Raw genomic sequence first — 140,600 nt, 5'->3', positions numbered from 1 at the left:
GTTTCACCACTCCTCTTGCCCCATCTTCTTGCTCCAGCCATACTACCCTCACCCACCAATGGGCCTTTGTATCTGTTGCTCCTTCTGTCTGGAAAACCTTTTCCACTGTCTTTTCAACAGTCTGATTCCTACTCATCGCTCCAGATCCAGCATAACTGTTGCTTCCTGCAGGAAACCTTCCCTGGGCTGAATCAGGTGGGCTCCTCTAGGGTCCCCCAAGCCCTCTTCTTCATTCATCCCACCTCTGATCACTCTGGCCTCTGCTGTCCCTATCTCAGCCCCGAAAATTTGAGACTGTGCTTCCCTGTGACAGCTCTGACCCTTCTGCGGGTGCTGAAGGGTTGTGGCTCTGAATAATCTGGGAGGTCACCATCTAGCGATGGGTCTGTCACCACCACCACTCCCCAGCCCCTCACTGGACGGTGAGCCCCAGGGGGAGCAGGGCCTGAGGCTGTCTTGGTCACTGCTGTGTCCCCAGTATTACATAAGTACAGGATGTAGTTGAACCAGCTATTGTAGTCACCACAGCAGAGTAAAATGGCGTGAGCAATGGGCCTGACATAGGTTTACCAGTTATTAAGTTACTGAATTGGCAGCTGCTGCCCTAAGATCCCTGGTGTAGACCCTTGACCATGTCCAACTCTTTAGAATCCCCCTGTCCTCAAGATCTGTCAGCTAGAGGCAGAATACCAGGCCCAGCAAGGGGCCTCCAGGCGTCTGCTCTGATGAGTCAATGCCTTTTTCTCTGACCGATACTGTTAAATATTTTGAATATGATCTCTGATGAGAAGTATTACTTAATCATTAGTGCTTCCCTTAAGCACATCTAACAGAGAGGAAGCAATGCCCTCTCTCTTGTCACTTCCTTGAAAATAAACATCTGATTCAGTCCCTGCCACAGATGAAAGTCTGAGGTCAGGATGGATGACGATCAAACAGCATCAGGATGGATGAAGAAGAAAAAAACACAAAAACCAAACACAGATGCTCTGCTTGCTGACATCATTATGACTTGGCTAGCCTTAGCCACTTTCCTTCCCCACCGGGGCCAGAAAGAGGAACCTCTGCCTGATCATGCAGTGTGGACCCACTTCTCCCCTCCTTTCCCCTCCCGTGGAAACTGGGGGGATTTGAGCCTTTCCAAGGACCCTAAAAAGCCTTTCTAAGTCTTTTTCTTAAAACTGACTAGCGCCTAAAGCCATGAGGCTCAACAAAAGGGCTTATGGAAGTTTCTTCACATTCTTTTTCACTGGCCAAGTCAAGGACCATCTGTTCAGGGAACTTTCTAAGCTCACTGCAGTCGATATGATCCCCTCCTCTTTTGACTTCCCTTAAGAACTTTGAGTCTCTGTCTCTCTGGGCTTTGTATCTTGGTCCCTTAGCATCTATTGCCTGAAGCATCTCCTGTCCCATGGAAAAAATTAGATGGCAAAACATCAGTGAGATCCCTCTCCTACCCCTCGAGTGGGTGTATGGGCATGTAACTTCTTAAGGGCAGGTGTGGCATCTTATATAGAACCACCATAAAACAAACATACGTATGGAGGGGGATGAGTTTGCAGCTGAGGGTGGGATTGTGGACAGCTTGAGAAGAGATGGGGTTGATTTGGGGATGGGGTTAGACGGGTGTTTGGAAGAAGAAGAGGTCTGAGTTGGAGAGTGCTGGGGGTAAAATGACTTTGGAGATGGAGTTGGAGGTGAGGTTGAGTTGGGAATGGGGGTGGGGAGGAGGCTGGGCTGGAGATGTGTTTGCTATCAGGAAGGAATTGAGCTGGGGTTGGCACTGGGGTAAGGCATGGAGTTGGGGCTGGTGTGCCATAGGACTGGGGAGAAGCAGGATGATGATGAGGCTGAGCTGGGATGGTTTGGGGCTGGGGTTGGGGATGTTTCACTCACCAGGTCTGGGCTGGTTGCACATGTTTGACTCACACACGGTCTCTGTTAGGCTGATGATCTGCATGCCTATCCGATAGCTCATGGTCCTGTTGGTCTTCTCCGGGTGAGCACAGCCCCTCTCCACCACCTCCAGCTCTTCACCTCCTTGTGAGGAATGTATGTTTGTCACCCCAGAAGCTCCCCTGGGCCCAACCTGCCTCTGAGACCTCTAGTCAGAAGGTCCTCCACTCCCAGGGCTGATTCCTGCCAGGACTTTCCTCTTGTTTGGGTCCAACAGTCTTTTCTAAAGTTATCCCCTCCCCCTCCTCCCCCTCGGGGAGCTTACTCCCTCCCTTCTGGATCCATCCACCCCTCCTTCCCATCCCAGCCTGGGGATTTTAGCAGGGAGATGCCTCTAATAGGAATTTATAAAGGCATATGCTTCAAGCTTACCAAAAAGCACAAGAGTGATGTAATAAATGCTGTGTATTCATCACCCCACTTTATAAGATATTAGCATTTTGCTATTAGATTTGTTTCAGATGTTTTTAAAAAGAAACCAAATTTTAAAACATATAGTTAAAGCCTCCTGCTGACACCCCCAAACCCATTCCCCTTATGCCCTGTCCAGAAGCAAACACTGGTATAGGTAATTCTCACACTACATAGGCATGCATAACGATATATACTACTGGTTTATTTGTATATTTGGGTATTGTTTATTTGCTTATGGCATATTGTTTTATACTCTTTATGTTAAAAGGTATCATATGCTGCAACATGCTTTTTTTCCTCTCAACCTGACATGTATCCTTGTTAACATCTACAACTCTAATTTCTTCGTTCAAACTGCTGAGGAGGCCTGGGTCGTGTGGTTATACCGTAATGTTCTCCTCTGCTGACGACCGATTTAGGTTGTTTCCAATTTTCCATATGAACATGACTGCTAAAAACATTCTCATCATGTGTCCCTGGGTGCATGTGGCCAGGGTTCTTTGGGGTTTCTATTTAGGGGCTTAACTGCTGGCTGCAGGGTGTGCTAATCCTCATCTGTACTGGTTATTGCCACATTGCTGTGCAGCAGAAGCACCAATTCACACCCCTACCAGCAGGGTGCGCAGCTCCACATCCTCATCCACCCTGGTATTGTCAGATTCTTGAATGTTTGTCATCTAGTGAGTGTGAAATGCGGTCTCCCTGTCTTTTTCGTTTGCATTCCCCTGATTACTGGTAAGATATGTTTCTGGTCACTGTATGCCCTGTCGCGCTAGAGTGGAGCTCACCTTCCCATATGCGCATGACCGTGGTCCTGCAGAGGTCCTGGCCTTGGGCACACTCTTGCACGTGGCATTTCCCAGTACTCCCACAGAGCATGCACTGCAGGCCCCAGGAGGCTGGGGGGAGAGGAGAGGTTGTTACAGCTCCACGCCGGGATCCCGCTCTCGGCATCTCATGCCCCAATACCAGGACCAAGTCTTCAGGCCCTGCGCTCTCCCCAGTCCGGCTCGTGCTCCCAGCTAGGCCCGCCCTTCGGCTTCCACTCTGGGTTCCGGCCCGCGGTACTTCCAGGATCTCTCTAGCCCACCGTTCTATCTCCGCCCCCTACTCAATGTTCCATCCCCGCCCACAAGTCCTTCCCTAAAGTCCTGCCCTCTCTCGTTTCCCACGGTGCTGAGAAAGTCCAATCCCCACCTTCTCTGTGCATCTGGGCGTTTAGCCTTGCACCCATTTAGGTCCTTCTCCCCACCGCTCCGGCCCTCGGTCTACTCCGCCTCGCCAGCTCTCCTAAGGACGTTCCGTCCCCACCGACTGCAGCTGATTTACGTCCTACTCGGGTTCCCCGCGCCCCCCATAACACCCCCACCGACGCCTCCACGTTCTGCTCCCCTCCACCGCCTCTCCATCCCCGCGCAGTTCAGGCCTAAGTTCTAACTCCGCCCACTAGCTCTCCGGAGGCCGCCTCCCCTGGAGTTCTCTCCCGCCCACTAGCTCCTCCCCTAGTCTCTCTCCCCGCCCACCTGCTCCACCTCTGAGGTCCGGTCTCCATCCACTAGCTCCGCCCCCGAAGTCTTCCCCCCCGCCCGCTGTCCCCGCCCTCGAAGGCCTCTCCCTTGAAATCCTTCCCTGAGTCCCGCCCCTGAAGTGCTCTCCCTCCTGCCGGCTCCGCCCCTGAAATCTATCCCCGCCCCAGCCCCGCCCCAGAAGGGCTCTCATCCCCCACTAGCCCCGCCCTTAATCCATGTCCCCGCCCACCGGTTCCTCTTAGGCTCTAGCCCCGCCGTTAGCTCCGCCCCAAAGCTTGTCCCTGCCCAGTAGACCTCCCAGATCTCCCTGTTCCCACCCCAAATTCGGAAGCCTTGGGAGCCGCTACTCATTCTCGGCGTCAAACGGTCCGGAGAGCTTTCCGGGTTATTCACTGCCGAGCCACCCCGCAAACCCTCCCCTGTGACCCCCTCCCTGACTCAATTCCTTCCCAACTTCCTCTCCTTTCCAACCCTTTCCCGTACATTTTCAGGAAAGTGAGGCGAGAGTGCCGCGTCGGCGAGTAGTAGTGAAAGGGGAAGGCTCCTCGAGGGCCAGGCCTGGATCCCCAGCCCCCGGCTCTGCGGCGCTCGGCCTCTCTTTAGACCTTTCGTAAAATGAGGCGCTGTCCTGTTTCCCGTGGGACAGCGAGCAACCAACAGGGACACCCCTGCGCGATCGGAAGCCCACTGATTCCATACCTGGCTGTATGACCTGGACCAGTTACTTAACCTCTCTGTGCCTCAGTTCCTTCTCTGTGCAAGGAGAGTAAAATAGTTCTACGCTCCCAGTTTGAAATCGCAAGGAAGGTGCTTAGAAGAGCGCCAGGGGTAAAGGGTGCACCACTGAAACGTAGCTGCTGTTAAATGCCTTCGCTCAACTATTTCCTGAGCACCTACTGTGTACTAGGTGCTGTGCAGCATCGGGCTGCAGATAGCAAGACAATTGTTTGAGTGGCGGGACTGGGGGCTGAGCCCTCCCCCTCCAACTCATCACACCCTGAATCCGCTCTCTCCACCCTCCTACCCGCGATCAGACCCGGCTGCCAGCGCAGGTGGTCGGGCGCCAGCCCCTACCTGGAACGCACGCGTGAGCCAGAAGCAGCACGGACAGCAGTGGCAGGCGACCCATATCGCGCAGCGGCTCCTGTTCGGGACCTCCCTGCACCTTTCAGGCTGGCCGGGGAAAGAAGACAATTTTGTGGCCCCGTGGGCTCCTCCCAGAAGTTTTGCAAAGAGCGAGTCAGCCCCAGATGCGTGTGTGCCTCACCCTCCTCCCCCACGTCATCTTCCCTCCTCAAAAACTTCCCTTTCCAGGGCGCGGCCGAGAGTAGGGGGGCTGGCTGTGCTCTGACTCATGTGGCCGTGGTCACAGCTGTCTCCAGGCTGCCGGGTGCAGATTTCAATTCTCCTTCTTCCTGCTACGGTCCGGCGCCTTGGGCGAGGGACCTCACTTCTGAGATTAAATTTGTCCCCATGGGAAATCTGTGGCTTTTATTTATTATTAAATAATAGGATTTGTGTTCCTTTTGTCAGGTGGAATAACGGTATTGTGGTTATCTGGAAAAAATGTTCTATCACTTAGAGATGCACGCTGAAACATTTGGGGGTGAAATACTATTAATGTCTCTAATTTACCTTAAAACACTTCAGCCAAGAGGTAGATTCTGCTGGTATGAAATGGTTTTGTGGTTATGCGGGAAAAATTATTCTTACTTTTTACAAATGCTCAATGAAATATTTAGAGGTGAATGTCACTAATGTCTGTATTTAAAGTACTTTAGGAAAAAGGCCAATTAGCAAAATATTTGTCTCACTTACATCAGGGTAACTTATATGCCGTTCTGTTTCTTCTGTGTGTTTGTAAAGGTTCAGAATGAGCTCTCTTTTTAAAAATAAAATAAAATACAAAAAAATAAAAAAGTCTTTCCCTTTCAGGAGGCTTCTGATCAATCAGAGCAGTCAAACCAGGTGAAATGCCTGAAAAAGCCACTGGCCCACAAGGAGGGTTCAACAAATTCCTTCAACTTTGTGCTGGGCACAGGTCCAGGAGCTGGGGCCATGGCAGAAAACAAAGGGAAGTCTCTGCCCTGTGACAGCAGGGAGTAAATAAGTGTTATTTAATCTGTGGCTGTCGTGCAATGATAAGTAAAATGGAGAGTAACAAACCAGGTTGGAGGAGGTGCCAGGTTACAAGTGTAGTGTGGTTAGTCTTAGGTGGGGTGATCTAGGAGGGCTTCCCTGAGCAGGTGGCATTTGAGCCCAGGGGGAATGTAATCAGGGAAAAAGTAGGGCACATGATCTGGGAAGAGTCCGAGGGAGAGGAAACAGCCAGTGCAAAGGCCTTGAGTCAGTGCCAGGCTCCTGAAATCTCTCTCCGTCTCTCCCCCGAGGTACCTGCTGAGATCTAGGAACAGCGGAGAGGCCAGTGTGGCTGGAACAGAACAGGGGAGGGAGAGAGTAGCAGGCAATAAGCAGCAGCCACCTCTATCACGCCAATCATGATATACCATTGTTCTTACTCATTCACTGAAGCCTTGACCTCTGTATTTACTTTAAAATACCTTAGGAAAACAGAAAGGCCAAACAGCAAAGTATTTCTACCAATTATATCAGGGTAACTCACATGCCATTCTGTCTCCTTTTCTGTGTGTTTGCAAAGGTGCATAATGTTTGTTTTTTTTTAAACAAAATAAAATAGTCTCTCCCTTTCAGGAGGCTTCTGATCAATCAGAGCAGTTTAATGCAGGTGAAATGCCTGAAACAGCCACTGGCCCACAGGAGGGCTTAGGAGGGGTTGGCCAAAACAGGGAATTTTAAGATAAGGTTAAGAAAAATCCCTCTAAATCCTCTCTTCAAAGAGGCAGTAGAGCCTGGGGGTAAGAGTGTGGGGCTAGCAGACTGCAAGGGCTCAAATTCCAGCTACTTGTTAGCTATGTGGCTTTGGGCAGGTTACTTAACCTCCCTGTGCCTCAAGCTCCTTATCTGGAAGTAGAGGGAAAAAGTGCCTGCCTCCCAGGACTGGCATTCAAGAGACAAAAAGAAACACAGGCAAAGTGCTTGCCATAGTGCCTGGTACATAGCAAGTGCTCAATAAAGAGCAATCTGCTGTGATTGTTGTGCTGAACCCTAGGCGCTGGCCCTGTGTTTCCTCTCCATGGGGTGGGAAGGGAGGTGGAGACGTGTCATGGCTTGAGGTCAGCAGTTGAGATCATAAGATGATGACTGTGGGACTGGACCACTCCTTCCCTGGCTGGGTCATCCTGGGCCGGCAGATATCCGCCTTTCCGAGCCTCGGTTTCCCCGTGTGGAAAATACAGTCCCTCTTGGGGTTGGCATGAAGACTGAACAAGATGTTAATGCACATGAGCTGGGAAAATAGAAAGATGGGGTGTTGGTCCAGGCAGCTGCTTGCTCCTGGGTGCCCCTGGCAGGTGGCTTCACTCCACTGATCCTTGCTTTTCGCAGCTGTGAAATGGGCCGGGGCATCAGGGGAGACATCTCTCAGTGAAAGGAAAGCCCAGGTTTGGGGGTCACCTGGAGCTGTGTTGTCTGATGCTACCACTTCCTAGCAGGACGACCACATTGTCATAAACCACAGGGCCATAGTTTCAATTTTCTCTTTTATTTACAGAATGGAGGAATTATCTTGGAGCTCACCCATTCTCACCTTAGAGGTCTCCCGAAATCTCCGCCTGTCTCTCCCCTTCCGTGTTTCTCTGTCTCTGTCCTTTTCTAGTTCTCTGTTTTATTATCTTGTCTCATTGTCTCTGTCTCTCGCTGACTCTGTCTCTCTGTGTCTTCTCTCTTTTCCTGTGTCTCTGTCTCTGTATCTTTTTTCTGTCTCTATCTCTGCTTCTCTCTTTCCTGACCCTCTCCCTCTACACCCATCTTCCTAGCTCTCTCTTTTGGTTTCTGTGCCTCTGCTTCTCTGTGACTTGTCCTCTCTGTCTCTCCCCCAAGTGACACGCTCCTGCGAAGCCCAGTGACGTGTTTCAGGAGGGGACAGGCAGGGGGCTGGGCCCGATCACCAGAAAAACGGCAGGAATGTCAGCTCCTTCCTCCTTGTGACTCACCTGGGCCTGGCCCGGCTCCTGCCTGCATGTCGGGTCCTGGGTGAGGCCCACGGGTTTCGGGGGCTTCCCAGGGCTGAGGAGGGGAGAGCTTCATGCAGAGACAGAGATGGAGAGAGATGGAGAGAGACAGAGAGCAGAGAGGGAGAAACAGATGAGGGAAAAGAGAGTGAGCTGAAGCTAGAGATGGGAGGAGGGAAGGGGAGACCCGCTCAGGGACAGCCAGAGAGGGAGAGAGGTGGGGGCTGAGAATACAGCAACTGAGAGTCCAGGACAGAGACAGGGAAACAGAGGGACAAGGATGGAGAGGGAGGTACAGAGGGAGTCAGACTGACACCCAACTGCCTTCAAAGTGAGAAAGTAGAGACCCAGAGAGGCAGAGCTTCAGACACGTGGGGGGCGCGCCTGGCTGGGACCCCCTCTGTCAGTGCCACCCGCCTGCGGGAGGGATCAGCTCCCCAGGCCAGGGGGCCTCACTGCCGACACTGAGGTGGCTTTCCCACCCTGGCCCAGCCACCTCCTGGGTGTGGCACAGAGCCTGCCAGGGCCTCTGCTTTCCCTCTGCAGAAACAGGGGACAGAAGAGGAATAGCCCTGGAGTGGAAGAGCTGGGGAACCCCTGAAATCCACACCACCACCCCCATTTCCCAGGCAGAGAAACTAAGGCCCAAAGGGGAGACTTTAAAAATGAGGCTGTCCCTCTCAACTTCACTGGGTGCTGTGCCCGGCTGGCACTGCTCTGAGGCTTTAGCGATGTAACCAGGGAAGTCCTCACAGCAGCCTGCTGGCTGGTTGAGGAAACAGGCTTCAAGAGGTGTGGCCAGCTGAATAATGGCCCCCAAAGACATCCAGGTCCTAAGCCCTGCAACCTGGGGATGTTATTCTGTGTGAAAAGGGGGTCTCTGTAGATGCGATTAAGCCAAGGATCTTAAGGTGGGAGCATGATCCTGATGGTCTGGGTGGGCCCCGTGTGGTCACAAGTATCCTTGCAGAGGGAGGCAAGTGGGCACGTGAGTGTAGACAGGGGCAGAGAGTGCAGGCTCCGAGCGAGGGGAAGCATTGCTGCTGGCTTTGAGAATGGAGGCAGGGGCCGAGAACAAAGAAAGATGCTCGGCTCTCGCTACTGGAAAAGGCCTCTACAGGTAGAGGTCCTGGGCTTCTACTGTCTCCCGCAGGAGCACGGCCCTGCCAGCACCTCATTTTAGGTTTCTGATCTCCGGTGCCGTTAAGAGAATGAATTTCTGCGTTAAGCCACTACATTGGTGGTAATTTGTTAACAGCAACAAAAGCAAACTAATGCACGAGGTTAAGGCACTTGTGTGTGGTGACCTGTACGCCCAGAGCTGGGACTCGGACCCGACACGCACTGGCTCTATGGCCCAGGCTCATAACCGCCACCCTGAGTGTTGCTGCCCTGGCGGACAAGAACCAGGAGCTCGAAGCCCCAGCCTCTGTCCATCCCTCCCTCCACCAATCCGCTTTGCCACAGCTCTCTCTCCGGCTTCATGGGCTTAGGGGGTGACCTGGGGGAAGAGGGGATCCACAGAAGCAAAAACTGTGCTGGCTTTATGCAAAGAGGAAAGGCAACCCTGCCTCTAGCATTTTGTAGCTCAAGTGCCACCACTCATCTGCAATGGCAGAAATAACCATTGCAACTCAAGGGCTGATATTGCAAATATAAAGAGCTCCTGTTGGGGCTGAATTGTGTCCCCTCCCCACCCTCAACCCCATCCAAAAAAAAAAAAAGAGATGTTGTAGGGTTCACTCCCAGAACTCAGAATTTGACCTGATTTCAAAATAGGGTTATTGCTGACGTAATTAGATGAGGTCATAGTGTGAGCAGGTAGTTCCCAATCTAATGTGTCAGGTGCCTTTATAAGAAGAGGACCACGTGAAGAGAGACACAGGGAGGGTGCCAGGTGATGAGGAAAGCAGAGCGTGGAGTGACGCGAGAGGGCCAAAGATTGCCAGCAAATCTCTAGACGCCGGCAAGAGGCAGGAGAGGATTCCCCTCCTGGCTTCAGAGAGAGCACAGTCCTCCCAAGACCTTGATTTGGGTCGTCTGGCCTCCAGATTGTGAAACAATACATTTCTGTTGTTTTAAACCACTTGCTTTGTGGTGGTAGTTGGTTGTGGCAGCCACCAGGACGTAATAGAGCTCCCATGAGTCAACAGAGAAATTAGCAAAGGACAAAAGGGAAAGCGCAGATGGTTCTTATAAAAATGACACTCACTTTCCACGGGCATCACTTAGCTTTTGCTGTGTCGCCACCCCCAAATGTAGCCACTTAAAACCACAAACACACGCTTCAAGAGGCTGTGTTGGCTGGGCCCCTCTGGCCTGGGCTGGCTGGCTTGGCCAGGCCAGGGCGGTCTTGCCTGGCCTCACTCTAGGCCCTCAGCTGGGATGGCTGGGCTGCCTCTCTGAGTGGCTGCCCATCCTGCAGGAGGCAAGCTCGCCCCCACAGTGGCAAAGGGTTTCCAGCAGAGAGAAAGAAACAACGGAAGCTGCAAGGACCCTGGAGGCCGAGGTTCAGAACAGCCAGGACAGTACTAGTGCCATATTCTACTGGTCAGAGCCAGTGCCCAGATCGGCTGAGAGGGAGGGAGGGGGAACATCAGACTCCATGTCTTGAAGGAAGGAGCAGCAGAGAATTCATCACCATTCGCATCCCACTCACACCCCTGTCACCTTTCACCAGGCTGACAATAGAACAGTCTGGTGATACGTTTGGTGAGACTGAACGGAACTGGGGAGCCTGTAGGCGAGCAGACACTCCCCTACCCTGTTGGTGTGAGTGTAAACTGGCACAGCCCCATGGTAGGTCATTTTGCAATTGCTCTGAAAATTACAGACGTAGGAAAACCTTTTGACATAGCAAAACCGCTTACCACTTCGGGGAACTAGGTGACTGTATGAAATGATAGAGGCGCTGAGTTCTCCATTGGAACCTGGGACTTGATACCCAGTGACGGGAAGATAACCTAACTGTAAAAAAGGCAACTTCACCGGAAAAAAGAAAGCAGAAACGATTTATTGTTTTATTGTTACTTTATTGATGAGTGGACAAAACAAGGGGCACAATCTTTAATTGGTGCAATAAAGGTGGATGTGTGCCCCCATTTGCTTGTACAAGCGTAAAAACGTCTCCTCTGATGACCCTTTGCCTCCTGGTTTCAAATTAAGGCAGGACACGTCCTTCCCCTGCCTCCCTGCCCTTCCCACTCTTACCCTGCTAGCCTCATGTTTGTGCAGCTCCTGGCCTGTTTACCCAGCCCAAGTTATCAACTCACCTGTGAGGAGACAGGCTTCTAGTTCCGTAGCACCAGGGGCCTCTCCCTGCTCCAGACTCCAAGCTAGGGGACCCACTCTCCCTTCTTCCCATGCGTCCAAGACCAAGGGGTTCTGGGTCGCCCTGGGAAGGAAGCGGGCTCTCTCCCCAAACTTCTCCCTGCCACAGCAACCATCAGGAAAAGCCACCCCCTGGCTCCTGTCTTTCCCCCTTGGGAACAAGCTCCTTGATTGTATGTGCTGATTAAGGGCCTCGCCTCGGAGTCCGGCAGGCCTGGAAGCCTGGCAGGCCTGCAGACTGACCTTGGATCAGTCCTTTCCCTTGCCTGGGATCTCCTCTGAGCCGAGGCCAACCCCAGACTTGCCGGGCACGCTGCTTAAGGACGGTGACGATCTACAGCACCTACTCCTCTCGGTGCTCTGCATACATCAACTCATTTAATCCTCATGGCAGCCTTTTGACGTATGCCTTCCTCCCTCATTTCCCTGTTTGACAAATGAGGAAACTGAGGCCCAGGCAGGTGGAATGTCTTGCCCAAGGCCACCCAGCTTAAAGTGGCAGAACTGGAACTTGAACCTAGGCTGTCTGGCTCCGAGGTGCTCATTGCCTTCTGGATGGGTGTGTGGTTTCCTTGAACCCTGAGCATCACCAGCCTGAATCCCCCCAACACTAACGTAACCACCATTTATCAAGCACACTCCGTACACCCTGGGATGTGCCAATTTAGTGGGTGAACACACTGAGGCCCAAAATAGGGGAAGGGACATCCTGAGTTATACTTTAAAGGAAAGGAAAGCGGGGAGTCCAAGCTTGCGAAGAGGTCTAAGGCTTTGGGGCTGGAAGGCTGCTTGTTGAGTGATTGACATCCATCTTATTCCCACCAAACAGACGTGTAAATCGAGGCTGCCCAGTCAGAGGCAGACCTCGCCCGGCTGGGGCAGGCCAGTTTCCAGGTGATGGTGGGAGACTGCCTTCCCTCTCCCCTGTTGGGGGAGCCCGGATGTCAGGTCAGAGAGGCCCGGGTTCACATCCTGGTTGTGTACAGGTCCTCATTTTGTGGCTTTGGACAAGGGCCTCGACAGCTCTGAGCCTTAGTTTCCTTCTCTTAAAACAGAGAAGCTCGGCTGATGTCAACGGTACCAGTTGTTACAATATTGAGAGACCTCCAGATTTGGTTGGCAAAAGGCCACTACCCTGAGATCCTGTGTGCCCCCCAGGACATGTCTGCGTCCTCCCAGACACCCAATGTCCCAGCAACTAAAAGGGAAACCCCAGGTCCGTGGAGGCCACCAGATCATTGCTCTAGCAATTGGGCAGAGCTGTCACTGTTGCGTAGCCTGGCTTATATGGACTGATGGGCAGATATTTTGAACAACCCTCCTGGGACTAATGATAAGGGGCTGTAAGACTGTTGTAACGATCTGATGAGTTGACATGTCTATGGAGCGACAATAATAATAATAATAACGTGGCCATATGTCCTTCTTGGCTTCGCTGTGTAGCCTCAGGCTTTCGCACGTGCCTCCTGGGACTCAGTTACCCCATCTCCGTGCCCCCTCAGCCCCCTTCCCCACCTTGGTGTCCCAGTGGCCGGGATGGCAGGAGGGGCCGCTATCTCCCCAGCCTATTTGCTCTCCATCTTCCGGGACTGCCACCCTAGCCAAGGCCCTTGAATAAAAGGCCAGGGCTCCTGTGCTCCACTTCCTCCTGTCTGGCCTGGATCATGCTCTGGCTCCTCCCTGCTCTGGCGCTCCTGGGAGCGCTGGCTGCCCCAGTGGGTAGGTACCCGTGTGTGGTCGCTAGGAGAGTGGGAGGGTGGGCCTGTGGCCACACAGGTGGTGGGGACCAGGCTGCAGCATCTGAGTCCCAGCCCTTCCTGCCTCAGCTTTTTTCCTAGCAGAGGCAGCTGCAGCGAGTGTTTGAGAGCATAGTTCTTGGGCCAGGCTGCCTGGCCTCAGATCCCAGCTCTGCTACTTCTTAGCTGTGTGATATTCGGCAAGCCACTTAACCTCTCTGTGCCATTTGCCATCTATGAAATGAGGGTGCTAATGACCCTGCGTCAGAGGCTGTTGGGGGCATTCATTGAATTAATATGTTTGAGAGGCTTTCTAAGAGCTTATAGAACAGTCTCAGGCCACAGACAGCCCCGTCTGAAGGGAGCTCTTACCGATAGCCAGGAAGAGTTGTTATGATTCCCTTCCCTGGCCTGCCTATCTCCCCTTTGGCTCCAATTCTGCCACTGTTGGCCCGGGTTGGGAATTAAGTGGCCTAGAGCCCCGCCAGGATCTCTCTGCTCGATCTGGGGGCGGCTCTAAGCCCATCTGCCTCCCGCTTCCTCATCTATAAGAGGAAGGTACAAGGCAAGATTAGCAGTTTTCAGACTGCTTCTTGAGAGCCTTGCGATTTCCTGGAGGAGCCCCAGGGGCCTCTTTTATAAAGAGGACAAGAGGAAGACTGGCTGGACAGACGTGCTTCTCCTCAGCTCAGCCTAAAAAGAGAAATTCCGCTTTTATCTGTTACATTCTGGGCAATGTTGCTCCGAGAAGGGGTTCCGTGCTGAGAACGGGTAGATGAGATGCAGCCTGCCAGCAGCGCCGGTTGGGAGGCGCTGGGTCCCACCTCCAAGCCCCGGCCCACACTGTGTCAGCCCCGAGAATGCCGGTCGCACACCTCCAGGGAAGCGTTCCTTGGGCTTCTCCCGGCAGCCCTCCCACCCCGGCCCTCAGTGCTCTTGCATCCTGTGTGTGAGTGTGTGTGCAGTCTGTGTCCTCTTCCTCCTTCTCAGATTGCAAGGTCTGATGGCCTGATTGCTCCTCTCTCCCCACAGGGACCTCCAGGACATGTCCAGCCTGCTCTTTGCGGGGAAACTGCACAGAGATAACTTGTCCTTCGGTCCAGGACTCCTGCCTGATCAGCCAGACGCAGCTGGATGGGCGTCCGGGCGGGGACTGGGCACAGGGATGAACTAAGTGGGTGGGCAGGGGTGGAGGGGAGACGTGCAGATGAGCCATCCTGGGACTGGAGGTTCCAGGCTTTGCCTCATAGCTCAGCTTGGTGCTGTTGGGGTGGGGGTTAGGGTGGTGTCAACCCCAAGGACATTGACCTCTGGGGATTGCTGCAGAGGGGGCAGCGGTCCAAGAGGGCTTGGGGATCTGTCATCGCCCCTCTTCAACCTCTATCCCCAGAAAATGGGACTCTCATTAAGAACGGGTCGTGTGTGGCCCCTCTGGAATGCCGGGAACGCGTCTACACCTTGACCTACAGCCCCTACAAATGCCTCTGAGGTCAGCACAGGCTGTTGTGAAAGCAATTGCAGCAGGGCTACCCAACAAGGTTTGTTGGCAGGATTTGGGGATCACACACCCAGGTGGGGTGTCACGGGATCTCGGCCTCAATTTCCAGCTCTGCCTGGCTACCTTGGCAAGTAGCAGAACCTCCGTTTTCTCATCTGGAAAATGAGTGTGAAGTAAGCGTTGCAGGGGTGTGTCCAGCTGGCATATAGTAGGCTCTCCGGAACTTATAGCCATGTTATTGGGGGACTAGAGAGAAGCTGCAACCTCTCATTTCTCCTTAGGAGAGGAGCTCTCCTGAAGGCCAGGCAGGCAGAACAAGAGATGTTATGGGTAGCAACAGGCCCAGGTCTAGGGTGAGGCCGGCTAGGCGCCAGGGAGCAAAATTCAAGGAGGCATTCACTTCCAGGGCTGACTCTGCACAGGCATGACCTTGAGAGTGAGTGACTCTTCGCTGGCCTCGCTCTAGACTTGGCACTGCACAGTGATCTTTAAAGATCACCTTTTCTGGCTTGGTTATTTTTCCAGAGAAGGAATTTGCATTGGCAGGTGTAGCAATGGGGAAGACCTGGGACAGCTCCACATGTGGGGCTATTAACCATCATTTCCAACAACCGGGTTTTCCTTGCTGCCAGATTGTGCACATCAGCCACACAAAACAGCCAGGTCCAAGCTGAGAGATGGACATGCCATCCAGTACATAATACTCCAGTTATGATTACAACGGCATCAAACAAAACCCCTCTGTGTAAAGAAAGATTGAAGGGACTTTCGGACTACTTCCAGGAATTGTCTTTTGATGGACAGTCTGTTGCAGCGCCGTCCAATAGAAATATAATGTGAGCTATGTATGTAATGAAAGCTTCTCTAGTAGCCACATTAAAAAGTACAAAGAAACAGGTGAAATTCACTTTAATAATATTTTTGATTTAAGGTAACATATCTACGATATTATTTCAACATGCATATAATTGATATACAATTATTAATTAGATCTTTTGCTTTCTTTCTCTGAAACGAAACCTCTGAAATCTGGGGCGTTTTTTTACACTCACAGCACATCTCAGAAGGAACCAGCCACTTGGTGGGCTCGGTAGCCCCCTGTAGACTGCAGTCACGTGTTAACCAACACAGTTCCATAGCCAGGTTTTTTTTAGTCTACTTTTCTGTATATGCCCATGTCTCAATATAAATCCACATTAAAACAATTCATGATTTAGTTCTGACTCAGGGAAAAAATATACTTAAACAACTTCCTCTTAAATGTTTCAGATTTCTAAGACAGCTCTGAAACTTAATCAGATGGTGGAGAACCCAGAAGCCTCGGACCTCCTTTTTTGCAGAACACCACAATATCTTAAAGCCTAAAGTAACAGGATCACCTTTTAATCACTTGGAATTCGAGGTTTTTCAGGGAGGGCTTTTGTCTGCATTCAGTGCTGTGTCTCCAGAACAGGGCTTGGCACACAGCAGTATTACTGCGTCCAAGCTCGTGCCGCTGGCTGCGTGACATGCCAATAAGTCAAGAGACAAGGTATTGGGACAAGGAAAGTGACTTTGTAAGGAAGCCAGCAGACAGAGGTGGCGGTCTTTTGTCCTAAACACTGACTTACCTTAAGAACTTGATTTTAAGCTTCTGTGACTTGAGGGAAGGGGGAACAGGACGGGGTTAAGGTCAGGAGGTGGAGATGGACCTCACACATCTGGACGTCAGCAAAGGTCTGAGAGGTTGTGAAATTTGTCCTTTCCTTTCTTGGTTGGATCCCTTTGATATGAGTCTAGTTACAGTGTTCCTGTAAGTCCTTGACAATCGAGTCATCGTTTCTGTACATACTTCTTTATCTCCTCCGGGGAGATAAGTTTCGGGTGAGGGGCTGGTTGCATCAGTCTTAAGTCATGAGCAAAATTCCTTTTGATGATTAACAAGCCTACCTGCAGGGCTCCAGGGCTGGGCAGAAGCCTTTGACCCCGAGAGTAAGGCAGCAGGGATGCAGGTATAATAAGAAGGCAGAGATGCCAGCTTTTTGACCCTGTTACAGTAGGTGTTCAAGAACTGTTCGTGGAATGAATAAAAGAACACTTAGGATCCAGCCTGAAGGTTCATTTAGAATAAATGAAGAGTGTGGGGCCAGAATGAGCCTACAGGGGCCATAAGGAGGTGGCTGAGATCAGGCTGGTCCCACTTTGGAGGAAAGTGCTCTGGGTTGTGGCGTTTGGTGGGGGTAAGGGAGCAAGAACAGAGGGCGGGTTGGGGGAGGAGGTGGGGGGTGTTCCTCAGCCTCCATCCTGCCTTGACTACACCTCGTCCGCCTAGAGGCAGAGCCTGAAGCCCAGTTCAGTGGAGTGAAGTGTCACTATTGCTCCGGGAACATGTCAGTCCCGTGTGACTCCCTTTTGGTCATGAACTGCACTGGGAAGCAGACGGTGTGTCTCACCCTCCACGGGACATGGCGTGGAGGTAAGGGTTCCCTTCAGGAGGCCACTTGCATGGCGGGCCTCCCGCCCACCTGCACAGGTAAGTGTTGCGGTTCCTCCTCATGGGTGTTCTGGTTGCTACTTAACAAGTCACTCCCTCTTGTAGGGGCAGCTCCACATGTGGGGCTATTAACCATCATTTCCAACAACCGGGTTTTCCTTGCTGCCAGATTGTGCACATCAGCCACACAAAACAGCCAGGTCCAAGCTGAGAGATGGACGTGCCATCCAGTACATAATACTCCAGTTATGATTACAACAGCATCAAACAAAACCCCTCTGTGTAAAGAAAGATTGAAGGGACTTTCGGACTACTTCCAGGAATTGTCTTTTGATAGACAGTCTTGTAGGGGCTTAAAACTACAACAACCATTTCATTAAGTCTCCCGGTTTCTGTGGGTTGGGAATTCAGGAGGAGCTCAGCCTACAGTTCTGGGTGTTTTACCTGGTTGCCATCAGCAGGAGGCTGGAGCTGGATCTGCAGGGCTGAGAGAAACCAGGAGCTTGCGGACCAGCTCATACACGGAGATTCCAGGCTTGTCCTGTGCCTCTCCACCCTGGTTACACTGGGCTTCCTCACAACATGGCTGCCACCATCTTTACATGGCGGCTAAAGACTTCCAGAGCGAGTGTCCCAGCAAACAAGGTGACAGCTGCATGCATGGTCTTTTCTGATCTAGCCCTGGACGTCATATAATATCACTGTATCATGCTGTATTGGTTGAAACGGTCACAGAAGTCCATCTGGTTTCAAGCGAAAGAGGCAAAGCCCTTTACCTCTTGATGTATCAGAGAATGTGCAGACATATTTAACAATCACCACTATTTGTTTGAAAATGGTTCAAGCAGAGATTTGGGGAAAAAGGTTTAGAATAGAAACACACTGACCAGAGGACAGACTAACTATGAAGTCAACAAAGTGACAGAGAGAAATTTGGGCTTCTGCGCTAGGCAGTCTGGTGGACTAGATCCTCTGAAGTATCTTCTTGCTTCAAACAGTGGATACTGGAGAGCTGGGGAGGGGTGCAGGAGTGGTGGGAGAGGTGCACCCTGGCAGGGGACAGTATTTTATCACTGCCATTGTTTCGAAGTGCTGGAATGTGGTGGTAAATAACAGTGATAAATATGGTGATAAACTGACTTTCAGTTGGTGTTATTATTGTGTTAAATGCTCTACACCCCTTATAGCCTGACCCAGGATGGATTTCTGCCACTAACCCCCCCCCACGCCCCTTGGTATGCCACTATTTATAGATGAACTAGATGCTGTACAAAAATATGTCCTGTGCTTTTGGGGGATTATAGGAAGTTTGGGAAATTTCTAAGGATCCCCAAACAAAATTAAAAATGTGAGCGGAAATCATAACCAGAGCAGTGAGCAAACATGAAAGGCACAGCAGCCCTGACGTAAGTGCTGATAACAGCCTGCTTTGGATGACTGGGTCTTGGGTCCACAGCAGTTGGAGAGCTGATCCTTAGACTCTCGTATAAACCAAGGACCTTGGGAGGAGACTGAAATGATCCCGGGTTGGTAGCACCTACTGGCTCTCAGTTTAGGCAAAAGCAAATTCTCTCCAGGGAAAAGCCTCCAGGACTCCCAGAAACCAATATGTACCAAATATGAGCTCACAATCAGAGCTCAGGAAATGTACAAGGAATTAAGCCACCATGAGTGATAGTGGATTGATAGTGATAGTGGCTTGTTTGTGACTTCTGATAGCAGAAGCAATGAACGAAAGATGCAGACCCTTAGGAACTCAATGTTGTAATTACCAGTCACTGAGTAACATAACTATAAGTGATACATTTTAAAGGAATAAAGTTAGAATACAAAAATGAGTGGGCAAAAAGAGGTTGTGAGAAATGATCAGGCAGATTTGAAAATGAATCATATAGAACTATCAAGAGAGACAGGAACTTCCAGATAGAGAAAAACAGACATCAAGATTGGGGTGTGAGTCTCACCATGCAGCGTCCCGTATTTCTGCAGGGGGTCCCAAAATCCTGAAGGGATGTACTGCACCAGATGTTTGTGACCTGCAAGTGAACACCACCCTTGGTCTGGAAGCATCTGGATTTCATCCACCACTGCACCTGAATGCAACTATGTGGCTCTCCCCACCCAGCCAGGTGCCTTGAATGCTGACTCCTTGTGGCCCTCCCCTCTCTGCCTTCCCTCGGTCCCGCATGCCTATCCCAATCCTATGTTTTCTGAGGGTATCCTCTGCCCCTTGCCATTAATGCTCCCAGGAGTGCACTAATGCTCCCCAGAAATGCACACACACAGAAACACACACACACCATCTGACACGCCCAGAAGCAGAAATTCCCACTGACACATATTCACACATCCACAAACGTCGACATTTATATTCTAGCATCCAAGACACACCCCCAGAGGAACATGCATTTCTAAACAAGAACATCCTGTTATGTAAGTAAGATTAGTGATCTAAACTCAGTTTAAATAAGAAATCTGACAATTCTTTCCTTTGTTTTCTTCACTTCCTTCCTTGTGAAAGAAGACAGATTTGCCAACCCTCTTCTTTTGACTTAACAAAGAATTTTGACAACACAATTTTTGCCATCCAGAAAAGAGAGATGCTAATTGAGATAGGATTTACCAGGGCAGCAGCTTTTTAAGTGAGACGACTGAACAGAATTGCAAATGTTGCAGAGGTGAGAAAGGCAATTTTCAAACCCGGACAGAGCAGCGTTCTCTGGCCTCTGGGGACGCACCTCTTTTGTTAGAAACTGCACAGCAAGGACAGTTCTGTGATACGGAGGAGGATCTGTTCGTTGAATCTGCAGGCAAAGCAAGAACATTATCACTCTGATTTCCTCAGATTACCAGCTGCTAGGAGTTTTACTTTGCAAAACCAAGCAGTGGATTAAATTAATGATCACAATGAAGAAAAAAAGGGGGACCCAGGAGCTCAAAATTTATAATATGGAAAGGAAAAAGGGAAAAATAGGATTATTAATAGCTGGAACATGGTATATGGAATTTTTGCATATACTGTTCCTTTGGACATAACATCTGGGCAAGGACACATCAGTTGTCAGATGCATACGCACGGACTGGGAAAGGGACAGGTACACTCACACACATACAAAAGTACAAAATATACACAGGCATGCTGAAACATTTTACTAACAACCACAAATATTTATGTCTATATCCCAGTGTATACATTCAAACACCCCAAGTCTTGCTGGAAACACAGATACATCAAGACACAGAAGCACACCCAGACCCATAAGCCTTATGCATATACACATAAACACGTGCTCTGCCTGCACAGAGATGCACAGAGACACCTACTCGCACAGGGGCCCACAGAGGTGCACACGTAACATCCCCCACCCTTCCAGAGACAGTTCCAGAATGCAGAGTTCAGCATAGGCATGCACAACCATGTGTGCACGCAGAGAAACAGAACTGCCTGCTTGTACACACAAACTGCGCCATCACAGGAGTGTGCACATGCAGCAAGCATGTTTGCCCAGTCACACGCACACACTGATGTGCCCTGAGCTGCACGCGCACACACAGGTTGTCCTCCAGCCAGCTCCTCTTCCTCTCTCCTCAGGTCCCCAAACCAGCATGACTGACAGCGAGGCTAAGGTCATCACCTGTTTCACCTGCTCAGACTCCCACCACTGCGGCTCTCTCCCTTGCCTGGCAGATAGGAACAGCTGCCTTCAGATGGCAGGCATCATAGGTGAGCGCCCCTGGGGACAGGATTGGGTAGGAGAGGCAGAAACGGGGCCTGGAGGCACACCAGAATCTCTCCTCACCCTCCTGGTCTGCTGCCTTGACGCCAGTCACGTCAGCCTTTCCCTGGCCGTGGAGGACAGAGCTGGGTGGCAGCGAAGCATGCGAGCATAAAATCTGCTGTCACCTTTGTTATAGTTATTTATTGCTGACTTACAAATCAGCTCAAGATGTGGTGTCTCAACCAGTCACAGAAGGACAGATATGGTATGATTCCACTTACATGAGGTATCAGAGGAGTCAAAATCATGGAAAAAGAAAGAAGGGTGGTAGTTTCAATTTTATAAAAAGGAAACAGTCCTAGAGATCCGTTACACAATATGAATATAGTTAACACTACTGAACTGTACACTTAAACATGGTTAAGAGGGTAAATTTTATTGTATGCATTTTTTAACCACAATTTTAAAAATGTCATGGCTTAAAACAGCAATGGTTTATTATTTTGCACCATTCTGTGGGTTGACCCAGCTCAGCTGGGCAGCTCTTCTGGCCTGAGGGATGAAGGCTGCGGTCATTTATAAGGCCACATTTGGCTGGGAACTTGATGGGCTGGAGTGTTCGATACAGTCTTTTGTGCCTTCCCAGGCCTCTGAGTATGTGGTCTTTCATTGTCAGTAGACTGGTTGAGCTTCTTTACAGTATGGGGACTGACTTCGGAGAAGGCAGAAGTGGGAACCGTAGCTTCTGGAGAGAGGAGCCCAGAACTGGCACAATGTTCCTCCTGCCACAGTCTATTGTTCAGAGCAAGTCACAAGGCCAGCTCAGATTTAAGGGATGAGGAAAGAGGTTCCACCTCTTGATATGGAAATGGCAAGGTCATGCCGCAAGAAAGCATGTGAAATGGGAGATGCAGTTGCAACCATCTTAGTATCTACTGCAACTTGCTGGGCTGGGAGTCCCTAAGGCCCCTGTCAGTCTGCTCCATAAAGGGAGCAGCGGGGAGAGGAGTTGGACTAGAAACCAGCTCTGCTCTGTCTTCCAGCGCATAAACAGGAACAGTAAGGGTAGAGTACGAGGCCCGCGCTGGGCATGTCTGAGATCCTAGAAAAGTTTCTAAGTCCATGAGGTGCTCACAGACAGGTTGGGGAGACATCAGAGGTCCAGAGCCTTCCTGCTCACTGAATCTTAAAGGGAGAAGGCGGGGGCAGGAAGCCCTTCTGAATTCTGTGTCATGATGACCAGTGACAGACTTTGAGTGTTTTGGGGGTCTTGTAGGTGACGTGAATGACAGCAACGACAGCTGGAGGCCTGGGGGCTTCAGCTGGGTGGTGGCTCATAACCACCTTTCCTCAGAAGCCTGCCCTCTGCATCTCTCCAGCCTTAGGGGAGAATAACTCTTTTGCCTGGAGAAATGGTTCCTGTGTGGCCTCCGAGGAGTGCAAATTTGACAACTCCATCTCTTCCTTGACCTACAGCATCGGCTTTGGCTTCTCGGTCAACACCACCTGTTGCCAAGCAATTGCCAAGAGCCCACTCCTCTTGGTACGCTGACACCAGAAAGCAGTCAGATGGTGGCCAAGGAAGTGGTAGGGGACTTTGGAGGAGAAGTTGTCCTGGGTTGAGGAAAGTAGGCAGACAGGAGCATCACTAACCCCCATTCCTCAACCAGGCTGCCCTGAGGCATCCTGACCCCAACTCAGTGGGAAAAATCCCACTAAGTTTATTCCCCTGTGGTAGAGCCTATGAGTGCACAGAGAAGCCTGGGAGATCCCGAGAGTCCTCCTGGCTGACTGTCACGCTTCCCTGTACAGCAGCTCTGCCGGCCTCACACAGCCTGAGCAAATTCCTGTGTCCTACATGTCCTGGGGGCTACCCAGGGCCCTGTAATGCCACCTCGTACATGCAGTGTCCCAGCAGGGAGACCAAGGGTGACCAGCTGGACCTGATGCCTGAAGAAGGTAATGCATGTGGGTGCGTGTGTCCGTGCGCATATGCATATGCCTGAGGGAGCCTCAGCACACTGGTTTTGTATATGGTCATGTTTGAGTTTGGAGTCAACCTCAGCATTTACTCTGCGTTAATGTGGTCTAAGATAAGTGACTTCATCTCTCTGAGCCTCAGTTTTCTCTTCTGGCGAATAGGGATGGTGGAAGCACGCATCTCATGGTTTTATGAGGATGAAGTGAGTTTATGAGAGATGTGATAGAGTAAAAGGCTTAAAGCAGCACTCAGGCAGCTGTCTGGGTTCAAATCCTGAACCTACTGCCTATGAGCTGGGTGACCTCGGGTGGGTGACTTTGCCTCTCTGTGCCTCAATTTTCCCATCTGAGAAAGGGGGTAATTATAGTCTCTAATTCATAAGACTGTTGTAAGGATTAAATAACATAATCCATGAAACTTCTAGATGAGGGCTGTCCAAAAGAAATACAATGTGAGCCACCTGTATAACTTAAATATGTCTAGTAGCCACACTGAAAAAGTGAAAAGTAACCATTAGAAATTGTTTAAAAATAAATTAATTGAGTAATATATTTTTTAACCCAAGAGTTATCGTTTCAACTCATAACCAGTATAAGAAATTATAAATGAGATCTCTTACAGTCATTTTTTTCCCGCTATGCCTTTGAAATCTGGTGTGGATTTTATACTCACAGCATATTTCAGTTCAAACCAGCCACAACTCTAGTGCTCCATAGCCCCGTGTGGCTAGTGGCTACTGTATTGAATGACCTATTTCTAGAACACAGGTAAGTGAGGCATTTCAGCAAGTCTAAGATGATATTGATGGGAAGACAGCTCTACTCAGAGATGTTAAAATAGTGGGGGTCAGGATGTATGTCTTAGAATTGACAAAAATGCAGTGTCAGTGGTTGTGACCATTAGGTTGTGTGAGGTTTGGGGGAACTGGACAGGCCTCCCTCAGTCATCGTACAGGAATGGGTGTGCAGGGAACTCGGGTTTGTACGCTCAGTGCTCTGTGCACAGGTGTGTGTGTTCCTGGGGAGGGGTGATATGCCAGCGCACAGGATGGGTGGGTGTGTTTCTGTGGACTGTGTGTTGGCCTCTGGGGGCCTCAGGGGAGCCTTACATGATTGAGATGTACTTGCGTGTGTGCGTGTGTGGGCTGGTGTGCATGGGGTGGGCGTGGGACAGTGACTCACAAACGTGGCTCTGGGAGGAAGTACACTCCAGTTCGGGGCAAAACGAGGCAACTACAGACCATGCTGTGAGGCTGACATTTCTTTTCAGTTTTTTTGTATTCTGGGGAAGGTCAAAGATAAATAAAAGAGGGAAGAGTTTAATAAGCGCCCATGTACCCTTCACCCAACTCCAATAATCACCCATTCGTGGCCAATTGTTTCATTTCCACTCACACCCCATGTTAGTTTGAGTGCATACTCAGATATCCTATCACTTCAACCAACCTTATCTCTAAAAGATAAGGATTTAAAAATAACCTACTTTGTAGCGAGGTGTTTCTCTTTGGTAAACAAGATTACTTTATTCACTTTCATACCCCATCAAGTCCTCAATAAACTAGTTACACTTATATATTTATATTGCTATATAAATATATCGCATCCTATCATATTATGTCATATGTGGCTCCGAAGAAGCACAGGAAAAAGTTGAGAAAGCAGACAACAAACCAGTTGAGGGGAGAGTGAGACAGAGTGGCCTCCAGGCATCAGTTTTTTATCATTAATATATCCAGTCTTACTAATACTGAATGGAAGAAAGAGAACGTCTTTGTCAAACACGCATCTGCAACATCTGTAAGCACACACGTGGGATGTAAAGACTGACAACGAAAGGGGCAGCCGCGGCCGGGCCCCGCTGGAGGATCAGACGTTCTAGCGCGTTTCCCTGGAGGACGGGGATTGGAGGCCCTGCCCGGTTTCCTTTTCCAGGTGGCACAGTTTTTTTCTGTTAGGAGACCCCAGCGGGGCTGGCAGCTGCCAGGGCTCTGACCTGGCGAACCAGGCGAGCCTGCGGGGCTGGCCCGGGTTGCCCGGGAAGGTGCTAAGTCAGAGAAGCCCCTGCGGACGGGGCGCGGGCTGGGGGCAGCGGCCACACGCCGCGGTCCTCACCCGCGTGCCCGTCCTCTGTGCCGCGCCCCGGCGGGGGCCCGGGGACTCCAGGGGCTCCCCGGCTAGCGGCCGGCCCCCTGGCCCGACTGCAGCTCCCGCCGTCGCGCCGTCCTGGACTCCGAGTGCCACTCGGGCGCGGCGCCCGGCCTCCGTCTCGCCCTGCCCACGCTGGGCGTCGCCCTGGGCCCCACGGCGCTGCCCTGAGCACCCCGGCCGCCCGCCGCGAGCCCCAGACCCGCTTGGTCCGCGGGCCGCCAGGTGGCGCCCTGGCTCTCCTCCGCCGGGGCATTTCCAGAGACCTGCAAGCTGCTGGTGGGAAAGTCAGGAACCCGGGGAGAGCCTCCTCCCCCAGGCTAGGGCTCCCTTCCCCAGGCTAGTCCTCGTTCCTCACACCAGGCCACCCCCAAACCATGTCCCCTTCGGCAGATGAGGCTGTTGTCTTCCTCAGATCAGAGACGCCTCCGTGGTTCCGCATTCTTCATACTGGAGGCCCCAAGGCTAAGCCTCCTTCAAACTCCCAACACCAGGCTATTCCCTCGGATTAGGGGTCTTTTCTCCCTAACATTGGGAAACAGCCCCTCCTTCTGCCTCCCCTTTAGGATCTAGCAAAGCCCGGGGAGGCCAAGATGGTGCTTAAGGACCAATACACCCCCTTCCCAGGTTTTGAGAGCAGCCCGTTCCATCCCCATCACAGGCCCTCTTCTGTCTGAGCTCAGTGCTCCCGCTGGAACCAAATCTGAACGAATCGCATCCCACCACGCTGAGCGGTTTGGGTTTCCTTTTTCTGATGTTGCAGCCTCAGGTTGGGCCCTGATGTGGTCTGCTCTCTCCTCTGGGGATCCCGGGTCCCCAGGGGACCTGCAGACGACAGTGTCTGGGAGCCGGGGTGGGCATACAATCAAATGCTCAGCCTGGAGTGGGCGTCATTTTAGAGCAAGCATTAGACCCAAAGGATTGAGCAGAGAGGTGACAGTGGGGAACAGGAGGCCATGCCAGGAACCATTTGCTTTCAGCTGAAAGTAATAAAAAGTGCAATGAATAGAACCGGCACCGTTCACTCGGCACTCATTTGGCAAATATTTATTGATCATGTGCTATTCAGGGACCACAGTTCTAGACACGGGGGATACACAGCAAACAAAGCCCCCTGCTCTCAGGAAGGTTATGTTTCAGTGGGGAAGAAACATAATCACCACCACATGTCATATGTCAGCCGGCGCTGAGCGCTTGGGAGAAAGCACAGCGCAGGCAAGAGGCTCAGGGTGTGCTGGGGACCGGCGCGCTTCTCTGAGAGGCCATGGTAAGACGACATCCCAGTAAAGCCCTGAAGGGGGCGAGGGGGAGGGCCCTGCAGAGGTCTGCGTTAGAGGTGGGCCCCCCCAGGCAGAGGGAACTGCAAACACAAAGGTAGGAGCGCCAAGGACTAGCTGATATTATACAGCTTAACAGAGAGCATAGAGGTAGCAGGTCGCCAGAGATCCTTAATTCAGCAGTTCGAAGGAGTCACGGAGGCCCTACCTTGCTGCCCTGCCGTCCTCGGCATGCTGGGGTTGGCGTGATGAGGGCTGTATGCCTTCCTGCAACCATATCCAAAGCTGGAAGAGGTGGTCTTCCCGGAAAGCCCATCCCCTAGCAGGTGCCCCTCACGTCCCCCTGGCCGACCCCTGCCGAGGTGATGGAGTACCGGGATTGCTTCCCCGATACAGATTCAGCCCCTGGGGTCGACAGAGGCCCCAGCCTCTCCTGAAGTACGTGGTAGCCCCACATTCTGGACAAAGTGGGGTTCAGGCAAAAAGAAGAACAGGGACTAGATCAGTAGGGATCAGTCAGGAGAGGAAAGGCACCAAGGTGTTTCAGCAGACGGAGTTTCACACAGGGCTGAGGTGGGCTGGTGCCGGAGGGAGGGGAGCTGGAGAGCCGCGAGGAAGGAGGGGGCAGTCCGGTTACTGCGGCACCCGACACCGAGAGGCAGGGAACACTTCAGGGGGAGGAATCTAGTGCAGGGGCTGCAGTGGTCTGAGGGCCGGGGGCTGGGGTCGTCCTGAGGCCTGTCCACTCACAGGCCCAACAGTGGCTGCTGGCTGAGGCCTTTGCTGGGGCTACGGATGGACACCTCCAGGGAGACTCTTCACATGGCGTGGAACTCCTCACAATGGGCGGTCTTGGCTTGTGGTAGGCAGAATTCTAAAATGCACCCCCACACACACACTTTTTCCACCCTAATCCTGGGCCTGTGAATGTGATGAAAGGTGACACCTGTGATATGTCACGTGGCAAAAGGGATTTTGCAGATGTAGTTCAGGTTACTGATTAGCTGACTTGAAGCTCATGAAAAAGGAGAGTATCTGGGTGGACTTAATCTACCCACACTAAGCAGCCCTGGAAAAGCAGGGTTTTCTGTGGCTGGGTAGCGGAAGTCAGGTTTGAAGCATGAAAAGGATTTGATGTGGCATTGCTGGCTTGACCTTGGAGGGGGCCAAGTGGAAAGGACCTGAGAGCCGTCTCTAGGGGCCCAGAGTGACCCCAGCCAAGAGCCATGGAACCTCGGTCCTAAAATGCGAGGAACTGGACCTGAGTGAGCTTCAGGGAGGACCCCAAGCCCCAGAGAAGAGCCTGGCCAGCCAAGACTTTGACCTCAGCCTTGCAAGATCGTCAGCAGAGAACCCAGAAAAGCGCACCCAGATTTCTGACCTCCAGAACTCTGGGCTAACCGATGGGTGCTATTTTAAGCTGGTACGTTTGTGGTAACTTGTTACTCAGGGATAGGCATTCCCGGGAGAGCATCCCAGGAGAGAGAAGCCACATCACCTGCTGTGACCCAGCCTCTAGAGCCAGGCAGCAATGTTTCTGCCTCGCCCTGTTCACCCAGGGCCAAGGGGAGGGCGAGAGATTCCACCCTGGCCGGGAAGTGAGGGTGATGAGGCTCTGAAGGGCTCTAGGGCAGAAATGTGTCCGTTTTGCAAAAATGCAATATGGTAGGGAGCATCCCAGAGATCAGCATCTGCAGGAAGCAGCTACCTTCCCTGGGGCCAAGGGACCCAAAGCGAGAAAGTGGTGTGAGCACAACCCAGGGCCCCCCGGCTGCTGTCCCGCAGGCTGGAACCTCAGATGCAGAGCGGCGTGGCCAGGGCTCGGGGCCACAGGGGATGCACAACTGGCTCCATAGATGCTGCCAGAAGCAGGGGTGGGGGAAGCACATTCTGCCTTCTGACCTGGAGTGCTTCCTCTTCGCAGAAGTCAGGGGGCGTGGGAGCCTGGAAATGCAGTTTTCAAACTCCCAGCCCCAGCAAGGCGGAACAGAGAAGGGTGGACATGGAGCTGAGGGACCCCAGGCAAACAATGATATTGGGAAGATCCCTTCCTTTGCCTTAGTCTGTAAGATGGGAGTAGGAATTGTTTCTGAAAAAGTGAATGTATCCATTGAGTGCTTAGTAGGTAGTCAGCATTCAGTAAGTGGCAGTTGTTAGAATGTTATTCAGCTGGGGACTGGGGGCACTTAAACAGTAGATGTGTATTTTCTCTCAGTCCTGGAGGCTGGAAGTCCTGGTCAGGGTGCCAGCACAGCTGGATCCGGCAGGGCCCTCCTTCCAGCTTGCAGACAGCCACCTCCTCGCTGCGCCCTCATGCGGCAGACAGAGCGACTTCTGGGGCTTCTTCCTCTTTTATAAGGACACTAATCCCAGCATAGGCGCCCCATACTCATTGCCCCATCTAAACCTAGTCACCTCCCAAGGTCCCACCTCCACATACCATCACAGTGGGGGGGGTCGGGTTCTGGTGTGGGGGACCCACAATGCTCAGTCCCTAACAATACTGCAAGGAAAGAGGGGAGGAGGTAGCATTTCTGATGAGCACCGGGTGGGGTGTTCCACGTAATTCATCTTATCTAACGTCAGGCGAGGCAGGCTCTATAGACCCTCATTTTACAGACGAGGGATGGGGACCTCTGACTTACCCTCCCAAGGTCTTACCTCGAGTAGCTGGATTCATCTATGGCTCCTAGCTTCTGATTCACGTAGACTGAAGGCCCAGCACTGAGTGGAGGGGGCTGCCCTTGACACGTGGGCAGAAGCTTTCGGAGCCGCAGGAGGGGTCGGCCGTGCCCCTGTTCTCTCTGCCGTGGTGTCCGCAGGTCCGGATGGTGGCCGCCGAGGCCCTAGGAGGATGAAGGACTGACTGTTGGCAGGTGGCAGCAGTGGCATTTAGCCCACACCGATCTGACTCCAGAGGATGAACTGTCTGCCCCACTTAAACATTAAGGAAATGTTGAAACACACACTAGAGAAAGTAGTATAATGAGCCTTCAGGTATCTAGCCCCCGGCATCAAAAATTACCCACATTTCGCCAATTATTTCCTCTTTCTCTCCCCTTCCCTCCCTTCCTCCTTATCTGTCTTTGCTTCCTTCCTCCCTCCCCTCTTTCCTTCCTATTTCCGCCCTCCCTCCTCCCTTCCTTCCTTTTTGTGTTGAGACATTTTAAAGTAAATCCCAGACACAGTATTACATCCGCAAATAGTTCAGTGGGCAGCAGCCTATGCACATGACCTCTGCACTACGAACCCTCCCTGGGAGGGAGGAGTGACTGGGGTAGAGCGTGCAGAGGGCTTAGCGGCCTGCCCCCACCCTGCCCACGAGTGGGAGGCCCTGGGATGTCCCCTCCCCTGACCTCTGGGGCTGGGGCATTCTCCTCAAGCCTCCATAGGAAAATCCTATCAAAAAGTGCCTTGTGTCTTGCCAGTGGCTTTCAGCCCCAGGCCAGTTCGCTCTGGATACAGTGTGACCAAATATATTGACAACAGAACGTTCTTTGGGGTGAAGGGGTTTATCACCCGGCTTGTTCTCCCAGCGGTAGGCAGGTCGGACACTAGCGTCTCTGCCTCCGCCCAGAGCCCTGGGCCGAGTTCTCTATACAGCGCAATGATAGCTTATTGCCTGAAGGTGTGGAAGTGGTAGCCCAGCAACAGGCCAGTTACATCATCAGGTGGTTTAGTTCAGTGAGGATCCTGGCCATGGGAACCCTAACTTCCCCACACCATGCAGGCAGGAGACACACCCAGAGTCCAGCACAGTGGCTGAGACTGTGGGCTCTGGTCCCAGTGTGTGTGGGTTTGAAGGCCAGATTCGCAGTTACTTAGTTTTGTGACCTTGACCTCAGGCTTCCCCATTGGTGAAAAGGGGCAATAAAGGTTCCAGATCAGAGAGTTGATGTGAGGATTGTAAGAGTCAATATAGAGATCAACACAAGTAAATAATAGCCTTTACTCTTATTCAGGAGGTGGAGTGCCAGGGTCACACAGCCAGGATCTGTGTTCTGCTCCCAAAGCCCTTTCCTTCTGTCGCCAGCTTGGCCCGCCTGGAGGATGCCTTCCCTAAGGTCGGGTGCAGAGGAGCCCCAGGTGGCAGGGCTGTTTCTGTGAGATTGGAGGCTCACGGGATGGGGCCAGGATGTGAGCCATCTCAGCGGAGTCCATAGGCCCCCCAGGCAGGTGCTCAGGAAATGCTTGCAGGCGGAAACAGACATTTAGGGACCTGGACCCTGGAGTCTGCAGGGGGAGAAAGGGACGTAGGGGCTGGGGTGGGGCTAACCTGGGCAGATAATTTAATTTTCTTGTACATTTCTAATTTTCCATAAGGGCCTACGTGCAAGTATGTTATTCACATTTTAAGCATTTATAAATCACTTAAAACATACAAAAGCATTTTACAGCATCTTACTACTCTGATGGACAGTGACTGTGAAGGGGCATGTGGGGGGGACTTGGTGAAGGGGGGAGCCTAGTAAACATAATGTCTTTCATGTAATTGTAGATTAATGATACCAAAATAAAAAGAAATACCCACCCACCCACACACAAAAAACATACAAAAGCAAATAAAAGCAAATAAAGAATAAACAATGTCTTTCACTATGCAACTGAAAGCAAGCAAGCAAGCGTGGGAACAGTTGAAGTCCCCAGCAGCCCCTGCCACATGCCTTTCCTCTCTCCTCGCCTGAGAGAACCTCTACCCGGACAGGATAGTTGTCATTTTGCTACATATGGACACGCATTGGATTCTCTGAGTCAAAGAGCTTTGTCTTTTCCTTTCCCTCCTCTCCCTTTTTTCTCCGTAGACTCTCCCAAGGGATCCCCCCACCCAGGAATTTCATGTTAACCACCTCATGTATCTCCTGCTGTCATTCCCCAAAGCAAGCAATCCTATGTAGCCATTTGCTACATACAGGACCCCCGACTTATCCACGGCTCCAGGTACCTGTGGTCAACCACGTCCCGGAAGCGGACCATCCACATGGCCCAAGTTCAGCAGTCGCCTCAGGCTATGTCAGTCACAGTGCCTACGCCATCCGCCTCACTTCATCTCCACACGGGGGCATTTTCTCATCCCAAGAAGAAGAGTGGAAACAGTACAGTAAGATATTTTGAGAGAGAGAGAGAGACCACATTCACATAACTTTTATTATAGTATATTGTTGTAAATGTTCTATTTTATTATTAGTTATTGTTTTTAATCTTACTGTGGCAAATTTATAAATTAAACTTTAGAATGAATGTATAGGACAAAACGTAGTATATATAAGGTTTGATACTATGTGGTTTCAGGCATCCACGGGCGGTCTTGGAGGCTACGACCAGTGGATGAGGGGACTAGTTTGTACATATAAAAATATATACGTGTGTATTGGTATGTATGTATACACGTCTACACATGTGAATGGGCATATAGGGTATTCTTTTTTGTCTTCTGAGAATATGGTAACTGCAGCTATGCATCATGCTTCTCTCTCTCAACAGCCCCTCATGGGAATCCCCAAGCTGTTTTGAGTCACCCTTCCTGTGGCGACATGGTGTGTTTTTAATGGCCCGTGATGGGGATGTGCCAACATTTCTCCAGTCACAGTCCTGCGGAGGGACATCATGCTTCCTTTCTTCCCCCTCCCACTGTTGAGGGTTGGCAGTAAACGTCCTGATGACAGGAGTGCTTTTTATTTTTCCGTTTCCATGTGTCTTTCAAAATTTTTCTAATATATTTTAAAAGCTGGGATGATATATCCCTTTAATGCATTTAAAGAAAACTCTAAAATATATGATGAAATGGAAGCGAAAGTTACGGTTAAAAATTAAAAGTAAGAAATGGTAAATTGGGGGTTCAAGGAGCAGGTCCCCCCATCCCCCCTGGTGTGATCTTCGCCTGGGTGAGGCCCCCAGGGCATCTCTTCTACCCTGCAGATGCCAGGAAGCAGTCAATTAAATAACTTCAGTCTGTGGGATATGATTCTCAGGAGGGGGTTGTGGGTTGAAGGGAATGTGTGCATTTAATTAAGGAAAAGGAGATGCCAGACTGGCCTCAGGTGTTTCTCCTTGAGCCTGGCCTTCTCCTGCGGGCATCTGTCTCTCTCTCCCTGAAGGCCCTGATTTCCCAGCCCTCCCTCTCTGCCTGCCTCCTTCAGGAAAACAGTCCTACCTCTCTGATCTCAACAACTTGGAGTTCCGACCGGCGTTGTGCGGAGCCACACCGGAGCCCATGCAAAAGGCTCTGTATAACATGCTTGGGGTTTCTTTAATGGTTATTTCTTCCCAGAACACTCAAGTCACTGAAAAAAATATTGAAAATTATAAAAAGGGAGGGTATATTAAAACACACATTATTTTGAGTTAAAATCTTTTTATTGATACCCAATGTATTAAATTTTATTTCAGTGTAAGTTAATTAAAAATTATTGAGCATCATTTGATCAAGAGAAACTGTCTCAAACATGAACGTTCTCTAGATTAAAAATGTGATGTCAAGAAATAGATTTTGAAAATATTGGTGAGTTTGTGTCCATCTGTCTTGCAATGGGTTTCAGCCCCGGGCAAGTTCGCTATGGATTCAGTGTGACCAAAGAAATTGACAGCAAAACGTTATTTGGGGTGAAAGGGTTATACCCAACTTTATTTCCAGTTGGCAGGTCAGTCACTAGAATCCCATTCACTCGGAGCGAGTCTGCATGCAGCAAGCCGGTCTCTGCCTCTGGGTCTCCCTGTCTGCACAGCCGTCCCACACAGCCTTCCTCTGGGCCTCTGTCCTCGGTTCTGCCACCTCTCCAGCCTCTGCTCTGCTCTCCTGCAGCCTTGCAGCCCTGCCACCATGTTGCGCCCAGAGCACTGGGTAGAGCTCTTTTTATAGAGTCAACAGCCATGTATTGCCCACAGGTGTGCAGTGAGCTAGTCAACCAGGGCCAGGTGAGAATCCTGGCCACAGGAACTCTCATTTTATCCACACCATCAAAGCCAGGGATACATTTTTCCTTCAGGCACCAACACTGCTTGGCATGGGACTGGTCTTTATTTAAAATTTTGATATTTTGTTCATTAAAACACTAATAAATTTTTTTTCTTTTTTAAAGAATTGCATTAAAATATCACTGATCTGGATAACTGAGTTTTTTGGCACCCCCTTAAATCTGCACCCAAGGGCAGGGTCTCACTTGTTGGCCCTAGCTCTGAGCAAATTGTTGTGTCACTGAGTACAGAAGGATTCCCACGTCATTCCTGGCCCCCTTTCATGACACTCCCCAAAAGGCCTTGCGCCCTCACTGGGGCCTCTCATGAGATCTGGGCCCTGATGGCCTCTCAGACCTCATCTCCAGAAGCACCCTCCCTTGTCACTCTGCTCCAGCCACACCAGCCTCCATGATTCTCCCCAGACACACCAGGTTCAACCTGCCTCAGGACCTTTGCATGGAATGCTCTTGCCCCCGTATCTACACGGCTTATTCCCTTACTTCATTTAGATCTCTGCTCAAATAGAATGTCACTTTCTCAGAGCTTTCCAGACCATTCTATCAAAAATAGCATACCGCCTCCCCTAAATTCACTGGACTCTTTAGGGACCTGAAACAATGATTTATTATTTCTTGTGAGTCTGTGGGTTGGCTGGACTCAGCTGGTTCTTCTACTCCCACGCTGCAATGCCCCAGATGGCTTCAGGCTCATCTGCACGGCTTCTCCAGCAGGGTAGCCTGGCCCCTCAGGGCTCTGGGAAGGAAGCAGAGGCTGCCGTCTCTTAAGACCTGGGCTTGGAAACCCTAGAATGCCACTTCTGTTCCATCCTATTAATCAGAGCAAGTCACAGGGCCAGCCGGGATCCCAGGGGAGAGGACGGAGACACCCTCTCTCCATGGGAAGAGTGGCATGTGCCTACAGAAGCGGGACAGACTGTCGGCAGCCATGGTTGCAGGCAACCTACAAACCCCCCACCCAGCCCCTTAACCTTTACTTTCTTGCCTTTTTTCTTATCACGCTTGGACACCATCTTACTTTTGTTTATCTGTATCTTTCAAAAAATACAAGTTTCAGGAGGGCAAGGGTCATCCGTGGTTTGTCACTACCGTGTCACTGCGCCGATTTAAATGAACGAATGTGTGACTCCCTGGGGACTTCCAGGTGTCCCCAGGATTACAGCGATGGAGAGAAGGTGAAGGCCACACTGTGTACACATTCCTAGGGATGTGCTTTAGGATTTTTAAGGGACGCTGAGAGAAAGGATCTCAAGGAAAGGAGGATTAGGAGTGGGCAGGGGAACTGGGGGAGGAGGAGGCAGAGGACTGGGGGCCTCATGAGGGAAGGGCAGGGACTGTTTGGTCCCACAGGCACCCATAGGAAAGTGTGTTGAGTGAATGGCTTTTCTCCAAAGAGCCTCTGCTGACTCCACTTGCCCCAGCTCCCAGGCTAGGCACCCCCTTGACTATCACCTCTCTGGGCGACTCCATCCCTACCTTATCTACTGTGGCTGTCACTGTCAGGGGACAGGTCTGTGTCCCCCACTCTGCGTGCTGTAGGACATCAACCAGGGGGCCCTTGGCACACAGGTTAAGCATATGCTGCGAAAACGTCCTGCCTGTAGGAAAGGGCCGACCCTGTCATCGCTGGACTCCCGGCCTGGTGGACCCAGAGAGGATGCTCCGGGAACACCACCATCAGCTCTGAGATGACCTCCCCTCCGCCCCTCACCTCTTAGCGATTCGGAAATAGGAGGAATCACAGCTGAGGCACAATCGCCGTCAGCCAGGCAGAACAGTGACGTAGCTGTCACTGCCGGGATGTGATAAGGCAGGTGCTTTAAATAGCTTCGTCGCCGTTCCCGAGGGCGCGGAGGACGCCGCGTGTGGGAAGGCAAGCCCAGAGGGCCGCGCTGCTGGGAGGCAGAGGCGGCTCCGCGCAGTCAGACTCGGGGTGGTTTAGGAACAGCTGAGCCGGTTTGATTCCCTTGTGTTTTCCTGGTTAGAGACACACACAAGTGATAAATGATTTTTTAAAATCTCTGTTTTCTAAATCTACAAAGAACCCTTCCAGTAAGCGTAAAACAGAAATTTTAAGTGATAAAGAAATATCATGTCAGTTTTACTGACAGCATTTTTTCCCCTGTTAGCGGGACAGAACACGGCATCGGACAGATTTGATTACGTAGGGATCCTGTGGAAAGAACCGGCGAATCGATGCCCTGAGCTCATTTGTCTCTGTCTTCCTCTCTTCCAGTCTCAGCTCCTGGGCTTTCTGTCTGTCCTGGGATGACAGGTGGGAGGACAGAGTTCCAGTCCCTGTTAAACGAGTCACTCCATCCGATGGGCCTCACACCGTGCCCGGCTCCCTCCCTGAGAGCGCCCAGCAAGCGCACACTCGGCCTTTGTGGGCAGTCACGCGGGCCGCCCCCAGCGGCCTGCCAGGTCAGTAAGAGCAGGGTGAGTGTGACTCACGTCTCAGAACCAGGACAGCGGCCGGCCGAGGGTCAGGTCTAAACAAATGTTTGTGGAATGACCAAATATACTGAGTGGGTTACTGGGCGAACGAAGAAGTGCTCCCTTCCAACTCAGGGTCTTACCTTGGGCTGGGCACGTGGCCTGGGATGCAACTCCCCAGCAGGCCACCTGACTCACTCCTACTGATCCTTCAGATCTCAGTTCAGGCACCCTCTCCTCCAGGAAGCCCTCCCTGACCCCCAGGCTGGCTCAGGTGCCCGCTTTGTGCCCCCCCCCCCAGTCCTCTGGGCCCCCCGCCTCGGCCTGCCCGCTCTGGGTCATCACTGTCTGGGGTTGGATCTGACTCCCCACTGGACTCTGAGCCCTGTGGGGGCAGATCCTGGGGCTGTCTCAGTCACTGTTGTCTTCCCAGCACGGAGCCTGGAGAGGTGCTGGATATGTGCTGAATGATGAGGGAAGAGGAGGCTTGGCAGACGGGCGAGGGTGCCGCCTCTCTCTGGCTGGCACTCTCAGGAGCTGGCAAAAGCACCCCAGGCAGCAAACCAGCCTGCACCAGATGCATCTTTGCAGGTGCCCTGCAGCCGTCCTGGCCCACAGACCCCCTGGGGGGTGATGCCTCTCCCTTTCCTCCACCCTAAATCCCCAGGGGCAGAGCCTGGGTCAAATGCCTTTCTGGGGCCCTGGCTCATGGCCGGGCACTTGGGATCGGAGCTGGAGCAGAATGAATGAGGGTCATGAATGGATGTGGAGGGGTTAGGGAGGTCCCAGGTTAAAGTCTGTGTATGTGGTCAGTGTGTGAGACTTATCTGTACATTTGTCTGAGTTTTGCTTTTCTGTAATGACTCTGTTTGAGAGTCTGTCTTTCCCTTCCCTCTTGAGCCAGATATGTGTGTCTGTGGCTTTGGGGGCAGAGTCTTGGTCTGTGTGCTCGGTGTCTGGGAATGTCTGAAAATGCCTTTAATCTCTCGGTTTCTGTGCATTTGTGTCCATCAGTGAGGATGTGAATGAGCCTGTGTGGCTGCTGATCTGCACTTCTCTCTCATCTGTGGTTTAAAATTCTAGGCTATGTGGTGAGCAGACGCTCATTCTCCTCGGTGTGGCCTTGAACTCATCTATTCCCCTTCTGGGTCTCCACCTCCTCCCCAGTTGTTTTCAGAGGCTCCTCCCCAGACCGACCTTCAGATCATCAGGAAAATCCTTTGAGTAGCAGGAGCCTGTGGCTGTCCCAGAGTTGGGGTTGGGGAGGCCCCGTGGGTGGCGCCGGGCCTGGGCAGAGAGGAGGCCTGCGGGCAGACAGGGTGGAGTGGGCTGGAAAAGAACCAGTCACAGGGATGCTTGGCGGCTGCAGGGGGAGGTGCTGGCGTCAGGGGAGCCCGGGTCAGGGTTCTGGGTGTGCCGGTCTCTGGACCTTCAGCTCCTTCTCTGCGTGTCTTGGCCACCCCCCCTTGATTCCATCTCGCTCCCTATCTTCTCTAACTTGAGCCCTGGAAGCTGTAGTTCTGACTTGGTCTCTTGTCTGCTCTGGCTTCTTGCCTGACTGTTTTCTCTTGGGGAGTCTCTTTCCCACCCCATCTCTCCCTTTACTTGGGGGTCCTCTGCCTCTCCCTCTTTTCTCATCACATTTCTCCCTACTTCCATCTCCCTCTGTGACACACTGATGCCATTTCACACAGTCACGAGGAAGCGGAGGGGGAGAGCAGAATGGAGAATGGCGTCATACAGGAGGTGGCACCTGAGCGGGGACCTGAAGGACGGGCTGGGATGGGTCAGAGAGGACTTCAAAATCCCAGGGACGGAAGAAGCCAGAGGCTGGGGCCTGGATAGCAGATACTGCATTGGGGTGCGGGTGCCAGCCCGCTGGTGCCAGGGTCAAGCGGGGTCGGGCCGGCGGTGGCCCTGTTGGCCTCCCCCAGTGCTTCCTTTCCTCCCAGCCGCGCTAAGCCCAGTCACCCATGGAGCATGCGCCGCAAGTGTGAGGTGGGTGAGCGGATGGTGCAGAGAAGGGAAATGAATGACTGTGGGGGAGACAGAGGCCCCTGACGGAGGAGAAGTGGAGGGTAGGGTGGCAAGTAGGGTCAGGCCCTCAGGTGCCAGGCTTCATCGCTGGGACTTTGTCCTGGGGTGTGTGTGGAGACAATGGACAGGTTTTGAACAAATCTGGGTGTTAGACAGATCTCTGTGGGTCCCTGTGGGGGACTGTGGGCCACGCGTGGCTGATCCAAGTGGTGGTCCCACGAGCAGCTGGGCCGTGGGCCCCTGACCCACCCTAGGAGCCCCTCCTTGACATCACCATCACATTATTGCCCTAGGGGCTGGCTGACCAACAGGCTGCTGCTTGTTCATATAATGGGTCCTCGCAGCAGGGTCTGTCCTTAGGCTGACAGGAGAGGAGACCCCATCAGCAGGGATAGTGGGGAGCGAGGGCCTGCACGCAGGCGAGTCCCGGAGGGCAGGGCTCTCCAGCTGGGCCCACAGATAGGCCCGAGGCAGGGGCTTCGAGTGCCCATCCCAGCTCCCTCAGCCCCAGTCCCCCCCAGGGGGCCACTGTCTGGCTCTGGCTGCTGGGAACTGTCCCAGTCACCAGCTCTCCTTTACCAGGGCCACACCCTGGATGCCCTGGGAGGACAGGGTGCAGGAGGGGTGAGTAAAGCTGAGGGGCAGGGGGTGGGGGATCCAAGCTGGCAGGAACCGTGTGAAAAGAACTGATGCCCGTTGTGGGGCGAAGGAGGACAGGGCCAGCCCAGGAGGTGAAGGGGAGGCAGAGACATGTGGCTGCAGGGAGGGCAGCCCTCCAGAGGGCGAGGGAGCCCGTGGACTTGGGCTTGCGTCCCGGCCGAGCTTTTGTGGGAGGCCATCACCGTCTGGTGGAGCGGTGATCTCCGGTGTGGGTGCCCCCCCAGGGTTCTCTGAAGAGTCTTAGCCAGTGGGGAGGTGTATTCAGAGATGATGGCCCAGAAGGGAGTGTGACTGGGAAGAGGGGGTGCCCGGGGAGCTCCCAGCCAGGGCGGCTCCGAGGAGACCCCAGCTGATGGGCACCAGGAGGCCGGAGGGGCTTGGCCGCATGGGGCCACCACGGCAGGGCTGGGCGTGTGACGAGCAGGCCTCCCAGGGTCTGGGCACTGCCCCGGCGGGGCTTCTCCCCTGAGCTGAACCCACGAAGGTCTTCACAGTTGGCCTGGGATACAGGGATGGAGACCATGACTGTCACAGCAGCCCTGAGAGGTGGGTAGGGCTCTCTTCCTTGGTGTGAATGTAGTGGTGAGGCTCAGAGAGGGCAGGGACTTGCTCGCAGTTGCACAGCTAGGAATACTGATAATGGTAATGCTGCTGCCGGCACGGACCCCCTGCTCTGAGCCAGGCACTATTTAAGTGCCTTGTGTGTATTAACTCATTTAATTCTTCACAACCCTAGGAGGTGGTTTGCTATTATGGTAGCTTTTATTCTCATCTTACACGAGGAAAGTGGGGCGCAGAGGTAATGTGCCCCAAGTCGTGCAGTGAGTAAGTGGCACAGGCAGGATCTGACCCCAGGGCCTGGGTACCCTTCTCCACCACCTATGCTCCTCTCTGCTTGGGCCCAGTATAAAATGAAAATGCAGGGCCCCTGGCTCAAATATTAAAAATCGCAGTCAGCATCAGCAGAGCATTCAGCCAAGAACTGGGCCTTGTAAGTGTGGGGCCCGTGTGACTGCATGGGTCACAAGCTGCCCATAAAATGGCCCCTGTTCCTTGGTTATCCCGAAGGCTCCTCAGGAGGCAGGTTAGTCAGTGTTATACAGAGAAGCAAACAGGCTCAGAGAGGTGCCTCATTCTGCCCCAGGTCACACAGCAAGTTACTGGCAGAGACGGGATGTGAACCTGGGCTTGAGAGACTTCAAAGCCCCTACCCCAGGTTTTTGAGGAGAGGGCTGTGGGGTTCCCGAGGAACTTCCTCCATGTCCTGGTGTCTGTCTCTCCCTGCCGCCAAGGCCCAGGAGGTGTGAAGGGCTCCCTTCTCCCAGACACAGATGCCGAGGATCGCCGTCCTGTGACCCACCCCCAACCCCTGTGCCCTCCGAACCACTGCTCACCATGGCTACTTCCAAGTTGCCAGTGGTGCCTGGGGAGGAGACACCATCCTCACGGCCAAGGAAGAGCTGGAGGCCCTGCGCACTGCCTTCGAGTGGGGCGACATCCCCCAGGCCGCCTCTCACCTCCGGAAGCTGCTGACCTCTTCCGAGAGCATCCGCCTGGAGGCGGGCATCACAGGCGAGTCGGGCGCTGGCAAGTCGTCCCTCATCAATGCCCTTCGTGGCCCGGGGGCCGAGGACCCGGCGTGGCTCTCACCGGTGTCGCTGAGACCACAACGCACCCCTCGTCCTACCCACACCCACAGTTACCTGATGTGACTGTGGGACCTGCCGGGGGCCGGCTCTCCGGGCTGCCCAGCTGACAAGTACCTGAAGCAGCTGGACTTCGGCCGCTATGACTTCTTCCTGCTGGTCTCGCCCCGCCGCTGTGGGGCCGTGGAGACCCGCTTGGCATCCGAGATCCTGCGCCAGGGCAAGAAGTTCTACTTTGTGTGCACCAAGGTGGATGAGGACCTGGCAGCCACACACACCCAGCGGCCCTCGGGCTTCAGCGAGGCCGCAGTCCTGCAGGAGATCGAGACCACTGTGCTGAGCGGCTGCGGGCGGCTGCTGTGACTGACCCCCGCATCTTCCCCGTGTCCAACCTCTCACCGGCCTGCTATGACTTTCCACTGCTTGTGTCCACCTGGGAGCACGACTTGCCCGCCCATCGGCGCCTCGCTGGCCTGCGGTCACAGCCCGGTATCTCGCTGGAGGCCCTGCAGAAGGAGGACATGCTCCAGGACCAGGTGCTCAGGACGGCCCTGACGTTGGGTGTCATCCAGGCCCCGCCCGTGCCAGGGCTGGAGCCGCCTACGATGACGCCCTGCTCCTCCGCTCGCTGCGTGGCTAACACCGCAGCTTTGGCTTGGACGACAACTTGCTGGCCAAGCTGGGCGAGCAGGGGGGCAAACAGGCGGGGGACCTGCGCTCGGTCATCCGCTCCCCGCTGGCTACCGAGGTCTCGCCTGAAACCGTCCTGCGGCTCTACTCACCGTCATCCGATGGCGCCGTGCGGGGGGCCCGTGCCTTTGGGAAGGGCATCCCTGTGTTCGGTACACTGGTGGCCGGTGGCATCAGCTTTGGCACCGGTTGGTGATGATGGCGTGGAGACGCGGGAGTGCGCGGAGGGCGCTGGCGAGGAAGCCCCACTCTGGGCGCTCCCGAAGCTCGGTCTCTTTCTCAGGTACATTCTCGACAGCTGGAGGAAGCTGGAAGAGAAGTGAAATTGCAGCCCCCCCATCCCCACCTCACCCACAAACTGAGCCTTAACAAAACCAAACCACCAACCAAAATCGGCCAATGTGGTGAAAATGAGAGCTGCCATTGCTGGTGGGGGTGAGGGGCGGGGGCAGGGGGTCTGACGGAGCAACGCGTTTGCCATCGGGGCAGGGCAGGGGCGGGGTGTGGAGGGGCCTCAGGGAGGCTGGTGGGCCCATGTGGAAGAGAAAAACACTGAACTGGGGTGGGAACTGATCTTGCAGAGGCGGTTCAAGACGCGGATGGTGGGCCAAGGGCTCCTCGGTGGGATCTCTGTCTCTGGTGCCCAAGGGGCCAAGGGGGGTGTGTGGGGAAGCAGAACAGCCCAGCCTGGGCCCAAGACAGGAGGCCGTCTGTCAGCTCCCAAGGGTGGTGAGTGGGGACTGGGGATGCTAAGGTACTTATTTTAGTTGCAATCTCATGCCCTTTTCTGAGAACCCCAGTGTCCCAAAGGCCTCCTCTGGAGGTGGGAGGGGCAGCCAATCGGCGCCCCAGATCAGCACAAAGGTGCCTGGCTACCGTGTTAAACAGGGCAGGTGACACGGGGCCTCCTGAGCCAGCCCTGCTGCCGGTGCATGATGGTAGGTGTGGGTGGCAGGGAGAGGGGAGGCCAGGTGGCCCTGGGCTGGCCTCCACGCTGAGCCTGGGGAGGCAGAACCTGAGCAGGGTGGTGAGAGGGCGGGTGGGCTGTCTCTCTGAGCATCGAAGGAGACAGGAGGCAGAGGACACAACGCGCCACCCAGACAGAGTCCTTTCTGAAAGGCTGTGTCTAAGTGTGAGTGTGTGTGGCCATAAGCTTTCTAGTGTGCCTGTGACTGGAAGGAATCTTGACTAGTCTGTGATTTTGATGTTGTGGGTCTAAGGTGGAGAGTAGTTTGCACATGGGGGTTGCTAGCTGTTTCTGCACAGTCATGTGTGTGTGCACACGTGCATGAATACTGGGATGTGCTCAAAGGCTGTGGGTCTGAGCGGGGGTGACTGTGTTGGGTTTCTGAAAGCTGCGTGTGGCTGTGAGTGACAGAGGGTGTGTGCATACAGGTATGTGTGTTTGGCCCGGGTGTCCCTGGAAAACCAAGTGCCTCAGCACTGCCTGTAGCTCTGGGCTCAGCTCTTCTGCGGGAATGCAAACGTGAATGTGACATCCTCAAGTCTAAACTCACACACTAAGTCAAGGGTCACATGTTTTAACTAAAGAACTACCAGATGGGGGCTTTGGACAGAACGGGTTGCCCCAGTGGCTTCTGTGGGCTTGGACAAGGGACAGGGAAGGACTGGATTTAAGTGCAAAGAAAGGTGAGTTTCCAGGAATTCAAAAGGCGGCGCTGGAGGCCATGTGCAAGGCCCGTGGCAGAGTGAGGACTCGGGCCGGGTTAGTGGCTCGCCCAGGTGTGCAAATAGCCACTGTGGATTCTCCAGGATCTGGTGACAGTTTGGGCCTCCAGTTACTCCTGACCCTGGGAACCAGTTCCAGACTAAGAGGGCCCACCTCTACCTGGAGAAGTAAAGGGGCACTAAGTCTCTGCTGAAGGGCTCTTGCTTTGCAAAACAATTCCTCTCTTCCTGGAAGGCATCCCCATAGGCTCTGCCAGGACTACTTTGGGGTTCACACTGATCTTCCTGCACCAAAGAAGGTGCAGGGAATCGTGGTAGGGAAGTCCCAGGCCCCCAGACGCACAAGACAGAGGGTCCTTTCCAAGTCCGTTGTCAAACACAGCCCACATCCCTGCACCTGCAGAGCTTCAGCCGTCATCCTAAACACAGGACTCGCTGGCCCCAGTGGCTGGGGTGGAAAGGTCACACACGAATAGCACATTCTCACTAGGTCTAAGGTTAGACAAAATGGGTTACTTCTGTCTTCTCCAACTGGTAGCCTTGTTGTGTCCCTTGTGCCTCCATCTCTGCCTTCCCTGTCCCCCATCTCGACCCCCCCTAGCCTGTTCCAGCTCAGGCCTTGCCCCCTCTCCACTCAGCTCCTGCCCCAGCACTTTTCCTTGTCTTTCCAGCTCCAGTGTCTTTCTTCTTAAGGCCACAGAAGGCCCTTTCTGAGGCCCACAGTGGACCTCTCCCCTCCCTGCTCAAAATTCTTCCATGACCACCCACAGACAAAGATTAAGCTCAGCCTGATGTTGCCAGCCCTTCCCAAGCTGGCTTCTTCCCAAACCTCATCAGCAGTACCACCCTGAGTCACCCCAAGACAGCAGAGCTGGGAGGGCTCTGAGGAGTCATCGCTTCACTTTGCAGGTAAGGAAACTGACAACCCCACCCCTCACAGGAGGAGGAAATAAAGGCTACAGAGGGGACACAATTTACCCTGTGTCACCCTGCAAGTCCCAGGCATGGCTGAGATGGGACGCAGTTGTGCAATCACAGGATGTCAGTGCTAGCTGCCCCTGTCCATCACACCAGTGAGGAATCCGAGGCCTGGAGGCAGGACAGGGCTTGCCGAGGTGCGCGCTGCCATTCCTGAGCAGACGCAGGGTACTCAGGAGCCAGGCAGGGTGGGCAGTGCCTCCAGCGTACCAGACCCACTGATGTGTCTTCCTGGTGCTGGAACTGCAGTACCAGAAGAGGTCTTGACCCGTAGTGGGAGCTCGGGGATCTGAGGGGGCTTGTATGGCAAAAGGATGTGGGAGCTGGGCCATGTCCTGGCCCTGTGCAGGCTGCAAGACACTTAGCAAGTTAACTTTTACCTCCCCGAGCCTGTTTCCTTCTCTGCAAAATGGGGACTTAAGAACATTAACTACGCTCAGGGATGACAATGGTTCCAGCTCTGTCACTCCCTATGTTGTCGAGCACAGTGCTGGGTGCATGGTGAACCCCCAAAACAAGTTATGTGAGAATTTGAATTCTAAGATCAGCAGACGCCAGTCCCATTTCCAACACCCCATGCACTAGCTGGAGGCCTTGGGCAAGCGACTTTTCCTCTCAGTACCAAATATAGATAGCAAGGGAATCTCCTTTTCTGGCTGTTTTGAGGATTTAATGATAATGAGATACTCCAGGAGGAGAACCCGGCCTGGCATATCGTTACACTCTCAGTACTGTTCCTGGTGATGCCTCAGATGCTTTGGGCAAGCTGAGGGAGGCAGAGAGGAGAGGACAACTCAGAGCAAAAATACTCCCTTCCCTGTCCAGTCCAAGGTCAACAAGTCTTGGTCGGAGAACTGGGGGTTGGGCACATCATGGCACGCCAAATCGTCTGGTCAAGCCTCAGCCAGGCCAAAATACTGGTGCTATCAAGGGACACCAGAGCTCTGAAGGCTTTTGAGGCAGGGAACCTGCCAGCAGTAGCCACCAAGTTGCAGGCCACACTTCATTCGCTGGAGAATGCCAGGCTGGACATTGGCGTTACCAGGAGGACAGACTCAGACAGTCGACTTTTGTCAATGCCATCCGGGGGCTGGGAGACGAGGACCCCCACTCGGCCTGCATGGGTGTGGTGGAAATGACTGTGGGCCCCACACCTTACCCACGCCCCAAGTACCCCAGTGTGGTCATCTGGGACCTGCCGGGCATGGACACATCCACCTTCCAGGCTGACAGATACCTCCAGAGGGTGCTGCTCGACCAGTTTGACTTCTTTATCGTCATTTCATCAGAGAGCTTCACTGCCGCTCATGCCGAGTTGGCCTGTGAGATCCTGCAGCGGCACAAGCGCTTCTACTTCATCCGTTCCGAGGTAGACGTGGACATTGCTGCCTCGCGTGGCCGTGGCCCCAGCACCTTCTCAGAGTCCTCGGCCAGATCCGGGATGGCTGCTGGCAGTGGCTGCAGGGTGGGGAGCAGGTTCTGGGGGCTGGGCTGGGTGGATTCTTGAGGGACTGCCTGCCCCTCCCCTGCCATCTTCCAGCAGAGGCCCAGTGGGACAGGGTGTTGCCCAAGGTCACTCCACGTGACTACACTAGGCCCCACAGTGAAATAATGCTTACAGCTGCCATTCACTTCCTGAGAGTTGGCATGTCCGTCACATGTGAAACCCAACACTTGCATTAAGAAAAACAGAGTATGTGCTGGCCTGTGTATGCAAATGCTGTGGGCCCACGCGGCACTGGCACCTGTCCCTGAAGGCAGCTGACATTTGCTGAGGGCTCGCCACAAGCCAGACACCATTTTCATTAACTCAGTTTGCCACTACTACATCCCTGGGAGGAAGGTGCAATTATCACTTACAGTACAGATTTATACCTTATATTACGGAAGCTGTTTCTGGTTTGGTATCTTGCCCAGGGCTACCCAGGTGCTAGGTAGGAAGGCTGGGATCTGAATTCAGGGAGCCTGGCTCCAGGGCTGACACTCTTAAGCCACATGCTGTACTGACTCATGACAAGTGCCTAGGCCCAGGCAGCTGTCTGGTGCAGAAACTGATGGAACGGGGCTTTGGTCTCCTGTAGCGGAGGGCCTGGAGGAGCCCAAGGTCTTCGTGCTCTCCACGTTTGAGTTGGGCAAGTATGACTTCCCCCTACTGGAGGAGCCCATGGTGCAGGAACTGGAGAGCCACAGCGGCATGCGCTCCTGATGGCCCTGCCCAACATCTCAAAGCCCACCTTAGAGAAGAAGGCGGCCTCGCTGCGACAGCGCATCTGGCTGGTGGCCTCCATGGCCTGTGGCATCAACCTGCATCCTGTGATGGGCATACAGGATGTGGTGTGCAACCTATATATGCTCATCCGCTCCCTGGAAGGCTACCGTCGCAGCCTCGGCCTGGACAAGGACTCCCTCGTCAAGCTGGCTGAGCAGACGGACTGACCCCTGCATGGAATTCTGGAGGTGGTACAGGGCCCGAAGTCTGAGGTCACTGAGGCGCTGGTGGTGGAGCTGCTGGGCCAGGCCTCTGGGGATGCCCCTGCTTTCACCCAGAAGCTCCTCAGCGTGCCCATCCTGAGTGCCCTGGCCAGCTGCAGCCTCTCCTTTGCTGCCATCTACCAGATGCTCCGCTCTTGCCTGCATGTGGCAGTCAAGGATGCCCAAAGTGGGCTGTTTCAGCCCTCCAACTCCAACCACAAGCTCCCAGGTAAACCCAGTCAAGGCTCCCAGCGCTGAGCCCAGGCCAGCTGGCGGTCGCAGTGAAGGGCTGAGAGGATACAGGCTCTTCCGGTCTCCAGGCTGGCTGGTGTTGGGAGACGGGAACATAGAAACTCAAGCTCCAACTCCCTTGGACTGAGCCCGTGCGCCGTCTTGTGCTTTTGTGCTCTGAATCTTATGCCACCTCTGGCCGATGCCCCCTCCTTCCCTTCTCTGGTGAGGCCCCATGTCAGCCATGGGAAGCAGGAAGGGGACATGGGACAGATTAAGTGGGACAAGGTAAGGAAGAACCGTTACTCAGCTGGGGAGGGAGTCAGGAGGCTGTCCGCAGGTTGGGGCGGTGAGTGTCACAGCCCTAAGTGCCCGAGGACCACAAGGGGCGGCTCTGGCGCCTGCCCTGGGTCTCATGCCTCCCAGACCACAGGCCTCTGCCCTTTAGAGATCCACACAGACTCCCCACTTCAGGCCAGGCCTTCCGTGGCCTCTGAGTGCTTTCCCCACTGCCCCCCAACCTCTTCAGCTGTGCCTTTCTCTCGAAAGACCCCGGGATTCCCCTAACATGGATGCCAACGCTGCATGGATATGCCCATGGGCAGGAGCAAGCCAGGGGGACCCCAGTGGCATAGGGGGAGTGAGCAGATGACTCAGCTGTTCGGACTGGGCAGGGTGGCCAGACCACTTTGGAGACATACTTTGGGAAACACAAATTAAGACTGAGGACTGTGTATGGCAAAGGACACCATCAACAGAACAAAAAGGCATCTCCTACAGGGAGAATATATTTGTAAATGACATATCCGACAAGGGGTTAACATTCAAAATATACAAAGAACTTACACACCTAGGGGTTAACATTCAAAATATACAAAGAACTTACACACCTCAACACCCAAAAAGCAAATTACCTGATTAACAAATGCGCAGAGGATATGAAGAGACACTTCTCCAAAGAAACTCAGATGGTCAACAGGCACATGAAAAGATGCTCAACACGGCTAATTATCAGGGAAATGCAAATTAAAGCAACAATGAGATATCACCTCACACCAGTCAGGATGGCCAGCATTGAAAAGACTAAGAACAACAAATGCTGGCAAGGATGCAGAGAAAGGGGAACCCTCCTAGACTGCTGGTGGGAATGTAAGCTAGTTCAACCATTGTGGAAAGCAGTATGGAGGTTCCTCAAAAAACTAAAAATAGAAATACTATTTGACCCCGGAATCGCACTCCTTGGAATTTACCCAAAGAATACAACTTCTCAGATTCAAAAAGACATATGCACCCCTATGTTTGTCGCAGTACTTTTACAATAGCCAAGATATGGAAGCAACCTAAGTGTCCATCAGTAGATGAATGGATAAAGAAGATGTGGTACATATACACAATGGAATATTATTCAGCCATAAGAAGAAAACAAATCCTACCATTTGCAACAACATGGATGGAGCTAGAGGATATTATGCTCAGTGAAATAAGTCAGGCAGAGAAAGACAAGTGCCAAATGGTTTCTCTCATTTGTGGAGTATAACAATGAAGCAAAACTGAAGGAACAAAATCGTAGCAGACTCACAAACTCCAAGAAGGAACTAGAGGTTACCAGAGGGGAGGGGTGGGGAGGGAAAGTGGGGAGGGAAGGAAAAGGGGACTGAGGGGTATTATGTTTAGTACACATGGTGTGGGGGATCACGGGGAGAACAGTGTAGCACGGAGAAGGCACATAGTGGATCTGCGGCATCTTGCTGTACTGATGGACAGTGACTGCACTGGGGTGTGGGTGGGGACTTGATAATATGGGTAAATGTAGTAACCACATTGTTTTCTCATGTGAAACCTTCATAAGAGTAATTATCAATCATACCCTAATAAAAAATTTAAGAAAAAAAAGACTGAGGATTGTATGTAACCGAGATGAGGGCAGGTACTATATTGAACTGTATGGTATACCTTAACTGTGAGTTCTGAATTTAAAGGTAGGCACCATGTTTAAGGAAGAGCAGGTAAGGTTTACAGGGGATGGAAGCCACATTTCACCAACAGCAGGCATCATAAGGGTAAGGGTATGAACACCTGAACAAGGCAGAACCTGTTACAACTAGGAGTAAGTACTATACGATTGTATTTAATGAGGCATATTCTCTTTCCTAACCATGTATTGATATAGGCATTGAATCTAACTAGGCGTTTCAGCAAAGGCAGACGCTGTTGTCAGGTGAGAGTCGAGGACTCGAGAGCGGTCAGCGCCTTTACTGCAGGTGGGCGCTCTATTTCTTGTCCCAGCACCCATGGAGAGGCTCGGTGTCTCCCCAGGAAACAGAACACCCCTTTCTAAGGTCTTCCTCTCAGCAGAGGCTGGTCTTCATCTGTCCCTGACAAGTCTGTGATCTACAGTGGATGTCCCCCCACAGTTCACTCAGGCTCCAAGGGGTGGCCACTGATAGGAGGGGGCTGCCCCCCAAGGGCTAAGCCCAAGTTTGCTCTGCTTCCCGGGAGAGAATGGCGGGGAGTGGGGAGGCCGAGCACCGCTGGAACAGGCTTGCATGACTTTTTATTTGAACCACCAGATGTGCCCCAACAGAGAGCTCCCCGGACCCGGCCTCACAGTATGAAAAGGTTTGGGGTCAGGGAAGAGGGCCTGTTGCTCCTGTCCCTGCAGAGGGAGGTCAAGGTGGAGCCTGGGCTTCCTGGTGACCATTCAGACTTCTGCCACCAGCTGTCCCTGGGGGACTGAGGACGGGCGGCCTCGTCCCCGGCTGGGGGTGGGATCTCAATGTCCCCCCCTCAACAATGCTTCAGTGAGGGTGGGGGACCCGGCCCAGGACACCTCATGTCTCTGGGCGAGAAAGTAACAGTTCCTGGCCCATCAGGCCTACTGCCACCCTCCACCCCATCGTGGTGAGGACGTGCTCCCTCGCCATCCACTGGGGCCCCGAAGGGGGTTCTCTGCGTGACATTCCTGCCCTCGGCCTCACGCCAGCAGGCGGCTGTACTCTGCCAGGGCAGAGGACTTTTTCACCCCGTCCCAGATCCGGGCAGCGTAGTGGAACCTGTGAGAAGAAGCCAGCAGTCAGAGTTGCCTCGGCCACGACCCCTCTCAGCCTGGCACTGGCCCTGGCTGGGTGGGAAATCAGGCCCCATGTAGGGACCTGAGATGGGAGTTGCCTCGACTGGGTGACAGAGAAGATAACACTGCTGATGGAAGGTGGCCCTGATTTTGTACCTCACCTGGGGTCACAGAGGCTCAAGGTGCCTGGTCTGGACGGAGACTCAAGACCCCATTCCACTTAGTGTTAGACTTTGTGGACAGGGTTCCGCCTCTACTCCCTCCAGTCTTGTGATGATCAGAAAGGTCTAACAGCCGCATGACCACCGCACCTCCACGTGTCTCTCCCTCCACCAGGCCCGGGTTAAGACCCAGGAGGGGAGCAGGGCTCCGTCCCTGCCCCACCGGGCACCCACCAGGGTGGCTCCTGCTGCTGTTGGCACTCCCTACCCCCTCGGCCGAGGTCCAGGGAGGCCAAGCTAGAGGCTACGCCCAGCCAAGCTATCTCCCTCCCAAGTGTGTCTCTTGGAACTTTGAGTGAGGCGGTCCTGGCTCTGCGGCAGACCTGCTGTGGGCTCTGGACATAGGAGGTAATGCAAAGCCAGGGCTGCGAGGTGGTGCAGGGCTCTGGGAAGCAGGGCAGAGAATGCCAGCTGGCGGAGGAGGCGGGAAGATGGAGGGGACAATGTGACTGGTACCCAGTGGGCGCTGCACAGTGCAGGTCCTGTGCTTCCGGACGCTTTCTGGGGTCCTCTACGTGGAGGCTCTGCTTTCTGCACTCAGGGCCTCAGGACTGGCCTCACTGGTCCTACTCCGTACAGTCAACTGACAGCTAACCACAAGCGTGTGACCTCGCTATGTGACATTTCCTTTCTCTGAGCCTAAATCTCCCCACTAGTAAAATCAGTGACAAAACCTACACCCCACTGGCTAACCAGGAGGATTCCAAAGCACATGAATCGGCATGGTGCCTGGCACGGAAGAGGTGCTTACGAGATGGCAGCAATCGTCAATGTCCCAGAAAAGGAACTGGGATGTGCGGAGATCACTGGGAGCCTCCCTCTGTCTGCACCGGGGCGGGGCTTCTCCGCCAACCCCCTCCCCATCTGCCAAGAGCGCTTACCAGTTCTTCTCAGTGAGGATTGTGTGTGACAGCTGTGGCCGCGCCATGGACATCACTTGGCTCCGGAGCTTGCTCACCAAAGACTGGAAACTGGGGTGGCCCCGGTACCCAGGGAGTAGGGAAAAGAGTGGGCTGGAACTGGGTCCTGGAAGTTGAGGTGGGGAGGGTAAGGGAGACAGTCTGCCAAGAGAGGGCCTTTCTCCCAGTCAACCAGTGTCCTGAGCTTCCAGGGCACCCAGAGGTCAGCCCTGGCCCAGCTCTGCCTGTATTTCCACAAGCTGGAAACATGCTCTTAAGGAAGGGTCCGAGCACCTTAGGGACAGACCAGAGTCTCTCCTCAGACCAGGGTGGGTCCGTCCCCTCCAGACCAAGGAAGGACCAGTCTCCCCGGTCTCCCTACAGACCAGATTCCCCGAGGGGGAACCATACCAGCTCTTGGTGGGTTTTCACTCTCTGCTTCACTGTCCATGAAGGGCACCAGGAACAAGTTCACCTCCGAGTCCAGGAAGTCAGGTGGGAGCCCAGGGAAGACATTGCACTGTAACATGGACAGAGTACCTGGGGGAGAGAATCTATCAGCTGGCAGGCCCCCTGCAGCAGGCAGCGGGGAGGGACATGCATGGTGGTCAAGCTGGGGTCAGGAGACTCAACCGCGCTGCGGGACTGGATCAGGAGTAAGGAGGCCACTGGCCAGCCTGGGGGATGGCTCGGGGATCCTCACCCTTGTAGCGCAAGTGGGAGTGGGCCATGAGCTGGTCTATCATCAGGTGCATCTGCCTCAGCTTTCGAGGACAGAAGTCCTCCCGGCGAGCTTTGTTCTGCAGGAAGACTGAGGGTGGCGGGAGAGATGGGGCCCTGTGAGGCAGCTAGGGCCCCGCCGCGGGCTCCCCCTGCTCACACCAACGCTGTGCCCTCACCCCGGAGTTCAGAGCACTTGGAAATATTTACACAGCATCAGACCCTGCTGGGGAAAGCTGGGGACCCGGAGATGAGTCAGGTGGGGTTTCTGCCCTCAAGGAGCCCCCAGTCTGATGGAAAAGAGAGGAGGTCAGGAGTATGACAGAAGGGATTTGGGTGGGGGTCCTGTCCCCAGGAGGCTGGCACTCTGATGAAGGAGCCAGACCGAGACTCAGGGGGGACGCCGTCGGCGGCCAGGTGGGAACCTTGGAGGAAGCAGCAGCTGACCCCTCTTGACGCCCCTCCCCACTGCTCTTGGGGGTGTGTTCCTGGCTCTCCCCTTCCCCACGGGGCCCCTGGTTCTCCCCCCTCCCCCCCACAATCCCTCCCGGCCCCCAGAAAGCCTCTTACCCAGGTGGGGGTAGTACTCGGTGCCCTCATCAGAGCCGGATGAGCTGCTGGACTCGTGGCTGGGGGATGGGGTGGACGGCTTTACCATCTCGGCCGTCTGGAGGAACCTTGGGGTTTGGGGTGGGAGGTTGGTGCCCCATATCCCACAGCCTGGGGAAGGGGGCTCCCTCTGTGAAGCCGCACTTAGAAAAATGCAATCACATAATATTTCCCACACAATTTTAGGGAATTCAGAGACAACCTTGTCTGACACCAATCCATGGTCCTGTGTCAATGCATGCATTTTTTAATGAGTTTACGCTATTAAAAAAACTAAAATTTTTTATAGCAATTTTAAGTTCACAGCAAAACTGAGTGGAAAGTACAGGGATTTCCCATAGACCCTCTGCCCCCATCAAAGCCTCCCCTACTGCCACCGTTCCGGGGAACCCACACCGACACATCAGTGCCACCGAAGCCTGAGGCTTCCGACACAGCGCCCGCACTCTTGCGCACGCTGTGAGTTTAGGCGACAGTGATGTGTGCCTACATCTGTGCAGTCTGCCTGCTGCACACCAAGTGCTCCCACTGCCCTGCACATTGCACGCATTCATCCCTCCCTCCCCACAGCTCCTGGTAACCACTGATCTTTTTATAGGTCTCCATGGCTTTGCCTTTTCCAGAACGTCCTACAGTTGGGCTCCTACAGTGGGCAGCCTTGTCAGACGGGCTGCTTTCAGGGATCGGCATTCGAGGTTCCTCGGTGTCTTTTCACGGCTTCTTGGCTCATTTCTTTTTAGCCCCGAATAAGCCTCCCTTGTCTGAAAGCAGCGGTTTATGCACCCATTCCCCTACTGAGGGGCATCTTCGCTGCTTCCTAGTCGGGCAATTAGGAAGAAAGCTGCCGTAAACATCTGTATGCAGGTTTTTGTGTGGACCTAAGTTTTCGGTTTTTGCTATTTTAAAATAATTTTTCCAAATACATACAAGTAAATAAACCTATTATCTGATCAGGGATAGTGGGACCTAATAAAATCTATAGACATTCTCCTCATACAGACATGCATACAAATATCTGTCCACATTTCCAAAGGATTCACCTGCTCTGGGGTCCCCCTGTAGATTCTGGCTTAAAAACAAGGCCCTGCCACACACCTGATCAGAATGTAAACACCAAAGGGTAGTGAATTTTATCTGTTTTGATAAACACCTGGATCCCCAGTGTCCAGGACAATGAATGGCATCTGTAAATGTTCAATGTATTTGCCATGTGAATGAATTCCAAGGACAGTGGTGGTGGGAGGGGGCACTTCAGAAGGCAGTTTCACTTAGATCTGGTCACAGAGGCCAGCTCCCCCAGCAAGTCGTTTTTTATTGTTGGCCACACCCACAGCTCTCCCCTATCCCAGAGTTACTAATACAAACATTAACCTCCAATTTATTAATTGCTTAGTATGTACCAGATACTATGCTGCATGCTACATATTCTTCAACTCACATAATCTGCATAAAACAGCTTGCCTATGAAGAATTTTGGAAAAAGAAGCCACTTGCCTAGTAAGAACTGGGATTTAAATCCAGGGCTGCCTGGCTTTAGGGACATCTGCTTCCTTCAGCTCTGCTCTGTCCCCCCCCCCGTGAGCTCCTGTTCCTTCCTTCCAGTCTGGGCCCTGGGCCCTGTGCCCAAGGCGGCTGGCCCCCCCACAGCACCCTCTCTCTCTGGGCCTGAGGCCAAGAGGAAACCTTGCGGCCATAGGTTCTGAGCCAGTCCTGTCTAGGGGCATTTCTGGAACCTCCAGCTGTTGCAGGCAGGACTCCATCCCTTTTCCCGCCTGCCAGGGCCCCAACAGAATGGTAAACACACCTGGGGGAGAGGGACAAGACTCTAAGGACCAGACAGGCCAACTCCTTACTGTGCTATTCAGAGGATTTGTATTATATACTTGTGCCAACCACTGTGTGAGGCGCACGGTACTCTGGCCTCCTGGGGTTTACATTCCAGCGGGGCAGACAGACCATAGAGACCTACAATACCCTGCCAGTTAGCGGTAAGGCCTGAGGTCGGCCTGAGGGACACAGGGAAGGGGTCAGAGATCTGCGGGAAGAGGGCTTCCCCTTGAGGAATGAGGGGCGCAGAGGTCCTACACTGTGTGGGGAACAGCCAGGAGGCCAAGAGGGCTTCAGTGGAGGGAGGGGTCAGCGAGGTGACGGGCACCATTACCTTGTAAGGCCTTGTTGGCCACGTATGGGAAGGCCTGCATATTTCATTCTGAGTGACGTGTGAAGTCAGTGGAGGGCTGGGTGTGCACATACGTTGGAGAGATCTGGGAAAGAGGCTCAGCCTCTGGGCCCTGGTCTCTTGCCTGGCTCCCCCTCCCCGCCAGCTCCTCACCTGTACAGACTGAGGTCCGTGAACCAGTCCTGGACAACAATCACCACGTGGCACACCGTGAAGAGGAAGGCAGCAATCTGGAGTGACTGAGGGTGGGCAGGAAAGGACACAGAGTTGAAGATCCCCTCTGACCAGACTGGGGTCACTGATCCCAGGACTCTCAGGACTTACCTGAGGGGGAAGCAACCTAAGAGCCTCAGAGCCTTGAAGTGCTATGTGCCCAGACTGTGCTGGCCCTGCCCTTATAGGCCATGCCTCCATCAGGCAAGGTAGGCATGATTACCCACATCTTACACAGGCGGACAGTGAGGCTGGGAGGAGGAGGGGGCGGGAAAGAACTTTTCTGAGGGGCAGAGCAAGATCTCCCAAAGCTGTCATCTTTCTACAGCTCTTGGGGCACCCAGGGCCCTTAAGAAGCAGAAACAAGGTCAACACATATCCAGCTCCCGTCAGAGACCCTGAAGGGGAGGGTAAGCCCTCACCCCGAGGCCTGGCTCGGCCGGCCCCCTCACCTGCATCTCAACGTAGGTGTGGGGCAGGTTGTACTCTGGAGGCAGCTTGCGGTCATTGTTGATGAGGTGGTCCAGGATGGAGGGGCTCAGGATGGGCTGAGGCAAAGAGGAGAAGATGTCAGGGAAGAGGCTGAGGTCGGGATCCTCGGGGTCACGGCTACCCAAGTTCCACACACGGAAGGAAATATATCACCTATCTCAGGACAAAACAAGGTCAGAAACCCAAGCAGTTTCTACTTAGTACAGTGCTAGTCAGTGAGAAGAGGTGAAGGATGAAAGTTTCAAAGCAGACACACTTCCCCCAGCTCTTCTACACACCGTACTGCTCAAGTGCCTCGGGCCCAAAGAGAGGAACATTGCCAGTGTGGTGAATTTAACATTCACTGGAATGAGTCATGTCCCTTCAAGAGCCCCTTCTTTTGTTAGTTGTTTCAGATGCTTTCAAAACTTGGCTAAGATAATTACTTAGGTTGAAAAATAATGATTGGTGTGAAGTTGGTGAGGCTTTAAAAACTGCATCAGTGGGTGTGCAAGAATCCTTGGTGAGCTCAGCACCTTGTCTATTCCATTTAAAATCTGAAGGACCTAAATTAGCTTGATAGCCTATCTTACTGCAGTGAGTGGAATTCTTTAGGGAAGAGGTTCTCCCAACTGCTTGCTTTCTAAAGCCCCAACACTGCAGTGTTCTCTTCTGTCTGGTTTTAACTCCTGCTCTGCCCTACCCCAGCTCACGGCTGGTCCAGTTCATCTCTAGGTTCCCGGAGTCCTTGCACAGGGCCTGGCACACAGGTTTCACACTACATTTGTAGGTGGTTTAGAGCCCATACACGCTCCGTGTCTTCAATGCCCAAGGTGGCCGGATCTTTGTTCCACCAACAGTCAGTGAGCACCAGCTATGAGCCAGTCTCTGACCAGGAGAGCCAGGGCCCCTCCATGAAGAGCTCCGGGCAGAAAGGGCATGGGAGGCAGACACAAGAGCCAGACTCGTGATGGGAGGTGCAAAGGCACTCGTGTGCACTCAGAGGACGGGAAGGCTTCCAGGAGGCAGCTGCACCCAGCAGTCTTCAGGGAGGAGAAGGTGTCCGGGGGCAATAAGGCAAGGGGAGGGTGTTCTAATGATAACGATACACTAAGAGTACTCAGTACCTACTTCATGTCAGGTGCTGTCTTTAGGATTCGACTTGAATTAACTCACTGAAGCCTCACAAAAACCTTATGAGGTAGGCAGTATTATTTTTCCTACTTAAGAAAACAGGAATGGAAATGTTTAAAAACTTAGCAGCCAAGGTCGCACACAGCTTGTAGGTAGTTTCAGATAAAAGGAACAGGATGAGGAAAGGCCAGAGGGTCTGAGAGGCCAAGGTGAGGCCAGGTGGTGTGCATGGAGGGGCTGGTGACTACACACCAGAGGGGAGGCTAAAACCTGAAGGAGGTGAGCCACTTAAGCCCTGAATGCCCGGCCAAGGGAGAGGGACTTTGCCTGAGGGCCAGGGCGAAGCTGAGGAAAGCTGCCAGTCAAACACGTGACACGTCACTTATAACAAAGCGCCGAGCCTGAATGCTACCCACGTGCCAGGTCCTGTGCCAGCAGTCTGTTGGACTGCTCCACGGAGTCACTGCAACAATCCCATGAGGCTGAGGACAATTTTCAGCCCCATTTATAGACGGAGAAACCAAGTTTGGAGATTGAAACGCACTTAGTCACGCAGCTGGTAAAAATGAAAGGCAGGATCTGGACACTGCGGAACTCAACACTTTTAACCTCTATGCTAGACGGTTCTTTAGGCTACTGTGTACACAATGGGTGGAAGGGGAGGCGGCACCATTTGGCAAGAAGAGACTGAGGGCCAAGAGAAGACGTAACTCGCCCAAGGGCACCCAGCACATCCCCTGCTTGGCAGGAACCACATGGAATCCAAGCAGGGCTCTGGCTTAAAAACACTCAGGGATGGAGCTGCACGTGGCATGCAGCAGGGCAGGGCGAGCAGAGGTTGGCACCTGTGTGTCCAGGAAAACAATCCGCTCTTGGGTAATAAAGAAGTCAATGCCACTAGTCTGGTTGCCCCCTCGTTCCTTCATTTCGGCGCTCTGGGCCCGGAAAACGTATGCCCTGTGGAGAGGAGTGGGAGGTGCGTTAGAGGTCCATTCTGCAGCCTTTGATGGCTCCAGAGTGTGACCCTGTGAAATGAGCATGTGAGACACTGCCCACAAAGCCATCTGTCCGTGGCCGCTGCTGTCTCCGGGGTTATGGTTTAAGTCACGTGACTTCACCTCTACCTGGAAGTAGATCTGTTAACTCATTTAACAAAGTCAGTAGACTGAGGTGTTTTAAGAGTAGAGACTTGGCCAGACCGCCAGGATTCAAATCCCAACTCTGCCTCTTCCCAGCTGTATGGCTTTGGACAAGTTCCTTAGTCTCCTTCTCATCTGTAAAATGGGATAACAGAAGTCTTAAACCTCTTAGGTCACTGTGAGGTTAATATGGTAAAGCCCTTAGAAGATGTAAAATTGTCAGCTACTAATTGTCAAGTGTATGGGCTCTATGCCAGGCACTGGAGCAACACTGCATACTGTCTACCCCCCGTGAGAGGCGCCTGGTGTCTTGGTTCCTGGTGCTTACCATCAGGTTAATGTCCCTCATGTCTACTGTCCTGGATGATGGGGCTATGAGAGCAAAACAGGCAGAGCTGGGCCTTGCCCTAAACTGCTGAGCTCAGCCTGGTCCCTCTGTGACTTAAGACAAAGAGATTTTATATCTTCCCATCTGTAAAGTCAGGATAATAGTACCTACCTGTCAAAGGGTTAACTCCCACCTCCCTGAGATGCTTAGAATGCCCTCTGACACAGAGCAGGGAACCTCTCCCTGAGCACTGTACTGAAGACGGCCTACGAGCCAGGCACCAGAATGTAGCAGCAAACAAGACAAAAAGTCTGCTTATGAATCAAGGGAAATCAGTAACTGTGGGCATGAGGAGGAGGTGTGTACTGCTCTAGGTGGGGAGAGTGTAGTCAGGGGAGCTGGGAAGGGCTGCCCTAGGAGGCAGATGAAGACACTGAGGAGGAGAGAGAATTTAAGCAACTTTAACTTAAAAGGGGAGCTGAGGGGGGATGGAGGATGGAGGATGGAAGCAAAGACTAACTGAGGCAGAAGGCAGGTGGCGTGTATGAGGAACTGAAGACTAATGTGGTAAGAGAAGAGAATTAGGGGAGCTGAGAGTAAGGGGAGGCTACACAGGCCTTTGTGGGGCACGGTAAGGAGCTGGGGCTTTGGCCCATGAGACTGGAGGAGCCCCTGAAGAGATTTAAGGAGAGGGGTGATAGGAGCGGATTTTTTGGGGGGACAGCTCCCCCTTGCTGCTGGTGGCAAGAGCGATGATGACTTACAGGCCAGTACCTCAGGCCTCCGTTTGCCTCCTTGACCTGACCTCCTGACTCGCTTACTCTGCTCCAGCTCCACGGCCTCCACCCCATTCTAGACACATGCCAGGCGAGCTCCCCCTTCTGAGGTTTGAATTTGCCATTCTCTCTGATGGGCATGATCTCCCTCCTCTGAGTGCATTTTTCCCTCGAACATCCCCCCTTGGTGAGGCCTCCCCTGATCCCTGATTTAAAACTGTAACCTAGTCCCAACACTGCCTCTCTATAACTCCTTCCTGTTAGGTTATCATCTCCTAACATGCCAAACAATATATTTATTTACTTTGTTTACTATCTCCCCCATAAAAAAGTAAGCCCCACAAGGACAAAGATTGTTGCTAGTTCTGTTAACCGTCGCACCCCCCAGCACCCAGAACAGAGCCTGGCACACAGTAAACACTCAATCCGTGCTTGCTGACTCGAACAGGGAGACCAGCCAGGAGGCTCTTAGTATCCTCCGGGGGAGACATGAATGACCTGGACCACGAGGTGGGAGGAAGGAGGGCAGACGCACATGAATTCTAAAGACAATTAGGAACTAAAGGTTGCGAGACCTGATCAAAGAGTTGGCACTCAAGTTCACCACACCATGGTTCAAAAACATAAGCGAGGCAAATAGGATTCTCTTCAGCTTAGGTATCTGAACAGGGAGCCATGCAGAAACGTGGCTAGTTGGGGGTGGAAGCAGAGCGGGAAAGAAGGTAACTGGGAAGAGCTGAAGCCACTCCAGAGCGGAGCCAAGGTGGGCTGAGGTCACGTGTGAGGCGGGAAGGACAGAGTTGACCCAGGAGGCGAAGCGATCTCACGGCTCCAGTTCTAGCTCGTGCACATTCTCAGGTTCTTAACCCATTTCTGGGTCCCCAGTAGGCTCCTCTGAGATCTGATGGAAACTAGGGCCCACTGCCTAGAAGGAAACTCCAGATGTGCATACGGGTCTGCATGTACTGTTCGAAGGTTCATGAACCCCTAATGCCCATTCATGGAGTCCAGGGTAGTATCACTTGCTTTATAAAAAGCAAAACAGAAAAATACAATGTTTCTTAGATGACCCCAAGTAGCTACTACTTTCTCATGCCCCGTGTTGAGCCTTCCTTAATTAAACTGTATGTGTCCCTATAATATCCCTGCCTTTCTCCCTTTCCTTCTGTGCCCAGTTTTAGTCCCTAGTTCTTGAGCAACCTCCTCTCCCAAATCCTCTCCTGGACCTCATCCTGTATCTTCACGATCTTACCCTGTCCTTACTCAAGAATTCAGGATGGAAACTGGTCTAGGGCCCAAGCCCTACATCCAGCACTCTTTCCCCTTGCTATTTCCCAGGCTGAATCAGCCAGCACCCTCTGGGAATTTGTTCTGTGCCACGTTCTTAACTTTTGCTTTATCTTATTAAATCCTCCAAAACTCCACTTTACAGATGAGAAAGTGAGAGACTGGGAAGTCAAGTGACCCACCCAAGGTCATGGTGATAGCGGGTCTGAGCCCCTGGTGGGCCTGAATCCAAAGCTTTAATGAATGCATCGTCCCAGTTCCTGGCTGGGCTCTGTACCGCCTCCTGGGGCAAGGCGGAAAGGGAGAGATTACCCGGCTACCTTGGAGCTACACAAAGGTTTAGTCTGGCCCCCAGTCACCCTCATCTGACAGGACACTGAGATGAAGCGAGAGGAAGCAACTTCCCAAAGCCCTTTGGAAACACCACCTCCACCACTGGACCCGCCCTGCCCTGTCCCAGGGAGTGCCCACCTCCCTCCTGGCTTCACACCACTACCTAAGGAGCGCCTCACCTCTGGTCCTCCTCAGGAGTGTTGGCTGACAACAGTGACATGACCACGGACTTGCCTGTCCCCTGGAGGCCCAGGACACCAACCACCAATACGTCGGTCTGGTCCAGTAGGTACTACGGGGAAGAAGCAGGAATCGGACCCTCATAACTCCTGTCAGTTGCTGGATGGGAGAGGGGGTGAGATCGGGGCTGGGGCGGACTTTCTCGGCTCGCCCACCTACCTTTTCAGATCTGAAGAAAAACTTCTATGGCCCCAATCCCCTCAACTGGGCAGAGGGCCTCTGTGTGTGTGTATCTATGTGGAATGTTCTGGACACAAAAAACAGCTTTTGTGAGAGTGCCGAAGTGGAAAGAGCCTGGCATGGTGAGGAAGCTGACAGGAAGCCAGTGTGGCTGGAACAGCGGGAAGAAAGCCTGCCTTTGGGGAAGAGAGCAGGAGAAGCACAGAGCAGGACAGCTAGGAGGAGACAGGACTTGGCAACCGAGGGCTATTGGGGCAGGTTCCTGGGAGGCTTCCTGCTTCAGGCAGGCTGGGAAGACATAGGGAAGCACGAGAAAGGGAGTGTAGTGTGCAGGAAGGGGAGGTCAGTCCACTGTGGCGCTTGTCTGTGGGATTTAAGAGTCCTGGGAAATCCTGAGACCTCCACCTCTGGGCCACCAGCTCTGCTGACTTTCACCACCAGGGGGCGTAAGAGACACTCCTCAAAGAAAACATTTGCCCTCAACTGGCTGCTGCTCCTTAGAATCACCTGGAGACCTTTACAAAATAAAAAGAGGCTAATCCTGGGCCTAACCCCGGACACATTAAAGCAGAATATCCAGCGCTGGCCCTGTTCAATCTGCTGACTGATTGAACATATGACTATTTAGGTTTAAATTAATGAAAATGAAAATTAAAAATCCAGTTCTTCAGTAAGTAGTAGTCCCATATGGGGATAAGGGAGTAACTGCTCAATAGCCACATTCAGGGAGAATAGCTACTGTACTAGACCGTGCAAAGTCAGAACGTTTTCATCACTGCAGAGTTCTACTCGACAGGGTAGAGCCTGGACACTAGCAGTTGTTTGTTTGTTTTTTTTAAAGCTCCCCAGCTGATGACAGCGTGAGTGGACACAGAAAAGCAGCAGAGGCCAGGAAATAGATGGGTCTGACATGTTGTCCTAGTAAGTCAAGCTGTTGGAGGAGAGGGGACACACCTGGGAGAATCTGAGCAGGGGCAGGATGTGACAGGTTTGGGAGGAAAAAGCAGCAGCACGGGGGAAATGAAGACTGAGAGACTGGAGGAATGAATGACAGTCCAGTAATTTGAGGTCTTAACTGGAGCAGGGGCTGCTGGAAGGAAGGGGGAGCCTCCAGGGAGCGACACTGAAACCAGTTAACGTGGGCATAGCCGGTTTCCACCACAGTTTAGAAGGGGAAAGGAACAGGGTCCAGGAGGCCACCCTGCTGTGGGAGGGGACAAGAGATCCCAGGGCATCTGGAGTGGGAGTGGGAGTACCTCTTTACCAACCAGTACCAAAGTATTTCAGTATCTTAAAAACCAGAATAGCTGAGCTGATGCAAGCCACTGAAATTCTGCCCTGGCTGGTGAGACCTTTCTGACCCATTCCCTCTCATTGCTACAACTGCCTGAAAGCTGCATCATCCGGTGTTGCCTTGCAAGAGGGTACATACAGGTAGGGGGTGAGGAGGTGAGGGTGTGGGACCTCGGGAAGCTCCAGCAGGGACAGGGCATCCCACTAGCACCCCCAGTACCTCAATGGCACTATCACACCAATTCATCTGGTCATCTACCAGTTTGATACTGTGCTTCATGCGCTCTGGGGGCAGCAGCTTGGCCTGGCCCACGACAGCTGGAGACAGGAGAAAGCAGGAGACACAGGATGTGGTGGGGGTCTGTGAACGTATTCCCACGTTCTGGTGCGGGTCCCACCAGATCCCACCTGGCCCCGACTTACGGTCCATGGCTGCTGGTGCGGCAGTGCCCATGCCCCGGTTCTGGATCTGGTACACAGGCTGTGTGGGTCTCTGACCCTCCTTCTCCCCCTTGGGTGGCGCGGGGGCTGCAGGGGGTGGCGGGGCAGTGCCCTCGGGGGTTGAGGCATTTGCTGCAGCCGGAGGCCCTTTCCCCTCCTCCCGAGGTTTCATGAGGACGATGGGCTTCTCAAGCGGGGCGGGGGCAGCGGGGGCAGCAGGGGCAGTGGGAGGTGGTGGCTGCTTTGACTGTGGGAGTGAGAAGGTTCCAGTCACTGGGAGAGATCCTCGCCCTAACTGCTCCCAGCCTCCCCTTCTGGAAAATGCTTCCCTGCTCACCCGCTCCGCTGGAGGTTTTGAGAGGATGATGGGGGTTTTCTGCATGACCGAGGTGCTTGTCTCTTCGCTGCCATCCTGTGGTGAGAGAGGGCAGTCACTCAGGAAGGGCTCCTTGGCTCCCCTGGACCCTCAAGAAGGCCTTTTGTACCAGGTACTGTTCTAAATGCCTTCAATCCTACTAGCAACCCTGTGATACTGTTAACCCCCTTTTACAAATTAAGAAATTGAGGTCCAGAGAGGTTAACTGGCTTGTTTTTGCTCACACAACCAATAAGCAGTGGAGCTAGAATTTGAACCTAGGTGTTAACCACTCCATTCAGCCACCTCTGCCGGACAACAAGCCCACGTATAAGGAGCTAGAGCTCTAAAGCTAGAACGATCTGGGTTCACACTTGGCCCTGACTTCTGTTGGCTGTGTGAGCTTGGATAAAGAACCACCCTCGCTTAGGCCTGTTTCCTCATCTGCTGAATGGAGTAGGAATCCCTTCTTCACAGGACTGAGAGGCTGAAAGACAGAACTCGTAAGCTGCCCACGTGGCACTTGACACGCGAAGGTGCTCACTATGTGGGAGCTGCTCTCCTGACAGCCCTGCCACCTGGACCCTCTCAGCTCCACTCTTGTGCCAGCCAAGCCAGTGGACTGATTCCATATCCTGCCCTCTTTATGCCTCTTTCAACTCACACCCAGTCTGCTTAAGAAAGGGAAGAGACCTGAGTTTGGGTCCTATTTCTTCTCGGGTTTCCTGATTAACCTCAGGAGAGTCTTGACCCTTCCCTTCACCCATATATTGAGGATACTTTTCTAACTCCTGCCACTTCACTGGCCACGGTAGACAAAACAAATGGATATGAAAGAGCTTTGGAAAGAAGAGGTGCAAGAGAGCTACAGGAGGAGAGGCTGTGGACTTCCAGGAGGCCAGGGAGGGAGACAGGTGAGAAGTCCAGGGAGGAGTGGATGATGCCTGGTCGGAGTTTATGAGGGTGGAGAGAAGATGGACAGATTCATTCAGGAAGAGCAATGCACAGCACTGGTGCCTGACTGGCGTGGGGCTGGGAGCAGGGAGGTGTTCAGTAAAGGGCCCAATGGGCTGTCATTGATACTAGCAGGAAGATGCTGAGGTCAGCAGGGGACATGGAGGATGTTAAGGGGCTGTAGCAGAGTCAGAGACAGAGACAAGAGTTTTGGGGGTTGCTTGTTCAGGGGCTGAAACTAAAGGTGTAGGAAGATGGTAATATTCCCCAGAAGAACGTGTGTGGAAGGAAGAGAGGCTGTGTGCACTCACTTAAGCTGTGACCTAGGGAAGGAACAAGCAAGAGCTGAGCTCACAGTGAATAAATTATTCCTCGTGTTTGCAGTTTTATGGCTCAGAAACTGGTCCCAACTGTTTCTTTTTTCCACCCCACCAAACACCTGTCAGAGGTGGGCAGGGCCCTGAGAATGACCTCTGGGGGCAGGTTCTGGCAGTGGGTCACCGAATCACAGAACAGCAATGTAGGACCACACTGAGGCTCCCAATTCCCAGTCCAAGACTCTATATAGCAGACAGAATGGTGCTGCATTAGGCTCAGCTGGACTTGGGTTCAAGTCCTGGCCCCAAAGCTTATTGACTCTGTGCTTTTGGCTAAGTCCCTTCTCCTCTGAGACACATTTTCCTCATTAGTAAAAATCGCATCTATCACAGGTTCTATTTCATGGGGTTGTTGTAAGGGTTCAAAATCCCAAAGGATGTAAAGCACTTTGCACAGTGCTAGTGCAGTGCACAGAAACAGGTATTGTTATCATTACACAACTCTTTAAAACAAGAGCTTATGGCGGCTCTCAGCTCAAACGTTCCAATGCCAACTTCAGTCAGTGAAATCTGAGGAGCTTTCCAAGGTCTACCAGGTCCTCCACGATCTGGCCCCAGTTACCTCTCTGACCTCATCTTCTATCACTTTCCCCTTCTCTTCATCCACTGCAGCTACACAGGTCTCTTGGCTACTTCTGCACCACACCAGATATAGGCCTCAGCCCTCTGCATTTGCTGTTCTGTCTAGAACATTCTTCAGATTTTGTCCCCTCACTTTCTTCTGGTCTCTGCTCAAGTCTCCTCTTCCCAGGGTCCTTCTCTAACCACTTCATCTCAAACCAACCCCTTTATCATTCTTCACCCTCTTACTCTATGAGGGCAGTTGATTTTGTTCAGATAGGTCCCCAGCATCTACATTAGTACATGGCATGTGGTAGGTGCTCAATAAACGCTTGTGGAACAAGTGGACATATGAATGCTGCCCGTAGGCCCAAACACTCACCCGTCTTTCTCTTTCCCATGGTGCAATGTAGTCCCTCTCCCGACCTCCAGGCCCAGAGAGATTCTGGGGGCCGCCAGGGCCAGGCTCCTTCCACCGTCGCCGCCTCTCTATCCCATAGAGCCCAGGCTGACTATGCCCAGACTCAGACATGGTTGCCTACAGAGAGACAGAGATTGATTCTAGGGTGAAGAGGGTCTCTCCCACCACAATGGCTCATCCAGAGCCAAATAAGAAGGCACTTCAAGAGAGTCCTGTGGCTGTGGCAGTGACTGCCAACTGGTTCACAATAGCCATTCTTTAGTTCTTCCAAAAAAACAAAACCCTCAGTTCTGACTGGGGACATGGCTGTCCAGATTATACTTCTCAGTTTGGTATGGCCATGTGACTAAGTTTTCTGATGAGTGGTATGACACCAGAGATGTGTTTTAGAAGTTTCAGAAACTTTCCTTCACAGATGCTGGTACATGCCTTTTGCCCTTCCTCCTCCTGGTTGGAAGGAATGTGGATGTGGAGGTTGGATCTCAAGCAGCCATATTGGACTGTGAGGCATCTTAGTGGAATTAAGTCATGGTAGACCAAGATACAAGGTCTGGGGGTCCCCTATTAACCTTGAACTGCTTACCTCTGGATGCAGTTGAGGAACAAATACATTTCAGTCTCTTACTTGCAGCCAAATTCCCAACTATTAATCACTCTGCCCCAACATAAATAAAATTCATGGGCAGAGTCACATAAAAATGGGACATACTCTTTCCCAAAATGCAGCAAGGCAAATCAGTAACATGATCCTCAGTTGACAACTATTTTGATTACCCAATACTGGCATATGTGGGGGTGGGTCTCCAGCATTTCACGACCTATTTTCACCTGGTATTCCTTTACATTTAGGTGTCTGCTTACCTTCCATTCCTGATGGTCTGCATTCCCTCACAGTTTAAGTGTTCAGATTAATTTGACCTTATATGACCCACTCCCTACCGTTTAAGTAGCTGTTTACACTTCATTCTAGGCAAGCGTCAGTACTTAACAGTCTGTTTGGAAGACCATGAGGCCATCTGCCATAGTTCATGGATCAAGCTGGCAAGCTAGCCTATGGACCAAATCTGGTCTGCTTTCTGTTTTTAAATTTTAATTGAAACCCAGACACACCCATCAATTTATAGATTGTCTATGGCTGCCTTCTTGATTGTCTAAGTTCTGCCTTCCCAGAACTTCAGTTTCTCTTTACTACTTTAATCTGTCTATGGCAGAACTGATTAGTTGAGACAGAGGCCTGCTATAATAATTACTCTCAGAAAGTTTGCTGACCCTTGCTTAGCTCTGAAGTGCCTGTTAATAAATCACTCTAAGTCCCCCTGCCTCCTCCCACCCCAGTACATAGTGACATTAACAGGTCCCTGTGAGAGACTCTCCAGAACTGAAGTGCAGGTTTACAGGGTGCGGAAGTTAATTTGTGCCAGTCATGCAGGTATTTGTCTAGCTCCTCTCTCTCACTGCTCTACTAGACCTCTTCCCGCCAGCCACAAATTGGGTTGAAGACTGCTCTCTGAGAGAGAGACAGGCTTGTTTATAGATGTTTATGGCAAATTACTCATTCAGCACTTCAGTGACGGTTTAGTCTCTGACAGAAATTCTCAGAAATTGAGACTCCTCCCTCCCTTGCAACTGTGTTTACACATTATTCTGGAGACCCCCTCTGTGCTTGTCTGTTTTCATGCTTCAATGGGGGATTCTGCCCCAGCACTAAAATCAGTTTATACACTTATGAGGACCCATACAAGTAAGTGTCCTTTACACATTATCCTGGGAACTTCCACAGTATCTCAATGTATTTTTCAATAACCCACTTGGGGAGCTCCGCAGAACTTAGGAATTCACCTACATGCAACTTGGGGACCCCCAGTGTTGTTTCTAGGATCCTTTTGGAATTCTCCCAAAACTGTAAAGCCAGCCTATTTGTGTTTATTTACAGGACACTTACGGTGACCTCCCAGAAATTAAAAGTCTAATTACGCATTCTTTGGGGTGCTTAAGCATCTCTTCACATTCCTTTTTTGGGATCTCCCAGAACCTATTTCCAAATTATTTGGGGAGACTCCCAATTCCTAACTCTGTATTTATGCCCACCCTAGTAAAACACCCCCCACTCCAGAACTTAAGTCTCCATACTGTTTTTCTAAAGAATCTCTAGCACTTAAAATAGACTTCCATATGGCGCCTTTCCTAGAACTTGTCTGTGTTCACTCAGCGGACATCCCTCATAAGTAGCCATCTGTTTGCAGACCTCCTACGAGGAACCCCGCAACTTAAGTTTACGTTTGCACAGTAGTACTTGGACCTATTTGCAGTATCTCCCCAGTATTTTAAGGGCCCTCTGCGACACGTCGTGCGAGAAAATCTTCGCAGTACCTTACGGCCAGTTCACAGGCTCGCTCTAATAAGGTCTCCCAGAACTGAAATCCCTACTTACACATTACCTGTCCCCAGCTCTCCCCTCCCTCCGCCACCCCAACCCAACCCGGTATTTAACGGGAACTTCACGGCTCCCCACTCAGTTACACACACCCGCCGAGCAACAGCCCAGCAACCACTTAAGGGTCAAGGAAGGGGCGGGGCTTCGAAACGCGCCGGGGCTCCGCCCCCAACGGTGCGCGAGCCAAGCGCGGGTTTAGGGGAGGGGGGAGGGGCCCTTACCTAAGGCAGCTGCTGATTGGCTCTTGGGGCGCAGCGCGACGCGCGCTTTCCGTGACGGAGTTGGGGTGGGGGCGGGGAAGTTCCGCAACAAGCTATCGGCCTGTATATGGCGTCGGGGGAGGCCAGGAGCGTAGGGGAGAGGGAAAAAGCGGGCAGCGGTCACTCGGAAACCGGTCTGAGCACCCCGGAAGCGGCACCCAAGAAAGGCCGGGCCGCAGGAGGAAGAGCAGTAGGAGGTACGACGGGGCCTAGCTGAGACCAGGTCCCGCGCGGGTTCCTGGACCCGCGCATGCGCCCCGAGCTGAGCGCGCGAGAACGGAGCGTGAGCGCTGAGCTGAGCATGCGTTGGAGGTGGTTGGCCTCAGCACGCATGCGGATTACGAAGGGGAGGTGTTCAGGGTTCTGCGGCTCCCCCTCAGTGCGCGTGCGCTTCGTAAGGGCTTGCGTGGACCTGCTCAGGGAAAGAGGGTCTCTCGGGAGGTTTCAGGTTCGAGTTCTGCTTTGTCAGGGTGTTCGCGGGATGTGGTCGGGTGGGGCCGACCCGGTCCAAGCTGTCTAAACCCTCACTGCCTCCATTTCAAAAAATGGAGATGATGGCGCCTTATGATGTTACTAGCAGAGTTTATTGAGTAAAAGTGCCTAGAACGGTGCCTGGTGCCTAGTAGTGAGACGGGGACCATAGATAGTCAGAGTAGAGTGAAGGCCTCCGAAGGGGACAAGGCGAGAGATACTCGCAGTCAGAGCAATGTAACTACATGCAAGGAAACCCTCCTACTAAAGGTCTATGTTAAACATTGAGCTCTAGAATCATTCTTCAGTGAAATCAGTTAATGTTCCCCAGATAAAGAAGAGTAGCACATTTTTTATTATGCTAATCATTTGTAACCATGTGTAAGATTCACTTTAGCATGCTAAAAGGCCCAGGCCTATGTGCTGTCTTTCCTCCTTCAGATTTGAGGAGGTGATTCTGCAAACTGAGCAACTAACAGCATGCAGACCCAGCTGTAAACAGCATAGTAAAGGACAGGAAGAATTCCATCTTAAAGATAGGATTGCATTTTAACACCCAGGAAGTTCAAGAAGCAAGATTCTTTAGCAAGTAGACAATACCTCAGCCCACCTTGGGGGCTGGGCAAGGCAGCCTTTTGATATGCTCCCAGACCAACGCGCCAGTGTCCCAGAGAGAAATCAAGGCAGGAAATTCCTTACAGTTAATTTTTAATATTCAGGGACCACTTAACAAGTCCCCAACCCTAAGTTTTTTCATGTTCTTGAAAAATCCTCAACTGCCTATAAAACCCCCTAGACAAACACACCACTACAGACTCTCTTGTCCCCTCCTGGCGTGAGCCAGGAGCTCTCTCCTTTCACTGTATCTCTAAATAAAAGCATGTACCTTGCTCTCCTACCTTGACTGTTTGTGAAGCTCATTCTTCGGCTCCGCAAACAAGAACCCCGGCATCAGTAGCATTAAGTGTTGTCATTGTTTTATGGTTTACGATAGTAATGATAGTGAATGATTCTGAGCTGCCTCCTCCCCTCCAGGCCTCAACCTTGCTGCCGTTTTTCATGACCAGTGCCAGGTGGAAGTGTTTCTTCAGGCTGCCACGGCTGGGTGAAAACTGATCACAGAGGCAGAGTTGAGAGTCCTGTTGTTTATGGATTCTCTGGGAAATCATAGGTGTTTAGCAGAGATACACAATACCGGCCCTCTTTGTATCAGGTCTGTCAGTGTCCCTCTGAGTATCTTCATCTCAGGTCATATTTGTTTTTCTTAACTGAATTTCTCAATCCCAGTTTCATATCTGGGCAGTCCTCAATGGTGGAAATAACTTAAAATGGGAAAACGGGGGGGGGCCTGGAATTGACTATGGGTCCACGTGTACCAGGCTCTGTCTTACATACATCACTGCAACCTTCCTCCCTTCTTAACAGATGCCGAAAATGAGTCTGAAAGAGAAGCAGGGCTTTACTGAAGGCCCCATAGTCGGGAAGCAGCAGGGCCTGGATTCAGACCCAAGCCTGTCCTACCTTAGGGCGAGCCCACATTATTTCCCTGGCAACGGGCAGATTGCCTAGTGGTGAGTCAGTGGTGCAGTCAAGCACCCAGAGAGCTGCCTTTTCCCTTAGTGGCATGGTTGCTGTTGTGTGGATGTATCACACTTAATTTAACCATATCTCTATTGGTAAACATTGTTTCTGAACTTTTGCTCTTAAAAACATTTGCTGCATTTATATCCTTGTAAGTCCTGATTGCACGTGTATGATAGTATTATCGGTAGCATGTCCTGAAGTAGAATTGCTGGGTCAGAGGATACATGCATTGGGAATTTTGAGAGCCATTGCCAAATTCATTCATTCATTCACATATTGAATGAATTATGGAATTCTAGTCATCTGCCAGACTTGCTATTGATTGGAGATCCGACAGTGAATGGGACAGAACACTTGACCTCTAGGAGCAGATGTTGTAGTGGGTCAGATGATGTCAGGGAAGAGATGCTCAGAAGAAAAAATCAGGATAAGAGAATTGAGTGATAGTGATCACAGAGTTACCAAGGTCAGGGAAGGCTGCTCTGAGAAGGTTGCATTTGAGCAGAGGTCAGAGGAGATAAGGAAGGAAGGAAGTGAAAAGGCCCCGAGGCAGGTGTGGACCTGGCTATTCAAGGATTATCAAGGTAATCAGAGTAGCTGGAGCAGACTGAGGAGGGTAAGAGAGGTAGGATTATTCAGGGATGGAGCTAGAGAGGAGCCAGGTTATATAAACTCTTGTAGGCCCTGATAAGGGCTTCGGAATTTACTTCTAAGAGTAATAAGAACCAATTAGAGGGCTGTGAGCAAGGATGAGCAAGTTATGATGTGTGTTTTACAAAGATTTTTATAATGAACAGCAACAATAACAGCAGTTGTCTGGGAAGGGGGTGAAGGCTATAGACTGATAAGTATCAGAACTTTGAGGAAGACTTTTTAAGACTGATGTTTTGAACTGTGTGACTGTTAATCAATGCCCAAAGAAGTTAAGGCAAAGCTGGTTGCTGTGAGAATGGCCTGCAGCTGGGCAGGAGTGGAAGGAGATGAGGAAGCTGATGTCCCTGCCTGGGCAAGAGATGATGGTGACTCAGGAAGAGGGTTGTGTGGGAGGAAGCATGAATCAGGGATGACTGAAGAGTTACACTAGAGGTTTGGGGTCTGACCAGCTGGATGGAGTGATGCTTTCTACCAAGTGTGGGCAAAATTGTAATATTTCCAGAATATCTCGCCTGGCTTTAGTACATCTGCATATCAATAGGCGGTCAGAGGTGGAAAGAAGTATGGCTTTAGTGCATTTGCATCATTCCTCAGGGGTGGAGAGAAGTTCATCTCCATATCAATGGGCAATTACCTGGGCCAGGAGGGCTTATCTGTACCTGAGAGGGGAGGGGAGGGCCAGTTGTGCTTCTGCTGGAGCAGGAAAGAGAGATGGTCCGGGACTGCAGTTTGTAAGCAATAAACGGATTTCAAACTTTATTTCTCCCTTTGACTGATTTTTGTTTTTAGAGGTATTTTGCCCAGGACTTCCTCTCCCCAGACTTACACCAAGACGGGAAGGAGTCGTCTTAATGGGAAATCGACAAGCTTTGAACTTACTTTCAGATACACATTGGATATCAAGTAAGTGGTTGCAGTTAATGGTAGAAGCTAGGGTTTGTACATAACAGAATTTTTACCGACTGTTCATTATGAAATTTTAACAACACACACAAATGTAATATGGTATAAAGAACTCCCACATACCCAGCACCTAGTATTGGCAGTCATCTACATTTTGTTTTATCTATTTTCCTCTTGCACATCTAAGCATATTTTTTCCCATAGTTTTTTTTTCTTAAGCAAATCCAGATGTCCTGTCATTTTATCATAACTTTGCAAATATGCTGAATTTTGGAGTTGTTGATGTATAGATACATGGTATTTAAAACCCTGGGATTTGCTAAAACCAATCCCAGTCCATGAGAGCAGAGACTAGGCCCTGGGGCCTCCCACATTTAGGAATGGGGAAAGGACAGGACTGTAGAGAAGGGCAGAGAGGGAGCAGGAAGAGCAGAAGGGGAAATGACCTGGTGTCCGCGGAACAAGTTGCTCCAAAGAGGTGGAGACGAACTGGGGAACAAGGGTCTCGGCCGTAGCTAGAGGTGGATGTGGGAGCCACCCAGAAAAAAACATGTTTTTTTTTTAATCCCCCAATCTAACTAAGTTATAAAAACTTACCAATATCATAATGCAGATTCTATAAGGAAAAGTTTTTAAGTTCTTTAACTTTCTTTTTGGCGAGGTGTAATTTGAATATGGCCAAGTACCCCAAGAACACAGATCTTAAGGGTACAGGTCAATGAATTTTTGCAAGTATATATACTCATGTAACCACTAACCAGGTCAAGAGGGAGAACATTTCCAGCACCCCAGAAATTTCTCTTGTGCCCCATCCCTGGCAGTCCTCCCACTCCAGAAGCAACCACCGATCTAACTGTGGTCACTACTGATCGGTGGTGCCTGCTCCGGAACTTCAGGTGGATGAAGTGCTACAAGAGGTCTTCTGTGTGTCTGACTCCTTTCCCTCTTTATGTCTGAAACAGGAGTTTGTTCTGTAAAAAGGATTTCTACATAACAGTGGTTTTACAATATCTAAAATAAAGACTTGGAATTTGAATTCCAGATGATAGTTTGGTGGCTACATCGTGAACTCTAAGGATATTGGCGGATAAAGAACTTAACATTCCAGTGGCATGCTTTGAAGTGGAGAAATTAGAGCATGTTTGTATGTTGATGGCAGTGATAGAGGGAAAATGGACTCCGCTTAGGAACCCCATCCCCAAGGAGGGGAGGGGTGTTCGGGCAGGGTACAATGGAGGAGGGCTTGGACTTGAAGGGCCAGCTCATCCTTGTAAAAGAAAGTTTAAGTTTGACATCCCCTCTAAATTGTAAAATCCCCTTTTATATATTGGCAGCTCTTCCTTCCACACAGCGTAAAAGCTCAAAACAGGTCTTTGGACTGCAGTCTAGTGTTGATGTAGATGATACAGCTAACTTCCTTTATGGACCATAAAAGACCTGGACAAATACTAGTGATGTTTGTTCTAGGTGGATGGGGCAAGAGGGACAGGAGGGTGGTGGGAATGCCAAGGTCCTTGTTCACAGAGTTGAAGAATGAACTTCACAAACACTCAAGGTGGGAGAGCACGTGCGAGGCTTTTATTTAGAGATACAGTAAGAGGAAAGAGCTCCTTGCTTGCACCAGGAGGGAACGAGACAGTCTGTAGTTGTGCGTTGTCTAGGAGTTTTATAGGTGGTTGAGAGACAGGACTACGGATGCAGACCTGTCAAATGGTCCCCAAATGTTTATCTTTGAGGAGACACAAAGTTTCTTATCAGTCTTCTGGGTTATTTTGCAAAGTTTACATAAGAAATTTACTGCTTTGATTCTTTCCCAGGATAGCAGCTTCTTGGTCTGGAGCATATCAATCAGGACTGCCTGTCCTGCTCCCAAGGTGGGCTGTTATTGTCTGTTTATTAAAGAGTATGTTAAAAAGCTTACTTTTTAACTTCTTGGGTTTTAAAATGCAATCTTATATTTAAGATGGAGTCCTTCCTGTTTCTACTATGTTGTTTATGACTGGGCTCGCTTGCTGTTATTACTTGCCTAGGTTGCAAATCATTTGATTTAGGGCTGGAGGAAGAAAAGCAGCATCTGGGTAAAGTTAAAAGAAAATAAGCTGGGCCTTTGAGCAGGCTAAAGTAAATCTTACAATGGTGTGTTCTAATTAACACAGTGAAAACACAGGCTATGCTGAGGTACTTTCTTATCTGGGGGATAGTCAAACATTCCAGGCCAAGTTACTCCTGGCTTTTTAGTTTTAACTAATCTCACTGAAGAATGCCTATATTCCTAGTTTGACATTTTTACCTTAGAGAATCAAGTGTGACTCTGGCTTTGCTTAATTGTTTAACATGGAGTTTTGGTAGGGGTCTTCTTCCAGAGGCCCTCGCCCTACTCTGTCTAAATCCATGGTCCCTGTCTCAGTGGGCAATTACAACAAAGTATGTTTGAGAGGGAAGAGGAGTCTTAAGGCAGGAATAGCTGTGATACTGTGATTTATAATAAATAAATGTTTGGGCCTCATCCAATTTTCTGGCAGGGGGCTCCTAAGACCATTGGAATTTACTGTGATGAGAGGATAAAAGGTCTTTTGTTATGTTAATGTGGTGACTTTTGAGGCTCCCAGGTAACCTAAGACTGGGTCTGGGTCTGGTTGCCACAGGACCCAACCATGTGATTAGAGGGTTGGAACTTCTAGTCCCACCCCTTGGCCTCTGGGAAGGAGAGCGGAGGTGGAATCAATATCCATTGGCCAATGCTGTAATCAGTCATGCTTCTGCAATGAAGCCTCCATAACAAAACCGAAGGGTCAGCTGGAGAGCTTCCAGGCTGGTGAACTGGTAGAGACTCAGGGTGAGTGGTGCTCTTGGAGAGCACGGAGGCTCCCTGCCCTTTCCCTGTGCCTCGCATTATGCATGACTTCCATCTGGCTGTGGCTTGTATCTTTTTTGGAATAAAACCAATACTATAGTAAGTAAAATGTTTCTCAGAGTTTTGTGAGCCACTCTAGCAAATTAATGGAACCCAAGGAAGGGATCATCGGGACCTCCTCCAATCTGTAGCTGATTGGTCAGAAGCACAGGTGACAGCTGGCATCTGAATTGGGCAGGAAGGCAATCTTGTAGGCCTAAGCCCTTAATCTGTGAAGTCTCATGGGATCTCCAGGTAGACGATGTAGGACACCCAGCTGGTGTCTGAGAATTACTTGGTGTGGAGAAAAAAACCCATACACTGGAATTGGGTGCAGGACCACTAGCACCCAGGACAGGGAGAGGAGGGGGCGGCTGGGAGAGAGGTAGGGCCGGAGCTAAAGACACCTCCCCCCTGACTGCTGCGGCCTGTGGGTTTATTAACACAAAGGTTTTCTGCGGTGAGAAAGGAGGAGCGGGTGGTTGGATCACACAGGTGCTGTGCAGAGCCCAGGAAGCAGGTACACACCAGGATGTGCAGCAAGCTTCCCTCCAAAGTCTGGCAAAAGGAATCAAGACAGAGGCCAGGATAGTGGTTACTGAGGATGAGAAGCTGTTGGCTGGAGGGAAGTGAGAACTTTTAGGGGGCTGGAAACTTCCAGCTTGATCTGAGTAGTACCTCCTCAGGTGTTTGTATTTGTAAAAATATATTGTGACTGCATTAAAATGTGTGTCCTTAATGTAAAATAGATCTCAATAAAAGAAAAAATGAGCTAGGCCTAGGAGCTAGACTTTGACATAAGGGCAGGTGGGAGCCATGGAAGGGTTCTGAGCAAGGGAAGGGCCCAGTCAGGTCTGGGTGTTGAAGGGTATTCAGGGGTCAGAGGACAGGCGTCCATGGAAGGGGAAAGGCCCAAGCCTGGCCTTGGGCTCAGTCTTGACCGGCTCTCTAGCCCTGGAAAGCTGCCACCTCTCCCTGGACCTGATTTCCCCCACCCAGTCCTTTGTGGGAATGGAGGCAAAACAGAAGTCGGAGAGGGAACTAGCCAAAATCCTGTGAGACGGAGCCCCTGATTCATTCCTATAGCCCCACCCCTGGTGCTGGGCCTTCAGGGAGTGCTGAGTCTGTGAAGCAAGTGCAGAACCTACTGGAATGGGGGTTTCAGGACTTGTGCCCCATAGTGGAGAATGGGTGCAGGGAGGGACTGATCGGAGATAATTCAGAAAGGAGGTCACTCACATATTCTCAGTTTCTTAGTCAAAAGCCCCTTCTAACCAGTTCCTACCTTGTCTCAGCAGATACGAAACATGTGGTGGAAGGTGAGGAGCCTCAGGCCACCCCAGGCATTTAGCGTGTTCACTCAGTGGTGCTCACTGATGCCCTGCTTATGCCAGGCTCTTGACATTGAAGACACAATAGAGAACAAAGGTGAAAATACTATGTAATGGTCTCTAGGTGTCTGAATGGGCCAATTGGCTAAGTGCTGGAGGTCTGGGGCCAGGCTGCCTGTCAAATCCCAGCCGCTCCCTGCCTCCCCGTCTCTTTGCTGTGACTTGGAGCAGATTTCTTAATCTCTCTGTGCCTCAGGTTCCTCATGTGGAAACGGGACCAGCAATAGCCATTTATCTTCCTCTTGTAGAGATTTTGTGAGGTCATTTATATAAATGACTTAACATGGTGCTTGGCACAAATAAATACTACTAGAGACAGGTTCAGGGAGCTTCCGAGAGGGCTTCCTGGAGGATGGGACATCTAACCCAAGGCCTAAAGAAGGTGTAGGAAGGACTTTGCCAGCTGAAGTGGGGTTGGCCTAGGAAAGAATCTAGCGGGAGGAATGAGTTTGGCGGGAGATCTGGCAACACTGTCGTAAGGGCTTCCTGCAGCGGCGGAGGGGCAGGGTTTGGACGCGCCCTCAGAGGTCCCAGGAGTGCCTGTCTCCTTTTCTCCCCAGGAGAGCTGGTGGCCAGGGAAGGGCAGTCTGGGGCAGTGGGTGGTGCAAACCCCAGTTTAGCTCTCAGGGCCTAGGGGTGAGGCTGGCTGTGGGCTTACAGGGAAATCCAAAGATAGCTCAGCAGGGAAGGATGATTCGCAGCTTGGGCTTTCCTGCAAATTGAAGGAAGCAAGGATGAATCAGCCTCTGAAAGTGTAATGAAGCCGCTGTGGGATGTGAGGTCTAGGTTCGAGGCCAAGGCCATTCTGCCTCTGACTTACCTCAGGCTGGGCAGTGGGATGAGCTGGGTGTGAATCTGGGCCCTGCAGCTCAGACTCTGAGCTTCTAGGCCTGACTCCTCTTGTTACCTCAATTTCTGTATCTGTACAATGGGGTGGAATGGGGCAGGAGTGGTTGTGATAATTTATAAAAAGGCCGTACAGAGCTGGGCATACAGAAGGGCCTCTGGAAGTGCCAGCCCCCCTCTCTTTTCCTGCCTGAGTCCTGGCAGATAAGACAGGAGTGTGGGGGATGGTTTGGGGTTCCTGTCAGTCTCTGATGGCTGAGCTCTCATCTGCATTCTAGTGAGATGCGCGAAGAGGGGAAAGGGGAGCTGCACTTTGTGTCTGAAAGTCAGTTACAGTAATAAAAACGATTAACTATCTCTCACGTGGTTCTTACTAAATGTCGACCCTCTGGGCCATTCCCTGTGCAGTTCCCTGGGGGTAAGGGTCCCATTTTATGGTGAGGTAAAACGTGCAGAGAGGTAAAGCTACTCGCCCAAAGTCACAGCCAGTAGATGGCAGAGCCAGGATTTGGACCCCAATCTGTCTTTGCTGCAGATCTGGGTGGGATGGGGGGTGGTTGAGGACTCCTTGGCCTACAGATCTGGGAGGGCATTTAGGGGAGGCCTCTGTTGTATAGATGGGGAAACAGGTTCAGACGGGGCAGCAGCCTTCGACTGGGTGACCTACCTGTTAGGAGTGTGGGCATTATTTAGGAAGAAACTGTAACTTACTCTGGCTTTGTTTACCATTTATTACAAAGTGTAAGAGCAGAGACTGGTGAGCTGTGCCTCCCCCCGCCTCCCTCGCCCCCCACCAGATAGTCTCCGCAGCTCTAGAAAACGGTGTCCTCGCTCTCCCGCCAGGGGGCGCTGCCTCCCACCTGGTCCCAGCCTCAGGCCTGGTTCTGTCAGCTCTGCCGTCCAGCGGTATCCGAAGCCCCCCAGGTCCTGGACTCTGGGCCCCCAGTCCCCTCCTCTAGGACCCAGGAGTCCCAGAGGCACCTCCACTTCTATCTAAAAGCTGGAGGTCACCTGTAGCAGCATAGTGAGGGTGTTTCTGTGGAGGGTATGTGGGGTAACGGTGACCATTTTCCCATTTGGGGTCTGGGAGGGCTATGGCCTTCCACCTTCAGCTAGTGTCCCCTCCAGCAGCCACCAGCAAGTCAGCCCGTTCCAAGGTGGGGCCCCTTCGCGCCTCGCACACGGTGTGCTTTATTCATGAGACTGGGTCAGGAGTTGCAGGGAAATGTCCTTGACCTCAGTCCTGGGGAAAGTAGCTTGTTTCCTCCTCCATGGATCCTGGGGAGACAAACAGTGATGGATGTACAGGCAGGCTAGCAACCACAGGGACAGCGAGAACGGAGACACAGAGGCGCAAACAGGCCAGTGGGCAGAGGGGGGAGGAAGAGGGTAGGTGTGCCCAGCACCAAGAGACCAGGGTGCAGATGGACATGTGGGCAGCCAGAGACCAAGCCAAGAAGAGGGGGAGAGGAGGTTGAGGGTCAGTGAATGGGAGAAGAAGCACCTCCTTCCTTCTGCCAGTCTAGCCCCAAACTTGAGGAATCCTTTCCTCCAGACAGAATGGAGGGAAAAGGGTAGCCTTGTCTCCAGGCCATCCTTCATCCCCTTAGACCGAGTCCCAGCCCCCTCACCAGCTATGTGGCCTCCTGGCTTGGCTCTGGAAGCTGTCTCGGCCCCAGGGCAGTGCTAAGCAGCTCTGTCAGGGTGTCCAGCTTCCCTGCCAGTGCATCAATCCGCTTCTCCAGGGCCTGGTGTGAGCTGCTCAGACCCAGCTGCAGGTCACACAGGATTATGTGCATCTGGGCAGAGAGAGGTTGGAGGTGTCAGGGGCCTGGCAGATTTCCTCGCTGTCCCGTGGGGTAAAGCAGTGGAGTCCTTACAGGCCCTCAAGGATCACCCTTCATAACAGCAGTTACCATTTATTGACCACCTGCCGCATCCCTGCTGCTCGGCCAGGTGCTTTCCATGTATGGTTTAAAGTCCTAAAAGTGTGGGGGATGAGAATCCTGTTCCCGTTGCTAAGGAAACAGACCTGGAGCAGTTAAATTACATGCCCATGGCAACACGTAGAACATAGTCGGTGCTCACTAAATAATCGTGGAATTGACCGATGCCTGGCTTCAGAATCCACACAGCCCTTTCCCCTGCCTTCTCAGTGCAGGATTCACAGCTTCATCCCTGAAGGGGTGTGAGCTTTTATGGGGATTCCTGAATTCTCTCTTCTTGGCTGGATAATCTTCGGAAATTATGACCTACCAATTCTGGCAGACCTAGGCTGCCACCTCCTCACTGAGACCTGCCATACGGTGTAGGAGCCTGTGTCTGTGATTGTGTTTACCATGGCTTGGGTGCCAATGGCCACTGTTTGAATTGTCGCGGACTAATGAGAAAAAGCAAAGGCCAATGGAGAAGCAAAAGGCACTGTGAGCCAAGCCAAGGGAGTGCGATGTCACTGTCCCCGTCCCTGAGCTCTGGCCGAATCAAGTGGTCCCAGCAGAAGGAGGGCAAACTGAGTCACATTTTGGCCCCACAAGCCAGCCCAGTGCAGAAGCACTGGGGCCTGGGGCCTCTCTTCACAACAGCAGCAGAGATTGAGTTACTGAAACAAGGTCACCCATGTCAGTGCTGTAATTAACATTTATTGGTTTTGCCACTTATGTTTGAACTTGGTTTGTAAATTTGCTTTGGTTTTACTGTTAAACATAAAAGAGTCGTAGTTGGAAGGAATTTTATATCCGTCCACATAAGTGACTTGACAATAAAAATAGTTTAAAGCCAAACACTGGAGTTCTTTGTACAATTTCTTCTTTTAAGTTTAGGAGGGACCTGCGCCTTAGAGGAGTTTAAGAAACTTGATTGCATCATTCATTTATTCGTTATTCAGCCACAAACCTTTACCGAGTGTCTGTGTGTACCAGGCCCTGCCCCAGCCCCCCGTACCAAGGCCAGAGTGCCTGCCTCAACAGCCACCCCAGCTGCCTTCTTGCAGACCCCTTCCCACGGGCCGTACCTTGGAGATGTCCACCATGGAGTTCACTTGTTCCCGGAGCTTCCTGTGTTTTAGCCGCACCTGGCGGAACCTGTGGAAAGAAGTGGGGGCTCAGAAATGGCCCAAGCTTGGAGGTGGGATGAAGGGAGGAGAGACCCATATAGACACAGCTCAAAGAGGAAAAGCTGCCAAAGAGCTGATGGAGTGGGAAGGGTTAGCTGCCCACCTCCCGGGTGGAGATCTCGGTATCCAGGCCCACAGACACTCTGAGACGTGCAATATAAACTGTCACAGACACATAGTCACTGTGAGGTCTGGGTGGACATCTGTTCAGTGAGACCACACCCAGGTGTCCTGACCTGGGCACATCCACGCTCTGTCACGTGCACACACACACCAGGCAGAGGAGGGAATTTGAACATGCGTGCACACGGGTGTGCACACAGAGGCCCTCACGTGCTGATGGCGGTCAGCAGCTTGCGCTGGTGCCTGCGGGCAGCTCCAGAGTCTTTCCTGCGTACGTATTTGTAGAACAGCCAGGCCTCTTGAAGCACACAGGCCGCTGACTCCTTCATCTGGGGGTGGGTGGCAGTGTCAGTGGAGATTGACTGCTGAGGGCTCTGGGAAGGGGGCTGGGGCCTGGACTCCTGGGGCAGGAAGGGGGTGGGGAGGATGGGGTCTGGGCACCTGGGGCAGGGCAGGGTGGGGGTTGGAGGCCTGGACTCCTGGGGCAGGAAGGGGGTGGGAAGGATGGGGTCTGGGCTCCTGGGGCAGGACAGGGTGGGGGCTGGGGCCTGGACCCCTGGGTCTGGGGGAGGAGGGGCTGCGTCCTGGACCCCTGGGCCTCTGGGGGAGGAGGGGCCGGGGGCCTGGACCCCTGGGTCTCAGGGAGGAGGGGCCGGTGGCCTGGGCCCCTGGGGCTGGAGATGGAGGGGCTGGGGCCTGGACCCCTGGGGCTGGGGGAGGAGGGGCCGGTGGCCTGGGCCCCTGGGGCTGAAGGTGGAGGGGCTGGGGCCTGGACCCCTGGGGCTGGGGGAGGAGGCTGCTCTGGCTGTCACAGGCGTGTCCTCACCTCTTTGGCGTACTGGATGTCCATCATGAAGTTGTGCACATGCTTCTCTGCCTTATTAAACTCCAGCTTCCGGGCCACTACGGCCACCAGGAGGGCTGTGCAGCAGACGCCCTGTGGGATGGCAGGCACTGTGATATGAGGGCTGTGGGCTCTGGGCCAGCCCTGTGCCACTGACTTTCCTTGAACCCTCCCAAGTGGCACAACCACCCCTAGTGGACAGACCAACCAATAGGCCCAGAGAAACCCCGAGTCCCCATCTCTGAGGGGTGGGGCTAGGATCAGAATCGCTGTCCAAGTACCACTGTTGTGTTAGCATTTGCACCATCAGAATGTCCTTCCTCGTTAAGGGCATGACTGGAGAAGGGGGAGGAGGGTTGAGCTGGGCAAGGGGCAAACCTGGGCTCCTGGGGACCCCTTCCTCTCCTGCTCACACCCAGTCTGCCATCAGGTTACTGAGGGTGTCCTCCCCACTTCCCCACCCCCACAGCCTCTGCCCAGCTCTCCCTCCCGATCATCTACAGCCTCCCCTTGCTCCACTCTTACCCTGAGAGATGTAACACCCAGTTATGATCCCACCCACCTCACCCTGATCTAGGCTCCCACTGCCCCAAACTTCTTAGCCTGGCTTTCAAGGCCTTCCAAAGTTTGGGCCTCTCCTTGGCCCAGTCTCACTCCCAGACGGCTCAGCCCCGGCCTCTCTGCCTCACCTGCCTGAGCACCTTGGTCTAAACATCTTTCTTCTCCCTTCTCCCAAGGCCTCCAATACTTCAAGGCCCCACCAAATCCCAACCACTCTGTGGCACCTATTCACTCTTCCTTGAATTACAGTGAGTCTTCTGACGCTTTCCCCCACACCAGGTGCTTCAGCTCTTGACCACTCTTAACAACCAACTCGCTACAAACACTGGCTCCAGGACTGCTTGGATGCCAAGCTCAGCTCTGAGAAGCTGTTTAATCTCAGTGCCTCAGTTTCTTATCTGTGAATGGGCATGCCCTCACAGTACTATCATAGATTCCGCAAGTTAACACCTGGAAGGTGTTTAAGAGCAAAGACTAGCACAAAGTATATGCTTGATAAAAGTCCGCTATTATTCCATGCCATCAGGGAGCCTCCCAGCTAGGAGGGGCTGTGAGCTAGAATGCAAACTGCCTTTTCTTTCGAGGTCTGTTACTCCTTTTGTCAAACGAGCGAGGTCCTAGGCAGCCCTGAGGGTCCCCGGGGAGTGTTTGCTTGGCTGAGTCTCTGCCCTGCTTTCCTCAGTGCAAAGACTCACCACTGTGGGGCTTGGGTCACGTCTCCCTGCCACCCCATCCATCACCACTGGACTCAGCACTTGGGGATTCAACATGTCCTTGGGACATCAGGGCTGGGGCTGGAGGTCTGAGTCCCAGAGGGTGAGGGGAGCCAGATCTCATGGGGTGGTGAAGGCCAGTGTACTGGGTGCAGGTCCTGGGCTAGGTGAGGTGTGGGAACTGGGTGTCTGGGTCCATGACAGTGGATGCCTGGATTCAGGAAGAAGCTGATTTGGGATGAAGCTTGTGTCTGAGGTTGGGGAGCCTTTGCCTCATCCTGGAGGGCACAGGAGCTGGGATGGGGGCAGCTGGATCCTGGGACCAGTTACAATAACAGCCTCCTACCCCATCCCCTGCAACCCATTTACTGAGTATTTCCTGTGTGTTGGACACTGAGACCCTTTACATTAATTAAGATTAATTCATTTAATCTCAGGAACCCCATGGGAGTACCCTAGTAGCAGCACCCCCATTGTGTAAATGAGGAAACTGAGGCCCAGAGAGATTGTATGTCTTGCTCCCAGCTTGGAAGTGGCAGAAGCAGGATTTGAACCCAGACAGCCTGACCCCCAGACATACTCTTGATGACTAGACTCAGTAGCCTTAATGGGGCCTGGGAGACTGGATTCCTGGGTCCCAGAGGAGCCTAGATGGGGCACAGAGCAGGATTCTTGGATTCTGGAAGGAAATGGGGCTGGGAAGCCAGGGAACTGTGTTCCTGAGAATTGAGGGCTGGGGTCCGAGGTTCTGGAGACATCAAGGACTTGGGAATGGATTCTGGGTTTTAAAGAGAAGTAGGGCTGTGTGGGCCTAGGCACCCAAGTTTCCTGGGGGTGTCCCCAAGTGCCTTTGTTGGCTCTATGATTCCCTGGGGCCCAGGGCATAAGCAGCTTGGGTTGGGGTAGGGTCCCCGAGGGAGCTGTACTCACCATGACCCCAGTGCAGAGGCAGACGATCTTGCCCCACATGGTGCCTGGCACCACATCCCCATACCCGATGGTCAGGAATGTGATGGGAATCAGCCACAGTGTGTCTGAAAGGTGCCCAGTGGCATTAACAGCTTGCCTGTGGGGAAGGCTGGGTTAGGTTCCCGTGATCTTGGGTACTCTCCTTCCTAACATATGCCCACAGTCCCAAGAAGCACTCAGAGAAAAAGCCAGTAAGTTCTAGGCTCTGGAGAGCTTGCCAGCTCTCCTCTCTGCTCTGTGAGCCAGGTGCTCAACCGCTCTGGGCTCTGGGATTTGAACCTGGATCTAGCCAATTCCTGGTTTCAGCTAGGCTACCAAGGCTGCCGCATTCAGAGCATGTGGCTGAGGGGTTGAAAAGGTGCAGAAACCCTGCCTGAAGTCCACTGGCTGGGCCCTAGCAAGGGGCTGCATCCACCCAGAGGAAGGGACACGTTTTTCTAATTTCCACAAAGATGCTGTAGGCCTAGAGGTGACCCCATTAGGACTAAAATGTTGGAATTCTAAGAAAGTTTGATGAGACTCTGTCCTCCCTTCCCCTCATTCCATAGAAGGGGGACATTTAGGTCCAGACATGGAAGGGATTGAAAATGGGGATTTGTCTAACTTGGGCCTGCAGACCCCTTGCATTGGAGTCATCAGGGAAAGCTTTATTCCTGAGGGCCCCAGACACCTCAGACCCACTAAGTTAGTGTCTGGAGTGGGATACTGACTCTGCACTGTTAACAAGGCCCACCCCTTATCCAGAAGTACATTCAAGTTTGAGGACTTCGGCCTTGGGTTTTAAGAATTTGACAACCTACCCATCCTCCCATTTTCCAGATGAGAAACATAGTTGGGAGGATCATTCATTGATCCTGATCCCGACCCATTTCCCAGTTGGTAAAACTGAGATCTTGTAAGACGAATGAGTTTAAAATCATGAAAGAATTGCCGGAGAGACTTTAAAGATGGTGGAATTTGACACCCATTTTACAGATGTGGAAACAAGCTCAGAGAGGAGAGATCTAACCAGACCTTCTCATTCTCCACCTTCCGTCAAGAATCCTTTGCCAGATGTACTAAACCAAGAGGCTCTCAAAACTCGAGCTGGCCAGAATCACCCGTTAGAACAGGTTGCTTGGTCTCACCCTTCAGGATTTGGGATTTGGGGGGTCTGGGAGTCTGGAGGCTGCGGGTGAGGCAGGGCTGGGGCTGGCCTGCTGGTTCCGCCCACCTCGGGGGACTGGAAGGGATGTGGGCAAATCTCCCTTCACTGCTTGGCAACCTGCACCACCGTTCAGGGTGGCCGGCCGTGGCCATAAACGGCTCCTCCAGGGGCTCCAGGTAGCCAGCCCTCTACCCTCCAGCACCTCACCTCTCGGCCACCGACAGCACCCAGGCGGTGGTGAGCCAGAGGCCAAGCGTGAGGCAGAGCAGCAGGCGGCCGGGGTGCGTGTTCATGTACAGCTTGGCCACGAACCAGTGGCGGAAGCGGACCTGGTTGAGCGCGCCAATGCTGCGGTAGGACGCGTTGAGCAGGACGCCGCTGCGCAGCAGCACCGCGCGGGGCACCAGGTAGAGGCGCAGCAGCATGGCCAGCGACAGCAGCGCCTCCCCCCGGTCCAGGAAGCCCGGCCAGGACTGCGTCGCCGTCCTCAGGGACCCCGAACCCAGCGCGCACTGCGTGCTGCGCACCGGCACCGGGTGCAGCCCGCACACCGCCAGCTCCAGCACGATCTGCGCCGCCTGCCGCCCAGTCAGCGCCACGCGCCAGTCCCGGAGCCCGTTGTCCGTCATGAACAACTGCAAGGGAGGGGACAGACGGGAGAGGGGGTCACACCAAGGTCAGGCAGCCGCCTGCCAGCCTGCGCCGGGAGATAAGGGGGGCGCGCCCACCCGGCCGGGGAAGGAGGTAGATAGCGCGCGGGAGTGGGGCTGGGGAGGGCGGCAAAGGAGCAGGGCAGGGGCGGAGGAAGACATCTCTCCGCATTCCTCCTCCCCCAGTTTCAGCCCACTTCCAGAACTTCCAGTCCAGGAATACTTACTGAGTGCCTACTGTGTGCCCCACATTGTTCCACATATTGAGGAAATGGGTGAACAAAGCAGAAACCCCTCCTCCCTGGAGCTTACATTCCATACCTGTGGAACCATCTACCCGTTTCTGGGGACACACATACAAATGCAAATCAGCATGCCTGTAGCAATACCAATCCGTAACATTTGCAGGGTGCTTTGGATGTGCCATGAACAGCTCTGCCCTGTTTACTTGTGAATCAGGGCATGGTCACAACACAGTGGAATTGGAAGTATTATTACCTCCATTTTACAGATGGGGAACCTGAGGTCTAGGTCCCGCAGGTGCACTGGCACAGCTGAGCTGCACATCCAGGTCACCGTGCTGCTCCAGTGACTGCTATTAATGACACTTTTTACTGAGCAGGCACCGCTAGGGCATTACCACACAGGGCCAATACTACCATTTTATATGCAGAGGTGTGGGAGATAGAGGAAGGGGTGAAGAACTGGATCTGGGGATACGGGAGATGGGATGAGAAGGGGAAGGGCAGAGAGTAGAGTGTCCGGGTAAGACCAGATATGGGAGGGGGGATATGGGTGGAAAGGGCTCCTAGGCCTGGGGAGTTATTGGCACAAAGGTGGGGAGCTCAGGAGTGGGTAAGGACCTGCAGGCACATAGCTGGGACCTTAGGTTGCTTGGGACTGGCAGAGGTGGAGACTCAGGGATGGAGGACAGAGACCTGGAAGTCTGGGCCTGTAGTGAGGATGCCAGGCAGCAGAGTGGGCAGAGACCAGGGGGAGGGAACTTCGGGCATCCGAGGGTGTGCAGAGGGAGACTGGGGGCTGCAGGGGGAGGAAGGCACTGGGTTGCTCCAGGAGGATGTGGACACATCTCAGGGTGGAGGAAGATCATTCATTACTCAGCCCCGGAGGAGGAAGGCATTGCAAAGTGTAAGCTGACAGGGCGTGGTGAGGCTGGGGGAGCAAGGGAGGGGCTCTGGGGCATGTCCTACCCTACCTGGATCTCTTTGGCGTGAAAGGCCACGATAAGGCAAAGGAGGAAGAAGGTGGATATGCTGATCATGCATTTAACCAGGAACAGGTAGAGCGCCCACTGTTGGGAGGGACAGGAAAGGGGGGTGAGTACCCGTTAGTTCCCCCTACCTTCCTTCCAAACCGCCATCCCCTCTGATTCCCATGCCTGAGCCTCTTCCCATGCACCCTGCTTCATCTCCCCCCAGTTCACTATGACATCTCAGTTCTGGAAAAGTCCCCTGGGGAGAGTGCCCTCTTCTTTCCCAGCCAGACAGCCCTGGCCCTGATGCCATCGTCCACCCTCCTCCTCAGCTCTTCTCCTGAGACCCACACGTACCAAGGGGAGACCTTGAAACTCACATTACGCTTTAATTCCTCCATCCCCTTACCCATCAAAAATTGTCCCTCATTTGTGGGTGTATGTGTGTCTAGAAACAGACATCTGGCCTCTAGAAATTCCCCTTGCTATTCTCTTCCCAGTCAGTCGGCCTTGCCCTAGAAAGCAACTTCAAATACCCTCCAATTCCCAAGGAACCTAGAAACGACCACTCCATCCCCAAGAAATGAATAGCACTCTCCCCTGCTCTCATCCAGGGTGCTGGGTCCCGAAGACCCCAGCCTGGCTCTGTAAAAGGCCCCCCAGGCCTGCCTCCGACCCCTGCCCCACATCTCCTTCCCTCTGCCCTCTCTCCTGGCTCTAAGCCCAGGGTAGATCTGGCTGGAAGCACATGACCTCCAGGAACTAGGTGTTTTTTTCCCTTTCTTTGTGTGGCAATACCTTGGAGGAATCTGGAGGAATCTAGAATCCCGAAGGGAGGGATTTAAGAGGGGACTAGGACTGATGGATTCTCTAGGAGGGACTGGGAAGGGTCCCTGCCTGGGGGGTATTGTCAGGGGGAGGGGCCACCTGGGCTCCCACTCAGCTCAGCACCTGTTTCTCCCAAGGTGGCTGCCAGGTCTCTAGAGGCCAGGGCCCCGCCTGTGCAGGGGAAGAAGGCCAGTTTCCTGCCCCAGGGGGCCTGCCCCCCTCCACTCACCAAACAATGGTGCTGTTGTCCCCAGCCCTCCCCCACTGCCTCATCCTTCCATGGCTCCCGGGTTCCCTGCCTTGTTCTTAGTTTGTCCCAGACTCAGTCCCACTAGGCACACCCCCTCCCTGCATTGCTGGACTTCTCTCCTACGCCAGTTCCTCTTCCACCGAATCCCAGACGTGTTCCCTGAATTTCCTGTCTCTGGGGACACTTCTGTTTCTGTCTCTATTTGTGTTTGAGGGTCTCTGTGTCTACCAGACTTTCTACCTCTTCGTGTGTATCTCTCAATAGCGTATTTCTTAGGAGCTCTCAAGCTCTGTTTGTCTTTCTCTGCGGCTGGCCCTGTGTCTCTGTCTCCGCGTTTGTCTCTGTGTCCCTGCCTCTGCTCTCTCCAGCCTCCCCCGTGGTCTCCGTATCTTGTGCCCCTGCACTCCCCAGGGCTGGCACCTGCCTCCTCAGTACTCTCCTCTTCCCCAGCCCCCAGGGAACAGGTGTCTGGCTCTCTGCAAAGTGAGAGATGGACGTGGGGAGGGGACAGAGAGGCTGTCAGGGCAGTCAGAGAAAGGGGCTGCAGAGGACCCTTCAGGTCTTATACTTCAACCCTCACCCCCAGTTTACAGATGGGGAAACTGAGGTTCCGAGAGCTGCAGCAGCTTTCCCAGATTCCCACTGCTGGAGGCAGCAGCCTGGCAGGTGTTGGAAGGATGAGAGATGAGACAGTAGAGAGTGGGAGTGGGGTAGGAAAGACCCCTTGTCCCTTCCCATCTGCCAGGGCTCCCAAGTCCTCACCTCCCCTGCTGGGTGGGGTGCTGAAGCGTGGGAGCGGCGGGTAGGCCCCGGCCATGCTTCCTGTTGGCATGGTCTTCGCAGCCCCACCCCCTCAGTGCCCGCCTGGCCGGAGGAAACTGGCCTGCCCTGACCCTCCATGTGGCTCCTGGTCACTTCAGAGCTACCAGCCTCTCCACCCCCAAACCCAAGCCTGAGTCTCCATTCCCCAGGAATCCCTGCAACCCAGTCCTCCAATCAGCGCCCCCCAACCAGCCCAGGTCCACATCCCTTACCCCAGACAGTTCCCCAACCTCCTCTTTCCTGTTGAGCAATTCTGTTCTGTCCTCAAGCCACCGAGTCTGACCTCTGTCTTCCATCTGCCCCATCACTGCCCAGACCAGGGCTGGAATGCGCGGGAAGCCTGCTCAGACATGTCCTGGCCCCACCTGTCCTTTTCCTCCCCACTTGCGCTATCTCAAAGTCACCCCCTCTTTCCTCAAAGACACTCTAGGTCTCCTCTGAACTCAAGAGCCTGGGCCCCCAGCCCCTCCTCTCCTGGGACCCAGGAGTCCAGGCTGCTGTAAACTTACCTCTCCATTATTCCCCAGACTGAACAGCCTGTAGATTCTGGGGAGGCTGAGCTGCTTCATGGGGCTGGGGGAAGGGGGGTGTTTTCCATTTCCCACCCCGACCCAGCCAGTTTTTATTTTCGGTCTTTGCCCTTTTGCGGCTGAGGAACTGGGTAAACGTTAGAGTTTAGATAAGGACCAAGGAGCCGCCGCCGCCTACTAGAAATTAGTCTTTCTTCCCACCCTCCCTTTATCACACCTGGGGTTACCTCCCCCCAATCTGCTCTTGGGAGACTTGAGCAATCAGCCACCCCCTGGCCTCCAGGGGTCCTGCTGCCGAGCTGCACCTTCAAAGACTGAGTCACTGTCACCTGTGTTCCTCTCCTTTTGCAGAGAGGCCCCCCAGCGTTCATCTCCCTCAGACCCCGAGGGCATGCCCCCAGCCCCTCCTCCCTCAGACCCCATAGTCTCAGCCCCCAGCCTCCCGAGGCCCAGGACAAGGGCTCCACTCACCCGGCAACCCCCGAACCATAGCATCTCCGCATGTAGTACCATGAGTCCGACGCCGATTCCCGCCAGTGCCAGCGCCCAGCCGGCCAGCCACTTCTCCTGCTCCAGCAGGCGCTTTCGCCGCCGCAGGGCCCCCAGGCCCGACAGTGGGTCTCCGCCCATGGCCCCCGGGGTCTTGGGGCTCAGCCAGCTTCCTGCCCAGGGTCCCCCAGCACGCAGCACGCAAAGGGCAGCCACTGTGGCTTGCAGGTCCTCAGCCTGCTCTGCTGGCTGGCTCTGGGGCTCTTGCTTTGAGGCCAGGCGGGAGTCTGTGCCCTGTGGGGGTGGTGACGGCTAGGCAGGGCGGGGAGGGGCCGGGGAGGCCCCTGGGCAGAGGGGAGGCTCCCCAACCCCCCTTCGCAGACTAAGGAGGGGCTGGGGTGTGTCTTGGGGCAGAGCAAGGAAGAGGCGTGCATCCACATGGGTAAAGACACACACTGACACACAGTGGGCTTTGTCACACACAACAGCCTGCACCGTGTAGTACACACCTACACTCAGCCACACCCGGACACCACTCGAGACTGGGTCACATACCCTCACACACACAGTATGGCCGGAGCGGGAACCTAACGCACATGGGCACACAACACACAACCTACAGCAAGTGACTCACAACTCCCGACAAGCTCTGAAACCCCCAGCCACACCCAGACACCACACACATGGTGTGACACACGCCAGCACTCAGCGAGGCAGGCAGGGCCTCGTGTTGACACAGCCACTCACATATTGTCCCCACGCAGGCACAAACATTGCAGTGAAAATCGTCAACTTCTCTGATACAAGAGCCCAAACCAGACAGGGTGATGCACACCCATAGCTACACAAACACAATAGCTACCGCGTGTGCCACAGATGCTCAGTATAGGTTGACATGGTGATACCCAAATGGTACCCATGATGCATGTATATGAACAATGCACTCAGTGTCTCCCACATCACGCACTGTGGAATGATACCCAATGCATGCAGACACACAACACTTAGGGATAACCCATGGCAGTTCCCGGTCATATCACAGCACGTGGCAATGCAAGCACGTATGAGTGATTCACAGTACATGACTCACCCCAGTGCACAACATGCCTGGGTGCACAGTGCCATTCAAATGTAGAACTGGGGACAATCCCCGCTTACACATGCAGGAACCCAAACAGCATGCGACTAGAGGGAGACATGTGGATATGTGTTGGTGCATCCGTCCCACAGGACACATCCCAGAATGGTGCTCGGGGGGACGGGGGAGTGGCAGGACACCAGCCTCAGGGACGTTGAGGTCCAAACGCAGTGCACAGAGTAAAACACGCACCATCACCTCTGACTGACAAGCCCCATCTGAGCACCACAGGCAACTCCCATACGTGGTCTGGAACACCATATACTCCAACAGGTGTGGCCACACAAACACAACATGTACAGAGTGATACGCAAGCGCACAAGGACACAAAACACACTGACACAGTATTTCCCAACACACCCTTTCTCAAACTCCACATGTCACACGAAACAGCAGATATTACCCACGGACACAGCTAACACTTAGGCCAGGAACAACACCACACATGGCACCAGGGACACCCTCTGAGGTGGTGTAATACACAGCCGCACAAACACAACACAGCTTGAGTGCCGGCACCTGGACTGTGTTCTTGGCAGGGGAAGGAGAGGCCCCCCCCAAAATGGCCATTCACCTCAACATGGTGCACAGGGTCACGTCACTGAGTGATACACGGCTTTACATGCACAATGGCCACACAGAGACACAACACACACTGATGTGCAGAAGAGAGAGTGCAGGGAAGCATCTTGCACAGTGACTCCCAGAGTGACACACAATGTGCAAGGTGCCTGCCTGCAGCAGCCCAGAAGTAACACGTCTCTGTACACCCCATGTTTGGACAAAGATCAAAACCCTCCTACTGCAACACGTGGGGACACACTGGCATGGTGACACAAAACACCTTGCATAGTGTCACACACTGGTCTCGAGACAGACAGTGGTCCCATGGACACAACTCCCAGGGGAACACACAGGCACGGTCCCTATCCCCTCCCACATTATATGTCGTTACAGGAACACAGACCCACCAGCCACAGCAAAATGAGACTCTCACACACACACACACACACGTCTGGCCACACGCCAACACAACCCACACGGACACACCCAGAGACAGCAAACCACACACGCAGACACGCCCAGTGACAAACACCCAGCCTGTGCTGGTGCCCTAGCCCGTGGAACACACACGGTTCCCATGTGGCGCGAGACACGGCGGGAGAGTGATAGGGACACACCCAGGTGCATCCAGATACCACGCGCGTGTCCCCTCGGAGAAAACGCTGCCTCTGGGTGCTCTTGGGGCTGCAGCTGGGCCACCCCTGCCACCTGCCACCCTGAGGCACAGGTCTGCCCCCTCTCCTCCCTCTCCTCCCCAAAGGCACCTTCCTCAGTCTCCCCCACTCTGGAAGCCCCTGAGTTTGTCTTAATCTGTTTTTCTCTCCTTTATGCCTTTGTATCTTTCTGTCTCTTCTGGCCGTTTCTGTCTCTCTGAGTATCTCTGACAGTCTCTGTCCATTTGTCTGGTTCCATTTCTCTCTCTGGCCCTCTTTCTCCCTGTCTCTGCCTCTCTTGGCATCTCCGTCTCAGTCTCCATCTTTGTATCATGTTTCTTCTTTCATTCTCTCCGTCACCGTCTCTCTGCCTCCATGTGTGTCTCTGTGTCCATTGGTGAATGTGTCTGTTTCCTTTCTCTGTGTCTCTTGCTCTCTGACTCTGTGCTCTCTGTCCCGTCTCATTGTCTCTTACTGCCTCTAGGTCTCCGTCTTGTGACTCAGTTTCTCTCACTCTCTACCTTCAGACCTCCCTCTCTCTGTCTCTGCTGCTGTCTCTGAGCCTCTCTGTGCCTGTCTCTGCCTCAGTTTCTCTCCTCTGTTCAGCCTTGCCCCTTCTAGTTCCTTCCCAGCCCCACTCAGGGGCCAAGGGCCAAAGACACAGAAACTGCGGCCACCGAGAGAGTCAGAGGCCATGGAACAGAGACCTCTGGCCTGGCCCCTCCAGCCGGAGACAGATGGAGAGATCTTGAGGGGTGCAGTGGGGGGAGAGAGAAGGAGAGAGGATTTTAAAAAATCAAAGAGATGGAGAGAGAAGAGACCCAGGGGTGAAGAGAAAGCAGAAGACAGAATCGACATGGAAGTTAGAGCAGAGAGGGATTTTTTTCTTCCAAAGAGACAAGTAGGAGAGAAAAACTCGGTGAAGGCTGGGCATGGGAGATGCCGGGGTGGGCGGCAATGCGGTCACAGAGGGTAGGGTGCTGCCTCCACGGGTAGGTTCTGGGCTGGGGGAGTGGTGGTCATCTGGTGGGACACACTGCCGCAGAGCCAGCTCCCTCCTGTCCTGGGGGGGGCGGTGCGGGGGGAGGGGGTGACTCAGGGCCCCAGAGCTTCCTGTGACTCAGCCTTAGTCCAAACCCTGGAGCAGGGAGTTGGGGTGGAGGGGAGAGGGGTGTCTGTAAAACGGAGGGAGGCAGAACCCTGGAGGACCTCTATATGCCTGGGTTGGCCTTAGGCTGCTGCACGGGGCTTTGAGGGGAGGAGGGCCCTTGGGTGGGAGCTCCTGGGTCTGAGCAGGGAGGGGCCGGGGACCTGGACCCCTGGGTCTGGGGGAGGAGGGGCCGGGAACCTGGACCCCTGGGTCTGGGGGAGGAGGGGCTGGAGGCCTGGACTCCTGGGTCTGAGGGAGGGGCCGGGGGCCTGGACCCCTGGGTCTGGGGGAGGAGGGGCCGGGAACCTGGACCCCTGGGTCTGGGGGAGGAGGGGCCAGGGGCCTGGACCCCTGGGTCTGGGGGAGGAGGGGCCGGGGACCTGGACCCCTGGGTCTGGGGGAGGAGGGTCTGGAGGCCTGGACTCCTGGGTCTGGGGGAGGAGGGGCTGGAGGCCTGGACCCCTGGGTCTGGGGGAGGAGGGGCCGGGGACCTGGACCCCTGGGTCTGGGGGAGGAGGGTCTGGAGGCCTGGACTCCTGGGTCTGAGGGAGGGGCCGGGGACCTGGACCCCTGGGTCTGAGGGAGGGGCCGGGGACCTGGACCCCTGGGTCTGGGGGAGGAGGGGCCGGGGGCCTGGACCCCTGGGTCTGGGGGAGGAGGGGCTGGAGGCCTGGACTCCTGGGTCTGAGGGAGGGGCCGGGGGCCTGGACCCCTGGGTCTGGGGGAGGAGGGGCCGGGGACCTGGACCCCTGGGTCTTGGGGAGGAGGGGCCGGGGGCCTGGACCCCTGGGTCTTGGGGAGGAGAGGCCGGGGGCCTGGACCCCTGGGTCTGGGGGAGGAGGGGCTGGAGGCCTGGACTCCTGGGTCTGAGGCGGCCGGTGGAACTGGATCGCACTCCTAGTCTAGGAAGGCTGGAGGAACTGATTCCAAAGTCCCTAAGACTTTTCATTGGCCTGGTCCCAGCTGCCACACCTTCATCCCAGCCCCATCTCCGGGCCTGGAAAGGACCCAGGGGCCTTGGGGCCCAGCAGGAAGAGGCCAAGGACAAAGGGTTGTTTTAACAGGGAAGGGTGGCAGAGGGGAGTGAAGAGGGTGTCTCAGGCGGAAAGGTCACTCGTCGCCTGGGGCCTGCGCAGGGGAGGGCGGGGCTGAGCCCCAGGGAAAGACATCCTGGAAGTCTGAGGCCAGTGGCGGCGATTCCTCCGCTGCTCCTTATGAAGTGGGCCCTGGGGCTTCAGGGCGTTGGGCTGCTGTCGCCTTGTGGCGGCCTTGGGGACTGCAGGCACTCTGTCTCCTCGATCCCGTCCTGTATCATGGCCTCAGGGAGCTTGAGGGCTGAAAGAAGTCTCCTGGTTTATCAATCTCTCTTGTGCTTTCGCTCTCTGTGTATCTGTCTGCTGCTCTCTCTGAATCTCACTGGCTTTGCATCTTAGTGTTTCTGCCTCCTCGTCTTGTCTTCAAATGCACGCTGTTTTCTTTTCTCTTTTTTCCTTCTCTCTCTTTTTATTTTTTCATTTGTATCTCCATGTTCCCCAATGAAAAATTATGTATAGTTGACCCTTGAACAACATGGGGATCCTCCATGCAGTCAAAAATCCGTGTATAACTTTTGACTCCCTAAAACCTAACTACAAACAGCCTACTGTTGATCAGAAGCCTTATTGGTAATGTAAACAATTAACCCATATTTTGTGTGCTATAAGTATTATATGCTGTAGTCTTAGAATAAGGTAAGCTAGAGAAAGTGTTTTTTCAAATTGGCACAAATATCCAAAAAATTGTTCCAGTCTATTTATTGAAAAAAAATCCATGTGTAAGTGGATGTATGCAGTTCAAACCCATGTCATCAAGGGTCAGCTGCATGTTATGTTAAATTATGTATATTATATATGTATATGTCTCACAATCTGGGAGTCCAGAGACCGTGGGATGAGCCTTGACATAACCACTGACTTTATTGTGTAGACTATAATACACAGGCAGACCTCAGGTCACAATTAGCTTTGCTATCGTTGGCTGTGTGTCCTGGAAAGTGGGAATTGATGATATCTATGTCAGGGTTGCTTGCGGGTTTGCTGAGGTGGAATGTCCAGAGTCCCCCCCCACCCCAGAACCTGGTACTGGTTAAGTACTCGTGGTACATTGTCTCTCAAGCTGGCTGCCAATAATCCCCTCCCCCCATCTGTGCTGACATGTGGCTTCTCCCACCAAAAGGTAGAGTCTATTTTCCTTCCCCTTCTGGCTGGCTTGGGACTTGCTTTGACTAATTAAATGTAGCAGAAATGATGCTGGGTCAGCTCCAGGTCCAGTTCTTACGAGAACTAGAAGCTTTTGTTCTCTCCGAACTCTAAGATCACCATGCTGTGAAGAAGCCCAAGCTAGTCATGTGGAGAAGCTATGCAGAGGAGAAACAAGGCACCCTGGCCAAAAGCTCAGTCTGGCCCCAACTGGGTGCAGTCACACGAGCAGCCTTTGCAGAGACCAGCAGACGTGCCCAGTCAACCCTCAAACTCATGGGAAAAAGTAAACTTTTTGCTTGAAGACACTGAATTTTGGAATGGCTTGTTACATGATAATAACAATAAATATACTCTTTTGTTCACTTTTGTGTTTGAAGTTTTCCATAATAAAAAGTGTGTGTGTGTGTGTGTGTATACACACAAACATATGAATATGTATAGATGTGTGTGTGAATAGATAATGGACTTTGTTGTATTTTGTAACTTGCAGCTGGTATCATTTTCCTTTCTTTTGGCCTCTGGGTCTTTCTTGACTCTTTCAGTCTCTGCTTGTCATTCATAGTTTCCTGTCTCTGTTTCCTTCTCTCAGTGTGTCTACTCCTGTCTTGCCAAGACTCCTCCTGCCACTTTCCCCTTCACTTACTCTGCTCCCCCACATTGACCTTCTTGATGATCCTCAAACCTGTCAAGCTCTTTGCTGCCTCAAGGTCTTGGCACTTGCTTTTCCCTCTGCCTGAAAGCCTTTACCTCCAAACTCCTCATGGATTGTCCCTCACTTTATCTAGTTCTCTGCTCTAATATAGTCTCTTTTTTGACCATGTCTTTGAAAATGGGTCAGTGATCCCAATGTCATTATGGGTCCCCTCCCACCCCGAAATAATACTGTATCCAATTTTATTGCTTTGTCTTTATTATGGCACCTAGGGCCATTAAATGATCCTGTTTTCTTATGTGACTGTTGTTTAGGACTGGGATCTTGCCACCCCCAATGTCCAGAACAGTGCCTGGCACGTAGAAGATGCTCAATGGGCATTTGCAGAAGGAATGCTCTTATTCAATGGTACCGCTTGGCTCTCCTTCAGCTCTCCCCTCTTAGCCTGTGGCACACCGTCCTGGAGCCAGGAAGGAGGTCATTTCCGCATTTCCCAGGTCTTCCTTTCCCCTCATTAGTTGAGTTGCTGTCTGTGGTTCTGAGACCTAATGCAGATCTGTCCTTGGTGCTGACCAGGCCTCCCACCTCCACTGAGCTGGGAAGGCAGAGGAATCTTGGGAAAGGGGTGATGTGTGTATGATTCAGGCATAGGGTCATCAGGATCACTGACAGAAGGAAGACATCTGAGTTCCCAAGGGAGGGAATACCTGGGTCACTGGGAGTTCAATAGGTATTTGTTTTATCTATCTATCATCTACTCATGTATACGTGCATTCATATATATACTTTTTATTATGGAAAACTTCAAAGCTACAGAAGTGCTCGGAAGAGCACAAAAAACCTGCAAGTGCCCATTTAACAACTACCAACTCATAGTTAATTGCATTTCATCTATGCCTCCACCCATTTCCTCACTTCCTCTGTTATTTTAATGCAAATCCCAGACATGATATCATTTAATTATATGTGGTGTTTTAAAGTTTGTCTCTTTCTGTTGACGTATGGCTTACACATTGTGAACTCACAAGCCTTAAGTGTACAGATCGATGCAGTCTCCCTGTGTATGGGCATGTGTGACCTCCACCTTGATGGATCCATCGAGCATCTCCATCGTCACAGCACCCTCTCCCAGTGGATTCACCAGAGATAGCCAGTATCCTGGCCTCTGTCACCAAAAATTAAAAAGCTAAAATATGGGAGTCCAAAGACTTAGACTCTAGCCTTGCCTTTGATGTTGGAATTATTCTTATTTTGTATAAAATACGACATACATGCAGAAAGTGCATAAAAGAAAGAGGTCTGTTTTGGGCAGATAATTATAAAGGGATCCCCATGCGCAGGCCATGCAGAGAGAATATTGCCACTACTCAGAAATGCTCTGTGAGCTCCTTTATGACCCAACTCCCTTCCCAGCCTTGAGGGGAAACCACTGCCCTCACTCATAAGGAACTCTACTCGTCCTAACCCACGGTCCTCACACACTATTTTCTCGGTCCCTCCTTCTTACTCCAGCCCTTAGACACTATGTGGCCCCTGGTCCTGGAGACCGTGAGAGACCCCCTCACCAGCCTCTTTCCTGGCCTCCCTGCCTCCATTCTTACCTCCTCCTGCTCTGTCCCCTGCATGGTCTCAGGGAAAGCTTCCCATCACCTGGCTCCCACCATGCCTCTCCCTTGCTCTAAGCCTTTCCATGGATCCCCATTGGCTGTAGGGGAAAGTTGGGAAACTATCCTCACCCGACATGTTAGGCCTTTCAGGTGCCCTGTCACCCTCTTCATCTTCATCTCCCTCCTCACACTTCGTGCACAGACCAAGCCTTTGAGCACGCTGTCCTTCCTGCCTGGAAGCCCTCCCTCCTGCTTCTTTGCTGATTCTGATTAGTCATTTAGGTGTCTTCTCAGAGATTCATTCCTATCAGAAGCTTTCACTGGTCTTAACCTTCAGACACTTGTACTTCATGCTTTACTCGTGAGCCCCTGAGTTTTTCCATGTCTCCTTTCAGACCAGGAGGGCAGGGTTGGGTCTGACTCATTGCCGGCTCCATGGCACTACCCAGCTCAAAAGAATAGGTTACAAATGTTTGTTTACTGTTTCTCCCTGCAGCTCCATCTGTCTCTTACTTGTTCCTGTCTCTGTCTCGCTGTCTCCTTGCAATTTAACAAATGTTTCTTTAGGCCTTGGCGTGGGCCAGGCCGTCTACCTGGAATGCTGTTCCTCATCCTGTCCACCTGATCACCTCTACCCATCCTTCAGGACCCAGCACAGGATCCACCCTCCATGCAGTCACCCCTGATGCCCTGACTCTAATCAGAGGCTCCTTCCCTACCTGTCAGTCCTCACACCCCAAGCACTCCCCTCTTTCCTGCCCTGATCTATTTGGGAACAATGGTCATCTGGGCTCTAGTCTGCGTTCCCGAGTCACACCAAGAACTCCTCGAGGAGCTGGGTTTTCCAGGATCACCAAGAACAGAAGAATGAATTACAAATGTATACTGAATCTCTCCTGGGATTACTTCTGCCTCTGTACCTCTGTCTTTGTATGAACCAGCCCCTCTGCCTGGAATGCTGTTCCCTTCTCGGTCCATATGGCATGATTTAAGACTTGTTGCCAGGTTCTTCCTCTGGCACCAACCCCGATGTATCCTTCCCTCAACTCTGGCTCCTCTAGTACCTGTACATCACTCCACTGGAGGCTTGTGGCTGAGTGTGTGTCCGCCTCTCCCATCAGACCAGGACCAGGGCTAGGACTCACCTCCGTGGCCCGAGTGCGCAGTGCAAGGCCAGGAACATAGCAAGAACTCACTGAATGATGGGTTTCAATATGCATAAATCTGAATTGGGTAAATTGAATTATTTCCCTACCACATTGCAGCCTCATTTCCAAGTAGTCCTCTGTGTAAATGGAAATTTGGAGGAGTGTGAGAGGAGAAAGGGAGCCCACCTCTCATAAAGTCCCTCCCAGGACTACAGAATGTCTTCTCCACTGTGTGGAACGCACAGCGAGGCTTCTGACCAGGGACCTCATCAGCAGCCAAGGATATGTGGCAATGGGCTCATGCCCAGAGATTTCACTGGTCTTACCTCTCACCCCATCAACTAGATGAAGCTCGCCTGATAAAACAATGGGAGGATTTAGTCACTGTTGTCAGCTGGGAGCTAACACCCTGACTGATGGGGTTCTGCTGTACAGGATAAAGTTTATGATTGGAGCTGATGATTGATATACAACACTGTCCCTCAGTGGCCCGAATACATGTGTCTGGGCGTCAGTGGGTGGCAGCGGCTCCTCTTACTTTTATATCTACTACCCACTTGCAGAATGTTTGCTTCCTGTCCCCACAACTAGGAGCTCCACTGGCTTGGAGCTCTTGGCTCCCAAGGAAAGAATGCTTCCACCAGAAGACACAGCAGTGGTTCTGCTGAATTGGACGGTGAGACTGCCACCTGGCCATTCTGGGCTCTTCGTGCCACGGAACCAATGGACCAGCGGAGGAGAGGATTATTTTCTGGGTTGATTGGCCTCAGTCACCAAGGGAAATAAAGTTACTGCTACACAGTGGAACACCAGGCCTGCAACCCAATGCATTCTCTGGAGCACTTCTCAAAGCTTCTGTGTCCAATAGAAAAGACAACCAAAAAGTAAAATCAGAAAAGGACCACTAAAGATCCAGGCCTTTGAGGAATGATGGTTTGGGTCATCTCACTAGTTAAAAAAACAGCAACCAGTTGACGGCAAAGGAAACATGGAATGAATGATGGAAAAGGGAAATTAAACATATCAGCTATGGTCTTATGACCATTCACAAGCGAGAACTGTAATTATAATAACTGTAATAACTGCATATTTTCTTCTTTGTTTTTTTCCTTCCTTCCTTCTTAGCTTTTCCTGTATTTCTCTGTCCATCTACTGATTTCCTTTTGTCTTGCTTCTTCCTTCCCTTTATTATCTTATGAAGGATCGGTGGTGCTCCTGATGTTTGTAAATGAAAATTGTGTCGGTAGCAGCCATCCTCCTTCTCCACTGCATTTTCAAAGCCAGGTATTTCTTGTGCACTGCAGTTAGGAGCCATCAGTAGCTAGTTGTTGAATGAATAGTTACAAATGGCTAAAAATTCAAACGGATGACCACAGAACAAGATTACAAGATCCGTGTGTGAAGGGGTAGGCAAAACGAATGGCATGCAAATTTAAGTCCATCCAGTCAGAATGCAGATAATAAAAATATTAAACATCATTTGGAAAATTCACATCCAATCAACAGATTAGAGACCTATTTTCTGGATCTACGCATCTGTCAGTCCTTTTCATTCAATGTGTTCTCTAACACACTGGGGTTCATGTCATGAGCTGATGAACCAAAGTCTTTATCCCGTTGCTCATTGGTTGCAACCAAATGGACAATTTTAAGAAAGGGGTATGCTCGATTCCCCGCCTTTGCCATTTCTGTGTCAAGAAAGTTTAAAATTTTTTTTCAAGACCTTTTATTGAGAATGATAGATGGGTAGATAGATAGATGGATAGGTATCACAAATCATAAGCAATAGTGCAACTGATTCTGGGGTCAAGAAACACAAGGACCAGAACCCACAAATCCACTTGTCATCTCTTCCAGTCACCCCCCAAGGATAAGCACTCTCCTGTCTTCTGATTAGATGCATTAGTTTGGCCTACTTTTGGACTTCGTGTAAATGGAATTGTAAATGGAATCACACAGAATGGTCTGCTGTGTCTTTATTGTTTTGCTCAGCACTGTCCTGAGGCTAAGCCAGGCTGTTGCGTGCGGCTGCACTGTTCATTCCCCGGGCTGAACCGTAATCCAGTTTGTGAACAGGTCGCAACTTATTTATCCATGCTCCTGTTGATAGGTATTTGGATCGTTTCCAGTTTGTGGCTATTGTGAACTGTCCTTCTAGGAACATTCTAGGACATGTCTTTCGGGAGAAACATATAAACTACTTTCTGCCGGGGAGTTTTACTCAGGGAGGTATACCAGTATGTTCTGCATTCTGATGAAGCGCCCTGTGCAAACTGAAGTGCTCTTAGCTTAGACTGAAGCAGGCTTGATGGGTCCAGCACCCAACTGTTGCTTCTCACTCCCTTCCATCTGTCTCTTTGGTAAATGGCACTGCCGTTTACTCTGTTCCTCAGCCCAAAACCTCTGGGTGTTCTTGGGTCTTTCTTTCCCACTTACCCCTCAACCAAAGTTTCAAGTCCTGCCAACTCTGCCAACACAATCGACCCCTTACCCCATCCCTCACCCTACCTGTGACCACTCCCATCACTGTTCATCTGCACTGGGGCAGTAGGCACCTCCTATGTCCCGGCTTCCATACTTGCCACAGAGATCCTTTTCAAAGACAAAGCATGCACACAAGATGACATGCTGCAGGACTCCATTTCTATGAAGTTCAAAATTAGGCAACACTGATTTATGGTAGACGTCTGACTAATGGTTACCTCTGGGGTGAGAAAGTTCCCATGCAAGGTTACATGGGAGACTTTCGGGGTGGGGACTGGAAATGTTCTAGATCTTGATGCAGGTTACTCAGATGTATACATATGGAAAATTTAAACTTTATGTGTTTAACTCTATGTACTTTATATCTTGATGAAAAAGTCACATATGTACTTATGTATGTATATTACATACCTATATAATACACATAATAGCATATTACACATATAACACTATATAATGACATATGTAGAAATCATGGCAGCCCCCTGTTATAAGTCCTCCAATGGATTCTGTATCAGTTTGGGTGTTTTCCTCTCCTCAGAAAAACAGAACTAGTAGGAGATACATATTAAGAGATTTATGGCAAGGAATTGGCTTATGTGACCTTGAGGGCTGGGCAGGCAGGTTGGAAATCGGTAGTGTAGGCGGTCAGGAAAGGCAGGCTGGAACTCTCAGTCACAGGCTGAAGATGCTGTCCTCAGGTAGATTTACATCTCAGGAAAGCCTCAGCTCTGATCTTATGGTCTTTTCAGCTGACTGAATCAGGCCCACACAGATGATCTTGGATAATTTCCCTTTCTTAAAATCAACTGATCATGGACTTTAATCATATCTACAAAACACCTTCCCAGCAACACTGAGATTAGGGTTTGAATGAATAACTGATCCTGTAGTCTAGTCAATTTGACACATCAGACCGACTACCCCCACTGCAAACCACATTTGCAATACAATCCAAAGTGTGCTCTCCTCACTAGAAAGGTCAGTTCTTAAAGGTAGGGGAGGTCTACCCAGGTATACCCAAAAAAAGAACTTGCTTGTTTTGTTCACTGCTATATGCCCAGGAATTAGGACAATGCCTGGCACATAGGTGCTCAGTAAATGTGATGAATCAGTGAATGATATCCAGCTTCCCCTTCTATGTTAGGATGTGTAGACATCTAGAACCCTTCTCCTCTGGACCTCACAGGAGTGTAAGAGCACCTCTGAGATGCCTTTCTCTCCCAACGTCTGCCTTCTGAGGTAGAATTGAATGTGGGAGCTGTTCTTGCTATGCCACTTACTCAAAACACCACTCTTGCTGTGCCTCGAGCAAGTTGGCTGCAAAATGAGGATGCTATCCCTTTTTTACTTGCCTCACTGGGTCACTGGGGGGACCAAGTGGAGGAAAGGATGGGAAAGGACACTGTAAAGCATGTGCACAAGAGGATGTGTTGTAGGATTCCATGTATATGGAGTTCAGGTGCTCATGCAAGTGTCCAGAACACCCTTTGTTCCTTCCTACCTCCGGATCTTTGTCTAAGCATGTCTCCCTTCCTCTTACTTCTCTTTGCCAACACCTCTTTCTCCTTTAGGAGTTCGCTTCAGATTTACTTCCTCCAGGAAGTCTTCCCCCATCCCCACGGGTTGGAGAATTTTGCCTGGTTTCAGCTTTGCCTCAAGCGGTTGTCTGTCAAAGTAACCAACACCCAAGTGTCTGGGAGGTAGAGTTGCCTGATGATTCACGGAGCTGGAATCACATTCCTGGCTCTCCATTCATTGAGTACATGAGCTCAAGCGAGTGCCTTCACCTCCCATTTGCTCCTGGGGATTATGATAACAGCCCACTTATGCTGGGTGATTGTTGCGTCCCAGATACTCCATGTCATCTCATTCAGTCCTGACCACAACCGCTGTGGAGTAGGTTTTGTCATTTTTATAGGTTTTATTTTCACCTCTGCCTTACAGGTGAAGAAACACAGGCACAGAGAGGTTACGTAACTTGCCCAAGGTTACCCACAGGCTACAAGGTGCAGCTGGGATTCAAACCCATACAGCCTCCCTCGAGAGGCTGGGCTCCTAACTCCTAGGACGCACTGCCTCTGGAGCCTCTCATGATGGTACTGATCCAGACAGCACGGGCGCTCCGTTCTGGAGCTGGTCCTGGGCTCTGGAGGGGGCACAGGCAGCCGGGCTGTGGGGTGCCTATGCCGGGCTGGTGCCCAGTGACTAACAGCTATTGTCAGGAATGCTCTTCATGTGGGGCAGGATGTGGCTGTTTCTCCACACCTGGGGGTGCTGGGGCCCCAATTTCTCCCAGGCCTGCTGACAGGAAAAGGGCAAGGGAGACAGTAGGGAAGCAGGAGAGGGAGAGAGACAAGAGTACAATTCTTACTTGATATTTTCCAGTATCACAGGGGCTGAAGCCGAGAGAGAGGGGGGCTTGCACCCTGCCCCCGGCATCCGGCTCATGAGAGGACTGGAAGGGCTGTCTATGAGGGGAGCCAGGGGGATCCTCTCAGACTGCCCACCAGTAGGAGCACGGTGAGGAGCAGGGCCGGGAAGAGGGGCGCCAGGTGAGGAGCTGTGGACGGGGCGGGGGTGAAGGGCTGGGCCACGGCCCCCCCATTGCAGAGGCGCCCCTCACAGCAGGAGCCCTGGAGGTCGATATTTGTCCAGGGGCTGGTGGTGCCCGCGATGGTGCAGGAGGGCCGGTGGCAGCTTCTGATGTACACGGGGACTGAGAAGTTGCCTGGGGGCCGGGGCGGTGAGGAGCGGTCAGAACTGAGGGGCAGCTGCGCCTGAGCCTCTGCCTCACAGGCCGGGCGCACGGCGTGTCCCAGACTTACTTCGGGTCGCCGTCCTCAAACTAGGGCCCTGCCTCTCCTCCCCTCCGAGTGACGCCTCCTCCCTCAGTCCAGGGCCGTGGCGCCCTCCTGCGGGCCGGGACCAGGCCGCCTCCCTCAGGCCTGCCCTTCCCCCTGCCCCCCTCCCAGCCCCTCACCGACGGTCATTTGGCCATTGCCCTGGAAGCAGACGCTTTGGTCCTGGTGGCACTGAACCCGTCGGGACTTCTCCGGGGCGCAGTCCTTTGGGTGGATGCCCACGCAGGAGTAGCACTCGACGCCGCTGAGAGTCTGCGGGTCGGGCGCTGGCAAGAGCACATATACGCACAGCCGGCTATGGTTCCCGGGTACCGTGATGCGGGGTGCGCACCGCCCCCGGGCGCGCTCAGAGCCCCGCGCGGGGGCCGGGGGGCGGCGCCCAGCCGACGCCACGCCCCTCACGCCCGGGCCGGCCGCTCCCAGCCCCGCGCACCTGGGCTCAGGTTGGGGATGGTGTAGTGGTTCATCAGGTCGGCGTTGCACAAGTCGGTCGCGCAGCCGCGCACCACCGTGTAGTCGGGCGGCAGCGCGCGGGCGTTGGACCGCATCTGGCCGCTGGGCGGGCCTGTCCAGCAGCCTTTCTGCACCATGGTCACCGCGGCGCGGTACCCTGCGGGTGGGCGGGCGGGGAGGGGGGCCTGGTGCGCCGCCCCCACGCCCTGCGCTCCTCCTGGCCCCCCTCTCCCTGGCCCCCCTCTAGTCTGAAATCTCGCCCGCCCCTGCCCTCCCCGCCTCCGCGCTTCTCTCCCACGCACCTGGCTTCGCCCTGCCGCCCTCTCTCATCACCAGCCCTTTCCTGCGCAGTCCCCTTTCTCCTTCCTTCCCAGCCCCTCCCCCACCTCCTCTTCCTGCCCCCCGCCTCCTGGCCCTCATCCATCCCTTTCTTTCCCTGCCGCTTCCTCCTTCCCTCACCCCCCCATTTCTATCCTTATCCTTCCCTTCCTCTTCTACCCAGTTTCCCCAGAACTCTCGGCCCCTCCCTTCTCCGCCTTCCCTCCCTGATCTCTCCTCCTGGTCCCGCACCACCCCTTTCTCTCCTGCACTTCCTTCCTCCTTTTCCCGGTGCCTCCTGCCCCTCACCAGTGTCCACGGACAAGACAGCTTCGGAGCATCCGTGGAGACAGGAGATGTTGGGGAATTTCACGGCGCTGAGGTCAAAGGGCCCGAAGTAAATGTGTTGAAAGCTGTAGCACTGCAGGGCTTGGGACACTGCGGAGAGGAGCAAGGGTGGGGTGGGAAGAGCAGGCCGGGGATGAGCCTGTTTCAGGAACTCAGTCTCCGCCCTGCAGATGACAGCCACACTGGCCCTGCTGTTCTGCTCTGAGGGGACAGGCTTTGCTGCCCTGAGAGAACCAGGGCTGCTGCTGCAACTGGGGGCTGACTGTGCCTACGTCCTGGCCAAATAATGGCCTCTCCGCACCTGCCAGTCTGGTTTTCTTCCCCCCCACTAGGCTGTTTCACATCTCCACCCTCTTCCACGAAGCCCTCTCAGATTTAAATAAAGGAGGAAGTGATTCACTCCTGCTCTGCCCGTCCCTCTCCCAACTAAACTCACAATATCCAGTGGCACTACAAGGCCACTGATGGAAAATAAACACCTCAGAATGCGCAATGGGACACGCTGTCTCGCAGCGCTCACACACACACTCAGCTGGCCCCAGCGATACACACACACTTAAAACACTTAAACATCAACATACTCACAAAATAACAAAACTGACACAGGCTCATTCGAAGCCCACAAATATATATCCTGAATGCCTCCCATGCAGGATTTCCATCTTCACACGTAATGTAAGTACCACCTAGGCTCTCCAATCGAGCATTCCAAATCAGGGCACACGTCGCACACACGTAAGGTCATACTCACCGACAGAAAACCGTGCCGATACAGAAACGAAAACAACTCGCAGACAGACCCAGGAACAGGGAAGTCATGCCCAGAGGGAGACAAATACAGACCCAAGAATCACAGACACAAAAATGAGAGACCACATTTACGCAAAGTAGAGATACACAAAAAGAGACCCACAAACCATGCAATTTAAAATCACAGATGCAAGACACAAAGAGACATACAATACAGATACACAGAGAGACAGACAATACCTGCCACACACACAGAGATAAATACAGGCCTATGGAGCACAGAGATGAACAAACACAGAGACACAGATATACAAAGTTATATCCACGTTTCTTTTACAAAGACAGTGAAGATCAGTGATAAGCAGACCCATAAAGCCTTTGTTTAAATGCCCAAACATTGAAATCTGATCCAGAGAAACACTCACAAGCTCAGAGACTCAAGGACAGGCTGACACATGGACACACACAGCATCCAACTCTCTTCCACGGCTGGGCACACACACAGTCAGCAGCGTAGTCAGCCTTCTCCTCACACCTTTAGCTCCCCTCTTTGCAGCCTCATCAGGGGCAGTCCTGATAGGAGATTGTCCCTGTCCTTACCCAAACTGGAGAACAAATTGCCTGAGGTTGAGGCCCAGGTTCCCTGCCAGCTTGGAAAGAAGCCCCCTGGTTCCCCAGAGGTACCCTTGAATGGGAACATGAGCAAGGAGGCTGAGAAAGGCTGGGGTGGCTGGGAGAGATGCCAGAGAAAATGACTGATGGGGAGGACAGAGGAAGGGGGAGAAATGAGAAGGACACAGTCTCCAGGACTCCCCCAACCAAGACCCAGGCTCCCAGGCCCCCAGCCCCTCCTCCCCCAGACCCAGGGGTCCAGCCCCCCAGCCCCTCCTCCCTCAGTCCCAGGGGTCCAGGCCCCCAGCCCTCCTTCCTCAGACCCAGGCCCCCAGGGTCCCCAGCCCCTCCTCCCCCAGACCCAGGCCCCCAGGGCCCCTAACCTTTTTAACATTGGACTCGAAAGTCTGGATACCTTTCAGGCAGAGCACAGCACCAAAAAGGTGGAGCAGGATGGCTCTGGGAACAACCATGGCCAGGCTGTGGAGCTGAGCTGAGACACCAGGGACAGCTCCTCCTGCTCTGAATTCTGCCAGGCTGGTTCTCCCTGCTGAGCCCCAGGCGCCCGGCACCCCAGCCTGGCAGGGATTCCGCCACCCCCGCACCCTCCCTAACTTGGGCTGGTCTCCTCCTAGGTAATCATGATGGGGCCGTGATATGTCCTGGCTGCTGAGGAAAAGGGAAGCCTAGGGTTGGATTCATAGGCTTGAGGGCAGAGGTTGCTAGGGGCTCCCAAACCCTTAATTGGGGGAGATTTGTGTTTTGCAGGCTCTCTTTTTACCCCATTCCCCACACTGTGTTCTAGTCTGAGGATAGCACATGTGGCCTCTTAATTTCCCTTCTTTTTCTCCACCCAGGCACACACCACTCAGACACACAGCCACCAGTGCTAGGGCCCCGTCTCCAGCCTCAGAGACACAAACATCATGTCCTCCCCGAAGTCTCCTCTGACCCCCACCTCCCCCACTCACCACCCACCCACAGCCTCAGGCACCTCCCTGCCTCCCAGAAACCGTCACCCTGGCGTGGCTGTCTCCCCCATCAGCCTGAGAACTTCTCAGAGGCCTTAGGCGACGCTTCTGATGTTGCATGAATGAATGAATCAATGAATGTAGAGACGGAGAGAAGGGGGAAAAGAGAGAAGCAGAGTAACAGAGATACAGAGTGGCAGGTAGAGACTCCTGGAGAGGCAGGTACAGACAGACCGACAGGGGCATGCACTGAGACAGACACATCTGGTGGGGACAAACCCAGGCAGGAAGAGGGCCATCCTGATGACAGGATGTGCCCTCAGAAGGTATTTCATAAATATTTATTAGATTATTAAATGAATGAATGAAAACAGATTGGAGGAGACAGAGACACAGGCAGACAATTAGAAGGACAAGCTGTCCCCCGAGGACATAGAGCCAGGTGGACACCCAGACCCTGGGCAGCGGGGGACATCTGGACAGATTCCCCCACAGGCAGCTGGAACCGGGGTGGAGACCCCAGGTCAGCACTTCCTGACCTGCCTCACTTCTCTGCACTTGGAGGGGCTACCTGCCTAAATCACACCCACTCATTGTCCCATGCAGGGTGGGCACCAAGCATGTGCAGCCACCTAGAGTCAGGGGATGGCATAGAGTTAACATAATGGCAGTGACCAGGACAGCCTTAACGATCTCCTGATCTTGACTAAATTTTACACGGGTTTCTTCCTGGCTACAGGTCCCTGAGCAACCTTTCCTTAGAGCATTGGCTTTAGAACTTGTCATTGCAAATTCTTTCTCTGTCCCTTTGAAATGTAGGTAAAGCTTCTCCCAGTCTCGTGCCAGCTTTACAACCCAGGAATGCCTTTCTCAAGGATCTGGGAACCATCCCTCCATGATAATGAAGTGTCACCATCAAGGAAGACTGCACTCCTGTCTCCCAAACGCGAACAAGTGACAGTCAGCAAACAGAGATGGCTGAATGACACAGAAAAACACTTGCCAGCTCAGGAATAAGTGTGCTGGACACATCCCACGGATCAACCCCTGTCCCATCATCCTCCAGGGCTCTGCCACTAGTCCATCCAGCACGTTGAGATCCGTCTCTCACCTCTGTTGCCATAGTCTTGAATAAAGTCCCCTGTGCCTAATTTTTCTCTGACAGTGAACCCCCAGGCACTGTGGACATACACCAGGTTTCTGGACTCTCACAGACACAGCCTCACCCCCTTCTGCCGACTCTGCCCCTCCCATCAGGCCTAACTTCCCTGAACCTGTTTTGCATCCAAATTATCCTCCTGCTTCTCCTGTTCCTGCCCCAGACTCTCTGTCAGTCAGGGGCTGGCCACACAGGGACAGGGTGGCACTCAGGACCCCTAGAGAATGGAGACTGGCTGAGGGAGGAGGCTGAGTTTTCTGAAGCTCCTGTGGAAGGTGGAGGCATTGGAGGTATTCACACTGGTTCACAGTTTCAGAGAGTGAGGCTTGAAGAGTCAGCAGACCAGCCCGTTGTGTGTGTTTAAGTGGCTGTGTGAGTGTGTGGCTGTGTGTGTGATTTTGACTCTGGTGGCCTTCAGGTAACCTTTGGAGGCTGTGAGGTATCAGGTGGCAAGCCCCACACTGCAGGAGGTAATCAAGAGCAGACTCAGATATAGGTCTAGAGATTTTGACAGGGCTCTTACATCCACAGAGGGCTATACAATATGAACTCTGAGCTCCTTATGAACCCACTTACTAAATGCTTGCATCATCTGTCTCCGGTTATATCATCTACTGGAAAAAAATCTCCCGAGATGCTTCCACATCAGAAGTACTATCTGGAAATCTGTCCATTGCTAGCAACGATTGTTCACTCATTTGTTCATGACAAAGAAGTTTGTAGCCAGAATAAGGGAGAAATATTTAGTCTTTCTTATGTTATTTTAAGTGATTCCATTAATCAAACATGCTATGAGTGTAATGATTTGTTTTTTTATGTCATCCCCTAAATAAGGTATAACACCATTTGCTGCCAATCTTTATGTTCTGCGTAAGTGTTCTTCCATATGTTAGCAGAATTGTGGCATTTTCTTCTGGAACTCTAGTCATTGCCTTGACAGACATGAAATCACGTATATTGTGTGCCAGCATTTTCTTTTGTTATTTTGACATAGACTCTGCCTCTAGCACCAATATCTGTTTTTCAGATCAGATTTTAATTATTTTTTGCAGTTCAGAAGTGTTAAGTATATTCACATTGCTGTGTGACCCATCTCCAGAACTTTTTCATCTTGCAAAACTGAAATTCTACCCCCAATAAATATCTCCCCATTTCCCCTGCCCTAGACTCTGGTGACCCCGTTCTAATTTTGTGTTTCTTTGAATTTTACTAATTTAGACACCTTATAAAAATGGAATCAACCAGTATTTGTCTTTTTAAGTCTGGTTTATCTCATTTAGCATAACATCCTCAAGGTTCATCTATTTTGCAATGGGTGTCAGAATTTCCTCCCTTTTTAAGGGTGAATAATATTCCATTGTATTTATACGCACATTCCATTGTATTTATATGCACATTTATACGTATGAGACGTGTACCTGCATTCATCTGCTGAGGTACACATGAATTGTTCCCTCTTGGCTATTGTCAATAAGGCTACAATGTACTTGGGTGTATTAATATTTGTTCAGGACCTTGCTTTTAATTCTTCTGCATATATACGAAATCAGATCCACACCATTGTGGATGTGCCCCCCACTTTCTCCTCATTTTCAAGTATGTGATCAACGCTGCCAATCTGTGTGTGGCCCTTTGGGAGGCAAGACTCTGAGGCACAGATTAATACTCAGGACCTTGGGACTGACAACGGTGGAAGGGAAGTGACAGATGCAGGGCTGGGCACAGACAGAAGATGGACGGTGATGCAGCCCCAACAAAGGGTTCTGCCCACCTCAGGAGCTCCTGGGGTGTGGGCTCTCGGCTGCTGAGGCAGATCCCAAGGGGAGCAGCTGAGAGAAGCAAGCTCTTTACCCTGAACAGACGTCCGTGATCCATCACGGCATCCACCACGTGCTGCTCACTCTCCTTTTCAGTGTACTTTTTCTATCTTCAGAGTTTGAAATAAAAATTAATTACAGGATCTCTTGAGATGATATAAAGTGACCTGAGTCTAAGAATTTTTTCCCCAGTTGGAAGGATTTGTGTGAAATGACCATTCTGTCTACCAATACTGTCTCTTGGACATTAATGTTCATATTTCACATGAATAATTTTTAAGAGAATAAGTTTAAGAGTTTAATAGCTAAATATTTACATTTTAAGGGATTCATTTTAAGAGTCTAATATGCAAATTAGATGGCTGGGTACCTGGACTGGCAAAAGGCATATTTAATGACAGGATTTGTTTTTCTCCTCTTCCAGGCATTTCCTGAAATTTGTCTTTCATGCTTACATGGAAGTAGAAGGTTAAGTCATATCAATCATTAATGGATCTGGATTTGGCTACATTCTGCTGAAATAACAGCTGTGGAAATTATTCACCCTTCCACATTATTTTTGCAAAAATTTATTCAATGATCCAATTAGTTTTATGATAGCTTTCCATTTTCCAACTCTGATTTTTCCTTCTTGAGAGATGTCAAATGGGGTTAGTATTTTATCTTTAAATTTTAACATCTTGAAATATTAGGTAAGAAACAAGCCATTAAATTCTAATAATAGTTAAGTTTTATACTGATAACATTTCTAAAGCAATAATAAGCAAGTGCTATAATAATTAACAGACTGTTGAATAATACCCTTTAATTTCCACCCACCTACATTCTTTGTGGTCTAGTAATGGTAATTGGATATTAGTTATACAGTGATTTGTGCCAAGTGAATGGACTTGTGGATTTAAATTTGGAATTCAATAATCCTAGCCTAGTACAGTAAATAATTAGAAAATATGAAATGCGATATGAAACATCGAGTGCAGCCAATGTGCAGACACCAATAGGAAGTTTTTAAAAAGATGTTCTGCATAGTAGGTGGAAAATCAGTTTCTTGTTTAGAAGCACAGGCTGTCTTAGATGATATGAGATCAAGAAGGTCTTTTCATATTCTTTCATTTTTTTCAGTATTTAAAATTTTTTATTTTTATTTTTTACTGAGGTATAATTGACATTATATTAGTTTCAGGTGTACAAAATAATGATCTTAAATTTTAAATATTGCAAAATGATTACCACAATAAATCCAGTTAACACCGGTCCCCACACAAGGCCTATTATTTATTTATTCATTTATTTATTTTGGTATCGTTAATGTACACAAGGTCTATTTTTAAGCTGGCTTATTTTTAAGTGGAAGAGGAATGGTAACAATCACGTTGGAACAAGACACTTTACTGCCATCTGCTGGAACATGGTTGCAACAAATTATAAATCATTGACTTAGCAGTCAGCAAAAGAGTAACATGAAATACAAAAATTTCCAAAAACAATTCAAAGTAATAAAAATTCTGTGATGTGAATCCTCTTTAGGTATGGTGCTCTCGGTCCTGGCTAAAAAGGTGGTTGTTTATCTGAAATTCTAATTTGAGTAAGTGTCCTGTATTTTTCTTTGCTCAGTCAGGTACCCTACTCTTGTCTCTTCCCTACTTCGCTGGCCATGCTCCCCCTTCCCAGGCTGGTCTTCTTGAAGTCCTTGCAGCTCCCCCGAAAGGCAGACCAGTGCCCCCCAGCTCTGCCCAGCTTAGCTCCTCAACAACCACTCTGAGCTTCCTCACAACCTAGCAACTAAAGGGTCATCAGCAGGCAGTTCAGGAGACCCACAGGGCATTGCACAGCGCTAGAGCCAGTATTGGGTCTGTTTGGTTGGTACCTGGGCATATTCATTATAGTTTAGTCCATTGATTTATTTGTTTATCCGTGGGTCTTCAGCACACTCACTTAATTACTGTAGCTTTGGAATAGGTCTTGAAATGAAGTGGTGCAAGTCTTCTTCCTTTTTCTTCAAGATCGTCATGGCTATTTTCAGTCTTTGCATATAAATTTTGGAATCATCTTGTCAACTTTTATTTTTAAAAGCTTACTGGGATATTTGTTGGAATTGTGTTGAATCTATAGGTACATTTTGGGGAGAACTGACAGGCTAACAATACAGCCTTCCAGTCAATGGATATGACAAACTCTCCACTTACATATGTCTTTACTTTTTCAAAAACAGTATTTTATAGCATGTACTGTAGGCCTTACATATCTCCCATTATACTTATTTCTGGGTATTTTAGTTTTAAAGCTATTTTTATTGAATTATAATTGACATATTAGGTGTACAACATAGTGATTCTACATTTATACACATTATAAAATTCTTACAATAAGTGTAATCATGTGTCTCCATAAAGTTATTACAATATTATATTCCCTATGCTGTATTTATCATCCCTGTGACTTATTTATTTTATAATTGGAGGTTTGTACCTCTTTATCTCCTTCACCTATTTTGCTTATCCTGCACTCCTCTCCCCTCTGGCAACCACCAGTTTTCTGTATTTATGAGTCTGTTTCTGTTTTTTTTTTGTCTATTTGTTTTGTTTTTTTAGATTTCACATACAAGTGAAATGGTATTTGTCTTTCTCTGTGTGACTTATTTCACTTGGCATAACTACCCTCTAGGTCCACCCATGTTGTCACAAATGACACACAATATTATAATAGTTTCAGGTGTACAACATAGTGATTCAGTATTTTTATACATAGATTACTATGTTAGATCTAGTTACCATCTGTCATCACACAAGTTATTACAGTATTATTGACTATATTCCTTATGTTGTATATTAACATTCCATGACTTATTTATTTTAGAATTAGAAGTTTCTGCTTCTTAATCCCTTTCACCTATTTTGCCTGTCTCCCCATCACCCTTCCCTCTGGCAACCACCAGTTTGTTCTCTGTATCTATGAATGTTTCTGGGTTTTTGTTTGTTTATTTGCTTTGTTTTTTAGGTTCTATGTATAAGTGAAATATGGTATTTGTCTTTCCCTATCTGACTTATTTCACTTGGTATAATACCCTCTAGGTCCATCTACATTGTCACAAATGGGCAGTTTCCTTTTTTATGGCTGAGTAATATTCCATTGCGTATATGTACCACAACTTCTTTGTCCTTTCATCTATCAGTGGATACTTAGGTTGCTTTCATATCTTGGCTATTGTAAATAATGCTGCAATGTACATAGGGATCAATACATCTTTTTGAATTAGTGTTTTTGTTTTCTTTGGATAAATACTCAGAATGGAATTGTTAGATCATATAGTAGCTCTATCTTTAATTTTTGAGGACCCTCCATACTGTTTTCCATAGTGGCTGCACCAGCTTATATTCCCACCAACAGTGTATAAAGGTTTTCTTTTATCCACATCCTTGCTAACACTTGCTATTTCTTGTCTTTTTCAAACTAGCCATTCTGACTAGTGTGAAGTGGTATCTCCTTGTGGTTTTGATTTGTGTTTTTCAGATGATTAGTGATATTGAGCATCTTTTCATGTGGCCCATCTGTATGTCTTCTTTGAAAAAATGTCTATTTAGATACTCTGCCTGTTTTTTAATTGGGTTGTTTGTTTTGTTTTGTATTGACTTGTATGAGTTCTTTATATATTTTGGATACAACCGCTTAATAGATATATTGTTTTCAAATATCTTCTCCTATTCAGTAGGTTGCCTTTTCATTTTGTTGGTGGTTTCCTTCACCATGCAAAAGCTTTTTAGTTTGATGTAGTCCCATTTATTTATTTTTGCTTTTGTTGCCCTTGCCTGAGGAGGCATATCCAAAAAATTATTGCTTAGACACATATCAAATAGTGTACTGCCAGTTTTATTGTAGGAGTTTTTTTAAAATAGAATTTGTGTTGATAATTTTAAACAACTTGAAAAAAATATTTTACTACCCTTTGTTCATTATGGTAGGAGTTTTATGGTTTCAGATCTTACATTTAAGTCTTTATTCTATTTTGGATTTATTTTTGTATATAGTGTAAGGAAGTGGTCCAGTTTCATCTTTTGCCTGTAACTGCCCAGTTTTTCCCACCATTTATTAAAGAGACTATCTTTTCCCCATTGTATATTCTTCCTCTTTTGTCATAAATTAATTGACCATGTAAATGTGGGTTGATTTCTGGGATCTCTAGTCTGGTCATTTGATCTGTGTCCATTGTTGTGCCAGTACCATACAGTTTTGATTACTATAGTTTTGCAATATAGCTTGAAATCAAAGACCATGATACCTCCAGCTCTGCTTTTCTTTCTCAAGATTGCTCTGGCTATTCAGGTTCTTTTGTGGTTCCATAGAGATCTTTGGATTATTTGTTCTAGTTCTGTGAAAAAAGCCATAAGTATTTTAATAGGATTGCATTAAATCTGTAGATTGCTTTGGGTGGTATGCACATTTTAACAACATTAGTTCTTCCGATCCATGAGCATGGTATGTCTTTCCAGTATTTGTATTATCTTCAGTTTCTTTCATCAGAGTTTTATAGCTTTCAGAGTATAGGTCTTTCACCTCCTTGGTTAAATTTATTCCTAAGTATTTAAGTATTTTTGATGCAACTGTGAATAGGATTGTTTTCTTAATTTCTTTCTGATAGTCCATTATAGTATATAGAAATGCAACAAGGTTCTATATATTAATTTTGTATTTTGAAACTTTCTGAATTCATTTACTCTCATCGTATTTTGGTGGACTCTTTAGGATTTTCTTTGCATTATGTCATCTGCAAATACTGACAGTTTTGCCTCTCTTTTTCCAATTTGGATGCCTTACTTTTTCTTGACTAGTTGCTTTGGTTAGGATTTCCCAATATTATGTTAATAAAAGTGGTGAGAGTGGGCATATATGTCTGTTTCTGATCTTAGAGTACAAGCTTTCAGTTTTTCATCAATAAGTATGATGTTACTTATGGGGTTGTCATATATGGCCTTTATTTTGTTGAGGTATGTTCCCTCTATCCTTGCTTTGTTGAGAATTTTTATCATAAATGGATGTTGAGTTTTGTTAAATGCTTTTCCAGCATCTACTGAGATGATGATATGATTTTTATCCTTCATTTTGTTAATGTGGTATAGCATGGTGATTGATTTATAAATGTTAAGCCATCCATGCATCCCTGGAATGAGTCCCACTTGGTCACAGTGCATGATCTTTTTAATGTATTGTTGAATTCAGTGCTAATATTTTGTTGAAGAGTTTGCATTTATATTCATCAGGGACATTGGCTTGTAATTTTCCTTTTTTATAGTGTCTTTGTCTGGTTTTGGTATCAGTGTAGTGCTGGACTTGTAAAATCAGTTTGGAAGTATTACTTCCTCTTCAGTTTTTTGGAATAATTCAGGAAGGATCTGTATTAACTCTTTTTTAAATGTTTGGTAGAATTCACCTGTGAATCCATCTGGAAATGGACTTTTGTTTGTTGGGAGTTTTTTTTTTTATCATTAATCTACAATTACATGAAGAACATTATGTTTACTAGGCTCCCCCCTTCGCCAAGTCCCCCCCCACAAACCCCATTACAGTCACTGTCCATCAGTGTAGTAAGATGCTGTAGAATCATGACTTGCCTTCTCTGTGTTTTACAGCCCTCCCCATGCCCCCCCACATTATACATGCTAAAATCCTAATGCCCCCTTTCTTTTTCCACACCCTTATCCCTCCCTTCCCACCGTTACTCCCCAGTCCCTTTCCCTTTGGTAACTGTTAGTCCATTCTTAGGTTCTGTGATTCTGCTGCTGTTTGGTTCCTTCAGTTTTCCTTTGTTGTTATACTCCACATATGAGTGAAATCATTTGGTACTTGTCTTTCTCCGCCTGGCTTATTTCACTGAGCATAATGCCCTCTAGCTCCATCCATGTTGTTGCAAATGGTAGGATTTGTTTTCTTCTTATGGCTGAAAATGTCAGGAGCTTTTTTTATTACTGATTCAATTTCATTTTTAGTAACTGATCTATTCAGATTTTCTATGTCTTTATGATTCAGTCTTGGAAGTCTAGGTTTCTAGGAATTTATCCATTTCTTCTAGGTTGCCTCATTCATTGGTGTTTAACTAATCATAGTATTCTCTTATGATCTTTAATATTTCTGTAGTATCAGTTATAATTTCTTCTCTTTCATTTCTGATTTTACTTGGGCATTCTTTTCTTTTTTTTATTAAGATATCATTGATGTACACTTTTATGAAGGTTTCACAAGAAAAACAATGTGGTTATTACATTCACCCTTATTATTGAGTCCCTCCTCATACCCCATTGCAGTCACTGTCCATTAGTGTAGTAAGATGTCACAGAGTCCCTATTTGTCCTCTTTGAGCTACAGTCTTCCCTGTGACACCATACACACCATGTGCACCAACTATGATACCCCACAATCCCCTTCTCCCACTCCCTCCACCCGCCCTTCCCCACCCCTCCCCTTTGGTAACTGCTAGTCCCTTCTTGGAGTTTGTGAGTCTGCTGTTGTTTTGTTGCTTTAGTTTTGCTTCATTGTTATACTCCACAAATGAGGAAAATCATTTGGTACTTGTCTTTCTCTGTGGCTTATTTCACTAAGCATAATACCCTCTAGCTCCACCATGTTGTTGCAAATGGTAGGATTTGTTTCTTTCTTATGGCTGAATAGTATTCCATTGTGTATATGTATCACCTCTTCTTTATCCATTCATCTACTGATGGACACTTAGGTTGCTTCTATATCTTGGCTATTGTAAGTAGTGCTGCATTAAACATAGGGGTGCATATGTCTTTTTGAATCTGAGAAGTTGTTTTCTTTGTGTAAATTCCTAGGAATGGAATTCCGGGTCAAATGGTATTTCTATTTTTAGTTTTTTGAGGAACCTCCATATTGCTTTCCACAATGGTTGAACTAGTTTACATTTCCACCAGCAGTGTAGGAGGGTTCCCCTTTCTCTGCACCCTCACCAGCATTTGTTGTTCCTAGTCTTTTCTATGTTGGCCATGCTAACTGGTGTGAGGTGATATCTCTTTGTGGTTTTAATTTGCATTTCCCTGATGATTAGCAATATGGACCTTCTTTTCATGTGCCTGTTGGCCATCTGAATTTCTTCTTTGGAGAAGTGTCTGTTCATATCCTCCTTGGGCTCTCTTTTTTTTTATTGATGAGTCTGGGTAAAGATTTGTCAATTTTGTTCATCCTTTCAAAGAACCAGGTCTTACTTTCACTGATCTTTTCTATTGTTTTAGTTAGTCTCTTTTTCATTTATATACAGTCTGATCTTTATTATTTCATTCCTTTTACTAACTTTGGGCTTATTTGTTCTTTTTCTAGTTCCTTTAAATGTAAAGTTAGATTGCTTGAGATTTTTCCTATTTCTTACGGCCTGTATTGCTATGAATTTCCCTCTTAGAACTGCTTTTGCTGTGTCCCCAAAGTTTTGGAACATTGTGTTTCCATTTTCATTTGTCTAAATGCATTTTTAAAAATTTCCTCTTTTGTTTCTTTGTTGTCCCATTGGTTGTTTAATAGCATGTTGTTTAGTCTCCACATGTTTGTGTGTTTTCATTTTCTTCTTAAAATTGATTTCTACTTTCATACTGTTGAGGTTGGAGATGCTTGATATGATTTCAATCTTCATAAATTTACTGGGACTCTTTTTGTGGACTAACATCATCTACCTTGGAGAATGCTTCATGTGCACTTGTAAAGAATATGTATTTTGCTATTTTTGGATAGAATGTTCTGTATATGCATACTAAGTCTATCTGGCCTAATGTGTTGATTAAGGCCAATGTTTTCTTTTTTTTTTTTTGTAGATAATTATTTTTTATTGAAGGGTAGTTGACACACAGTATTACATTAGTTTCAGGTGTACAACACAGTGATTCAACATTTATATACATGATAATTCTAGCTACCAGCTATCACCATACAAAGTTGTTAAAATATTTTGACTATATTCCTTATGTTATACATTACATCCCGGTTACTTATTTATTTTACAATTGGAAGTGTGTACTTCTTTCTTTTTTTGAGAGGGCATCTCTCATATTTATTGATCAAATGGTTGTTAACAACAATAAAATTCTGTATAGGGGAGTCAATGCTCAATGCACAATCATTAATCCACCCCAAGCCTAATTTTCGTCAGTCTCCAATCTTCTGAAGCATAACGAACAGGTTCTTACATGGAGAACAAATTCTTACATAGTGAAGAAGTTACATGGTGAACAGTACAAGGGCAGTCATCACAGAAACTTTCGGTTTTGCTCATGCATTATGAACTATAAACAATCAGTTCAAATATAAATATTCATTTGATTTTTATACTTGATTTATATGTGGATACCACATTTCTCTCTTTATTATTATTATTTTTAATAAAATGCTGAAGTGGTAGGTAGATACAAGATAAAGGTAGAAAACATAGTTTAGTGTTGTAAGAGAGCAAATGTAGATGATCAGGTGTGTGCCTGTAGACTATGTGTTAATCCAAGCTAGACAAGGGCAATAAAACATCCACGATGCAGAAGATTTCTCTCAGAACAGGAGGGGTGAGGTTCTAAGCCTCACCTCTGTTGATCCCCAGTTTCTCACCTGATGGCACCCCTGCAACTGTGCCTGTCTTAGGTTGTTCCTCCCTTGAGGAATCTTACCTGTCTCTGGCTAACCAGTCATCTTCCGGGGCCATACAGGGAAATGTAAAGTTGGTAAGTGAGAGAGAAGTCTTATTGTTTGAAAAGGTTAGCTTTTTACTTCTTTGCAGATTTATGCCCTGTGGCTTCTATGCTCAGCATTTGTCTTGAGGTATCTTTACCACTTGGAAGAATTATGATACTCGGTTAATTCAATATGAGGCACGAATTCTATTTAAGGGTTGTAATTAGGAAGGAAGAAGAAAAGCTATAGAAGTAGCAGGCGGAAGAAAACTTGGGAAGATTGATTATTTCTTTGACATATCTTCTTCTGGAGTAACTTCAGCATGTATAGGTTTTAAACTACTAATTAAATTGCACACACACATTAACATACTAGGAGTATAGTTACATAACCAAAGCAGACCTATAATTACCAGCCATCTCCAGTGAAACCAAGAAAACCAGTTAGGCACCTTAGGCATTTGTGAAAACTTATCTATGATATAGTGGATATTGTCCAACTGAACTTGAACAGTCTGAGAGAAATCAGACAAATTAAAACAACCCATTCCTGGGGACTGTTCACATCCCATATGTTCTTTTAACAGTAGATAGTCTGTAGTTGTAAGATTTTGAAGTGCTACAATTTGCACTTCTCCTAATTCTTGGTTGAGTTCCAACAGTATAGATCCAGTCAAATTTGTTGTTTTACTGTATGCACAGGCCAGCTTAGATATCTCCTTCCTCATTCCCATGGCAAGTCCAGGAACTGGTGGGATGAGTGCATCTACACCTGTAGCAGTGCATGGATCTTTGTTGGGGTTTTTTGATGATCATGTTCTGGTATGAGTCTTCCAGAGAGTGCTGATGTTGGAAGTTCTTTTTCATATCGTATCTTAGTTCATTTTCGGGGTAGCCAAATTAGGCTTTGATCCTCTGTATAAATACAAACAGACCCTTTGCCTACACTTTTATATGCCCTTTGTACCATTGTATAGAACTCATTGGAGGTCACCACACAGGAACTGCTTTTTTTTGTTTGTTTGTTATCATTAATCTACACTTACATGACAAATATTATGTTTACTGGGCTCTCCCCTATACCAGGTCCCCCCTATAAACCCCTTTACAGTCACTGTCCATCAGCATAGCAAAATGTTGTAGAATCACTACTTGTCTTCTCTGTGTTGTACAGCCCTCCCCTTTCTCCACCCCCCCATGCTTGCTAATCTTAATACCCCCCTTCTTCTTCCCCCCCCTTATCCCTCCCTACCCAGCCATCCTCCCCAGTCCCTTTCCCTTTGGTACCTGTTAGTCCATTCTTGAGTTCTGTGATTCTGCTGCTGTTTTGTTCCTTCAGTTTTTCCTTTGTTCTTATACTCCACAAATGAGTGAAATCATTTGGTATTTCTCTTTCTCTGCTTGGCTTGTTTCACTGAGCATAATACCCTCCAGCTCCATCCATGTTGCTGCAAATGGTAGGATTTGCCCTCTTTTTATGGCTGAGTAGTATTCCATTGTGTATATGTACCACATCTTCTTTATCCATTCATCTATGGATGGACATTTAGGTTGCTTCCAATTCTTGGCTATTGTAAATAGTGCTGCGATTAACATAAGGGTGCATCTGTCTTTCTCAAACTGGATTGCTGCGTCCTTAGGGTAAATTCCTAGGAGTGGAATTCCTGGGTCAAATGGTTAGTCTGTTTTGAGCATTTTGATGCACCTCCATACTGCTTTCCACAATGGTTGAACTAATTTACATTCCCACCAGCAGTGTAGGAGGGTTCCCCTTTCTCCACAGCCTCGCCAACATTTGTTGTTGTTTGTCTTTTGGATGGCAGCCATCCTTACTGGTATGAGGTGATACCTCATTGTGGTTTTAATTTGCATTTCTCTGATAATTAGCGATGTGGAGCATCTTTTCATGTGTCTGTTGGCCATCTGTATTTCTTTTTTGGAGAACTGTCTGTTCAGTTCCTCTGCCCATTTTTTAATTGGGTTGTTTGTTTTTTGTTTGTTGAGGCATGTGAGCTCTTTATATATTCTGGACGTCAAGCCTTTATCGGATCTGTCATTTTCAAATATATTCTCCCATACTGTAGGGTTCCTTTTTGTTCTATTGATGGTGTCTTTTGCTGTGCAGAAGCTTTTCAGCTTAATATAGTCCCACTTGTTCATTTTTGCTGTTGTTTTCCTTGCCCGGGGAGATATGTTCAAGAAGAGGTCACTCATGTTTATGTCTAAGAGGTTTTTGCCTATGTTTTTTTCCAGGAGTTTAATGGTTTCATGACTTACATTCAGGTCTTTGATCCATTTTGAGTTTACTTTTGTTTATGGGGTTAGACAATGGTCCAGTTTCATTCTCCTACATGTAGCTGTCCAGTTTTGCCAGCACCATCTGTTGAAGAGACTGTCATTTCACCATTGTATGTCCATGAGGGCCAATGTTTTCTTATTGTTTTTTTTTACCTGGATGACTTATCCATTGAAGTAAGTAGGGTATTAAAATCCCCTACTATTACTATATTGCTATTTCTACTTTATTTTTGTTAATACTTGCTTTATATATTTAGGTGCTCCTGTGTTGGGTATATGTTATACACTCCTTTGCATTGACCCCTTTATCATTATGTAATGCTTTTGTCATTTGTTACAGTCTTTGTTTTAAAGTCTGTTTTATTTGATACATGTATTGCTACCCCAGCTTGTTTTTCATTTCCATTTGCATGGTAGACTTTTTTCCATCCCTTTCTTTTCAGTCTGTGAGTGTCTTTAGGTTTGAAGTGAGACTCTGTAGGCAGCATATAAAAGGGTATTATTTTTTTTTATCCACTCAGCTACACTATGTCTTTTGATTGGAGAATTTAGCAGATTTACATTTAAAGTAATTATTGAGGTCTGTGCTTATTGATGTTTTAATTGATTTCTGGCTGTTTTGTATTGCCTGTCTACTTCTGCCTTCTCTTCCCCTCTTACCTTGCGGTTTTGGTTGTTCTCTTTAAAGTTGTGTTTAGATTCATTTGTCTTTTTATTTTGTGCATTTACTACAAGTTTTTTCTTTGTGGTTACTGTGAGGTTCACATGTAACTTAGGTATATGTCAGTGCCACAGCTGCTGCATAGGAGAGTGGGGTTTGAGTCCCTTGCCTGTCCCAATTGTGGCTCAGTCTCTCTGTGGGAAGGCAGGGCTCATGGTACTTACTCTTCCCAGTTGTGGCTTTGTTTCTGTGTGGGGATGGCAGGGCTTGGGGTCTGGTTGTGGCTCAGTCTCTGTGTGGGTTGGGTAGAGCTTGGGGTACTTGTCTTGCCCCGTTGCAGCTTTGGTGGTGCTAGGCAGAGCACTCACCCAGCCCAGTTACAGCTTGGGTTGGGAAGAGAATGCCCTCTGGTGTTTACAGGCAAGAGGCAGGGCACCAAAAATGGTGCTCATTGGTTCCATCACCATCAAGTTAGGATGAGATTGCAAAAATAGCATTTTCCAGGGCTTCCTTCCATGATAAAGTCCCTTCAGGTTTCTGCCTCTCTGGCAGATGCTTTACAATTGTAAGTGGGTTTCCATCATGTACGGTCTAGATGTTTTTCAATCTGTTGCTTTTGCACTGGATTTCAGGGCAAGTGGGCTGCGTGCAAGCCCTTGAAAAACAGAATCTCCATTCCATATAGTTCTAAGATTGTCCTGGTCAGACCAGATATTTTGTGTTCTCATCTTTCCAGTGCTGGCTCCCAGGGCCAGGGTGCCTGGTGTGGGGCACAATCCCTTCACTCTTCAAGGAAGTGTTTTGTATTTTAGGATCTCTCCCACTTGTGAATTCACTGCCTCTGGGGCGATACCATGTTTCTGCCTCTCCTACCCTTCTTCATGCATCTTTTTTATTGTTTGTTGTGGAGGTGCCATTCATCTAGTTTTCAGGTTCTTTTCAGAGGAAAATTATTCCCTATGTAGCTCTATATTTGTTGTGTATGTGGGAGGAGGTGAGTTCAAGGTCTTCCTACACTGCCATCTTGGACCCACTTCCTTTTAATGCTATTGCTTGTTTCCTAGTTTATAGAACTATAATTGATTTTTAAACATTGACTTTGTATCCTCCAACTTTGCTAAATTTACTTGTTAGTTCTAGTTGTAGATTCTTTGGTTTTCTATGTACATAATCATGTCATCTTCAAATACAGCTTTACTTCCTTTCCAATTTGTTGCATTTTATTTTTCTTATCTAATTGCAAAGCACAAGATTGAATAGAATCAATGGAAGTACACATGCTTGCCTTGTTCCTGATATTGCCATATAGTTTAACATCTGCATATGTCTTTCAGAGTCTATGCCTTCCCCCAAGTCCTCCCCATACCATCTCCACAAAGGCAAAACATCAGGGCCATAGGCAGTAGGTCCTCTGTCCATCCATGCAGACTCCAGGATATGGAGCCAGCACCTAGGGTAGGGATCTAACTGACTGCTCAGGGCATAGCTGCTCATCAGGGTGAATATGGCTCCAGGTCCATGGTGAATATGAGGGCCTGGATGGATTAAAGGCAAACATGGAGCTCAAGAAGTCATCAGATGCCTCCCAAATCCTCTGATCAGAGTTGGTTTCATTCCACATCTATGTAGGCATCCACTCCAGAAAGCAATTCTTCATCTGTGCCTGGTTCTTGATGGTATCTTTTGAATCATTAAGTTTGGTACTGGGTAAAATTGTATGTTTATTTTAACGTTTTTTCTGGTTATACATTAGGCAACTGAAGGGGGAGAAGTCAATTTGTTGGCTAAACACATGGAAAAATGATGGGATAATCTGAATCTTAACTGAGTTTAAGCAGTTTCAAGATAGCTGGTAAAAAATTTTTGCTTCATGCATTTGATAATTTGCAGAAAACTTAAATATGAGAGGTACTCGGAAATGCAAATAATAGATTATTCATTAATTAGGAATGATCTGAGTGGCATGGAGGAAAACTTAAATACAACTCCTAGAACTTTAGTGTTCAAGTGTACGCTAAGTTTGTGGACCTAGGAATTGGTTCAAGAAAAAAATTCCAGCATTTTAAAAGAAAAAAATATATTTTTAAATTGTACCAAACATGCAAAAGGGGACTAGACCTCAGAAAGCATGCTCAAATCCCTTTCTTTGGCAGCATTTGTGTCGTTTCCCATATAGCTCTAAAATACGTTCATAAAGAATTATTAAATATTCTCCTTTTTGCTTAATAAAGCTCTAAATAAAAAGGTACCATTTTGAACTAATCCAATACAAGCAATGCTTCATCTATTAGTTTTGACATAAAGGATGATATGGAATGCTAGAGAATCATGATATCCTGAAAATAAAGGCCATTTTCCTAAATATTATAGTGAAAAATTTACAGGTGCAAAAATGTTGAAAGATGGGTTTGATGATTTTGATACCTACCATCCAGATCAAAATTATTAATATTTGTCATATTTGTTTGTTTTATATGTATTTCTGTATTAGCTTCTGATGCATAACAAACTGCAAACAAAACAGTGCTTGAAACAAGCATTTAATTAATCTCTAGCTTCTGCGTTTATCTGGGGTTGCTCTTCTCTTATGGACTGACTTGAGTGACTTCTCTTGGGCTTCATCATGTATCTGTAGTCAGCTGGTGGGTTACATGGTGGCTGAATGGTCTAGGATGGTCTCACTCACAAGACCTGTAGGTGACTGGCTATCAGCCAGGCCTCATTTCTCCTCACATGGCCTCTCATCTTCCAGCAGGTTAGAGTGGATTTTTTTTTTTCATATGGGAGTGGCACGGTTTCAACCTTGAAAGAAAGGGAAACTTTCAATAAGCAAATGCTTTTCCTGTCTCTGCTTAAAGGTGTTTGCTAATGTCCCATTGGTCAGAACAAGTCACAGGGCTAGCCCAGAGTAATTTGAAAGAGCACTAAAAAACGGCGTAGCTAGAAGGAAGGGAATAATCTGTAGTTATCTTTGCTGTCTATTTATCTGTCTGTCGCCTATCACTGTTGAACCATTAAAAGCAAAGGGCGGATATAATATTGCTTCACTTCTAAATAAAAATCCTTAAGTAAACAAGGGGTCTTTCCTTCATGTGATCTCCTCTTCCCTTTTGCAGGCTATTTCTAAAGGGCTAAATGATTTGAATGCACACACACCATTCCATCTGTTAGAGAACAATCTAGCCTTGTCAGGTGCACAATCATGCAAATGAAGTATCACCTTTCGCACAGTATTAAACATCCCCGGTTCCATCACTCGTGCAATGTTCACACACAACCCCTACACATCTATCGCTCACTGTTGCGGAAACACACTCTGGCCCTTTCCCACCCCTGACTTCCCATCAAATGCGTCCAGGGAGATACTCTGACCCTGTCTTGCCCACCCTTCCCCTTTAAGTCTGTCATACGATCACTTTCCTTACCTGCCTGCGTTCACCTCCAGCGCTCTGACCCCCACTGCCGGTTGGGGTCTGTGTTCACAAAGCCCTTTCCGCCTCACCCTGTGTGAACTTCTACCTTCCACCGGACGTGCTCACACGCTGATCCCAAGAACCACTAGGATGCTCTAGTGAACTTCAGAGCCCCACGGTCCTTCGGCCCGGTGGCCTGTGGGAAATGTAGTCCAGAGCCGGAGAAGCAGGGGACACCGGAAACCTAAGTGTCACGGGGTGGCCGCGTGCCGACTATATTTGCAATCCACAGGCGAGTTGTTACTGTGATGGCCCCAGGCGCGCGAGCCCCTGGAGCAGCAATGGGAATACAGCAGGCGGCGTGACTGATTTACTGCGACAGTTACGGGGTCGACTGAGTGGCCGTAGATGTATGCAGCGGTGTAGCAGAGGCGGTTCTCAGAGACTTGTATTAAATGTAACCATAAATGTATTAAAACTAAGGTAATAGATACTTGAAATGCATCACTTCCTAATTATTTTAGTATTTATGGTCTTGAGATTGTTTGTATTGTGTCTGTAGGGTGGAAATACTATATCATCGTGTACTCCTGTACATCTCTTCCCTATTCCACCTTCAGTGAGACCACATTGATAGCTAGAAACTGGCGAAGATGGGACTGTTTACACCATGGTAATGGACAAACACTACAAATCAGCGCTTGATTTATTGTGTTTTGTTGATTATGTGGGGAGAGGGGAGCTACCCAAAGGCCAGCCTGTTCCTCCTGCAGTGTCCCTCCTGCTCCCTCTTCCGATAAACTTTAACATTGTGCTCATTTTAAAGGAGAAATACTTAAAGGAATTCCTTTGTTTTATCACAGCACATATTGAACAGTACATTAGGAGCTGAGGCAACAAATTGATAATGGAAACAAATGATATACCACGTTTTCACTTTTCAAATTTCAAAAGTGTAGATAGTATACAATGTTGAGAATGTGGAGAAATGAGAATTCTATGGGAAGCTGTTGCGAATGACTACAGTCTTTTTACAATTAAGTTGGGTGATAGCTATCACAATGTCTGAAAGAAAACCCCTAAGCAACCAGCATTTGTATATATATGAATCTAGCTGCAACAATGCTGACCTGAAAGAAAAAAGAATGGATATAGTAATGCCTACTGAAACCATGCTTGTAATACTGACGAACTGAAATCAACCTCAATGTTCATTTTTTTGAGGAATTGTTATTCTCTGCTGACCAATATGGTAGCTATTTGTGGCTATTTAAATTAAATGAATAATACTCAGTTCCTTAGTCACACTGTTACCAAGTTGAAGCTTGTGCCACTCGCTGCACGACCCATAGCTAAGTGAAGAGACAAGGTGCTGGGTCAAGGAAAGCAACTTTATTCAGAAAGCCAGCAGTGACATGATAGCAGACTCTTGTCCTAAAGTACCATCTTAACTCAGGGTTGATTTGAAGCTTCTTTTACATTGGGGAAGGGGGAGCAGAAGGGGGTTGAAGTCACGAAGTGACGACCAAATTCATACTTCTGGACATCGGCAAAGGTCTGAGGAGGGTTGTGAAACTCTCTGTTCTCGGTTAGTTGACTCCAGTCATTGTGCTGACATGGGTCCGGCCATGATGTTTTGATAAGTCCTTGACAATCCAGTCCTCATTTTTGTACATGCTTCTTTATCTTCTAAGGGGAGGCAAGTTCTGGCTAAGGGGCTTATTCCATGAATCTTAAGTCATGAGCAAAATTTCTGTTGATGATTAACAAGCCTACGTGCAGGGCAGCAGGGCTGAGAAGAAGCTTTTTGACACAAAGATTGAGTGGCAAAGGAGACAGATAAAATATTGCCGGGAGCCAACCTACTCCACCTGCCTGATGGCACAGCCCAGGAGGCTGATGGGTGGATGCCGCACAGCGGGGTTCCAAAGGGAAGGCTACTGATATCTCTTCTATTGCTCAATTTGACTATTCCCCTAGATTCGAATAGCCCTCATGAATCATAAAATGTCCCCAGGAAAAGGAGTGTTAGGAGCCATAGAGCAATTATAAAAACTCAGCTTGTGACCCTGCACATTCCTCTCAGGCGGGTGGGTTATTATCCCTGGGTTGGGAAATAGAAGAAAGCGCAGGTGATCTCAGGGTACAGATCCCAGGCCAACTTGGCCCCTAGGAGGAACAAGAGATGACTGTCATGGGGTGTGGGTCAGGAGAGCAGGTGGGAGCCTTGTTTGGAGAGGCCGAAAATCTTGCTAGAGTCCCCTTATGAATCATTACTTAGAAATTACAGCACACATTGTTATAGTCAAGAGTAATAGAGTGACTGCTGCACATTCTACTGTAAATGGTTTCAGGAAACTATGGAAAAAACATGCCCCCACACAGTGAGCCCAGGTGGGAGTCTGGTTAAGCAAGTTTTAAGACGCATTCAGAAGACATTGTGGTGCCTTGCAGAAATTTAACCTGAGATTAGAGCAACAGAAAAAAATCTTGAGGGAAAGACCATAACGACCTTTCATGGTTGGGAAAGCAGGGGAACATTCCGAAAAATAGATTATGCCATAAATCACCTAATGACACATGCTTAATGATACTTTTATGATGATGTTATGTAACCAATCCCCTATGTATTACTTGAAGTTTCTGTCAGTAAACAGGCCAGCTCAGCGTCTTTGCTGGTGTCTGTGTCCTTACTCACTGACGCCGTTCCTCCTTTGGGGGCCCCTGGGCTCGCTGGGGCTGGACTCCGGCAAAATATGAAGGCAAAGATGCCACTTTCTCACTTGGGTATACAGCACGAGTCACACTGCAAATGTTCATTAGCCAGTGTGACTAGTGCTTACTGCATTGGACAACACAAATGTATAAATGAAGCATTACCAGCATCACAGGAAGTTATATTGCACAGATCTGGGTTAGACAATAATTCAACATTATTAATGAGTTAATCTCTATAGAGTTAAATCTGTAACTGACATAAAATGAAATAGAAGAATTTTGTTCAAGTGAAAAGGGTAAATGGCAGAACAATATGTGTATCATGATCCCATTTCTGTATAAAATAGATGATCTTTATACATATATTCAGTGCACAGAAAAATCTGGAGGAATACTAAAAATGTTAACTTTGGTTATGTCTGTAGATAAGGAAGGAGTAGAAGACTCAGTTCTGAATTACATACTTTCTGCTGTTTGATTACTTTAAAACTACAATTAATATTGGTAAATCCAAATAAATATTACTACTTATCTTGAAAGATTTTCTTCTGCTTTCTACTCTCTCGGCCACTTACTCTTTCTTGAAATGCTCAGCCACTTTAACTTCCAGGGCTCCACTCCTTACTGTTCTATCTCATCATTGAAAAGTATCAGAAAAAGGGGTTATGACTAAAAAGTCAAATGGAGGAATTGTGACATCAGAAAATGTGAAATTAGATCAATTTAAAATCCCAAAATTTGTATTTTTGTAAATGTGTATTTCTTATTTTGTAATTACAAAAGCAGTGTATGTTTATTACATAAAATAAGAAGATAAAACAAGTAACAAGGAAAATACCCATTATTCCACCAAACGAGGGACCAATGCTGTTACCGCTTTGCTGCAGAGCTTTCCCGATCATATTTAATACAGACACTGCAGGCGTTCCCTCACCACTCAACCATTTAGTGCAGCAATACTTTATATAAGCAACATATATTGGATGTTAAAGTTGTATCAAGTAATTCCTTAACGTTGAACTGCTTTTCCATACAACCAGTTCCGGAGGATAGGAAGGTGAAGGCTGAATTGAAATAAAGCAATAAGAGACCTGAAAAATGGTGCTCTGAATTACCATTTCTCAAAAGCATTGTGGCCCAAATCTATTATATTGACAAAACCACCTAATGGGATGATTTGCCAAAGATAGTTCCTGGACTCACCTATCTGCGCTCAGTTCTAGAAGCAGGTGCAAGTCCTAAGTCCCAAGGAAGCCAGCATGTGAGGAGTGAGGCGTGGGTACAGCTCCAGGGAGCACCAGTCAATCCAGCCCTCCTACAACATGAGGATCCCAATTCAGACTTCTATATCCAGTGTGGCAGGGACTCAAGATTCCTCACTCTTTTCCCTGGGTAGGGAATGCCAGGATGCAGAGGGGATGTACGGATAATTACACATCCAAGAGATTGTATCAGCAAAGTTTTGGGTGTAGAGCAAACCACTCCAAAACTCAGTGGCTTAAAATAACAACCATTCATGACTCCTCATGATTTTGTAAATTGACTGATAGTTCTGTTCTGGGTGGCTTAGTGGTGCTGGATGATGTAGGATGGCTTTCCTCACCTGTTCATAGTTAGGATGATCAGTGTAGAGAAATGCCTTAGCTGGTGTGCCTCACCTCTGCTCAGCGAGATACCACTTCACACCTACTAGGATAGCCGTAATCCAAAAGGCAGAAAATAATAACTGTTAGAGAATGTGGAGAAATTGGAATCCTCATAAATTGCTCACAGAAATGTAAAATGGGGCAGTCACTGTGGAAAACAGCCTGGCAGTTCCTCAAAAGAATTACCATGTATCTCAACAGCTCCACTCCTAATGAAATGAAAACATGTCTACACAAAAACATACACAAATTCCATATGTTCATCAGTTAATGAATGGACTAAAAATAAGGCATATCTGTACAATGGTATATTATTTGACAGTAAAAAGGAATGAAATACTGATATATGCTATGATGTGAATGAACCTTTAAAGCATCATGCTAAGTAAGAGAAGCCAGTCACAAAATACTGTGGGCTTTTGGGTGGGACATCACCAGGAGAAGGAGATGGCTGTTGGGCAAGACTGTCACACTGGGCAAAATAGCCTGCACATGTAAGGGAAAAAGAAAGACAATATCAGGAAAAAAAAAAAGAAAGAAAGACAATCTTAGACTTGCAGTGGCTCAGCAATTATGCCAACACCTAAGTTTCCTGACGGAACTCAGGGAGGGGATGTGGACAAATGACATTTGAATCAGAACTAAGCTTTCCCCAAAGAGAAGATGAGGTGAACACCTGGCAGTGACGCTCCTGCACCTCTGATCTTCTTTCAGTTCCTCTCAGTCTCCAAACACTTTCCCCTCTCATGGCCTCTGCAATGCCAGGAATTCTCTTCTCCCTGTCTTTGCCTGAAGCACTCATTCTTATCTTCCAGACTGCAGTTTAATTGTTCATTTCTCTTATAGGTCTTCCTTACACCCGTATTTAAATCATGATCACTCATTACTGATTCTCCAAAAGTCCTCTTCTTCTTATCACTTATCACAGTGTATAATTTTATATTTTTAATATTCTAATTATTTTTCTCTGCATCCTTTGATTAAACAAAATGTCCATTAGAGCAAGAATTTTTTAATTTTTTAATTAAGATATTATTGATTTGCACTCTTATGAAGGTTTCACATGAAAAACAATGTGGTTACTACATTCACCCATATTACCAAGTCCCCACCCATACCCCATTGGAGTCACTGCCCATCAGTTTAGTAAGTTGCCATAGCTTCACTATTTGCCTTCTCTGTGCTACACTGGTTTCCCAGTGACCCCCACACCTTGTGTACTAAACATAATACCCCTCAGTCCCCATCTCCCTCCCTTCCGACCCGCCCTCACACACCCCTCCCCTTTGGTAACCACTGGTCCCTTCTTGGAGTCTGTGAGTCTGCTGCTGTTTTGTTCCTTCAGTTTTGCTTCATTGTTATACACCACAAATGAGGGAAATCATTTGGTACTTGTCTTTCTATGCCTGGCTTATTTCACTGAGCATAATACCTCCAGCTCCATCCATGTTGTTGCAAATGGTAGGATTTGTTTTCTTCTTATGGCTGAATAGTATTCCATTGTGTATATGTACCATCTCTTGTTTATCCATTCATCTACTGATGAACATTTAGGTTGCTTCCATATCTTGGCTATTGTAAATAGAGCTGCATTAAACATAGGGGTGCATCTGTCTTTTTGAATCTGAGAACATGTATTCTTTGGGTAAATTAGAGCAGGAATTTTGACTCTCATTTTTCATCGAATTGCAGGAGTCAAAAAAACTACAGATCCAGGCCAAATCTGACCCACCACCTCTTTGTACAGCTAATAAGCTAAGAATGAAAATGATTATTACATTTTTTAATGTTGTAAAAATAAAGATGAACAATATTTATGGAGAGTGGAAAATTATAAGATTCAAATTTCATCATCTGTAAATAGTTTTATTGGAACACATCTACACTGGGTTGTTTACATATTGCTTATGGCTGCTGTTCAGCTACAATGGAAGGGCTGAGCAGTTGCAGCAGAGACCCTATCTAAAACACTCACTTTCTGGCCTTTACAGGAAAAAAGTGTGCCAACTCCTGCTTTCTATTCAGTAGAGTCAACAATGCCTGGCAGATAATGGAATCTTGGGTCCAAATTCAGCGTATCACTTAGACATCAGGCATTTATTTACCTCCAGAACCAGACTTTTAAGGCAATCACTTTTTCCCAGCAATGGGAAAAAAGAGACTCCTGTCATGCTAGCAGGCAAAGGGAATCCCTGGCTGCTGAAAAGTCAAGTTTGCTTTGGCCTGTCAGGCAGTGAACCAAGACGAGCACATTTAGGGGGTGAGCCGAGGAGACTGTGGAGTCAGATGAGGAGGCAGTGACACATGAAAATGTCAGTATGAGGATATAGCAGATTGTTGCTGATGCTGAATCACCACAGGTTCTGCGTTCCAGCCACGTAAGTCCCACCTGTCCCACCCTGGAGACGTGTCTGCTTTCTCATATCACAGGAAAGTTTCTCAACAGGCTACGTTGGTCTCCCTGGATTTCTCTCACCAAGAGTTAGTAATTGCTCATGTTATTTTTGTTTTAACCTGAGCCAAAAGTTTCTCAGAGATATTATCAATTCCCCTTATAGACACTGTTATTTCTACTAGTGACATTATAATGGCTCTCCTGGTGGGAAATGAGATCATGTTGGCCCTAACTTATGACTCGAGGGCAGGTGTTTTCTCACACCTCAGGCACGAACCCTGGCAGTGACAGGCTCACCATCCAGGTGTCAGAGGTCTGCTTGGTGAGTATTTTTTCCTTTTAGAAAATGTCAGAAAAACCGAGTTTGGATGTTGGAATTTATCTTGGAAATTTAATATGCTTTCTTACTTGGGAAGGGATTGTGTACCATATCAAATCTGAAGATTATATACAGAAATCTATGCCTCTCAAGAGAACTCCAATATATCTTATGATTTTACTGTATTTAGAGTTATCCTTTTTCCCTTCCTTTCCTTTTTGCTTTTTGCTTCCTCAGACCTCCTGTCCATCCTTTCTCACTATTAGAATTGCCAGTATTCTCCTCTGTTCCCTTCCGATCTTTTAAACATTTTCTTTATTATTTAAATTGAAGTATAGTTGATATATTATAAAAAAAACTTTTCTTCAAATTGGGGACCACAGCGCCTCCACTAGAGGGAATATTATGAGAAATAAATAAAATCACATGCATGTCTGGATTTGAGCATAGAAAACAGAAAATGTGGGCTTATTTTTTTCGTCTTCTCTGTAGCCAACACAGTCTTTAGAAAAACATTTTATAAAGAGCTATCCCTTGGGGCAATGTGAGGAAAAAGGCATAAAGTGTGTTCTTCTCAGGTTCTTCTTACACCACAGGAAAGGGATGTAATTGTTGACTCTGAGTCACTTAAGGAGAGATATATTCCTGAATTTATTTCTCAGAACCAATAATGGTTATCAAGCCACCCATTGACGACATCATTAGTGCTGAGGCTGTGTCATAAAATGGACCATGGCATTAAGACAGGAAATCCTGAGTGTGGGACTCTAATTCAGGATGGTTCCCAATCACAGGCCCAGGTCTGACCCCACCCTGCCCTGGGTGCCAGAGAGGAAATGAAACATACCAGAGAGAAAAATGTGCTGTGCCAGGGCAGGGCCCAGCAAAAAGCCCATTGAATATAGGGTTATTTTTTACCATTAGTCATTGGTACCTGCAGGGATCACATGAAGATCGCTACCCTGCTGAAGGCCAATGCCTACAGAAGGGAAAATCTGAATTAAATTGCCTTCCTTACCTTAGCCTTTTCTGTCTGAATATCTGACTTCCCGTTATATCCCCTTTAATGACCGACTTACTTCCCCTTTCCTGCCTCATCTGTGGTGCTCTTGACAAAGGAAACCTGGCTCCAAAGTATCTGGTTGGTTGTGTCCTTAGCCCACATTTTTCATTCTCATTATCTCCTGTCTAGTTTTCTCTCTCCACACTAGATTTGTTTCTGATGATTACGCTCATTCATCCTAACACAGGAATCTGTGGGCTTCCTACAGTGTCTGCTTTGGTGTCCATAATTCTGCACTTCTTGAAGGCAGATTGAAGTGGGGAACCCCTGGAACTGGCTGATGCACCCATTCCCCCAGCTTCTGTGAGTGTTGCTTGCTAAAGCCTTACACCTGCACCCCTCTCAGGAGAACTGCCCTCAGGTGCACACCAGCTTCACCTACAAAGTTACCTAAATGATTGTAGCCAGTGGCTGATTGAAACAGGGTTTGTAAGCCCGAACTGCCACCTCAGTGAAGGGCTAACTCTGCTGCAGTGTGAGCACCTGAGCCTCTGAGGGATCAGGCCAAGACCACACCCTTGCTTAACCTCTTTCCCCTGCCTAGTGCCTCCCTCACTCCTCTCTCCTGAGAGGTCTCCTTCAGCAAAGCACTGTGATAACTTCCCCATCTCGGGCTCTGCTCCAGGGAACCGGCAACAGCCATAGTCCTATTTCATAATGCACATGAGCCTCAGCAGAAAAGGCATGAGACCCGCAAATCTGAGCTGGTAAGGCCTGATAGTCATCATCAAAGACATCTCCGAGACGGAGTGTGGGGTCCCTTCAGCACCGTGTGGTTGGGATTGGAAACTGCAAGTGGAGGCCTTCCTACTGTGCAGTTATTCTTGAGCCCTTGGGAATCTACATGATTCCCAGTGAGAGTGATGTCAGGTTTGCCCGCCTGCCTGCCTGCCTGCCTCCCTCAGTCCCTGTCTTTCCCTCCCTCCCTCCCTTCCTGTTTTCCCCATTGATTTTTTTACAATAACTGTAGTGAAAATGGATTTTTAAGGTAATATGGCTAATCTACGATCTCTCCCTTCAAACATCTCAGCTCCTTCCTCAGAATCACAAAGGGCATATATTCTACACATCCATGAAGAAAGGTGAGGTGTCTACTGACTTCTGAGATTCTGGGTGAGAATTTGTAGACAAGAGGCTGTTTAATTCTTCCTTTTCTGAGAAGACTTCGTGCCTAGGTATAACGCAGAAGTTTAGAGGAGGAGATCTGGAGATCCCATGCTTGGATGTAAAAGCTGCTCCATTACTGGGGTGTGATTTTAGGTGACTTATTAAATATTCTCATCTGAAAATGGGCGATAACAACACCTCTTATTTTGAAAAAGAAGTTAAGACATTAAAATATGTAAAGTACTATACTTAGGAGAGTGCTTTTCTCCCTTGATTTTGTATATTTGACACAAATGGGTGAGTCAGACTCCCCCACCTCAACTCCCAGGATGTATGCGTAGCATGACTAAATCATTTATTTTCCAAACCAGTGCCATTTGGACTGAAAATGGGCTCTCACCAAACTCTACAGGGTGCATTTTTTCCTTTCCCTGTTCAATATTTCAGTGGTTCTCCTTTCTCATTGAGAATACTGACTCCTAACATCAACACATTTATTCATTTGCTAAGTAGCAAAATACTTGAAATAGTTTTAGAATTTCTTCATCTACACTACCACAAACCAACCTACTGAAGAGTTGAGGACTTGTTTGCAGTTCTCCTGCACCTTTTACCTCCCCTAAGACAGGATATATATTCAAATATTGTGTTCATAGTTTTTCTTTTGTTCCTTCTTCACTGGGGTTGTGGTAATCATTGAAATACAATCAGATTCGTTAGTTTCAGTTTTAGTTCTTCATCCCTTCCCATCCTTGGTGACTTTATTTTTAAAAAATGTAGAACGTTAACATGGTCCATAGCCTCAAAAGTATATAAAATTTTATTATCAGAGAAGTGTCACTTCCTCCCTTAACTCTTTTAGTCTGTGAGTATGTATTTTTCATCCCTGACTGGTAATCTCTCTCTTATGGAAAGATCACAGCAAGGGTCTGGCTAGTGCCCTTGTTGAGTGTAAGGAGAGGAGAGGGGAAGAGATAGGTAAGGAAGCCCCAGGTGCCACAGAACCGCTACGGATCGCTCTGTTTACTGGCACTTCTCTACAAAACTACCCTGGCCAGGGACTCCTCTTGGAACATTGGAGAAGCAGAGCTTGGTGTGTTGGGGGGAAGGGGAGGTGAGGGGATCTCTTCTATAATCTGCCTGGTTTGGTGGAGAAAGAAAGGAGTGAGTGTCTGGGGACAGGTGGTAGTCCTGCATCTGTTCTCAATTCAGCAAAACTTTTAATCTTCCTGGATAACCCCCTTCAATGTCATGTCACCTGGGATATGTTAACCCAGTGCTATGCATATTGGGCCAAGAAATATCTTCTAAATACAGTATAAGACAGCAACTAAATGCAGAATATCAAAACTCTCACTTCAAAATTATCTTTCCTTCTGCATCCATCAACAAACTTTTCTTAAGTTTCTGCCCAACATACTTTCTTATGATGCCTAAAACCTATTTATATCTACTTTAATATTCCTTTATAATTATAAAGTTGTTCATTTTTCCCTCTCTTTTTTTATTAAGGTATCATTGATATACACTCTTATGAAAGTTTCACAAGAAAAACAATGTGGTTATTACAGTCACCCTTATTATCGAGTCCCCCCCGACGCCCCTTTGCAGTCACTGTCCATCAGTGTAGTAAGATGCCACAGAGTCCCTATTTGTCTTCTCTGAGCTAAACTGTCTTCCCTGTGACCCCACACACACCATATGCACCAATCATAATACCCCACAATCCCCTTCTCCCTCCCTCCCCACCCATCCTGCCCTACCCCTCCCCTTTGGTAACTGCTAGCCCCTTCTTCATTTTTCCCTCTCTTGACCAAATTTACCAAAATATCAGACTCATTTATGTATTTTATACTTTTTATCAATATCGTTATTTTTATTTCTATTTGTTTAATTTATTCTTTTATCTCCAATGTTTTCTACTACTGTCCAGAAAAATTTAGCATGATGTATATGTTCATTTTTAAATGTTTTTGTCACAGTTGAAATTTAATCCCTCAAATCTATTACATCAGGCAGGCTGATGATGTTATTCAAATTCTCCGCATTTTATTTATTTTTGTGAACTGAGTAACCTTTTCAGATAGAAATCTGTTAAACTCCATACTGTGTCCTTCTATTTCTGACAGTCTTTTATGTATAAAAGGCAACTGTTGACTCAAAATCCTACAGGATTAAACCATTAACATGAATAGATAAAGCTGATTTCATGAAGACTACAAGGAGTCAGAGGGTGCCTGCCCAGTCAGTGGAGTTGACATTACCTAACTCCATGAACCATTCATCATAAAAGAACACTGGCTGGGACCACAGTATTTTCTGATTTTTAAAGAGAAATAAAAACTCCAGATTGTTTATTAGTTGGCATTAAAAAAGAAGAGAAATATTGGGCACATAAACTGCCCATTTTGTGCCATTGTGTACCCTATGTTTGGAAAAATGTCATTCATAAATATGCATCTGCATATTTATGTGGATAAATATGCTAGCAAATCATATACAACTTGGAAGGGAAATAATTAATTTTTTCAAATAAGTTTGAATCAATATTTGTATTTTGCAAATAGGAATAAAGGTGACATTTGTTAATACTGAATTTGCCATACTAACGAAAATAAGATACATACTCTCTCTTTAGATCATCTGCCTTTGAATAAAATAGTTCTGCTGGGTATTGGCATGGCTTCTGGTGAGTTGGTAATGGGTATTCTCTTCTTCTTCCAGAGTGGAGTTGGGCTTCTAGGCAATTCCTCACTCCTCTATCATTATACATTGACTTTGTTCACTAAACACACTCATAGACCCACAGATCTAATTTTCAGCCAGTTGGCCTTTGCCAACTTCCTGGTTCTTTTCTCTAGGGGAATCCCTCAGACACTGGCTGCTTTTTGTATGGAATATATCCTGGGAGAAGTTGAGTGTAAGGTTTGCTTTTATGCTCACAGAGTGGCCCGAGGGGTTTCTCTGTGCACCACCTGCCTCTTGAGTGGGTTCCAGGCTGTCATAATCAGCCCGAGTAATTCTAGGTGGGCAGAACTCAAACCTAAAGCTCCAAAATTTGTTCAACCCTTCTGTTCCTTCTGTTGGATTCTCCATCTTCTAATAAATATTATTGTGCCAATGAAAGTGACTCAGCCAGACAACACTACAAGCATGACAGAAAGACATTTTGGATTGTGTTCTGTAAAAGAGACAGATTCATTTACAGCCTTACTCTATACATTCTTGTTTACCTTCCTTGATATTTTGTGTTTGGCACCCATGGCTTGGGCCAGTGGCTCCATAGTGTTCTTCCTGCAAAGACATAAGCAGAAAGTCCAATACATTCACACCAGCCTCTCTCCCAGAGCCTCCCCGGCAACCACTGCAACTCACATTGTTCTGCTTCTGGTGAGTTCATTTGTTTCCTTTTATTTTCTCTCCTCCGCCTTATCGCTTTATATGACTTACTTTGACAACGCAAGCCTGGGCCTGATAAACATGAGTGTATTCCTAGCTGCTTGTTTTCCAGCTATCAGCCCCTTTGTGCTTATAAGTTATGATACTCAAATGTTCAGAACCTGCTTTGTCAGTTGTGGGAAAACTATAACCTCTATTAGTCCTTTTACAAACAGCCTATTCATTCAACAAATTTGAAGCGCCCAATATTCAATGACTGTGGGTCTGTTGACTTACCTAAAATTTATCCTGGTTATTTTCCAATGTGAGAGTTTAGTATTGTGATTTAATTTTATAAATGCATTTGTTACTTTCTCTTTTGAATATTGCCTTTCAATGCAGAAAAATATGAGTTTTCCTCTTTGCAGAAACTACACAACTCAAGACAAAAGGGCTAGTTATGTTGACACTTGATATTACTCTCGTGAAATGGCAGGACCTATATTAATAACCCTAATGGATGACCCACTTCATAGTCTTCTTGTTCTAACATACATGGTTTGAATTAGCTTTTCAATTAGAATTTGAATTAAAGGCCTCATCCTTTAATGTGGACCAGCTAAAGACAAGCAGGCACTTGAAGAAATATTCTACCTTTAAAGAAACGGACAAAGATGAACAGATATGAAAAAAGGAACATGGAAGAAACAAAACATATTAAGGCAGTAGAATAACATTTTACAATTTGTAAGTAGTGTTGGTGAGATATGAAAATCTACTGTGTGCATATGGCAAGTGCAGGATGCTATTGAAGTGAATGATAGAAGACCAGAAAGAGCTTTTGAGAATTAGGAACATGACAGAAGAGATACAGTATTCAGTAGAATGCTTGGAAGATAATATGGAGTAATCTTTAGAAACTAGAAAGGAAAAGTACATTACGAAACAGCAAAACTTTTCCTGGAGGTGCATATCTGAACAAAGATATACTGCTAAATGAAATAAGTCACGTGGAGAAAGACAAATACCATATGATTTCATTTTTATGTGGGATCAAGAACAAAACAAAAAAACAAAACTATAGACTCATAGACACTGAGGAGTGACTGGTGGTTACCATGGGGGAGGAGTTGGGGTGAGTGAGTGAAATAGGTGAGGGGATAAAGAGGCACAAAACCTTAGTCATAATATAAGTTAAGGGATGAAAGTACAGCATAGAGAATGTAGTCGATAGTTCTGTAACATCTTTCTATGGCAGAAATTAACTACAGTAGTTGAGGTGAGGATTTAATAATGTATATAACTGTTGAATCACTATGTGTGTACTTGAAATCAATATAATATTGTGTATCAACTATACTTTAATAAAATATCAAAAAAGATATGCCTAGGAGAAAGAAATATAAACATGGAGAAGAGAATAATATCAAATTATACAAAATAGTTTGTCAGAGCTGAAGCATATCCACTTACAGACTGAAAGGGCCCATTTGTTTAATGGGACATGAATGAAAATAAGCCCATTTCTAAATTTTAGAATATTGGAGAGAAAGATGATTCCTAAAGGACTCTTCCACGCCTTACCCTGTTGTCCCTTCATTTGACCATTCCTGATTTGTATCTTTTATAATAAAGATGTAATCATAAGTATAGTGTTTTCCCAAGTTCTGTGAGTCATTCTAATGAGTTATCAAGTCTGAGAGGTGTTATGGGAACTCCTGAGATTAGTAGCTGGTTGGTCAGAAATGCAGGTGGCCTGAGGACCCCTGGAACTCGTGGCCGGCATTTGAAGTGGGGGCAGTGTTCTTTTTTTGGGGGGGGATCATAATCTTAAACCTATGGAGTCTGACACTAACTCCAGTCGGCTAGTGTCAGAGTTAAATTGTAGTAAACCAGTTGGAGTGGTGTCTTAATAAGCAGTTTCATAATGTGTAAATTCCTACACTTTGAAGATGTGTTTAGAGGTATGTCAGTGGAAATAGTGGATTAAGGACCTCCAAAATCCTTCCTTCATGAAAGCAATGAGAACATTGGCCAAAAATGGACAGAATCAATTATTTTCAGAACTTTAGAAATTAACTAAAGGCTTTCAGCAATTTGGGGAGTGTTTATTCAAGAAAAAGAGCAGAATACTGGTAAGAACAGTGAATTTTGTGGCATTTAAACTTTTCCTATTCTGATCCTTTCCCTCTCAAGCTCCACAGTAGCCTTGAAAACCAACAGCTCACAATCGCATGGTGAAAAACAGCCTTGTAGCCTGTGGATACAGGCTGTGTCTTGGAGAAGACACAGTGGGCTTGGAGCTCCTTAAAAGCCTGTTCCCAGAGAACTGTCATTGTTTGACCTGTCTGGTGCTTCCCTGGAAGACCCACTCACAAGGCTGCCTTTATTTGACCTGACTATAGCTCACCTAGTATGAACAGCCTTTTCCCCAGGGAAACTTGTTGGAAACAATCAGCTACAATTGTTTAACATTATACTTCTTAAAGCAATGTATAACAGTCGGAAAATACACTAGCCAAAACACTTAAAAGGAAAACTGGAGAATGTGATGTCTACAGGGGCCTTTGAAAGCCTCCAACATATTTCTGGAAATCTAGAAGGCCATGTGCATGCACAGGGCTCTGTAAATTCTCAAGAATGACCTGACAAGGTCATAAAATTTCACCTCTGGCTAGCTGTGAAGCTCTGTGCAAGAGGAAGTGAAGACTAAGGTGGAGTTGAAAATGGCTTGGTTGAGTGTTGAAGTTATGCCCCAACATTCTTAATCAATTTAAGTTTTATGTGTATTATAAAGTGATTTTACATGCACAGAAATACTGCAAAAACAGCACAAAACCCTTTTTGTTCAACCATTTTAGTGTAGGGCAAGAGTGTGTTTTTTCCTACATATGTATAACAATAACAATATTATACACAGGAGTAATAGTAGTATAACTCCATTTGGGTTCCTGGACCCTATTCCAATGTGTGTAAGTATGTGGGAGAGGGTCTTCCCACACAGAACACCAAGCAATTCTCCAACACCAGCAGATGTCCGAGAACTCAACTCAGTTCTGATGGTATCTGCCGAGAGGCAGCACCAGATTCTCTAAATTAAGGGCTCTGTCCTACAAGACGGCTCTCCACCCCTAACTCCAGGTGCTGGTTGCAAGGCCCAGCCAGTTAACCTGTGCTTCTGACTACTGGTTACAGATTGGAGGGTCCCACAACCTCCCCTTGGGTTCAATTAATTTGCTAAAGTGGCTCACAGGACTCTGGAAAACAGTATATTTACCAGTTTAGTAAACGATGCCATAAAGGATACAAGTTAACAGCTAGATGAAGAGAGACATAGGGCAAGGTCCCAAATAAAGGCGCTTCTATCCTTGTGGAGCTTGAAGCCTGGCTCTTTGGCTGTGGAGGGATTCTGATTCCCCAAGCTTAGAAGCTCTCTCTGACAGAGAAGCAGGATCCACGAGAGCAGAAAGTGACAACTCTTCTCAGGGGTTTTTGTGAGGGCTTCACTGCACAGTTATGATTAACTGAATTATTGGCCATTGGCTGATACAACCTCCAGCCCCTGCCCAGGGTCCAAAAGTCTTTCATTAACATGACAAAACACCCATTTCACTTTAAGACTCTGCAGTGTTTTCAGGAACTGTGGGTGAAGACCAACTATACCTGGGAAATATATACTTGATTATATGAATCACCAAACTTGTATTTCTTATGACTCATTATATTGCAGGTAGTTGTTAACATAATTCTCCCATCACTTCCTAATAAGCTAGCATGTATTTCCTATCAACAAGGACATTTTCTTGCATACTGGTAGTGCTACAATCAGAAATAAATTTTAGCTCATTACTAGCAGCTAATATTCAGACTCCATTCGAGTTGCACAAACTATTCCAATAATGTCCTTTCTGGCAAAAAGATCCTACCCAAAAGCAAGTGCTACCTTTAGCTGTCATGTCTTTTCAATCTTCCTCAATCTGGAAGAGTCAGTCTTTTCTTGACTTCATTTTTGAAGGTTCCAGATGAGTTGTTTCATAGAATGCCCTTCAGCTTGAATTTGTCTGATGCTTACTCATGCTTATATTCAGGTTATACATTTTATCTTTTGGTAGGATGCTCTGTTCTAATTACTGGATCCTATTTGGTAGTTTACCAAACAGGAATAAATAAATTT

At 49.5% G+C, this 140,600-nt stretch overlaps 6 protein-coding genes, 1 long non-coding RNA gene and 2 pseudogenes across 13 annotated transcripts in view; 5 read left to right on the top strand and 4 right to left on the bottom strand.

Annotated features, from left to right (window-relative positions):
* Nucleotides 1-5,172, bottom strand: part of PLAUR (plasminogen activator, urokinase receptor) — a 12,373-nt gene extending 7,201 nt beyond the window's left edge. The window contains exons 1-3 of one of the 3 annotated variants that reach the window (XM_057492929.1): nucleotides 4,974-5,172; nucleotides 3,159-3,269; nucleotides 1,897-2,040 (exon numbers count right to left, since the gene is read on the bottom strand). In XM_057492929.1, the coding sequence (XP_057348912.1) occupies nucleotides 1,897-2,040; nucleotides 3,159-3,269; nucleotides 4,974-5,028 (310 nt within the window). In that variant the 5' untranslated portion in view covers nucleotides 5,029-5,172. Of the gene's footprint in view, nucleotides 1-1,896; nucleotides 2,041-3,158; nucleotides 3,270-3,567; nucleotides 3,712-4,973 lie in introns of those variants that run through there. The other 2 variants (XM_036918265.2, XM_036918267.2) reach the window with 2 other exon arrangements.
* A 33,831-nt stretch (nucleotides 5,173-39,003) lies between these two features.
* LOC118928728 (interferon-inducible GTPase 5) lies at nucleotides 39,004-42,900 on the top strand. The gene is given in 7 exon segments (XM_036918258.2): nucleotides 39,004-39,684; nucleotides 39,687-39,881; nucleotides 39,884-39,965; nucleotides 39,967-40,217; nucleotides 40,220-40,489; nucleotides 40,492-40,774; nucleotides 40,776-42,900. Coding segments are annotated over 7 exon segments (1,254 nt in total). The 5' UTR covers nucleotides 39,004-39,647; the 3' UTR covers nucleotides 40,912-42,900.
* Nucleotides 42,901-43,316: 416 nt separating this feature from the next.
* LOC118928745 (interferon-inducible GTPase 5-like) lies at nucleotides 43,317-45,287 on the top strand (annotated as a pseudogene).
* On the top strand, nucleotides 44,973-45,985 carry LOC130681116 (interferon-inducible GTPase 5-like; annotated as a pseudogene).
* Nucleotides 45,986-48,495: 2,510 nt separating this feature from the next.
* Nucleotides 48,496-67,107, bottom strand: SMG9 (SMG9 nonsense mediated mRNA decay factor). Its single transcript, XM_036918256.2, has 14 exons — nucleotides 66,815-67,107; nucleotides 64,121-64,276; nucleotides 61,829-61,903; nucleotides 61,474-61,738; nucleotides 61,271-61,368; nucleotides 59,517-59,629; nucleotides 56,320-56,431; nucleotides 54,322-54,417; nucleotides 53,810-53,895; nucleotides 51,439-51,545; nucleotides 50,852-50,959; nucleotides 50,560-50,688; nucleotides 50,131-50,275; nucleotides 48,496-49,011 (listed from the first exon to the last, which is right to left on the bottom strand). The coding sequence occupies exons 2-14, from the start codon at nucleotides 64,268-64,270 to the stop codon at nucleotides 48,933-48,935; spliced, it is 1,563 nt and encodes a 520-aa protein (XP_036774151.1). The 5' UTR covers nucleotides 64,271-64,276; nucleotides 66,815-67,107; the 3' UTR covers nucleotides 48,496-48,932.
* LOC118928750 (uncharacterized) lies at nucleotides 66,920-78,596 on the top strand. 2 transcript variants are annotated; one of them, XR_008993924.1, is made up of 6 exons: nucleotides 66,920-67,050; nucleotides 67,766-68,024; nucleotides 68,750-68,895; nucleotides 70,352-71,361; nucleotides 72,283-72,339; nucleotides 77,757-78,596. It is a non-coding gene; the product is annotated as an uncharacterized LOC118928750 (long non-coding RNA). The 2 variants fall into 2 exon arrangements; XR_008993925.1 differs by lacking the exons at nucleotides 66,920-67,050; nucleotides 67,766-68,024 and adding an exon at nucleotides 68,060-68,537 and having other exon boundaries at nucleotides 70,383-71,361.
* KCNN4 (potassium calcium-activated channel subfamily N member 4) lies at nucleotides 76,429-88,151 on the bottom strand. Of its 4 annotated transcripts, none has more exons than XM_036918260.2 (9): nucleotides 87,868-88,149; nucleotides 84,931-85,026; nucleotides 83,272-83,699; nucleotides 81,879-82,014; nucleotides 79,657-79,767; nucleotides 79,041-79,159; nucleotides 78,606-78,675; nucleotides 77,227-77,394; nucleotides 76,429-76,873 (listed from the first exon to the last, which is right to left on the bottom strand). In XM_036918260.2, exons 1-8 carry the CDS (start codon nucleotides 87,985-87,987, stop codon nucleotides 77,230-77,232), a joined length of 1,245 nt encoding a protein of 414 aa, XP_036774155.1. In that variant the 5' UTR covers nucleotides 87,988-88,149; the 3' UTR covers nucleotides 76,429-76,873; nucleotides 77,227-77,229. The 4 variants fall into 4 exon arrangements, with proteins under 4 accessions (XP_036774155.1, XP_036774154.1, XP_057348656.1 ...); XM_036918259.2 differs by having other exon boundaries at nucleotides 87,829-88,148; XM_057492673.1 differs by lacking the exon at nucleotides 77,227-77,394 and having other exon boundaries at nucleotides 87,829-88,151.
* Nucleotides 88,152-101,382: 13,231 nt separating this feature from the next.
* LYPD5 (LY6/PLAUR domain containing 5) lies at nucleotides 101,383-105,236 on the bottom strand. Its single transcript, XM_057492982.1, has 6 exons — nucleotides 105,211-105,236; nucleotides 103,427-103,629; nucleotides 102,780-102,956; nucleotides 102,466-102,612; nucleotides 101,993-102,213; nucleotides 101,383-101,783 (listed from the first exon to the last, which is right to left on the bottom strand). The coding sequence occupies exons 1-6, from the start codon at nucleotides 105,219-105,221 to the stop codon at nucleotides 101,691-101,693; spliced, it is 852 nt and encodes a 283-aa protein (XP_057348965.1). The 5' UTR covers nucleotides 105,222-105,236; the 3' UTR covers nucleotides 101,383-101,690.
* Nucleotides 105,237-135,727: 30,491 nt separating this feature from the next.
* Nucleotides 135,728-136,684, top strand: LOC118928756 (vomeronasal type-1 receptor 1-like). The gene has a single exon (XM_036918291.2). The coding sequence runs from the start codon at nucleotides 135,728-135,730 to the stop codon at nucleotides 136,682-136,684; it is 957 nt and encodes a 318-aa protein (XP_036774186.2).
* The last annotated feature ends 3,916 nt before the right edge of the window (nucleotides 136,685-140,600 follow it).

This window comes from Manis pentadactyla, chromosome 15, assembly GCF_030020395.1.
Source record: "Manis pentadactyla isolate mManPen7 chromosome 15, mManPen7.hap1, whole genome shotgun sequence".
NCBI classification, from domain to species: Eukaryota; Metazoa; Chordata; class Mammalia; order Pholidota; family Manidae; genus Manis; species Manis pentadactyla.
The sequence above is the reverse complement of the archived record's forward strand: the minus strand, read 5'-3'. Positions and strand labels throughout refer to the sequence as shown.

What these genes read in the sequence shown, in the direction of transcription:
- SMG9 (XM_036918256.2), bottom strand. Translation starts at nt 64,270, where the DNA reads ATGTCTGAGTCTGGGCATAGTCAGCCTGGGCTCTATGGGATAGAGAGG. An exon ending in CAAAACCTCCAGCGGAGCGG is followed by an intron (nt 61,739 to 61,828) that starts GTGAGCAGGGAA and finishes TCACTCCCACAG; the next exon opens with TCAAAGCAGCCACCACCTCC. An exon ending in CTCCCACTTGCGCTACAAGG is followed by an intron (nt 50,689 to 50,851) that starts GTGAGGATCCCC and finishes TCTCTCCCCCAG; the next exon opens with GTACTCTGTCCATGTTACAG.
- KCNN4 (XM_036918259.2), bottom strand. Translation starts at nt 87,987, where the DNA reads ATGGGCGGAGACCCACTGTCGGGCCTGGGGGCCCTGCGGCGGCGAAAG. An exon ending in ACATCCAGTACGCCAAAGAG is followed by an intron (nt 79,160 to 79,656) that starts GTGAGGACACGC and finishes ACCCACCCCCAG; the next exon opens with ATGAAGGAGTCAGCGGCCTG. An exon ending in CCATGGTGGACATCTCCAAG is followed by an intron (nt 77,395 to 78,605) that starts GTACGGCCCGTG and finishes CTCTCTGCCCAG; the next exon opens with ATGCACATAATCCTGTGTGA.
- LYPD5 (XM_057492982.1), bottom strand. An exon ending in CATCCCCAACCTGAGCCCAG is followed by an intron (nt 102,613 to 102,779) that starts GTGCGCGGGGCT and finishes TGCTCTTGCCAG; the next exon opens with CGCCCGACCCGCAGACTCTC. An exon ending in TCCTCACCGTGCTCCTACTG is followed by an intron (nt 101,784 to 101,992) that starts GTGGGCAGTCTG and finishes TCCTGTCAGCAG; the next exon opens with GCCTGGGAGAAATTGGGGCC.
- LOC118928756 (XM_036918291.2), top strand. Translation starts at nt 135,728, where the DNA reads ATGGCTTCTGGTGAGTTGGTAATGGGTATTCTCTTCTTCTTCCAGAGT.